Source organism: Canis lupus, chromosome 33 (assembly GCF_048164855.1).
Source record: "Canis lupus baileyi chromosome 33, mCanLup2.hap1, whole genome shotgun sequence".
NCBI lineage: Eukaryota > Metazoa > Chordata > Mammalia > Carnivora > Canidae > Canis > Canis lupus.
Window position 1 is genome coordinate 37,772,296 of NC_132870.1, and position 124,890 is coordinate 37,897,185.

The 124,890-nt window shown below is 37.5% G+C and overlaps 1 protein-coding gene across 5 annotated transcripts; it reads right to left on the reverse strand.

The window, feature by feature from the left end:
• Positions 1-3,216: 3,216 nt before the first annotated feature.
• SEC24D (SEC24 homolog D, COPII coat complex component) lies at positions 3,217-108,303 on the reverse strand. Of its 5 annotated transcripts, none has more exons than XM_072810050.1 (24): positions 105,874-106,096; positions 104,988-105,108; positions 103,487-103,645; positions 93,388-93,517; positions 86,686-86,852; positions 84,279-84,539; positions 83,869-83,996; positions 75,514-75,625; positions 72,525-72,652; positions 48,999-49,137; positions 46,031-46,146; positions 38,301-38,425; positions 33,492-33,683; positions 32,596-32,689; positions 24,514-24,630; positions 23,568-23,738; positions 22,264-22,360; positions 21,981-22,126; positions 20,667-20,805; positions 19,546-19,664; positions 14,461-14,640; positions 11,949-12,140; positions 9,198-9,287; positions 3,217-4,049 (listed from the first exon to the last, which is right to left on the reverse strand). In XM_072810050.1, exons 3-24 carry the CDS (start codon positions 103,602-103,604, stop codon positions 3,909-3,911), a joined length of 3,102 nt encoding a protein of 1,033 aa, XP_072666151.1. In that variant the 5' UTR covers positions 103,605-103,645; positions 104,988-105,108; positions 105,874-106,096; the 3' UTR covers positions 3,217-3,908. The 5 variants fall into 5 exon arrangements, with proteins under 5 accessions (XP_072666151.1, XP_072666148.1, XP_072666149.1 ...); XM_072810047.1 differs by having other exon boundaries at positions 83,869-83,999; positions 105,874-106,017; XM_072810048.1 differs by lacking the exons at positions 104,988-105,108; positions 105,874-106,096 and adding an exon at positions 108,149-108,303 and having other exon boundaries at positions 83,869-83,999.
• Between the last annotated feature and the right edge of the window lie 16,587 nt (positions 108,304-124,890).

Sequence of the window (124,890 nt, forward strand, 5' to 3'; positions counted from 1 at the left end):
TCTGAACACCATGGAATAGCACCCACCATTATTGGCAAGCGGTCCTTCAGGATTCTTGGGAGCATTTCCATTATATTTTTGCGTTTCCCTTCCCATTAAAAGCTACTCTCCATTTATACCCTATATTATATTACCTCTGTCTTTCAAGAGTCTTGCTCTTTTAAATATTCTTTTCTGGGGATCTCTGGGTGGCGCAGCGGTTTGGCGCCTGCCTTTGGCCCAGGGCGCGATCCTGGAGCCCTGGGATCGAATCCCACGTCGGGCTCCCAGTGCATGGAACCTGCTTCTCCCTCTGTGTCTCTGCCTCTCTCTCTCTCTCTCTGTGTGACTATCATAAATAAAAATAAAAAATATTCTGTTTCAGTTTTCAACATTTTTCGGAGTTGATGAAACAGTACAGCTACAATTTATTCTTCCAACATAATACTGGCTTCTTTCCACCAGCATCTAAATGCCAAATCTCTGTCCTACTAAGAAATCCTGTCCTTCCTCTGTGATTCTCTTATCCCCTTTTTGAGTTGCCTCCCCTGACTCCCATTGCTCAACATATTCCAATCTAGCATTTAAGTTCATTGACCCCATGAAACTGCTCTCACCAAACTCACCCATGACCTTTTTACTAATTCCAACATGTCTTTCAATCTTTAACTTCCCTTTGGGAAGAAGGCTGTAACTTGGCTGCCCCACTCTCTCCATGCATCCCTCTTACCTTGGTTTTGTGACATCCCCTTGCCAGTTTTCCTTCTTAACCTCTCTGGCCCTTCTCCACAGTCTCCTCAGGTTTCTGCTTCATTGTCTGTATCAGAGATTTGCTGCCCTCTCGCTACAGAATTGCCCTGGGTTTCTTTATCTATTTGCTGGTTGTTGTTTTTTTTTCTCTGTATGTAGATGACCTGCAAATTTCTAACCCAGAGCTGTCTCCTGAGCCTCAGGCTCATATTTTTAGGTGCCATAGTTTCTCTCCCTTGCATAGTTTGCAAGCTTCCTTAGCATGCACAAATGTAAACGACTACCTCTTGTACACAGTACACACAGATGCACACATACACGCTATCCATGTCTACTCTGGGGTTTCCTTTCTGACGGAATGGTCTTAATGCCTACCCAGCTGCCCGGCGCAGAAATCATTTTCAGACAGTTTCTTCTCCTTCACTAACTAACTCTTCCTTATCCCCTTCTGTCAAAACCCGTTATTTTTAGTGCAGGCCGCCATATACTCAAGTGGACTACTCAACCTCAATCTCTCGGCTTCTAGTTTTACCACCTTATAACCCCCAAGTAATCTTCTTAAAGAATATCCTGTCACTCTTACTGAAATCAGTTTGAATGTCTTCACTTTAATTTTATGATTAAATCCAAACCCCCTCTTGAGGAGGACTCATTCTTCCCATTCTTCCACCTTATTAATCTTTTGCAAACACTTTGTCTCTCCCTAGTAAGTTCCAGCTAAGTTTAAGTTCTTCAAGTTTATTGAAAGGGTGATACATGTTCTCTCCCACTCTGAGCCTTCATGCATATTTTTCCCTCTGCTGAAGTATTTACCAATACAATTACCTCACTAATGTCTAATTTTTTCACGTCCTAGCTTCAATATAACTAATGGGAAATCTTTACTGATTAGACCTTGCCCCCAGCTCAACTAGGTCACATATCCCTGATTTTATTTATATATATTAATATATATACATAAATATATAAATACATAAATATATGTAAACAAACTTCTATGAAAAAAATGCTATAGCATATCACAGCATTTATGAAAACTACTGTAATTGTAAAGATGGCAGGGGTTTTGCTTGTGCTGCCCACTGTTGTCTGTCTCTCCAGTAGAGGGCCTGGCAGCTGGCACATAGAAGATGTGCAATAATCAAGTTAGAATAGACTACCTTGTGGAACGGCACATTCTTTGAGCACCCAATTACTTAGAAGGTTCTTTCAAGTGATTGGCACATTGTCACTTCTATGTATTGGTTCTGGTTTTATACTCTAGGGAACATACAGAGCAATCATTAGACTATTTTCAAAGGAATAAAGGAATGTGCTTTGGGCTTCTAGTTCACATAGAGCATCGCGCCTAGAACTGAACACTTATCTGGGTGTGGTCTCACCTCAGAGTAGAGCAGAGCCATTGCTATACTCATTTGATAGGCTATCCTTGTAATAGAGTAACTTGGGATTACATTTGCTTTTATCTCACTATAGATTCATGCTGACAAACTCCCCTCGGTTCTTTTTTAAATACCATTGTTTCCAAAGAGTATCTGCAGGTGCGTTTTTTTTAACACAAGTTCAAGATCATACATTTCTTCTTGTTTAAAACCCATCCATGTGCTCGCTTCGGCAGCACATATACTAAACCCATCCAACTTGATCTGAAACGTCAGTTGGCTAACATGGGAAGAGATTTTAATCCTGTTAGTTTACTATTCTACTCAATTTCATAGCATCTAATTTATAAACCTTACTAGCTGTGTAATCATAGATAAGATCTTGACTTAATTACTTCAAGTCTTTTCCTCATCTGTGAATGGGGCCAGTAATGAGATTGGGGTTACCATGAGGAATAAATGGTCATAAAACACAAAGTGCAGTCCTTAGGACATTATATGTACTCAATATACTTAACTCTTAATATTTATTCATATCATTGATACCAAAGTTGAATAGGGCAGATACAGGACAGATGCCTGTGTCAGACCACTCAAAAACACTCTCCCAGGTTTGTTTATATATATATATATTCATTAATAATGGTCTCATGTAGCCAGCCCATTTCTATTATTCTGCCCACAGGACATATTAGAGAATTTTTTTAAATGCATTTCTCAAGTACATTGTCTCTGATATTTCCTAGATTGATTTATTCATCTAAAATACTTTCCAACCCCCCCCAAATTTTTTTTTAGTTTTTCCAATTTGTTCTTAGTGAACCTTTTAAATAACTTTTTCCAAGACATTGAGTACTACCCTTATTTCTTTTTAAAATCTCAAAATACCAAGGCACCTGGGTAGCTCAGTGGTTGAATGTCTGCCTTTTGCTCAGGGTGTCATCCCAGGGTCCTGGGATTAAGTCCTGCATCAGGCTCCCCACAGGGAGCCTGCTTCTCCCTCTGCTGTGGCTCTGCGTCTCACTGTGTCTCTCTCATGAATAAATAAATAAAATATTTAAAAAAATAAAACCTCAAGATACCTAAAAAATTTCTACCTCTTGAGTAAAGAGCATATGAAGTGATTTATTGATACTGGTTAATATCCATTATTTACAGGTAGAAACCCTCAAAATTGTACAGAGAACCATTAAGAATATAGATTAAGACAGTTTTATAGACAAAACAACAACTGGAAAATAGTTTTAACATACACAACATACAATTATGAAAAAAACATAGAACACAAATTGTTCTACCAAATAGATTCCAAGGTTATTAAAAGTCTGCAAGGCAAACTTTAAGTTGAAAAACATGTTTAATAGGTGTTACATGGTTTAAAAAAATTAGGTATAATGTAAAAATGTTTTTTCCCCCTCACTGCAAATGGGAGAGCCAAGACAACTTTTTACCCCAAATCTATACATTTTGAAAAATAATTTATATGTCTAGCACAAAGAAAAAAACTGAGAATGTTTACAGTTCTGTAAACTATGCCTTTCATGAAATGCAAACTGTATCACTTTTAACAGTTAAAAATTGTGCGATCAGAAATCGAATGTTCCCTTTAAAAGGTACAATTGTACCTTCATTGACTTTATACCTGAGCACCAAAGCTGAAGTCCTAAGTGTCGTCTTGGAAAGCTATTCTGAAAATGAGCGAGAAATCAAAACTAGCCGGTTATCATCTGGAGAATTAGGCACCAAGAAGGAGATTATCTCCTTAGAAATGCAACATTAACAATAGAGAAGATCCAATTAATTAAGCAGCTGGCAGATCTCTTTGTGAACACAGCAAAGGAAATCCACATAAGAAGATCCTCCATAAAGTCCTTTGTCTTCTACCAGGAACTGTCGGAAAACCATTTCTGGCTGCTCTCGCTGCTTTACTATTGTCAGCTAGGAAAAATAACAAGGTAGGTGGTTATGAACATTCTCTGAATGTCGCTCAATTTTGTATGCTTAAATTTCACCAAAATTATATTATGTCCACTGTGTGTGAAGCTTTAGAGGATGATGGGAAATTGCCTATTATCCAGAGTGGAGGGAGGCACTGACCCCCAAACCATAAAACCCAAGACATACAAGTATAAGTGGCAACAATGAAACATAAAGCACCATGGGCAAGGCTTCAGAATGGTACTATCACTGGAGTCTTAAAGGATAAGGTAGGATTTCCTTAAAGATGGGGTTTAGAGAACATTCCATAATGGGGTGCCGTACACCACATTCCAAAGATGGATATGGCTGACATGTGAACTAACAGTCTCAAAGTCAGTAGAAGGTTAGGGATAAACAACCTTAAGATTAGGGACAAAAGCCTAAGTAAGTTGGAACTTTTGAGGGAATCATGATCCAGTGAAAGTGCTGCAGAACAAGAGGAGTTAAAAAAAAAAAAAAAAAGAACAAGAGGCGTTAACTGGTAGCATATAGAATGCATTAAGAGATGAGGGAAACTACATAGGAAGCAGTTGGAGGCATTTAGGTAGAGATGATTAGGATCTGAATTACAGGGCAGTAAAGGTAGAAAGGGAGGAGATTTGAGAGGTGCTACATGGGTAGAACATGTGATCCTTGATCTCAGTGTCATGAGTTCAAGCCCCCCATTGGCCAGGAACCTACTAAAAAAAAAAAGAAAAGAAAAATAAACACAATTGAGAGGTGCTACAGAGATGGACTACACAGGGGACTCTTGTTCCCTGCTCCTAACTACTATCTAGGGCCATGCCGTCCAGAAGTGTAGCCACCTAGATGTGATTATTGAACACTTGAAACATGGCTAGTCTGAACTGGGTTGTGCTGTAAATGTAAAACACAATGGATTTCCAAGACTTAGAGAAAAAGAAAATGCAAACTCATTAATTGCTTATCCATGTGGAAATGGGGACATGGCACTGGAACAGCTGTGTGGACAGACACACTCCATTCCAACATGGAGAAGCAAAACAAACCTTTGATGGAAGCTTCAGACTTGCAACCTGGTGAGCCTGAAGCCAAGGCCATTTTCTTTTTACTGATGGTGTTACCCACCTTCTCCGAACTGCCACTAGGCCTCTACATTGTGTCTGATGGCCAATGGCAATGTGGATCTGGCCTCAGTGAAAACGCCCTGGCTGGGATTGGGCAGTATGAGACATTGTGAATGGATGGATTTGAGGCTCTGATTTCTTCAGAATTTCTTTAGAATTTAATTTCTCTGGAAATGAATGGGGGGGGTTCATACTACACATGTGAGGGACATATTTTGTTGCTGCCATTCACTTGGGTTATTTATTTTCCTGTGGTGCTCACTGTAAAACCTTTGATGAAGTGTGTCTGGCTATGATATGAGGTGGGAAATAGAACAGGAAGTGAATTTCAGCCTAGGAATAAATTTAGCTTTAAGGTAAAATAACAAATATTCTGGCTCAGGTTGCCTGGGGGGCTCAGTCAATTAAGCATCTGACTTGGACTCAGCTCATGATCTGAGGGTCCTGGGATTGAGCCCTATCTAGGGCTCCCTGCTCAGTAAAGTCTGCTTCCCCCTCTCCCTCTGCTCCTCTCTGTGCTCATGCTCTTTCCTTTCTATCTTTAAGATAAATAAAATCTTAAAACAAAACAAAAAAGCCCTGGCTCTACCATTTGAGTTTCTACAGACAAAGTTGAACTACTCACTACTCATTCCAGAATGACACAGAAAGTATGGTGGAAGGTTTCAGGAAGCAGATTCATGGAAGTGGTGGCAAGTAGTCTTAGCTGTCTTAACATGCTGGTGGTCTTCTCAAGGAGTAGACCACAAAAATAAGAGGAAAAAGTACTGAGATGAACTGAGGAATCCATATTTTATCAGCCCCTTCCCTTTACATTTCCTTCTATAGGGAGGAACATAGCCTTATGTAGAGTGGCAAAAGAATATTCAAATGATCAGTGCTGGTTGCCTCACAGCCTCCTACATGGAAGAACTGACCATCTCAAGTAGTCCCTGTTTATATTCTCTAGGCCACAGTACCAATGGCCTTAAAGAATCATGGCCTGGGTGGCTCAGAGGTTGAGCGTCTGCCTTCAGCTCAGGTCATAATCCTAGGGTCCTGGGATTGAGTCCCACATCAGGCTCCCCAGAGGGAGCCTGCTTCTCCCTCTGCCTGTGTCTCTCTCTCTCTCTCTTTTTGTCTCTCATGAATAAGTAAATAAAATCTTAAAAAAAAAAAAAAGAATCATTGCACTTCAAAAGCCTTCTCATCTCTCACTGCCTGCCCTCATAAGTAATGAAAGTGATTAGGATGGCCCAAAAGAATGAGGTGAATGAGAAGACAGCCAAAGACACAACTTAGGGGGACACCAACTCTTCTTATGGGGGAGATAAATGAAAGGAAGCCAAAGAAAAAGGTCAGTGAGAAAGGAGCATTCTGACAAAATACAGTTTTGAAAGTTGACAGAAGAGAAAATTTGAGGAAAGAGGTAATATTCAATTTTGTAAGTGTTGTAAAGGGATTGAGAATTTCCTTAGCAGTTTGCCCATTTTCATGTAGCTGGAGACATGGGAATGAGGGAATATAAGCAGTTAATAGATGGCTTTTTCAAGAAGCACAGTGATAAAATGCCTGGTATATTGTTAGTATTTAATACAAAAATAAAAGGGAAGCAGAATCTTGGAGAAACAGGAGCTTCAATGAAGGTAGATTTGCTTTTTGTTTTTTGGTTTGTTTTTTTTTTTTAAGATTTTATTTATTTATTCACGAGAGACACACAGAGAGAGAGGCAGAGACACAGGCAGAGGGAGAAGCAGGCCCCGGGCAGGGAGCCTGATGCGGGACTCGATCCCAGGACTCCAGGATCAAGCCCTGGGCTAAAAGGCAGGCGCCAAACCACTGAGCCACCCAGGGATCCCCAATGAAGGTAGATTTGAACTGCTTTATAAACTAGAAAGGAACCAATGGGAGGGGAGTAATCTAGAAAACACATGTGGAAGAAAAGAATGACAAGGGCATGGAACACAGAGCCTGGAGCAGGGCAGTACGAGAATTTATCAGTGAGATATTTGATTTAGGTAATCTTCCCAGATAGAGCGTGATAGCAATCTCTTCTTGTTCCCCCATAAATATAAAAGCATGGAGACAATGATGAGGTCTACAAGGGCCAGATCCAGAAGGATTTGATTCTACTGTTCTTGACCCTTCCGTTCCAGCTTTTGTTCCCTATTCAATCTTGACTCTTTAAAAGAGATCTAGAGATTCTATAAATGTGTTTTTATTTCCTTTGTGTGGTCTATTTTCAAATGTCAGGGCCAAGTACAGTGGACTAAGCAGCTGGTGCTCAGCCTGTATCTGCCCCGATCTAGCCAGGATACAGTAATGCACGTGAGTGAACTCCGCAGAGCCTCACTTTCCTATCTGTTAGATGGTGCTGGAGGGAGATGAAAAGTAGTTGGAGGACCAGGTATCTTCTAGATTCCTTTCAACTCTAGTATCTGTAGATTTTAGATTTTCAAGTTTGTTATACAGATAGCACCTTGAAAAGGCCCAAGTCTTATAAACAACAGATACATTTGCAAGTGGCACATAAGAAAATTTGATTTAAGGATGCAAGACAAAATTAGTTAACATGCAACTGCTCATATCTTATTTACATATATTCAGAGCTTATTCCAGGTATTTTTATAAAAAGCTAATAACATGCACTATTAGAGCAGATAGGAGAAAGCAGAGGAGAGAGAAGTTTTATTTGTCCTTGAAGGAGAGGCTACTGAGCACAAAAATGATCTCCACATTTAGCCTCTTCTCTGCAAATGGAGCAGGTGGTGGGGATGCTGCTGCTGCAGCTGGAATAAAGGTGGATGGATCATCATTGCTGTGCACTCAATATCGTGGTTGTCAATTTTTGTTTCATGAAACCTTAGATTTTATTACATGCCTCCAGGCATTCAGAATATTATATGAAAAATTTATTTAGTGTGAGCCTTCTCTGCCATCTCTAGGTCTTGCCTTGAAACTGAACTTGAGTAGATGTCATGTGATGTGAAAAGAGTTCTGGAAACATTCTGTGTTCACCCAGTCATCCTAGAGATTATAAAGCTCTTCATTAGTTCAATTTACCTCAGCTCTGCCTAAAGTTGATGTGCACATGCATTAATATCTTTTATGGTTAAGGATGTTGACTTAGATTCCTATCACATTTATGTTTCAGGGGAAAATGACCCATAATACCCTGACTGTTGTAGAGGTCCACCTCCAGGTGAGTGTCCTATACCTCTGCAGGGAGTGGCACAGTAATAAAGCAGCATCAACTGTACATTTTAAATTCTAGGAGAGTCTAATATTGAGCTGGAGAAGGAAGATAGGTAAGTAGCTGGGACTTAATAACAAGGTATAATTTTCCTGAGTTACAGACATTTCATGTTCTTTTATTCAAACTTAAAACTTCTGAAGGGCTTAGAAGGGCTAGAATAACAAACTTCTCAGAGAACATAAATCTAAAGTTGTAAAAATAAAATTTTAAAAATGTTCTGAATGGTAGTTCTGTAATTAAGTACTTTTAAGCACTAAAGGCAGTCATTTCATAGTCTGTTAATGGTATCAATTGCTACTAAGCCATGAAAAGTTCTTCATGATTACTAAGTTAAACTTACTAAAATAACCTATGGTCAGCCTGTGGTGATAGCTATTTACTTTTACTTTTATGTTTTCATCTGTAGAGTAGGTAGCTATATTAGAGGTTAATATGAGGTTTCTATAAAAAAGACCACATGATAAAGACACAGGACATGCATTTTAAAAGTCTGTAATGAGGGACGCCTGGGTGGCTCCGCAGTTGAGCACTGCCTTTGGCTCAGGGTGTGATCCCGGATTCCAGGGATCAACTCCTGCATCGGGCTCCCTGCATGGAGCCTGCTTCTCTCTCTGCCTGAGTCTCTGCCTCTCTGCCTCTCTCTCTCATGAATAAATAAATAAAATCTTTAAATAAATAAATAAATAAATAAATAAATAAATAAATAAATAAATAAATAAAAAAGTTTGTAATGAAATTTTTAAAAAACACAAAGAAAGGAAAAAAATAAAATTTCATTCTTACCTTCATTGAATATGGCCTCTTTTGTTGGATAATACTCATTATCATTCTGAGTGTTTGAGAATATGGGTTTCCAACCTCAGGCAGTAATGTCTAAATTTAAGAAAACCAAAGTTTAAGTTTCAGTGTAATTGGTAACACTTAGAAGCAGCAATGAGATTATCAGAATGTAAAAGTTAAAAAACATCCTTCTACACCATATTGGCTTAGTTTGTTTACCTAAAAACCAAAAGTGTGAAAAAAATGCACTAAAAATTAATTATTCTAATTGGCATATACTTCTACGAATTCTAACCTTCCATCTTTTGAAAATAAACCTCCTTCTCTGGAATTTGACACAGGTACATCACTATAACTACACAATGGGTATATGTTTTATGCAAAGGATATCTTTAGATCATTCACCGTATTTAATCCCTTTGTAAGGTGGCTATTTCAAGGCTTTATCATGGGAGAAAAGGATGTACCTTATTCCTACAGTGGATCTGTTGCCATGTGAATCATTATCATGTTTAGAAAACGCCATCTAAATACCATTGTTCCAAAATTAGACAAACCATCAAATGCTGATTTTTCAAGGAGACTGTGGCCCCTGAGATGTCCCTGAAATCTGGCTAACGGCTTATAAAAAATAACCATCTACCTAGACATGGCCTCCAGGGAACATGAAGGATCTGGACTTCATTTCTTCCAATAAGACAGGAAAATGCTAATGCCTACTTTTCAAAAAAAGATATCAAGAGCTAAAACATCATCTGTGAATCAGCCATTGGAAAGCCAAAATAGAACATTTTACCATCAAGTCACAAGTGTCAGGAAAAGATCATGGCCAATATTTTCCACAGGAGTTGTGTTAAAAAAAAAAAATTCATTATTTATATTCACATTCCATCCCCTATATGTGTATTTTTTGACATTAAGGTAGATCTTTTTATGTAACAAATAATGTTAGTACACTTCACATACATGTCTTGAAGTGCCAACTGTCTCTGAAATGAAAGTGATATTTAGTTTTTCCTTTTCTTTTTTGAAGGTGGAGAGGAGGCACACTGATATAAACATCAATCTGTTGCTTTGAGATAGAGAAACTTTGAAGATTTCTTTCTTGAGTAATAATCAATTTAGCAAATAGACATTTAACATTTACTCCAATAATACATTGTGACAGATGAGGAAGCATCCTTAAATTTTATATAAGCATTCCTCAAATTCATAGCTCTTTGTCTATTGAATTTTAATTTTTTATTTTTTAAAAATAGCATTTCTAACCATTCCTTAATTTTAACCACATGCAAGCATCTTGCTATTTCTAAATTTTCATCTTAAAACTAGTCTCTTAGTAGGACATGGACACCTTTAAAAATATATTTTTGACACTCACAATGGATATGCAGCTGTCTAAACTGACCACCTACCTAGCCTGGAAACTTGATCCTGTCTCTTCCTACAAGATATTATGTATCTATCTTCATAACAGAAACTGGGGAATTAACTAGACTTAATTCAGTTTTCCATCATACAAGTTTGGCCTCAGGCAACAAATCTGCTGAGCTATACATGTGAACTCATAAGAAATCCACCATTAAGCAGATTAAGACAATAGCCATCATAGCAATGGTGCTCATGCCACAATGGTCTTTAAATAAGATCTGCAATAAATGTTGACTCTCAAATTGTAATTGCTGGTTTTTCCTAAGGCACTTAATTATTTTTTTTTAAGATGTTATTTATTTGAGAGAGAGAGAGAGAAAGCACATGAGTGGTGGGGAGGGGCAGAGGGAGAGGGAGCTAAGCAGGGAGGCCAACATGGGGCTCAAGCCCAGGACCCTGAGATCACAACTGGAGTGGAAGGCAGAACTTTAAATGACTGAACTATCCAGACACCCCTCTTAAGGAACTTCAAAAATAAAGTCATTTGTATTCATTTTATATCAAGTCCACAGTCTCTTATAATGAGAGGAGTATATAACTTATATATAACAAAGGGGTATAATAACCTGTTTTTGTAAGATTATTATTTTGCAACTCACTAATCTGACATAGTCTTAGTCTGTAGCTGAACATGTATAAAAGATTTCTGCATTCTTCTAAATATGCAGTTCAGGGATGAGTACAGAGTATAAGAACTAAATTCACTTTCCACCTGAAAGAACTTGTCTCCAAATCTTAATTCATCTATAAAACATTGACAACAATATCCATCTCACTGATTTGTTATGAGAATTAAATGGAATGATGTTTTTAAAGTATTTAAAGCACAGTAATGAACACATAGTAAATGACTGGGATGTGTTGGTAATCTCTAATTAGAGTCATGTATTTTGGTTGTTTGATAATATATTTATAGTATTATATATATAGTATAGTATAGTATATATAGTATACATAGTACAGTATAGAACTATATATAATATAGTTCTTTCTTATAAAGAACTATATGCCTAATTGTTCTTTTTTACTCTGTAGTATGTGGTTGCACATGAACACGAAACATTTAAAAATCTGTACATTACCAGGGCACCTGGGTGGCTCAGTTGGTTAAGTGAGAGTTGGCTCAGGTCATGGTCCCAGGGTCCTGGGATTAAGCCCTGAGTCCGGCTCCCTGCTCAGCAGGGAATCTGCTTCTCCCTCTAGCCCTCCCCTCTACTTGTTCTCTTTCATACTCATTCTCTCTCTCAAATAAATAAATAAAATATTTTTTTAAAAAAGAATTTGTATATTACCACAAAAACGAAAAAAAAAAAACCTACTTACCATATCTGTGTTGACATGTGCAAAGGATGGCACATTAAATATTCCTTGGACCAGTTCTGGTGGGCTACTAACTCCTAACCATAAGAACATGTTTAGACCATTAGCCAATAAGAATATTCCTTCTTCTGAAAGACGGGACTCAGAGCAACGAATAGCAGCAGGAAGTGTTGTACTCTTGACATCTAAAGTGTGCTATAAAGGCAAAGGCAGGAGAGTTAGTCTGTCCTCCTCCCCTTCTCTCTCTCTCTCCCTTTTCCTTTCACCTCTTCCCTTCTTTCCTTTCAGTGCATATTTAATGAATGCTTATTGTGTGTCAGGCATTATTCTTGTTATTAGACAGTAACTGTTCAAGCTGCCTCGAACAGCTAATCATTTTTTGGAAGGAATAAGAGGCAACAAATAACATAAATAAAATACACTGAGTTTTAAATGGTGTTAAGTGCTATGAAGAAAAGCAGCAGAAAGTGAGACAGACAGGGCATGTCAGTGCTGGTGGTACAATTTTAAACAGGGTAGTCCAAGAAGGCTTGTTGGGAAGGTAACTTTTGAATAGACCTGAAGAGATGAGAGATGGGGCCATGGGGATCTCTGGGGAAGAACATACAAGATAGAGGAAACAGTTGGTGCAAAGATCTGAGGGCAAGAATCTGTCTCAGATGTTTCAGGATCAGCAAGAGGCTGGGGAACCTGGAGTAGAGTGAGGAAGTGGACAGTAACAAAAGATGAGATCAGATAGGAAGCAAAGGAGGTTAGTACGGACCGCACTGGGCCAAGGCAGTAGGAAATGTGGTATTTACTGAAATGGGAAATCCTACAGTGTTTTGAGTAGTAAATGGATGTGAGCTCATAATTATTTTAACAGGATCACTCTGATTTTTATGCCGAACACAGACCAGAGAGGCAAAGGTGAAAGTGTCAAGGTTTGCTAGGAGCGTACTGTCATAGTTCACGGGAGAGATGATTATGCTCGAATCTGGGTGGTGACAGATTAAGGAGGAGAGAAAGTAATCAAAACCTGGACATTCTTGGCAAGGAGCTGACATGTTTGCTGGTGGATGAGATGCGACAGATGAATGAACTAAGGCAGTCAAGGGTGACTGCAAGCTTTGGCCGGAAAAATTGACAAGAGAGAGAGCAGAGGCAAATGGGGATGGAGAAGACTGCAGGAGAGTAGGAGTGGAGAGGCAATCAGGGCTCAGTTTAAGGTGCCCATTATATACCCACAGAGAGATGCTTGGTAGGCTACAGGAATGACACATCTAGAGTTCAGGATAGAGGCCTGGCTGGAGATATAAACATGGGAATCAGTGTGTAAGTGGCATTGAAAGGACAGATGAGCCCCCTATGGGGTTGAGTGCAGATAGACAAGAGAAGCTTCCCAAGGACTGAGCACCAGGATGCTCTCACAAGAAGAGGATAAGCTAGCAAAGGCAGCAGGAAAAGTGGCCAAGGAAGCAGGAGAAACTAGGAGAAGTCAAGTGAAGAAGGTGTTTCTAGAGGAAGAAATAAACTATGGCAGATGCTGGCGAACTGCCCTTTGGATTTAGCAACATGCTGGCCATGGTGACCTGGGCAAGAAGATTTTAGTGGAGTGGTGATACTCTTATCCTTAGAGTTCTAGTTTTCTCTGGCAAATAGGTTGTTGCTAATTCAATTTTATCTGAAAATCAATCATTTTTTAATAATTCATACCTAACATTCATGTTGAAAGAATAGCTTTTTAATTTCCAACCTAATTTAATAGAGATTGTATTGTTACTGAGAGCCTACATGGGACTTTCAATATGGGAATTAGAAATATGCCATCAGCCTTCCCCTCTTTTATCCCTCAATTATAACTTGAACTTGTTAGGTCTCAGAGAAAAAGAGCTTAGTCACAGAGTACAGAGGCATATAAGACATTAAGACTGACTTCAAATAAGTGGAATACATGCAAAGTAAATTCTCTGAGGGCAAGTAAAGTTGTTCCCTTGTAAAGTGTAGGTGCCCTCAAATATATGCTGATTTGTAAATCCTTAATTGTATTTGGTCAAGGCTAATCACAGCCATTCTAATTAAATGTGGTGACTCTTAAACACTCATACCTTGTACAGAAACAAATACACGTGTGTACATGAGATCTCATGTACACACATATCAGTTGCCCTTAATGCTATAAGCTTGGCTTGAATAATTGAAGCTTGGCTTGCTCCAACTTATATTCTGACTTTTCAACCTGCCAATTAGAGCATGAGGAAAGAAAAGTAATCATCTGAGCAATTTGCTGGAGTAGGAACACCTCGAATCCCCCACCATCACCATCACCTTTCTGAACACATGTTGATGCCCATACACAACTTGCTCAAAGAGCCTGTCTGTGCTCTCAGTCCCACACTACATACTCCGAAGGCATTAGTGCCTTTAAATTTCTTCTCAAGAACAAAATGTTTCAGATATAACATATGGAAAAGGAAAATATATAACATATCCCTTCCAGGCTCCTCTAGGAAATGCACCACTGCATTATACTTACTATTGGTAGAAGTTGGGGATAGAAGAAAAGCTGAGAGTCAGCCACACCCATGGTCATGACCAGCTGTCTCTGGTATGCCCGCTCATCTGTTGAGATCTCTGGTCTGCTAAGCAGCACACAATTTTTTAACAAACAATTCATGTACACTGGTAATACTTTCATGGAATCTGGTAAAATAAGCTGAAAAAGAAAGACATGTGCTTATTAGCCTTTATCAGAAGGAACCCTGAACTTTCTCTGTAAGACAGAACCATCATTTGTTTTTGAGGTGAGGTGAGGATTCAATGATAAGTCCAGATAAAGTACGCAGAACACAGAAACTGGCACATGCTAGGTATTCACAGAACGGCAGTTTTCTCTCGGTGCTTTGGCAGGAGGCAGTCCCTGCTCTGTCTCTTACCAGGTGTGTGACCCTGGGCAAATCATTCTCCCTTTTCCTAGGTTTTCTCATCTAAAACTGGGATTGTTAGGAGGGAGGATCAAATGATTATTATGAAGCACTTATAATGGTACCTAGCATATAGTATCACACATTTATTAAATACAATTAAATAAATGATTTCCTAAACTGTATTACCAACCTTAAGAACAGTATTTTTAAGAACAGTATTTTTTCAACTGTCTGTGAGATATCGCTTTATTCTTTTCATGCATCTTAAATTCACAGTTAGTCATAAACTCATGAAACACATATTGAATGGTGTCATGGGTTCTATGCAAAGTGTCAACGATATTCAGAGGAATAAGAGACAGTCAATGTCACAAAGTGCCGAAGTCCATCAGAGATGACAGATATAAACAGATAAAACATAACAAGGAGGTTGCAATACTATAGATACAAACTAAAATAGGAAATGCTTCATGGATTTAGGTGTGTCACTGCTGAATGGCAATAGGCAAAATCAAACTCCTACAATCCCATAAATATGTTCTTCCTCTTATGTTTCCTATTTGAGATACTAGAACTACCAGATGAACCCTAATATCATTTTTTATTTACCTTCAATTAGTATATGAATTATTTTAATTCTGTCTTTCTGATCCACCTGTATTCTCCTTCTCCATCCCCACTTTGGCTCATGTGAGCTCACTCTTACTATTCTGAAGTACATACATACTGTAATGTGATGCTGCAAATACAAACACAATGTAGCACAAAACACAATGTAGCACTTCTGGAAACTTATCCTGATGAATTAAAAAAAAAGATTTACAAATAATTTGTATTGTTTAACCTTCTCCCAACACAATTTTATAAAAATGACCAAGAATCAAGATGGATCTGAGTGTCACTTCCTTCCATTCAACAATAGGTCAATGGACAAGGAAATACCCAAAAGAAAAAAGATACATAGAAGATAATGATCATTTACAAATATAAATATCTGATCTATAAATTCATGATTTCTTTTTTAGTGTTCTCTTTTTTTTTTAAGATTTTATTTATTTATGAGAGACACAGAGAGAAAGAGAGAGAGAGAGAGGCAGAGACACAGGCAGAGGGAGAAGCAGGCTCCATGCAGGGAGCCCGACACGTGACTCGATCCCAGGTCCCCAGGATCATGCCCTGGGTTGAAGGTGGCGTTAAACCACTGAGCCACCCAGGCTGCCCATAGTGTTCTCTCTTAATGATGAAAAAGAATATATACTTATCAGAATCCACACTGAAAAGAAAATTTCCCTCGTGACTCCATTAGGATTTATTCCTCAATTTAAATCTTTTCATATTTTAAGTTTTTCTCATGATCTACTAAGTAAGGAGTGTTTAAGAGTTTTCTAACTGGTTCAGGCAAACCTATTTCAGGACAATTCTACTTTGTAGTTTGTTTCCCTTCTCCTCCTAATCTTTTTTCAGAGAATCAAAGACAGGTAAACACATGTTTCCTCATCAGAGTAGAATACTCTTCTTATAATTTTTTGTCTCTAGTATGGAAGGTTTTTATTTGACAACATTTGCTACTGCATCACTTTTTCAAGCAAAGAAAAATATGATCAAAAGATGTAGGAACCAGGTCATAATCCTATTCCAGAGCCATGTGGCCTTAATGCTTGGCCAGTTATCAGTTAGGTGCTTTACATATTATGGATTAAGAATATTCTTAGATTCTCATCTAGAAGCATGTACACACAGTTTTTAAAATATCTTATAAATTCACTGGTTGCTTTTCATTAATCAGGTTATATTAAGATAGTTTAGAAATCTATTGTCCTAAATGCCACCAAGGGGTGAGCTTCCTGGCCTATGATGGCCCTACAGTACTAAAAGTATGACCAAAAGAGATTGGATCAGAGGGGACATGCAGAAGGAAACAGAGGAGGTACATATAAGGAGGAAAATTGACGATGGAAAAGAAGAATGGAGTTAGGGCACAAAAAACCTTAGTCAATGTTTTTGAGGTGGGAAGAAAATGTGGCACTATAAACCTTACCCCACCTCTCTGGATCCCCTCCATAAATAACAATCATTCTTGGAGAGAAAAGGTACAGGTGAGGAAGGCATAGAAATTCACCTGAGTCCAGTTTGATTGAATTTGGAGAATTCTTCTCTGAGTTTTGAAATGACGGAAGTGGTGATGAATTTTTAAAAAACAAAACTATTTTGCAGTTAGGTGCATCTGACTTGCCATTTGAAGTCACTGTACTCTCATCCAATGTAATGTATTTAAGTTCGGAAGAGTACATTATCAGATGTAATAAAAAGAATCTACCTTGCTTATATAAGCTTAACAAATTGTTTTAATGTTGTTTGTAGTTATGTCTCTTTTTTTTTTTTTTAAGATTTTATTTATTTATTCATGAGAGACAGAGAGAGAGGCAGAGACACAGGCAGAGGGAGAAGCAGGCTCCATGCAGGGAGCCTGACGTGGGACTCAATCCTGGGACTCCAGGATCACACCCTGAACTGAAGGCAGACACTCACTGCTGAGCCACCCAAGTGTCCCTGTAGTTATTATGTCTTAACCCAGCATCTAAATATGACCTTCAGAGTAGATGCTGCCTTAAATTTTGCATACTAAGTGCCTCTCTTGCCTCAAGCTAGTCTTGGCCCTGTTCAATAAAAGCAGATCTTCTGAGGTCCAGTGTCATATAATCCAAGTATACTGTTCTCAGATGCTGTTTCTCACAAGTGAACTGTGGATGGGCAATACATCTGAAGTTACATTCTCTGAAGAGAACCCGAAGTCCAGCCATTTCATGTTTTTAAGTGAGAGTATATTTTAATATACTACTGTCACTAAGTTTTATAATCCCTACATTTTCCCCACTCCATGATGGATAATCATAAGATATCTAAATTATGTCATTTATTATAACACATCACTGGTTGAAATGTACACTTGAAATGTGCTCTTGGAGAAAGTAAAATCTCATGATAAGAATAGGAATAAGTTCTACCAACTTTTTCAGAGAAAAATCTGGCATCATCATGTTTTTCCGCCAGAAATAATTAAACTGTATAACCACATGATCTAGTAGTAGAGACAAAGCCTTTAACTTTCAAACCAGAAGGAAAAGACAGATTTTATTTCTTTCCTTAGATAGGCAACAGATTTGTTTTTAACTTAAGGTCTTTGAATCCAGTTGCTTTAACATTAACAAATACACTTTCTGAGAGGACACTTAACTATACCTGTTCTCTTTAAACTACTCCTTCTGAAGTATGAGATACTCCAGAGACAGAATGTTTCTAGAACTGTAAAACAAACTAAAACTGGAGTGTAAAATGCTCATGACTGGACTAGATCCAGGTGCACCGGTGGGTTTTGTATAAATTAAACAATATACTGTGAAAGAGTACTAATACTGGAGTTCAGTTACCGAAGTGTCAAATCTTTCGGATGATAATGAGGAGTGACACTGACATACAGATTCAAGAGTTCCTTATGTGACTGTCAACACAGGACATAGAAGAATGGGCGGCTAATTTAATCACTTAGAACAGCACAGAAAGGGGACGCCTGGGTAGCTCAGTGGTGGAACAGATATCTGCCTCTGGCTCAGGTCATGATCCCAGGGCCCTGGGATTGAATCCCGCATCAGGCTCCCAGTAGGAAGCCTACTTCTCCCTCCGCCTGTGTCTCTGCCTCTCTCTCTCTGTGTCTCTCATGAATAAATAAATAAAATCTTAAAAAAAAAAAAAAAAAAGAACAGCACACAAAGGATTTTTTTGTGAAAAGTCCAAGCTACTAACTGCATTTTATTTTCCTTCTTTACCCAGATTATGAAATTTGCTCCCCACCTTCCAATTTTACCTACATTATCTCTGTTTCTACGGCCTTACTTTTGAGTGTGGTTTCAGATGTCCTCTCAGCACCCATTTTTGACAATAAGTTAACCACAAAGCTTTCCCATCTGTTGTTCACTGTCTTCTCTTTCAATCCAAATTCTATATTCAGATATTCAACATAAAATTATGAAAAGTGGCATTTAGCTTTCTTTGACTGACAGAGAAAAAAGTGAACAAGAGAACAGATGCAAAAATACATATGAACATGAGATTCTACTTTTTCTTTTATCTGAGAGTATAAATGAGACTTATTTAAAAGATCTTCTAAAAATTTCAAAGTAGTAGATGATACACACAGACATTTCCTTCGACACTCTTTATACCTATTAACTTTTAAATACAAGAACTCCATATTTATAAATTATATTTATGTTTATAAAATATAAAGAAGCCATTCCTGCCATTTGCTCATGTCAACTATGATTATTAACATGCCTAAGAAGATATTTAAGCACACACATTTCTCAACCAAATATCCATCTTTATATGCAAAAGAGAATCCCATTTATATTATAATACTTACATATAACATTCTGTGATTTAAACATAAGGTAGTGATTGTCAACCCAATATGCACACATATTTTTTGGTTCATGCATCTCATAAAGCCACTAAGTTTCTTAACGTTGGCTGTAAAAAAGACTATAGCCTCCCCAAATGGCATTCTCAATCTTGGTTGTATAGTTTACTACACAGCATCTAAGTGCCTGGAACATCATAAGCCTTCAATAGCTAAATCTGAAAGAATGTGTAGTTGCTTGTAATGCTTTAGGATCTAAGTACAGTAGGAGAGTTACCTGGCTTGCTGCAGACGGACTTGCACAATTCTTTCGGTAACATGCCAACATATGGGCAGTCTGATTAACCAGAATTTCCCGGATGACCTTCAAGGGCTGGTGTAGAACTGCTTTAAATGCTAGTTGCACAAAACAATGAAAATGGCATCAAAGCCTTGGCTCAGAAATTAATCCCTTCAAATGATAATAATAACAAACAAACTGCTATTATCTTCAGACCACCCGGCAAGGAATAACAGTGTTTAAAATGTTAGAGTCATTTGTTAATATTCTCCATTTTACTGTGATGATATACATACCCAATGGAGAACAATGGCCTACCTCTAACAAAAGGTAGGTAATTGGTCCCAATTTTTCCACAGAATATTTCAAACAGAAACCTACACATCAAGAAAAGAAAGACCAATTTGCTATCTTCTCATGTCCTGAATTCCTATGGGCTGGACTGCTGTTTCTTCTAAACTTTAGTTAGTGTAGAATCTCAAAAAGGGGGTGTGGAGGGGAGAAGGAACCAAAGAAAATTCTAACTTGGCCCCTCCCATTTCATAATGATCATGGTATGGATAGGCAAGTTCAGCCCAACATTAGGGACATTATCCCCTGGTGGTAGAGGGCATACTCACACACCATAATTAGAGTCTAAATATTACTTTCCTAAATTTCAACTCAGGGATCCCTGGGTGGCGCAGCGGTTTAGCGCCTGCCTTTGGCCCAGGGCGCGATCCTGGAGACCCGGGATCGAATCCCACGTCAGGCTCCCGGTGCATGGAGCCTGCTTCTCCCTCTGCCTGTCTCTCTCTCTCTCTCTCTCTCTCTGTGACTATCATAAATAAATAAAAAAATTTAAAAAAAATTTCAACTCAGAACCCACTCCAGAACCCACTGAAGGAAACTTTGAATAAAACTGTATAGTGTGGGCCTGAACTGAGTTACATCACTATTAATCTGGAATTAGAGATGCTAATTATTCTCCCAGGTACTCAGCTTTTCTAGGTGCTGAATTTGCCCACCAAAAGGCTATACTACCACAGTAGTTGTCAGTTATTAATTCAATTAACCAAGAAGTGTTGACTGAATTATTAGGCAAGATACACCATATCACAGGATTAGCAGAGTGTTACCTGACTTGGCGAAGAAGTTGATAAGGGCATCTGTCTCACAGCTCTTATAGAGATCAGCCAGTTGGGAGCTGCAGTTCAAGCTAAGATTGTGAATCCGAAGTCTTCTCTGACCTCCGATGGTTGTGTAAAGCACAGCACACTGCGAAGGCAACATCAGGGATACATGTTTTTCTGGTCAACATATCCACTCAAGCTAGCCTGATCTTATTTACATTTACAGAACAATGTATACAGCTCAAAGACCTCTAATTCTTCCACAGATCTTTTTATGTTATGCTAATGGTTGAACAATTACAAGGGAGGTATAATGATAATTTATACACTGGGTTTCTATGTAGCACTTTATTGGTTTAAACTTAATTTTTTTTAAAGATTTTATTTATTCACAAGAGACACAGAGAGAAAGAGAGAGAGAGAGAGAGAGAGGCAGAGACACAGGCAGAGGGAAGCAGTCTCCATGCAGGGAGCCTGAAGTGGGACTCAATCCCAGGGCCCCAGGATCACGCCCTGAGCCAAAGGCAGGCTCTAAACCGCTGAGCCACCCAGGGATCCTCTAAACTTAAATTTTAACTGGGCTTTCACACACAAGTTATCGCTTTGCATCTACTGCTAGTCTACTTTCACATATCCCAGATTTTATCACCAGGGATTCAATTCCCTTAAAAACATATGGCTAACTTTACTGATGTACTTAAGTCTTATGCTGATGATACACACATTTCAAGAATGCAAACAAGTATCCATTTTTTCAAATATCTGTGATTAAAAAATAAACACTACTTAGAGTTCGTCCTCAACTTAATGCCAACCCCTCTCCATTCTTTAACGGTGATGCTAGCATCTGAAAACCATGACCATTAGATGTAACTGTTCTTGTTTTAATTCAAGATCTCCATGGCTTCTACTTTATTTACTAAAAAAACAAATTCTATTTATACTTGCATATAATATAATAACGCACTTAACATGGTGCCTGACGTATGGCAGGAATGCAAAAAAATGAATGAATGGGTGCTAAAGCTTAAAAGAAGTGAACACTGCTGGCAATCAGTTTGCTAATGCCTACAACACTGACTACAGTCTGTGGGACTCATGTGATGACATACAATTGCTACTTCATACAAATAGCATATGTAAATCAAAGTGCAGAGAATACACAACAGAGTGCTGTAATTTAATGACTTTTGCCTTTGGAGCAATAGAGATGAATTTCTTTACAGAGAGACTAACAGAGTTGATGGTATTTTAGTCTCCCCAACTGACCATGTCAGTAACAAACTAAAGCACCAAAGATGGAAATATGTTTTAAATTACCTGGATTAAGGCTCCACTATCTTCACCAAGTTTGTCATCATGCTTGAACTCCACAGTCACTGCCTTATCACAATCAATGGCTGCCATTTCCACATCAGTGGTGTTGTTCATAAAAATTCCCCCAAAGAAATCGGTAGCTCTGAAACCTAACAATGATAAAAAATAAAAAGGGACATTTTGTTCCTATTTAACTGATTGCTATTTTTTCTGTTGGCTGGTTATTAATTTGAAGAGGAAATAATTACACAACAGAGAATTGAAAAATAGTATAATTGAAAATTACCTGTGCTGGTACGAACCCTCATAATAGCATCAAATCCTATTTTCTTTTCAATATCATTTCTGAGGTCATTCAAAAATTGTTGGCTATCCATGTGCATCTAAAATATAAAGTAGGATCAATGCCCACCAGATGGCAGTAAAATACTTAAAACAACAATTCTTAATTTTTAAAATCTGATTAAAACCCACTTTTTCCAGATAGCGTAGAAAGGACTCTTAAAGCTTTTTCAATTTTACTTTGTTTGCAATCTTTGGTCTTACCAAATCCCTTAATTAGTTTACAATATAAATACGTAAATAGATTATTAAAAATTATTGATGATAAATAAAAATAGATGATTAGCATTTGTCATTTGTGTTGGGGGAACACTCATTCCCACTCCATGTTTCCATGTATAGGTACATAAGTTAGAGACACTCCCCTGACCCCTTCTTCTCAAGTGAGGGGAGGTGACTTATTTGATTAGTAAGTCTGAGTTAAGGAACTGGGTAGGCATAGCTTAGTTTATTTCAGGTCCTTTTTGGGGGGAGGCAGCCTGCCTGTAGTAGGCATATACTTTTTGCCCCTCAATATGTTAAGTTTTTTTTTTTAATTTTTATTTATTTATGATAGGCACACAGTGAGAGAGAGAGAGAGAGGCAGAGACACAGGCAGAGGGAGAAGCAGGCTCCATGCACTGGGAGCCCAACGTGGGATTCGATCCCGGGTCTCCAGGATCGCGCCCTGGGCCAAAGGCAGGCGCCAAACCGCTGTGCCACCCAGGGATCCCCAATATGTTAAGTTTTGAAGGTACTGTTGTCCACAATGGTAACTGTGCCCACCCTGTACCTGGGTATAGAAGTTTGCTATATTGAAGGGTAAAGCATTAGCAAGCCCAATGCCTATATCGTGCTGACTTTTTACTGTCTCATGACTCTGTCTCCTAATTAAGGTTTGAAAGAAAGAGGTATCATGAACTGACCCTCTCCCCAATCATAACAGTTTAAAACAAATACACAGTTACTTTTAAAAACAATTATCTTAAATATATTTAAAATACTAAAATTTCATATAGAATATATTTTCCCCTATCATGGAAGCCTACACTGAAATTCACCTCTGAGGCTAAGGGAGCTCAATCTGTTGCCAAACACTTAGGGAACAGGAAAGCAATTGCTTAATCACATATACATATGTCTCTTTCAGCTCTAGAATTGCTATTTGTCAGTTGTCCACAAGGGGGCATAGCTTTCTTAATCTATGATTTAACACCAGAAGTCCAATGGCAGTAGAAAACCTGAGGTGAACAAGTTGCTGGCTTTTACCTGGAAATTGTTGTATTTGTAAAGGGTTCCTCCAGTGAGCTGAGGCACGAGACCCAAAGAGGCCACATCCACATACTGGCTGGGAAAGAGGAAGAGGGTCACACAGCAGCCATGAGCCACACAGTCCTTGGCCAGCGAGTCATAGACATTTGTTTGGGGCTGGAAAAGTATCTGAAGAAAAAAGATGCACAATTCCAGGGAAAAATGTTTTTGGTTTCAATTTTTAATTTCTGAATTCTTTTTAAATGAAAGAAAAACTGTTTCCAGTTAAATGAACTGGGCTAAAGGAATGAACTATGATAATTATCAGTGTGGCCATTTATTCAACACCCAGTGTGTGCTAGGCTCATGCTGTATGAAATACACGTGTGTGTGCAATGTTATTTGATCCTCAAACAATGCTAATAAAACTGATATGCTGTCTTATCTTTACAGATCTACATGAGGCAACTTGTCTGCTGTCAGGTGGCCAGTAGCTAATGCCTACATCATGGTCTTACCCTTCCCACTGACTTGTCCCCCCTGCAATGGCTTATATGGTCAGAGGGTTTGAACAAAGTACATTTTGGACATTGGTACCTCTACTTCCTGTCTTAGGAGTGTCATATAGTGCAGTCTACATTCTCTACCTTTATTTTCTTTCTGCATTTCTTCCCATTTCCCCATTTCTATAATAGTCTTATCACCCAATCTCTTACACAGATCATACATGAAAAAAGTTTGAGGCCTTATTTTAATTTAGGTATATTTCAGACATCAGTTTTTATAGAAATATAAAATTTCCTAATTATTTACAATTCAAAATATTCCTGTATATACAATGTCCTGGATTTATACATTACATTTAGCTTCTCTCCCTTTCTTATACAAGACACCTTCACTCTTTCTTCACTCCCCTTTAGAAACTGACATATGGACACTACAAAGGGCCATTGTTTACAAATACCTTCTCTTTGTCTGTATTAATTAGCTTTTTGTCATCTCTGTTTCTGAGCTTCCCTGGTGCTTCTGCAGTCGGCAAGGAGGAATGGAAGATGAACAGCTTCCCGGCACAGTCTGCTGCCTAAAAGAAAAAAATATATAGAAAATGACTTGGGTGGGAAAGTTCTATTTTAAGGCAATCAGAAAATAAATTAAAATATAGGTACTTTCTATGAGCCACACATTATATATCTTTTAATCTTCTCAATAACCTTTGTGTGCTTGGGCAAGTACTATTCTCTCCATTTTACAGACTGAGAAACTGAGTCTTAGATAGGATTGTGATTTGCCTAAAATCACATAAGTAGTAAATAAAACAGCCAATATTTGAATGTAGGTCCATATACAATGATGATATGAAAAACCAGTAAGAGGATGTACTACAGGGAAAATACTTTCTTGTTTAGCCTACAGTATACTCTTTCAGGACCAAGTGAATCCCATGATTCAAAAGTAAATAGAAATCCTGGGATCATAGTACAACACAAGCTCTTTCTTTGAAACCTTTCATAAACATAGATCACACCTAAAGTGTTATTTCAAGGAAGAATGCAAAGAATATAGCAGTTGTGGCAACAATAGCAGTTGTGGCAACAATAGACACAAGAAGCTAGCTGTTGGGCAAGATGACAAAGGAAAAATATGTGATAGAGATTATGTATCTGTAGTCCCTAGGAAGCAATAAAAGGATAATTTAGGTTCCACAAAAGTTGGTTTGGCATTGAAAGTATTTAAAATCTTATTTAAGGACCAAGAAGTAATATACTAAGCAGCATTTACTGAAATTAAATGATCCAACATATTGACCCCTCCAATCTTGCCTTTCACCAAACAATCCTGGCATATTGCTGCCAGAGCTCTCTCTGAAAAAAAACTAACTGTTCTGATCATGTATGGGGCATTTCTCCTTAAGAATCCTGGAGACTTTCTACTGCATGATGAAGTCCATATTCCTTTCTCTGTGTGGGAACAGGGAGGGTAAAAAACAGTGAGATGAGTTGCTGGCAACAATTGCTGTGGGCAGCTCTGTGCCAGGCCCTTCACACACTTTTCTTATTTAATACTTAGAGCCTTTCGGAGAAGGTAATGTTTGCATTTTAAGGCTAGGAAAGCTGAGGCTCATCCAGTTTGCCCCAGGTCATACAGCCAGTGACCCTCTGGCCTTTCAAGGCCCTTTGGAGTTCCATCTGCATCTCTTTCCAGTCTAATCTCCACATTTTCTTTTTTTTTTTTTTTAATCTCCACATTTTCTACCCCCTGCTACCCTTTGCATTAGAAGTTTCCATCATATAAACTTTGCTTTCCTAGTATACACCATGGGGTTTACACATCTCCATATCTTTGCACATTCTGTTCCTTTAGCCTAGAATACATTTCTCCTTTTCTTGGCCTGGAGCTGTTGTTCACAAAGGCTGGGTTTAGTAGCACACTCTGGTGTGCCTGGGTCATTTCTTTAAGATGTGTTCTAAGTCATTTGCTACTACTAATAAATACGTGGATTTGTGAATGATTTCCCTAAAAAACAAAAGGAGATAATTCAAATTTAGCCCTGTCCTAATGTGTCTCACTAAGTGATATTCAACATGTTTTGTGGAGTGGGTCAGAGAGGGATCACAGCTGACACACCGGGAAGGGTGCACAACCTGTGCCTCATCTTGTCTTTGCTGTGGTCAGCAGTAAGCAGCAATTTTATTGCTGCACTAGCCTTCTACTGAAAATTATTGATACAGCATAAGTAAGAAGAAGGTAAGAATGAGAGAAGAAACATACATCAGGCAATGACCCTACATGTACATATACACTGCACAGGAAAAGGCAGTATCAATGCTTTGGCCAATAAGACACATTAATTCCTATGACTAAATCTGAGTAAAATGTATAATAATATTGATAATGACATGTTAAAAATTTTGAAATTCTAGGACTAATTTTTTTCATTTCTATCACTGTCATTCTTATAAAAGTACTTTTTGTTTGTTTTAATTCTTGTAACAGAAAAGGTATGATGGGATCCCTGGGTGGCGCAGCGGTTTAGCGCCTGCCTTTGGCCCAGGGCGCGATCCTGGAGACCCGGGATCGAATCCCACGTCGGGCTCCCGGTGCATGGAGCCTGCTTCTCCCTCTGCCTGTGTCTCTGCCTCTCTCTCTCTGACTATCATAAAAAAAAAAAAAGGTATGAAACCTTTTTTAAAAGCCCATCTTCTCCCCAACTTTTCTTACATGACCCACCCACTTCCCCTAAGAAATTTACTGTCAATCCATCTAAATATTCATTCACTTCTATCCATCTAGATAGTCTCCACTCATACAAGTACTGTAAATGTATACCACGGTATCTAAAGAGCATGGGTCCTCGTTCTTATCTGCACAGATAAGAGTCCCAACCATTTATTAGCTGAGTGATACTGGGCAAATTATTTGACTTCTCTAAGCCTTAGTTAACTAATATGTGACACAGTAAAAATAGTAGCTACAGAAAATATTGTTAAGAGAATTCAACAGGCCAGTACATGGTGTTAATCATAATTAAACATGTACGACTGCCTTGTTAATATTACCCATGGAGTAAACCTCTAAATGAAAAAATCAGAACCCATTAGAAAAATAAAGTTCACTATTGAGAAAAATAAAGTAGCCATATTTGTTTCTAAATCATTTGCCAGTAAGTATGTCTTAATTTTGGATTTATAATTTCATTAATCACATATTTACAAAATATTCTGGAAGAAGCAATAAAACAAAAAGCTCCTAGGGCATTATATGCTTTAAATCCCTATAAATCTGTTTTTACCAAAATCTGAGTGTGCCCACATTAATGCACCATATAGGATTGATAAATGACAATGACATATTTCATTCTTATTATGATGGAAAACAGGTGAGAAAGGCTGGCCTGGAGAACCCATTGTTCAAAATTTCTCTACTGTCCATTCCTCTGAGAGATGTGTTAATATCACCCTTGACAGAGTTGGTTGCCTCTACCTCTGTGTTCCTACTCTACTTTGCAGATAAGACTTAATGACACCAAAGCACAACTTTAAGTATCCTACTGTCTTCTACATGTCACAGGCTCATGAAAAAGGAAGGACCTTGATTTTTCTACAATGTGTTTCTCTGCACCCTACTGGGTCTAGTGCTTTCACTCTATAGGTGCTCCATAAATTTTAGAAGGAAAGGAAGCAATGTTGTGATGCATCATCTTGAAATCAAATGTAGATATACATTAAGATAATTTAAAGATAAATTTCCCCAACTCATGGTATATTTGAAACAACCATTAAAGGCCACATTCTTCCAATTTGTTACCTAATTCTATTTATCTAGTTTTCTGATGAAAGTAATAACTACTTAAGTCAAAAGACAACACCAGAAATTAACATGTAGTTGAATTTTGACTGTCAGATTTTGACACTCAAGTTAAAAGACAACACCAGAAATTCACATGTAGTTGAATTTTGAATGTCAGATTTTGAGAAGAGATAGCAGATTTTGAAAGACGAAGTGGGGAAAAAAGACCCTAAGGCAATGACTTGCTGTGGTCAGGGATGCATGTACAACAGAAAAAAAAAAAAAAAACAGTGTATCAAAGCCTGCAGCTGAATAGTTCAGGGACTTTTGGGAAATCTGTATAAGAACTTTCCAATCCTTCCCTCTTTATCTTTGTGACAAATTAGCACATGTTTTTTGTTAGTTTTTGTCTACTCTCTGTGCTTCCAGAAGTTTATTACAACTAATTATATATAGATTTTACTTGGAATCTAGCTTATAGAAAATAAAGCTATAATTCATATGGGGGAGTCCAGCTCTAAAATGTCTTCACTTGGATGCATAAAAAATACTGCACTTCGATGTTGTTTCAGTTTCTACTCCCTATCCACAGAGGATGAGACTCTCATCTCTGGCCTCTTGTGCATAATCCCCTGAGCAATGCAGCTGACCAGCCACAGTCCTGAGCTTTCCAAAGTTACTCTTTGCTCTCCTCCTCTCCCACCCCTTTTGGGAATACAAGCAAGAAATATGTCCTGTATTACAGAGCTACATTTTTTCTACCACATTGTAAGCAACTAAGAACTAAAAAGAATAATCCTCACATTGCTTAACAAAACATTTACTAAATCTTTCTTGATTGAAAGAACAAGTGAATGAATGATGTGGTCTCCTCAATATTTAGATACTACCCTGCAAATTCTCAAAAATGTTAGCTCTTTGCCTAATAATGACTTCAGGCAAGCACTTTAGTGCCCTTGTACATAAGTTACCCACATTTAAGCCTGATTGCCTTTCAGCCACAAAGGGCCTGAAAAAATGATGAGATACTATCACTGCCAGAGGTAGAGAAAAATCACACATGCATGCACGTGCACACACACACACACACACACACACACACTTTTATCCTATTTGGAAAAATTGTTTTCTTCATCCAAACCTAATAAAGTCGCTATAAGGCAGAAAGCATACACTCAAACAAGCTCCAACTATACTACAGCATTTTCTGCTCTTATACAATGAATTAGAACCACCCAGAATCTTTCTGGCAGATGAAGGAGAAACTTCTCGTTGTGGGCTTTTTTTTTTAATATATCTATTTATAAAAAAGTTTTGAAGAAACAAATGGTCAAAGAAACACATACAATAGAATCACCAAGAGAAATGTAAAGAACTAGAAATCAGCAAGAAGATCTTAGAATGGAAATAATTAGAAAATCTACCCTAAGTATTATTGGTATCTTTCTTGATAGTTAAGGCTAAAAGAAACATTAGGAGTTATCATTCTTGTAAAAACTGACTCTAGGGAACTAGCTAGTGAATCTTTCTACATGAAAGAAATTGATTAATATGCAAAGAAAGAAACTTCCTTCGTAGTGTTTTCTCTTAATTTAACTATTAGTGGAAAGCTTAGGACAAGATGTTAAAGGATAGTTAAATGAAAGCACTCCTAGCTCAAAAGTAACGTACAAAGTTGTATGGGTCAGGTATGCAACTTTCTGGTGAGTTAACATTATGTAAGGATGTTCTCAGAGATTGCAGAATAGCTTTGCTAGTGGTTCCCAAATATGGGTGATAGGCAGGACAAATTGGGGAGCTGATGAATCAGAATCTCTGGGAATGGGGCCAGAAATATGCATTTTTAAAAAAGTAGCCACCCTTTCACACGTGACCCTGTAACTCAGTAGTTGAGGAATTAATGCCTTGCTTATCCTTCCACAGAGTACAGTGCCACTCACCTGTGCATGAAGACAAGTGTTGGCAGAACAAGATCTGCTCTGCCAGCAGGCACAAGACAGTAACTGCCACCGACATTATGTCCAGCAGCGTCAATTTTAAAGGCAGTTCCCTATCTTTTTAAAAAGACAGTTCTTTACCTTTTATAAAGGTAGTTCTTTTATTTATTTTTTAAGATTTTAAGTAATCTCTATATCCTACTTGGGGCTCAAAATCACAACCCCAAGATCAAGGGTCGCATTTTCCACCAACGAAGCCAGCCAGGCGCTTCAAATAGTTCTTTTACTTTGTAAGAATACTACTACTTATTGGGCAGCCCTGGTGGCTCAATGGTTTAGTGCCGCCTTCAGCCCAGGGCGTGATTCTGGAGTCCCCGGATCGAGTCCCATGTTGGGCTCCCAGTATGGAGCCTGCCTTCTCCCTCTGCCTGTGTCTCTGCCTCTCTCTCTCTATGTGTCTCTCATGAATGAACAAATAAAATCTTAAAAAAAAAAAAAAAAGAAGACTACTACTTATTAACTTTGATATTCTGAGTTGTTAGATATTGGTTCTCATCTTTAAACTTCAGTGTAAAAGAGTACATTACTCTAACAACAATATTGCAAATATAACCAAAAAATAACATGCAAAAGATACAAAAATACATTGGATGAAACAAACTGGCCTATGGCAAGTGAACACTGAGAATGCTGACTGTCCCAGCTGTCCCTGCACAAGCAACTTTGAAGAACATTACAGTTATTACCAACACAGTGGTTTCCCAGTAATGTTTCATAAGTAACACCACATTTCGGACACATGGAATGCATGCAAATTCGCTTTATCTCTTTTTTCTTTCAAAGCTGCTAAACAGCTTCTAGACCTCTCGTGGACTGCCAGTGTGAACCCATCATTACAAGACAATATTGCTCCCTTTCAGAAATGAAATATGGGGTTGAGCTGGGATGCTGCACTTCATTGCTCTAGAAGCCTTGCCCACACTCACTCTTCTTTCCACTCTACTGTCTTAACTGATGATGTACTGGCTTACAAATATCCACTCACCTTTCCTCAAGAGCCCATGAATACAATTCTATTTCCAGTACTAATTTCTTAGACTAGAAAGACTCATAGGATCCTGTATAGGATCATATATCAGGAAATTTACATAGCATTTCTAGGTACCTTACTGGAAGAGAGAACAGCAACAAAACTCTTTCAAATTGAAATAGCAAAGTATTTGTTTTCTGTAAATGTGGAATAAAATAGGAATTCCTATGCCTTTCTATAGCCCAACCAGTGATCAATGTTGGTTTCCACCAGATGGACCCTAACATGTCCAAATCACTTTATGATGAAGAATTTATTTATTTATTTTAAAAGATTTTATTTATTTATTTGAGAGTGAGCAAGAGAGAGCAGGAACAAGAGGGAGAGGCAGATTTCCCCACTGAGCAGGAAGCCTGACATGAGGCTTCATCCCAGGATCATGACCTGAGCCAAAGGCAGATTGCTTAACCGACTGATCCACCCAGGCACCCCTTATCTTTAATTTTATGTTAAGTTGACACATATTCTGAGGCTTTTTGAGGGACATCTGCAAATTTTTGATTCAATGAGTAAAATACTCTGAAGATTAGGAAACCAAGCAAGAATCACTGTACAAAAACCAAGTTAGAATGTTTAGACACAAAATTTATGTGGAAGTGGATCATAAACTCAGTTCTTTAGCATTATTCTTATTATTATTATTGCTACTGTTATTATTATTACTAGCCATTTTATTTTAAAAGTCAATTTCAGGAGCATCTGGTTGGCTCACTTGGTTGAGCATCTGCCTTTGGCTCAGGTCATGATCCCAGGGGTCTGGGATCGACCCCCCATCAGGTTCCCTGGTCAGTGAGGAGGCTTCTTCTCCCTCTCCCTCTGCCTGCCATTACCCCTGCTTATGCTCTTTCTCTCTGTCAAATAAATAAATAAAATATTTAAAAATAAATAAATAAAAGTTAATTTCAATTTCACTTTAACAATTTGAAAATCAATTTTTTAAGAACTTGCTGTGCCTGTCAAAGTGGTTTGACTCTGTGCTAATAAGGTAATAATGATCAATAGTACTTTTCAATCATTTTGCCATCTTCAGATTACTGTCTTTATTACTATCAAAATGACCAGTCTTTATAGAGCTCAGCTTCCCAACCAAAGACATGGCCAACTTCGTGTCCGCTTTTGGCATTTAGCAAAGCCCTGCATGGCACTCAGATCTGTTGCCAACTGCCACAGGCCTTGCCCTTGCATATTTGAAAACCCCAAGGAAGTAGAGGGTGATAGGGGGATTTTTCCCTTCATATCTGGTTCTGATATTGAAGTAATTTTAAAATAGATCACATAAAGTTCATATAAAAGCCAAAGGGAGGAGCTAAACTGGAAATCCTGACAAAATCAGTTGCTCAGATGCTAATAGTTCTGGAATGTAAACGCTGAGAGCAATCCATGGTTTGGGCCATTTCCTTCTAAGATTGTAGAGAAGCTTGGAATGGCCTCTAGCAAACTACATGTTTTAACAAAGGCTGTATTTTCTTTCATGGATGAAAGCTCCTGTGTGTGTGTGTATATGTGTGTGTGTGCGTGTTTTAAAAATTTATTTACTAGCAATTAAAAAAGACTTCTCAGGGCAGCCCCAGTGGCACAGCGGTTTGGCACCGCCTGCAGCCTGGGGTGTGATCCTGGGGACCTGGGATCGAGTCCCACATCGGGCTCCCTGCATGGAGCCTGCTTCTCCCTCTGCCTCTCTCTGTCTCTATGAATAAATAAATAAAATCTTAAAAAAAAAAAGACTTCTCACCTTTAGTGCTTCCATGCCAGCCTGGATGACAGGAGCAAAGACAGTCTCATTTTCATTAGAGTCTGCAAACATCTCTGGAATCTGGTCCAATAAGCTATAAGAAATAAATGAATAAAAGGTTTTAAATGTTTAGCATATTTGTAATAAACTTCAAGAAATAAATCACTACCATTTCAAGACTAAACACATATGGTATTTATTTTTCGCTGAACACCTATGGGTGACTTTCATAATCATTCCTCAGGGAATGATATCCTGGCATGTTTTGAAACCAAAATTTATGATTTGTTTGGAACATTTATAAAAGTATACTATATTGTAAATATTTTTGTAAATATTTTTCACTATATACATTTTTGACCTCTTAAAATCATAAATTCTTAGAATAGTGGCTATATCTTTAGTTATAACCATCATCATTGAATGCTCATCCATATGCAGGAAATATCTCTTTCCAGCAAAGAGAAGAGACTGATCTGGTTGAGTGTGAGTATTAAAAAAAAAAAAAAAAAAAAACTCCTCCTTGGGGCGCTTGGGTGGCTTAGTGAGTTAAGCATCCGACTCTTGATTTCAGCTCACGTCATGATATCAGGATCATGAGATCAAGGTCAGGCTCTGTGGTGGGCATGGAGAGTCTGTTTAATATTATATCTATCCTTTTGCCCCTCCCAACTGCTGTCTGTCTCTATATAAAATGAAACAAAACAAAACTCCTTTTAGATATTGGTGTACATTTAAAATAGAACATAAATTACAGAGTTTGATAATCCATGTGTTAAAAGTCCCTTGCTAATGACAAAACAAAACATGTGACTAAATCAAAACAATTAAAGAAGATAGTTGATTATATTATATATAAAATATATGATATATATTATAAAACACTTGATACTTACTTGTGAATCACAGACTGGGATTCTTGATAGTTGACAAGGAAACCATCCAGTAGAGGAACAAAGACCTCTCCAACATCAGTCACCACCATCATCTGAGGCTGGGCCAAGTTACTCTTTACATTAAAGAAATGCAGCACTTTGTTATATGTGATAAAACCGACTCGGATTGCAGAAGTTTCTTCTTGTTCTTCCCTATGAGAGAAACACAGCATTTGAAGTTCTTTCATATATTTATGAGAGAAGTTTCTATCAGCAATTCAGTAGGTACATCATCTATAAAATATATAGAAGACATATTTAAAGTTTTGATCTTCATTATTGTTTAGTCACAGTAGGGGGATGGGGGATATTACAAAAATAAGTTGATAAAAAATTCTCAAAATTCTAGGTAAGAAAAAGTCAAATAGATATGAAAATATATTTCTTTAATATATTCCCTTCTTTAATATATGTATTCCCAATCTACTGCAATTACAAAGTTTGCTTTTTTTTTCCCATAACTAAGCTAGGCATATTACATTCTTTATAAACAAAGCTCTCTCAGAAGTCACCAGAGGTCAAAAGAACAAATGGAACATCTGAAGCAAGAGAAAGGCACACTCAGATTACAAACAGGATAGCTATTTTTATCAAGAAAGGACTTGCTTCTGTGTGATTCTTTCAGATTCTAGAGAATCTCAACAGAAATTGAGAGATTTTAAGAGCTATATACCATAAATACATAACATAAATCACATATATAAATTTATGATGTAATTCTTATTAGGTAGCCATTTGTGATGTCATGGCAAGACAATAAAAGTAATAAAAGCTCTAAAACCATAATAAAAAGTAAATTTTTGAGAAATCCCAAGGTAAGGCCTTAATCTTCCTGAAAGGAATATAAGGCATGACTACTCTTTTTCAAGTCTATACTAAGTATACTCAGAGTTGAGTGGTCTGAACTCCAGTTAATATTTACCCAAATTTCTCTCTTTATCTTCCTTCCCCTGCTCCCTCCCTCCTAAAATACTACTGATACTCTTACTAATTTTCATTATGGATATAACAGTACTCAGTGGTTACATGACAGCCACAAAAGATATATGCCATTTTCTTTAATCCTTAGATATCAGTAAAACTTATTTTGCTTAGGGACAACTTTTTTGAAAAAGAGCCTAGTATGCTCTTTTCTAAACTTTGTACATAGCATAAGAAGTTACTTGAGTATGAGAGAAAGGAAAATAAAATATAAGATCAAAGTATCTGAAGTTCAAATTGTTGATGCCACTGCAGACTTCCCAATTTCTTTGATGTTTCAGCAGATTACAGGCTGACAAACTAAGGACTTCAAACTCTATTTCTTCTTTACTTCCTTTGCTAATTGAGGGTATTTATTCTTCATTTTGGCCTTCATAAATGGGTGGGCAGTTTAAACAGGCAGTTTAAATCTCTTCCAAAAGTACTTGGTAAATGCATATATTTTGGACTCTTGCAAAATTTTCAGAAATGGTTTGCTTATCCTTTGTAACTGCCCATAACATACTTTTACACCCACACACCTCCGCTCAATATCCTAAACTGTATGACTTCATATAACTAACCATTATAGTATATCGTTCCCATGTTCCCCATTCGCCCATCCCTATTTACTTGGAATTTTACTCCTTAAGACCAAGCACAGATACTCTTGCTCTCTCAAAGCTCCCCTGATGCTACCAACCAGAAGTTATTCCTCTTCTAGATTTCTACAAATCATTCTCCCTAGGCTCTTACTATACAGTGCCTTTCAGTTAACGTATCATGACTCTTTGACCAATAGAGACCCAAAGTTTATGCTCTCTGCTTCTGTCAGGGTCTAGGATAACATGGGGAATTAGAGGTATGTTCAGGATGATTATTGTGATGGTGAAATGTCGTATTTAGGATGGCAAGTTAGAGCCCAAATTCATAAACTACATCTCTTCCCAACTCCCATTTAGTGATGTCACTATGCTAGTTTAAAATCAGCCTGGCTGGAAGTATTTTATACCACAAATGAGCAAACACTACAATTAAGGTTTTATTTATTTGAGATCCAGTTTACCAGCACACTACCATTTCCGAGTAAACCTTTTATTATGTAAGGTGATAAACGTCCAACAAACCCTAAGGGTATTTATTCTCTTTTAATAGTTAATTTAGAGTCAATTAAGGCAAATGACACAAAAGAAAAATTACAGAGAAAAACCTAGATTGCTATTTCCCAATGGATTTGGACATTTTCAAGTAATGGGAAAGGCATATCTTGGGATTCACAGGGTTCATTTAGAATCTAAATTAACAGTTTTAAAAACATTTAATCGGAACATCTCACATTATTGCAAAATATTAGTATATGTTTTCATGGGAACATATTTTTTTTTAATTTGAGAAACAAAGAATTACCTTAGATTTTTCTTTTTCAACAGTATAACTACCTTGTTAAATCATATCCAGAAGAAAATGAAATTTCAGCCTTTCCTTCATATTAATTCTACACAAATTTAACAAAGTTACATATGGGATATCACATAGAACAACATGTGTTTCTTCTTCTGCTTTTCAATTACCAATTTTCTCAACACGTGCCCCCATTATTTTAATGGAATGAATCTGACAGAGCAAAACTGAATATGTTAGTAACTAAATGAATCGGAATATTCCAAAAGCAAGCATTTTGAACATTTTAGCTAAAGCAGCATTAAAAACAACCAGAAAAAAACCCTAACTGCTTGATTTAAACAACAGATGAAACATTTCAAATCTTTTCTTTCCTGTTCCAGAGAAGTCAGACAGAAATGGCATCTGGCAAAATCAAAGATGTAAATTTAAAATTAAATAGTAAAGAATGGGTCCTTCACTTTTCAAAAGATTAGCTAAGAGATGAACATACCTTAGATGTTAAGACTTATATTGTGCTTTAGAAAGGCTATTTGGGGGGCAGTTGGGTGGCTCAGGGCGTGATCCTGGGGTCCTGGGATCGAGTCCCACATCAATCTCCCCACAAGGAGGCTGCTTCTCCCTCTGCCTATGTCTGTGCCTATCTCTCTGTATCTCACATGAATAATAAATAAAATCTTAAAAGGAAATAAAAATAAAAAAGCTATTTGGCATATTACATAGTTCAGAGGGGTAAATCAGATTGATGGCAATCTTATCAATCATAAAAAATATAAAGTTGTAAATATAAAGAGCCCACAACAAACTTTGGGGAAGAAAAAAAGCAATCAGATTTGTTTTAAAAAAAATAAAGGAAGAAAATTGCATTTTAGCTTAAATAAAAACTTTTAGGAGAGATTTTAAAAAGTAGCAGGGAATAACCAGCAGTATCCTTTTATTTTTTCTCCTATCTCACTAAAGTCACAGTCTGCTCCAATGGGATACAGAACTCATGATGACATCTAAGGGAAGGAGTGTGGTTTCATAACTTTGGTCAACAGGGTATACACTTCACATCACCACTGTGTTGCAAAGGAGCAAGGGGTAGGTGAGGTAACCATGAGAAGAGGATCGCCTAATTTAATCAGTTCTAGAGAAGGGAAAGAAAGAGACATCATTTCCATAAATTTAGTTTTCTTTCATATCATTCAAGTTCCAAGTTCAGAGTTAGAATTAAAACAGCCCTGTGAGAAAAGTCTATGATAAAATACATGATATTCAGCAGAAAGTCCACACTTCTCAAGTATCCCTAAGAATGAGGTAACAGAAACTATAGTCACAGTCAGCAGGCACACATGCCTTTCTTGTGCCTTCAACTTGCTCCCAGTTCATTCTTCATTTTAGAATTCGGTTTGAAATCACCTCAATGTTTTTTAAACATCCTCACAGCTATTCCAAATTATCCTTGAGAATATTATGACTTGAGCTTCATAGATACAAACAAAGCTACTCCTGGGAGGTCCAGAGTTCACTCATTTGAGGCTCATATGCACCAGTGCAGCAGCCACATGTGGAAGGAATAGAGGGGAATGGGCATCCAATGACTCAGGAAGCCCTAAAGCCTATAGATATCCCATCCCTCAAAGCATTCCTTTTCAGAACAGAGACTGCTTACCCTCAGGAGATATGAAGGAGGAGAGATGTTGAGACTGGTGCAGACACTACATTTCAGACAATATTTGTTAGTTTTTTTTCTTAAGCATGTCTCCTCTCATAAAGGAAGAGTTTCTCCTGCTCCCGAGGCTCCTTACTAGATGGTACTTCCCATCCTAAACAACTAGTTTGTACACTATAAAAAAGAGCCATGTTTGCTAAAACACCTTTCCACCTTTACTTTTATGCACTGACCCCTGCAGTGGCAAGGAAAGTGATCCACTTTGTGCTAGGACCTAGAGGCAGTAAAGCGGCAAAGAGGTTTGACAGTATGTTACAAGGGCAAAGGAAATTTGGCTCAAAGACTACCATCTCTGCCATAAGACAACAGTTCAGTTTCCTGGCATCCCTTAGAACTCTTACCACAATCCACAGCTACCAGCTTCCACTGGAAAATCAACCCCTCTGAAAATGAATAACAGATTTCCAAAGTCTTTCCCATCACACTGTTGGGATTCTCCTTATGGTTTATAGTGTATTTTGAATATTGTTTATCATAGCATTAATTTTTATCAGTTTGTTTCTTTTGCTTTGTACAAAAAACAACTCTGGACGTTTTAAGGACTCAAAAAAAATGGTGCTGTTTGATTTATAAATATTTGCCCAAAGTCCTCATTAGCAAAAGATATCTATATCCATATTCAGCACTTGTTTTCTGGCCAATAAACTAATTCAGTAATTTTGTGCAATTTATAAAAATAATGGGAGTTCTCTTACTTTGGAAGTTTTTCCAGCACAGTCTTCAGTTCTTCACATATGAGCTTCACAAGTCCATTCTTGATGTTACTATATGAAACATCAATCATGAAGATAAAGGCTGGTGGATTGGGAGGCTTATTCTTCTACAGGAATGCAAACAGATCACACAAATGTAATTATAAAGTATATACACTGTATAATCAAAATAAAACATTCAAACTCTTGAAGATCATCAAACTTTTCATTTACTATTTTTGGGTATAACATCTGTGGAATTAAATAATTTTCTAGAACACAGTCTCTGATGCTGTAAAAAAAGATTAAAGCTGTTTGTTTCCAGGGTATGACCTGTAACACACTATTGAATTAGACAGGATTATGATATCTAGCAGAGAAGCTTCACTTTTGTAGCACTCCAAAGACCTTAACACTGCAATTACCCAATTGTGAGTACAGTCTGGTGACCAGCCTTGCTTATAACCCTCTGCTTTATAAGAAAAAGTGAGTGAGGTGCCTCAGTGGCTTTGTCGGTTAAGTGTTTGTCTTTGGCTCAGGTCATGATCCCAGGGCCCTGAGACTGAGCCCCACATCGGGTTCCCTTGCTCCACAGGGAGTCTGCTTCTCCCTCTGCCCTTCCCCTCTCCCTTCCTCCCTCCCTCGGTCCCTCCCTCCCTCCCTCCCTCGCTCTCTCTCTCAAATAAATAAATAAATCTTAAAAAGAAGAAGAAGAAATGTCTGGAACCTTGACAAATTGTGCCCCCAAAGAGTACATGCAATAATTAGTATTTGTCTTGAAACTAGTAAAACTTCATTAACTTGATAACACTATTGTCTTTTTTTAAAGATTTTATTTATTTATTTGAAAGAAAGAGAGTACATGAGTGGAAGGGAGAGGCAGAGAGAAAGGGAGAAGCAGGCTCCCCCACTGAGCAGGGAGCCTGATGCAGAACTCTATCCCAGGGGATCCCTAGGTGGCGCAGCGGTTTGGCGCCTGCCTTCGGCCTAGGGCGCGATCCTGGAGACCCAGGATCGAATCCCACGTCAGGCTCCCGGTGCATGGAGCCTGCTTCTCCCTCTGCCTGTGTCTCTGCCTCTCTCTCTCTCTCTCTCTCTCTGTGACTATCATAAATAAATAAAAATTAAAAAAAAAAAAAAAAAAAAAGAACTCTATCCCAGGAAGCCAGGATCAAGACACAAGCTGAAGGCAGACACTTAACCATCTGAGCCACCCAAGTGCTCTTTAATAACACTATTTTCAACTTTTTTCTTCATAAGCTCTTTCAGTTTTAAAGATATGAAATTATATACTAAAATATAATTGTAGGGGCACCTGGGTGGCTTAGTGGGCTAAGCATCTGACCCTTGATTTCAGCTCAGGTCATGGTCTCAGTGTCATGAGATCAAGCCCCACACTGGGCTTCCTGCTCGGTGGAGAGTCTGCTTCTGCCTCTGCCACTCCCCATGTTCCTGCTCTTCCTGTCTCTCTCAAATAAATAAGATTTTTTTAAAAATAAAATATAATTGTATAACTTAAAATTATATTATATTGTCAAATACTTACCTGTTCCTTACATATTTGTTTTAGAAGATGGAATATTGGGCCTTTTCTACATCTATTTAAAACAATCACTATAACATAAAGCAGGTGCTATATAAATGTTTTGTAGCTGTTGGTCCCTTTACTGGCTGGTGTTCAAAAAGCTCTTAGGAAATGCTTCTTCAGTTGAGTCTTACAAATTATTTAGAAAACAGAGCCACAGGCAAACTTAGTGACTCAAACTAAAACAAGAGTTCAGGTTAATCCAATTTTCAACTTTATGGTAAATAACACAAACGTTCTAAAATAAAATTGTATTATAATTATAAAATTAGATGACAATGTCTCCAAATTATTTTACTGATTCATTCTATATCCATTATAATTCTAGATACAATACTCTTCTAATAAAGTATGTCACTTGAAATTAAAAAAAAAAAATGCAGGACTTAAAAATCACCAATGTAAATGCTTCATTGCTTTGCCACATTCAAAATCAGGCAAACAAGGAAAAGAAAGAACTGTACTGCTATCTGAGCAATTTTATTTTATTTTATTTTTTAGCAAATCCTTTCTCACCTAATCTAATTTATAACATAGACTTACATTGAATTATATTAAATAAAAATAATAATTTCCTTTTTTTTTAATCATTTCCATTAATTAAGCCAAAGCCTCGTTGTGACCAACCCAAATGTGTCTTACCATTCTTGTGTTCTCTTAAGTTCAGCATTACTCATTCCCCACAGAATAGCTTCCATAAATCCATCACACACATCTCTGTGAAATGCTTCACTGTAACTACTTTTCTATGCATGGGAAACTAATTCCTCATTCCTCTAAATGATATTCTCTTTCAACATCTCTGTATCTATCAATAACCTCACTACACATCAACTCAGAGCTTAAAAATATCAAATTAGATCTGACTATTCCTTTTCTTTCAATCACCAAGTCTCATTAATTATCCTTTCAAAATAATTCTTTCATGTTTCACCCAGTCCCTATTCTTAACCATCCAGAAGTTTGTCCTCTCATGCCTAGAAAATTCTAATGACTTCATCATTGGCTGCCTTAATCAATTACTCTCCCCTTTCAATCCAGCTTGCTTTGTCCAGCCAAGCCTAACAGGTATAAACTTTATAAAAACTTGGTTTTTTCATGACATCTTACCAAAACCACTGTTAAGGGCCAAAGACCTCCTGACTGCAAATGAGTGACTTTAAGTAAAATCCAGCTCTCATCCTAAATCTCTTTTCTCTCTCCAATTTTAGGCATGGCACTTTCACTTTCTAAGCTGTCAAGTCACTGCAATATCATTTCCTCTTCCACTTTTCTGACTGCTGCTTGTTTTTTATTTTCTTATCTTTCTCCAAAAGACACCCACTTTTTCTTACCACATGCTCCATCACAGAAATCTCGTTTATATTTTTAGCCAGCACCACTTTATAGGTGACTCCTCAAATTCTTTCTAATCATGGTCTGAGCTCCAGAGCAGCATTCATTTAACTATAGCAGACCTGCCAGGATCTTCACTTCAATATTTTAGCAGGTAAGACAAGATTTATCCCACTATACTGGCCTTCTCTATAAGGAAAGAAAAAGCATTATCCTCAAAAATAATCTGGGTTTCAAATCTCATTTTCTCTGTGGAATTGCCCACCTTTCTTACCATCCACACCAGTTAATTGTAAAGCATTCTTGTTCTGGCACCCAAATTTAGACACTCATTTCCAAAAGTATTTCTAACTGCGGTAAAATAGACATAAAATTTACCAATTTAAGCATTTTAAATTGTATAGTTCAGTGGTATTAAGTACATTTACACTGGTGTGCAACCATCACCACCACCCATTCTAGAACTCTTTTATCTTGCAATACTGAAACCATTAAACAATGACTTATCATTCCCCTCTCTCTCTAGACCCTGGCAACCACCATTCTACATTTCTACATCCTTGCTTTCATGAATTTGACTCCTCTAGGTACTTCATAAAATAAAATCATAATATTTGTCTTTTATGTGACTGGCTTATTTCATTTAGCATTAGTTCATCCATGTTTAGTGTGGGTCTAAATTTCCTATCTTTCAAGGCTGAATAATATTCCACATACATATATACTACATTCTGTTTATCCATTTATCCATGTATGGACTCGTGGGTTACTTCCACCTTTTGGCTATTGTGAATATTGCTATGAACATGAGTGTGCAAATGTCTCTTTGAGACTCTGCTTTCAGTAATTTTGGGTATATACCCGGTCATTCTATTTCTAAATTTCTGAGGAACTACTATACTCCTTTCATTTTATCTTGCTTTGATTACTGCATTAACTTCTAATGTCCCCCTGCTTCCAAATTCTTTCCTCTCATTACACAGACTGCTATCAGAATAACCGGTCCAAAGACACAATACAGATCACAATCCTACTGCCTCTAAGGACAGAATGTTTACTGAGTCCTCAGAGTCAAACACAGAGCATGGCACAAAAGACTGCTCAATACTGCTGACTGAGTGAATAAATGTGTGGATGGATGGATGAATGGATTAAGGAAACAACTCCCTCTTTACCTTTAATGGTCTCATTACTTACTGAATTAACATAAATTCCTCAATGGCCTGGCATTTTTAACTCCCCACAATACTCATTTAACAAACATGTATAAAAACCAGGAGATGAAAGGTAAGATGACAAACCCAGTGGAAAATAAATGGTTAGTCTGTATCTCAAAACAATTTCCCAGCTTTACTTCCCATTATTCCCCAATACACATTCCTTCAACTAATTTAAGTGTTTGCCATTTTCAAAACATTTCCTATCCAGAAGTCACAATCTAGCAGGCCTGGGCCAAGAATTTGGCCAGAAAAGTATTTTGTTTGGCATAGTGTTTTTAAAAAATACTTGAATATGAATGTGTTTTGGGGGAAAGGGAACATCCTCTCCAATTATCCTAGTCCCATACTAACTCCCCATCACTTATCTACACTTATCTACAATACCTGCCTCATCCCTGAAGAAAGTGAAGTTGCAAATACTCTGTATCTACTCACTGTTTTGTTTCCCTTTCCACATGTCCAAACTCTGCTCATGGTGTAACCAGCTCAAGTCACTCTTTGAAGCCTTCCTTCACCCTCCAAGTCATATGTCATCACTTGTCCATTCTCTTATAGCATTTTTGACACTTAAGGCATTTATCATACTTGGGTTTATACCATAGGATTATTTGACTCTTAAAACATTTATAATATAAATTGGGTTTATATCATAATTATATACTTATTGAGTCTACACATACGGAGTACCTTGAAATCAGGTTCATTGCTAGCTTTGGTATCCCTCATAGCACATAACCAAGTGTCTTGGGTGTGTTAGGTATCCATTAAATGTCACAGTGAATTAAAATTGAGTGGAGGGATGACATTTTTATTTAGGAAAAATAAAAGGCTGGCTTGGAATGGGATTTTACGTTTCAGGTACACTTTGTGTACAGATATATTCCGTAAACTTTTAATTGAAAAACTTTCAATTATATGACAAGAGTTGAGGTACTTTTTTCCAGGAGAACCCCATAGTGATTTCCTAAATAACTGCCTACAAATCCACAGTATATTGATAAAGAATAGAGGTTCTGTGGTCATGCCAACAGAGCTTTCAGTCTGGGTCCAGCACTTTCTATGTGTGTGATCTGAGGGTGGCACTTAAGCTCTCTAGGCCTCTTGTAATAATAGTACGCATCATGTGGGTTCACTTGAGTACTAACTATACAACACAAAAAAAAGCATTTAGCATAGAGCATCACACATAGTAAATAGCCAATGTTAATTTTATTATATACAACTGGTATCAAGATAAACTAAAATGAATAGGGCAAAATGTAATTTTGTATTTCTAAATTTGTATGGTATCAAAAAACACATGTACAAATTAAATAAGCTCCTTTTCATTGTCCAAATCCCTAAGGCAACTCACTATTATACTTTATTTACATTTTGAATTATAATTAAATTTGAAGATACTTAAATCATCTTTTATTTTGAATCCTACTTGGAATAATAAAAGGTAGATTAAGCTTACAAAACATTCTTCAAAATGTACATTTTTTTTTTTTTAATTTGGTTCCTTGCCTGCTGGGTGAAATTTTCCATCAATTAGACATCTGGAACATTTCCAGATAACAGAGTTTGAAGATACGAAGACTTTTGTTCCCAGAAATAGATTTGACTCTCTGCCTGAGTTTCTACTAAAAAAGCATAAAATCAAGATAATATAGCCTTTTTGGCAGAGAACTAGAAACTGAAAACATAGTTATATTTATACTATAGTTGCAAAGATCAATCAATAAATTTTCCATCACTAGTTATAATGGCTTTATTATATTTAATTAGAACTTGATTATTTATGTGGTCTACTTAATCATTCACCCTTAGTCAACAGCAGTAAAGAACAAATTAACTGTCTAAAAGTAGTTGGTACTTTAGGATTTTTTTTTTGTCTGATATAGTTATACCAAAAATGTTCTTACATTTGTCAAAATATGTTCAAATGACACATTTTGAATTAATAAAGCATTAACTTTTCTTTAATAACTAGTCTATGAAAAAAAAATTACCAGTTCTATGTAATGTAAAAAAATCATACAAAACACTAAAATAAATGCAAAAGTTGTATTAACTAAAAAATTTAAATCCAATCAATTGAAAAAAAAAAACTTCTATTTAGCAAAAATATTTTTTGTAATTTATACTCAATACGTGGACTAGTCCCCTCACAAATATCTGTGATAGAATTCTGTGGGTCAGAGGCTGTTTTCTGAGAACTGGGCATCAGCTGGCATTCATATTTGTCAGGGGAAGACAGACATTTAGTCAGAATGACTGTTTCTTCAGGTCTACATATGATACTTCAGATATAAGCTGAAATCTGAACTCAATCCCAAGAAAATGCTTCCAAAGTACCGAAGAATTTGAGAGCCCTGCAAGTTACCCATAATGATGTCACTCTCACTGTGACATTTGGAAAGGGAAATAGCCAGTCCTGGGAATAGTAAAAGACCTGCAAATTCATTCATTCATTCATTCATTTATTTATGCATTCATTCCACATACACTGATCAACTGTCTTCCAGTTGATTTAGATAGACACTATCTTCCAGTTGTACTAGATAGACACTGTGGTGGATACCATAAAGACAGCCAAGACAAGATTCTGGTCACCAAGAATACTGAATTCTATGAGGGGGGGGAACATTTAAGAAGATTTAAGTTTCATAGGAATAATTGCTACAACAAATATATGAACCAAATTCTATGGGAAAAAAAAAGCACTAGAAGATTTACTAAATAACCACCATGATAAAGTCAAAGAAAACTGTACATATGCACACATCACACACAGTCACATAAAATAAAATTTCAGCCAGGTATTACAGAATGAGTAGGAGTTTGCTAGGTGGAGTATATATATAGATGTAACAGAAGGATGCAAAGATAGTCTGGTCAAAACAATCTTACCCAAAAGCATGGGAGTTGTAAAAAGGAATGATGAGTCCAGAGTATGTGGTGAGAGTTTTGTAAAACTGAAGAGATGGCTGAGGTGATAGTATGAAAGCCAACAGTTAATGGTCTTATAAGGAAAGTTAAATTCTTGAATTTAATTTTTTAGATTAAGGAAATGGGGAGGCATCTCACGCTTACGTTTTAAAGCAAGGAAACCAAAGGCCAGAATCCCAGGCTCTCACATAGTCCAAGGAAGATTCTAAGAACTCTAAATCACTGTGGTGACAACTCATGTGCAGAAAGGAGGCAAAGAAAACTGTCATGGTCCTATTGACCATATTGGCTGAGCTTCTGCCTTGGAAGAGAAAATCTTCTGAAATCACTGACAAAACAAATGAGATTGAGGCACTATATGGAACTGTTGCTTTAAGAATCCAGAATATTTTATCTGATAGGGACATAAAAATTAAATTCTTGTTTTCTATTTCTGGCACCACTCTTTATTTTTAAAAATAATCACTGCACTGAATAGTTTGGCAGTTTAATCATGTTAACAGCCTAGAAGCCTTGATCTGTGTCTGAGGCATTTCTACATCCCCATGATACCCCCAAAATGCTTTGTTTGTGAATCAAGATTCAGTTTTTACATATGAAAGTTATTCACTTGAATTTGACATCAACGTATAAACACTTGAAGTCCTGGGAACACTTACTCTGCAGTAATCCAAAGTAGCAACATATTCATAAGATCCTAGAGATAGCTCCGGCTTCTCATAGTGGTCCAGCCTTCTCCCGATGTGGTCCAGATGTTGGAAATAGAACGGTGGAACTAATAAAAACAAAATAAGAAAGGAAATATTTTGTTTTCATAACACAGACAACTTAGTAAGTTCTTAAAATTTATTATGGGAGGAAAAGAATTAGTGTGTGGGGGGGGAGTATTTTAAAGCTATAATATAGTATATATTCTAAATATCCACTATTTAAAAAGCATGTGTGGAAAGTACAAAGGTTTTCTTAAAAAATCTTGACTCTTCTGCAAGTTACTGATGATACATAACATTTATGATTTGGACCACTGTGCAGAGACAGGGGATAACAAAACTGGTGTTTTTAAATTGTCACAAAGAAAATTTAATTATCTCTATTTAATTACCTCTTTTAAAAGGAATTCTGACTTTTCTAACTACTTAAATTTTCAATATACCCAACAGAAATATACATTCATTATTTGGACTATACTATTAACTACAATATTTATTATCCTTTAATTAAGAGATGTCTTCAGCCATGGAAAGTTTGCATAGTAATCTTTTAATGTTTGGACTTCAGAGTGGGGAGGATTACTGTATTAGGGAAAGACTATACCACTAAGATCTCAGCTGAGAACTCTTAATTTGATTCAAATGTCTAAGAAGGTTAGTTCTGGCAATGACCTGGAAGTCATCCAACAGCACAGGAACACTTATGAGTCACACACTGAACACTTGGACAAATATGGCCTGGTATCTCTGTGAAAACAAACTCCTGTTGCCTTGAGATTAATAGGGCTGGCTATTAAACCACTGACAATAGAAGTATTTAGAATAACCAGCAATGCTCTGGTTTTCAGCATTTCATAAAGAGCAACATTTTCATTCGTAAAAACCACAGAAGTAATGTATTTTTTTTTTAAGATTTATTTATTTATTCATAGAGACACACGGGGTGGGGGGAGGGGAGAGAGGCAGAGGGAGAAGCAGGCCCCATGCAGGTAGCCTGACGTGGGACTCGATCCTGGGTCTCCAGGATCACACCCCAGGCTGCAGGCGGCGGTAAACCTCTGCGCCACCGGGGCTGCCCAAGTAATGTATTTTAAAACCAACAAATCTATATTCTCTATTTTTAGTTGTGAAACAACATGATCACAACAGGACTGTTTTTGTAGGTTGGACTTAAAAAATAATCACCAAGAATTGATTTGTCTATTTTTTCTTAAAAATAAAATTGATTCTTAAAATTGATTTGTCTTATTTTTCTCTTATTCATGAGATACGGGGCGGGGGGGGCAGAGACACAGGCAGAGGGAGAAGCAGACTCCATGCAGGAAGCCTGACGTGGGACTGGATATCCCGGGTCTCCAGAAGCATACCTTGGGCTGAAGGCAGCGCTAAACCAGAGCCACCTGGGCTGCCCAATTTGTCTATTTTCTTACCATAACATGGTCATTTCTTTTCTTTTCTTCCTTTTTTTTTTTTTTTTGGTCATTTCTTTTCAAACAAGTTTTATAACATTCATATGTACATATGGATCTCTGAAATTTGGAAAATTCAATGTCTTGTAAAGATTGTGGAAGTGAGAAACTGACAGTCTCAACAGAGGTAAGTGAACTATGACAGACCAACAGAATCTGGTCTCATAGGGATACCCAATTTGAGTGAATGCCACAGTTGGAGCAAGGAGAGAGACATCCCAAGAGGACCACTGTTTTTCAGTTGAGCCTAGAAATCAGTGATTCCGCTCCATAGCAAGTCATGTTTTAGAACTGACCAAAGTTCTTGTGCAAAAGACTCACAATGCTAGTCTCTGGCCCTCTAAGCTAGACAAAACCAAACTCTGTAATAAGGGGGTGAGGAAACAAGGAGCTCTCCCACCAGAGAGCACTCACAGAGTTGAGATGCCATGAATGTAATCACATAGGCAGAAAGCTGTGCCCTAGCTCTACTTGTCAGTAGGGAGTAGTCAGCAGCCATAGGAGACATGGCTCCTAGGCAGAGTGCTAAACATTCTTCAGATTTAATGGCCTGCAGGGAAGCATGTCTATGAAGAAAAGAAACAGAGGAAAAGACGTAGAAAGTTCATGCTCTTATACTCATCACATGGTTCTAGAAAAACTCTAGAAATGTAAATGAATGTGGGAATGTTTCAGCTGGTATGTGCTTTATTTAGCACCAAAAAAATTAAAAATTAAGACATGTTATAAATATAATGAATGTAAGTTGCTCTTAGCAAGTTTGCAATTTTTTTCAACATCAGTCAATTCATACTGGAGTGAAAGTGAAAATATAAAGAATCTAGAAAAGCCCTTCAAAATAATGTTTTTTTTTCCTTCTTAAATAATCCAACGTTCATAGCTGAGGGAGAAAAAGTCTGTATGTGTTAGTTACATCAGAGCTTTTCCGAAATACTGATGAGCTTCCATTCAGGAATAACTCAGAGGAATAAAGAAAGAAAGAAGTCTCTCCAACGTATCATCTGAAAACAGATACAATAAAATTTCTTCTTTATAATGTCTGTAGAAGAAAACCAACCAGAACATGCTCCATTTGGGACCACCATGCCCCTCTCAGCCTCATATAAATGCATGAAGTTGTACATACAATTTCCCACATGGAAGCTGCTGTTTCTTGTAAAACTCAAAAGTAGGTAAGTAGTTTTATGTCTCAATCCCCTTCTACAAAGGCTCAATTGGAGGCAAAATAAAATTTTACCTCTCATGTTTACAGATGATATGCCTGAGAGGTTGTGTTTGTTTGTTTGCTATTCCTCTGAGTTATTCTTGAATGTGAGCTCATCGGTATTTAGGAAAAGCTCATTTATAACTAAGAGCTTTAACATATATTTTTCCCATAAGCTTAGAAGTACAATATGTTTCAACTAATAAAGAGCTCTTACTAATAAGCATTTATTGGCACCACTTACCATCATTCACACAGTTGCAAAATCCACACTGATACCTCCTTCCTCCTTCAATGAACTGCATAAATGGGCACATATAGGCTTTGCACCTGTTGCATCTGACTGGTCCATTCTCTCCATGATTTACCAAATAAAGGGGAGTCTATAAGAAGTAAAATGAAGAAATAGGTGGGTATAGGATCTCAAGGTACTTCAGAAATGCTATGCAATAATTGTAATTTGAAAAGTGGCAATGGCATCCATTAAGGAACTTTTAACTCTTGATGTTCACCAGGAGGGCAATGGTGCCTCTCTTGATACCTCTTGAATTCAAAGAAATACCCAAACAAAAATTAATTTGAATTTTTGCCTCATTAATAAGAATACATATGCATATTTATATGTATATGTGCATATATATTTATCTGTATGTGTGTGAAGGCAGAGAGAAAATATAACGATGGCAATAATATTTAGTAAAGCATTATGTTAAAAATATCTTAGATACCTTATATCACATATTTTGCTAAGTTTGTTCGCTGCTTATAAATAAAGAAGTGAACTGGGTTTGACTTTAAAAGCTCTAGTTTGTATAGAGTTCTAGTTTGTTTAGATAGTTCCATCAAAGAATATGAAATGTCTCTTCAAAAATCCAACTATCTGAAGAAATACGGTAATGTTCACTTATTTAGGCAAAGACCTTGATTCTGCCTTTTCTGTTTCTTTATCCCATGACAAAATGTACTCTCAGTGGCGCTGGTCATACTTTGCCAGAACTGAAAAAATAAATATTTCAATTGCCTCTTCCTCATAAACATGCATAGAAACCATAATACAGCTTGAAAGAGAAAAAGCTCAGCATTAGAGTCGGCCTTGTTTCTCAACTCTTCTGGCTTTCAGAATAAAACCACAAAGTTTCTTCTTGCTTTTATAAATCTCCCTTAAAGATAACATTTCTAGAAAAGCTTAAGAATTACAGGGTTTGGCACGTCAACTAAGTTTTTCTTAAAAAAAAAAAAAGGATGTAAATAAAGCAGACTGCTTTTTAATGGAGACCTGAACAGGAGGAAGAAGGTGGTGGATGAGGCGGGGTCAGAAAGCCATTTTCTACTCAACTTAGAAAACTGAGATTTTACTGTTTGCCTTGGTCCAGATGTTCAGTGTAAAGACTAATCCACTGATGAAATTTCAGAAATGAGTTGTGAGGTCTCACAGTAGAAAACAACAACAACAAAAACCAGGTTTAGTATGGGACACCTGGGTGGCTCAGTGGTTAAGTGTCTGCCTTTGGCTCAGGTCATGATCCCAGGATCCTAGGACTGAGCCTCCCTCAATCAGGCTCCCTGCTCAGTGGGGAGTCTGCTTCTCCCTCTCTCTTTACCTGCCATTCCCCTGCTTGTGCGCTCTGTCAAATAAATAAATAAAATCTTTAAAAAAAGAAACCAGATAGGTTTAGTATAATACATAAGGTAACTGTTGTCATGTCTATACAGAACAACCTTTTGTCTCTCCAAATCACTGAGCTCAGGAGAGAGTGTATTTAACAGCAGAGTTATAGTTTGATAAGTTTAAGATATACTTGAGTTCTAAAGGCATTTGTTTTTTTTTTTTAAAGGCATTGTTTTTTATATAAACATTTAATTAGCGAACTTGTTACTGTAAACTGCCACTGTTAAAATTATCTAGAAGGAGGGAATCTACCTTCCAGGAAATTCTGATATAATCTAATGGTTAAAGCTGAGAGCCACAGAAGATTTTAAAAACCTCTCCAAGAATTTGAAATGTACATTTCATATACATACTTAAATGTATATATATTCAAATACTGACACATAATACTTTTTAACACATACTCCATGTTTAAGAGGCAAAAAATGACAAGTGTTTGTCCTCTTTAGCTGGTGATAATAATAATAACTAATCTGAAGGGAAGCAAACAAAAACATGCAGGTCCCAACCAGAAATTCTTAGGATAGTGAATGGAGAATTAGAATGAGAAGTAAAAGATAACAAAAATGTAATAATAAGATAGCTTTTCTTTTTTTTTATCAAAACTCCAATTATCAGTCATGACTTTGTTGCTGTTTTATTCTACAGCTTCAACTTCTGAAATCAGAAGATGCTTTCAAAAATTAAACCAGAAAGTCTGCAATTCACCGGCACTCCAGTCAACTTTACTTTTCTCACCCTTTTATTTTGAGAGTTCAAAGACTATAATCAATTCTCTGAGAGACTTTAGAAATATGATGCCATTATTTGCCAGACAAAGCAGAGGTAATAGGTGGAAAATTAACCTTATTTTTACCGATATGATTTACCCAAAGGCAGGCCCAGCTTAAAATTACCGTGAAACTGTTGACAGCTAACACCTGAGCATTCCAGTCCTGGCAGATTCAAACTTGCAGAACCAAAAATAAATGTCTAGTAATAAACTAGAGGCGAGCAATGACTGTATCTAGGCTGTAAAATACACTCACATTTTTTCTGTTTTCACCCTTTTGGAAACTGGATGATGGATTGGTAAGTAAGGTCTTCAGACAATTGAGGTGACAGTAAAGAATGTTAAAAGCTTTTTAACTGTTTACATTTTCTTTTGGGGCAACAGGACTCAAATGGTTTCTAAATTACACTGCCTTATTTCATCTCTCTCAGGCCATGTTGAAAACTATCAGAGATTTTCTTTGCTCTCTCCAGATGTCTGCTTATCTGCTCTACAGTAGTCTGCGTGAGCTCATAAATAGCTAATCTCACTTTTCTTCTGAGTTCAACTTTAGTGTATACAGCTTCATTAAAAAATCAAATTATTTCCCAAAAAATCTCAAAGGTTTTTTTTCCTCACCAAGGACATTACATCATATTTACTTCACTAACATTTTCAGATTTTATAATTTTGTTTATAACTGTGCTTTAATCTTTTGGCCTCTGATATATTCCTGCCTGTTCTTTCTTTTCTGTTCTTCTCTTCAATGGGAAAAAGTGAAAGGATGGAGAGACTGGCTCTAAAAACCTCATCTGGCTATTTGTGGTTCTGGTCCAGTGTGGCATCGGTTTATACAACATGGAAGTGATGGGGGCGGTGAGGGAGGAAGAGGAAAAATAGTATTTGAATCTTTGGCTTGTAGTTTTTAGATTACCAGGGCTATACTTGTACCTTATTTGTACTAATTTTAATTAATATGTTTTAATTGAGTAAAATGTTCCTCTTTTTTGTACATGTATAATACCATGCTCCACTCTGGACCACAAGAAAGAATATAACTCACTGAGAAATTGAGTTTAGTGTTAAAATGATAGAAGTAATTTAAAAAACAAAAAATTGGGGGGTTAGTTTCCCAAGTAAAAGAAGTAGACAACAAGATGTATCAAACAGTAACTCCTTGGTACTACCACTACAATTTAAAATTTTTTCTTATATTAGTAGATAATCAGTTCTTCAAGTATTCCTGCCTTTTTTTCAGGTAACTTTAACATCTGTACAGTAGGTGCTGGGTATATTATATGTGTTAGTAGGGCATTCAGCCTGTCAGGATAGAAAAGACATTAAAGAAAAAGCATGCAAATATGCAATTAAAAGAATAAGGAATAGAAAGAATAGTTGGGAATTAATCATTAATAAAAGTTCTCTTTATCTTAAAAGGCAATGTTAAACCATTCAGATTGCATCCCCAGAGCAAAAATACTCAAAGAAAATGAAGTACAATGTAGAAAGATCCCATGTGAAGAATTGTTAAGATTTGTAGACTATGAGCTTTGTCTGGTATCTATATAACTAAGAAAAGTCTGAATACAAAAGTCTTGCTAGATAGTCTCTCTTTTAGATAAGAGATGAATACCACAATGCACCTCAATATTAAAAGCTGTTTATAATCCTGGGAAACTAAAGAAAACATGAGAGTGTTTTTGCAGCACCAATCCAGTAGATGGCACTGTGCAACTAAAAAATAAAACTCATTTACTCAGTAGGTAATAAAATACTCAAGATAATTATGCTATTCATTTTATGTGAATCTAATAACACTTAACTTACATCAGCTATTACTGTCACAAAATTAAGAAACCTAAACTCTTTTGAAAAAAATTAAATCATGGTTAAAAATATTCTGGATGGAACAAACTTAAACAACATGAAAGGCTGCCTTAACCATAAATTGTATAGAAATTATATAGAAATTATAGAATTTGCCAAAATTATTGGTGCCAAAATAACCAATGATAATAGCCAAGAAAAACTTCAAGTTTCTAATCCCCTACCAACTTTTCCTTGACTATATGTGGGAAAATAGGCAGCCCCAAAGTACAGCAGGCAACCTAAAGATGACCTGGGAAGAGATGGGCATGAGGAAGCGATGCTCCCACTGCCAGGGTCCACTTCCCATTTGCCACATTAGTATTAAAGGCCAAAATAACAAAGCAAAATCGGTCATAATACTCAGCAATACACTGTGATGGAGAAATTTCTTCTCTTTTTTAGATTTTTTATTTATTTATTTTGGAGAGAGAGGTAGTGCAAACATGTGAGTGCAAGGGGCAAGGAAGAAAGAGAGAATCTAAGCAGACTCTTCGCTGAGGATGGCCAATACCAGGGCTCCATCTCAGGACCCTGAGTTCACGATCTGAGTGGAAACCAAGAGTCGGATGCTTAACTGATTGCATTACTCAAGCTCCCCAATAAATTTTTTTTTAAGATTTTTAAATTTATTTATTCATGAGACAGAGAGAGAAAGAAAGGTAGAGACATAGGAAGAGGGAGATGCAGGCTCCATGCAGGGAGCCCAATGTGGGACTTGATCCCGGGACCCTTGGATCAACCTGAGCCAAAGGCAGATGCTCAACTGCTGAGCCACCCAGGTGTCCCTAGAAATTATTTTCTAAAGCAAACATCTACCTTCCTGTTGGAACATCAAATCACAGGCAGTGGTGTGGATGAAGGGAGGGATAGAACAGAGAAGTCAAATCCGAAGAGTTCAGAACACCTGGACTTAGGAAGGTGACACTGCTCATAGCCAGATATTGCTGGGTGAAAACGGTCTCCCATTGCCCCATTTCCTGCTCCTGATTTTTCAGCACCAGTTCTAAGTAAGGGTTCTAGAAGTTTTAATACATGCACATAAATTCTGTAACTACCTACTGTTCCCTATCTTTAAATATTTACTAATTTTGAAAAAATATATATCTTCCAGTTTTTTTTATATCTTCCAGTTTTAAAATAGACTTAACTTCTCTCCCTTTTTTCTCCCTTTATGTCCCTCAATAGAAGTACCAGAGAAAATAATCAGTCTCCTGGACTATACAGTTGTCTCAACACGACCAATAGTCTACCTCACTTAGTGCCTGAAGGAAATACCTCAGCTAAATAGTTACTGGTAAAGGGAGAAAAATTTTTGAAGTGGGTCCTAAATCAGATCAAAAGTTTTAAAGTAAGATGATCTACTGAAATGTAACATGGTCCCCCAAACTGATAAAGGGTCACATTCGACATCAATTATATTCCTCAGTAAATCACTACAAATAGGTAAGAGCAGCAATAGTTTCATAATATCAAATATATTTTGGCATGCAGCTACTTCTTGGGATTGGAGCGCTGCTTATTTTTTGGTTCTATATCAAGAAGAGGTCAGTTGATAACTTGGATTAATTGGGGGGATGTAAGTAGAAGCATGGAAATGGTATGTGAAAAGATAATCCAGAACCTGTGATGAGCAACTACCCTTTAAAAATGTTAAACATTCAGACTATTAGGCATGCTGGAAGGCAAGCAGGCTTAGATTCCAAAGGATTATGCCCAGAAGCTAGAATGAAGAGAGAGTCTGTATCAAGTGCACTTATTAAAGATATTTCCACAGGAAAGAGAAATGAGAAGCAGCTTGTATATGTTTTCTATTTTTAGTATTGCCGTATATGACATTTGGTCAGCATACACTGAAAGAAAGGGAATAGAGCAATAGGCTACTTACTGTACATACAATTTCTAAACAGCAGTAGTGTTTTGACTTTTTAAAATAGCAAATACAGAATGAAAAAATATTTGCTGAATGCCTTTTAAAATTGTTATGCATCTTCTGAAAAGAAAGAGCCTGATAATAAAAACATTCAAGGCATTGTACTAATTCTAAGCATATACTTCTATTTTCTAAGGATGTTTTTAGTTGGCTTTTATAAACCTAAAACTTTGTGTTTTCATATTTCCAGAAAAGTATCCTCTTGTTAGAGTGTCCTTCAAAGTCGATTTTTAGTTTTCTCTTCAAAATCACTGTTAGCTTACTTTTACTCTTAGAGCTATCTTAAAACTCACATTGGATTTGAACACCTTTTTAGTTTTGGATATGGGTCCTTTATATTGGGGGGGGGTGTCTGTTTTGTGCATCAAGCATGGAAAATTCTGAAAAATTTTACTGATGCAAACCTATATGTAAGATCATAACTATTATCTGTATTATTTGTAGTTTACAATGCTTTCAAATACATAAAAATATCAATTTGATATTGAGGCACTAACAACATTGGAGGTGGGAATTAACCATTCACAGGTTCAGAAAGGAATGGAAGGTCAGTATTGAAAAGTGACTTATCCAATAAATTGCAGAGCTGCAGCTTGAATTCTCATTCATTTATTCCACCTATTTGCCTCCTCTGTGCTATACACACAGAAACTGCTTTGTAGATTGCTCCTACAGGAAAGCCTACAGTTTCAGAGAAAGGCATCATTACTCGTGGTCTAATGATTTAACCAAGCCCTCAGTGCTCCCTGGTAACTATTAAAAGTCTTCTGTCATTTCTCTTTTTCTCTCTCTATAGGAGCTACTTTATACCTTTCAACCTCCAAATAAGCTCACTTTCCACCTATCTTAGCAGATCATATTGCCTCCTTGTTCAAAAAGAAAATAGAAGACCTCAGAAAGGAACTCCCTTGACTTTCCCTCTACCAATTTGCCAGCTAGATATTTAATTTTCCTTTCTCTCCCTCTCATGTTACAAAGGGAAGTGGTGTCCCTCTCTCCTCCTGACTTGGCAGAAGCTTTGTCTAAACTGGAACCAAGTCTCAGCCTGGATCCTGAGGACTGGCTTAGACATTTCAACTGTATGTTCCCAAATTATCTTGAATCTGACAGCACTCAACATACAGCTTTACTTTTCAGTATCACTACTAAATTCTCAATTCATGACTCACAAGTCTAACATGTTTATTGTTTTATTTCCTAGAGCACAATACCTGAAAGAGTGGGCAGTCAACAGTTTTTGAATGAACAAACGAAATATCTATCAGGTACTCAAATACACCGTCATGAACTCAGGGCAGTTCTTGATAGCTGTTTAAGCGCAAAGTACAAATAAAAGAAGAAATCACTTGTGGGGGGCAGGGGGTCAATAAAAGCTTCTTTCAAGGAAGAGATGAGCAATTATGGGGAATTATATTTTCACTGACAGAAGAAGAAAATTCCAATTAGTCCAAATAGTGTAACACAGGAGGAAAAGCTTGGGTATATTGGTAGTTAATAAGCAAGTATCCTAAATCAGCTGAACTGAAGGGAGATTGAGAGGAGGGCTAGACTGATTCTATGGAAAGGTATGTCCCGAATGGCCATGTTTAAGACATACATGTACATGCATGTACACACACACACACACACACACACACACACACCTACCTCCAATCAGTTGTTATATTACATGGTAACGATTCTGACAAAAGATAGTTAAGAGATTTAACCATTCAGTAAATAAATGATGTCTTTAGAAAAACAGTATATTTGGCATAGGTTTTGAAACTTGCTTATAAATTAGTGAATTTTATAATGTTTTACAATTAGCATGAGTGATTTCTAGAATTTGTTTCATAATCTCCTGTATTTTTTTCAATTCATAAAACTGAAAAAACAAATTCAAAAGATGTTTGAATAGTTTAGCTTTAATTTTTAAAGTAAAATTTTTTAAGAGATGGGGAGTAAGGAGGAGAGTGAGAGAGAATCTCAAGCAGGCTCCAGCCCAACAGAGCCCAACATGGGGCTCAGTCTCACAACCCTGAGATCATGACCTGAACTGAAATCAAGAGTCAGATGCTTAACCAACTGAGCCACTCATGAACCCCAAAATAAATTTCTAACTTAAAAAATTCACTCATTAATATGTAAGCTTCAGGTTCACTGCTGATCCCCAGGGCCTTAACTACAGAGTAAATTCTCAAAAAAATATTTGTTTAATGACTTGATAAGGAGGAAGAAACAGAAGAAGAGAAAAACTGGTTTGAAAGAAGTCTGAACTACAAAAAAAAAATTAAAAATGAAAGAAGTCATGTTTAAACTTGAGGATATATGCCAGTTCTTCTACCACAAAACATTACATCTGGATGTGATAAACCCTAATATGCTAAAGTTCATCCCAAAATATGCACAAATAGGAGACTCTTTTCCTGCAATAGCCAAAAGTGTCTTAAAGCAGATACAGCTGTAACCTTTCTACCCAGGGCCTCTAATGCCAGGAGGGCTTTTTAGTTGAAAAGTCAAGTTGGACCATATGCTAGTCTAAAGAAGGGCTGCTTCTGGTAAGAGAGCATCCATAGTCTCAGAACAGAAAATAATTATCAGAGAAGAGCCCTTCGGTTTTCCTAAATGGCAATTCCTAGTTCATGACTAGATTATAAATGGTAGGGAATGGTTCTAAAGCTAAAACAACGGTCTGTTTAGATTGGGTATACTGATGCAGTCTTTCAAGTTAAAGGTATATTTGCAAAGATCAATATCACTTTTCTTGCTGGAACAGATATTGGAAACTTTTGAGTAAGACACTTCTTCCCAAGGAGCTATGATATTTAGAAATTCAATAGTTGAGAGAGATTTTCCCACATTTCTTTTAAACCTTAATTATATTATCTTTCATCTCTAAGAGAGAATTATATTTGTTGTCTAATTATAGGTCACTTGAAGGAGACATATTTGCTGTAAGAATGCACAGAGGATGAAAATACATTTTAGACCTAAAAACCCTATAAAATTGTTTGTTTCTTCCTAACAAAATAATTGGCAGTTTTCTATTCCTTAAAGGAAAGTTGTAAAATACTACACTTTAAAGATGAAAGTGTTAAAAATAATAAGCTTAGGAGCACACTCTCTGTTTCTCGGGCAGAATTATAAGTTAACCGAAGTCTTTCTTCCATTTATTTCACTTCTTTATGTGCTCATGAAAACACCTTAAAAACATGTTTCTCTATGCATGAGTCAAGTATTTATTTATATTTTTTTCTTTAAATTCAAGTCAGTTAATATTTAGCCTGGTTTCAGGAGTAGAATTCAGTGATTCATCACTTACATGTAACACCCAGTGCTCATCTCAATAAATGCCCTCCTTAATGCCCATCACAAATCTAATCCATCCGCCCACCACCTCCCCTCCACTGACCCTCAGTTTGTTCTCTGTAGTTAGGAGTCTCTTATGATTTGCCTCCCTTTCTGTTTTTACCTCATTTTATTTTTCCTCCCTTCCCCTCTATTCATGTTTTATTTCTTAAATTTCCACATATGAATTAAATCATATATTTGTCGTTCTCTGATTAACTTATTTCACTTAGCTTAATACACTCTAGTTTCATCCACGTTGTTGCAAATGGTAAGATTTTATTCTTTCTGAAATGACTGAGTAGTATTTCATTGTACATATATACCTCATCTTCTTTATCATTCATCAGTAAATGGACAATTGGGCTCTTTCGTAATTTAGCTGTTATTGATAGTACAGGCATCCCTTTGAATTTGCATTTTTGTATCCTTTGGAAAAATACCTAGTAGTACAATTTCTGGGTTATTGGGTAGCTTTATTTGTAACTTTTTTTCAATAAGGCAGGAAAGAATATCCAAAGGAATAAAGTCTCTTCGACAACTGGTATTGGGAAAAAGGGACAGTGACATGCAGAAAAATGAAACTGGACCACTTTCTTACACCATACACAAAAATAAATTCAAAATGGTTAAAAGACCTAAATGTAAGACAGGAAACACTCAAAATCCTAGAGGAGAACACAGGAAGCAACTTCTTTGACCTCAGCCATGGCAACTTATTAGACATGTCTCCCAAGGCAAGGGAAACAAAATGAACTGTTGGGACCTCATCAAGGTAAAAAGCTTTGGCATAGAGATGGAAACAATCAACAAAACTAAAAGGCAACTGACGGAATGGGAGAAGATATTTGCAAATGGCATATCAGATAAAGGGTTAGTATCCAAAATCTATAAAGAACTTATCAAACTCAATACCCAAAAAACCAAATAATCCAACCTAGAAATGGGCAGGAGATATGAATACATAGTTTTCCAAAGAAGACATCCAGATGGCTAATAGACACATGAAAAGATGTTCAATATCACTCATCATCAGAGAAATACAAACCAAAACCACGATGAAATACCACCTCACTCACACCTATCAGAATGGCTAAATTCAACAACACAAGAAACAATAGATGTTGTTGGCAAGGATGTGAAGAAAGGAGAACCCTTTTGGACTGTTGATGGGAATGCAAACTGGTGTTGCCACTCTGGGAAACAGTATGGAAGTTCCTCAAAAAGTTTTAAAAAAACAGAGCCAAGGCATTATTTAAATAATATCTTCTCAATCAGGCTTATCTGACTACTCTATTTAATCTGAAACCTACCATTTATCCCTCCCCACAGGCAGCCTTCATCTCCTTAACCCTGCTCTGCTTTTTCCTTTTTCCACATATTACATCATTTTCTCAATATGAGGTCCACTGCCTTATCTCTCCATTAAAACATAAGTTCCATGAGGGCAGAGATCTTTAACTGTGTAGTTCACGTACATATCTCAAATAACAATAATGGTAAGTGGCACATATTGGGTGAATAATAAACATCTGTTGAATTAAATCCTTGTTGGAATAAGGTAGAATAAATTAATAGTTCTTTATGCAGTCCAATCTGCTGTCAACGTAAATAACTGCTTAGTTACCATCCCTGGAGGCAGCCACAGACACTGACTAGATCACTTCCAAGTGATACAGCAAATCATCCTTGTGAGTTAACTTGATTTGGGCAAAGAGACAAAGCCATTTGGAGCAAAGACTTGAAAATAGGGTTAAGAAAAGTCGAGAAAAAATTTTTCACTTAAAAATGTTATGTGACCAATTCAAAAGCATCTGGAGGAATAAATACATCTATGTGTTTATTATATATCACTAATAAGCTGGAAGGAGAGGGAAGATGACTGCCTAATACATCAAATAATAAAAATTGATAAATATGAGCTAATACACATTTTCTATCATTTTTAAAAAGAAATGTAAAAAAAGGAGAAATATAGACAAAATTATGTTTGAAGTATTTATTTTTTTATTTTTATGTTTGGAGTATTTAGATAAAAGACTTTTTCTTTTATTTTTCTTTTTTTTTTTAATTTATATTTATTTATGATAGTCACATACAGAGAGAAAGAGATAGAGGCAGAGACATAGGCAGAGGGAGAAGCAGGCTCCATGCACCAGGAGCCCGACGTGGGATTCGATCCCGGGTCTCCAGGATCGCGCCCTGGGCCAAAGACAGGCGCTAAACTGCTGCACCACCCAGGGATCCCAAGACTTTTTCTAAATGTTTAAAACTGTAACAGAAAGGGAGTATGGAACATAGTAAATCAAAATAAATTCAAATCTCAACCCTATGTTAAAATATTTCAATTTACCTCAGTAGTTCAGTTTAGGATTAAGAAAAGTGATTTCTAATGCATGTGTTCCATGATATCTATACGCACCATATTTTACAAGTAAGGCTCTTCTGTTTCACCTGTATTTTGCAGAAATATTTTTCCAGGAAATCAATAATGCTCTTATTTTCCCAAACAATGAGTAACATTTTAAGGATTTTTTTCTTTATATATTTCATATGCCCTCCTTCTCACTCTCATAAATACACACACACACACACACACACACACACACAGTATGTATCTTCATATTTACAGTGAGATAATATTGAAAGAAACATCTATGGGGGGGGGGATAAAACTGAAACCTAAGCTAAACTTAGGAAGAATTTGAATTTAACTGTCCAGGAAATTCTTTAAGCAACTGTTTTCCTAGTCAGCACAGGTGTTTTGTCTGCCAGCAATATTAAAAGCAAGGATAATTTCCAGTGAGTATCCAAATGGTGATTTTTCATAAGAACATATGTGTAGGAAAGAAAATGTTTTCTTTGATATAGAACATGGAGATGCAAGTAAATGTCAGATGCCTGGATAGAGATAACTCCAAAATATAAGTCCTAGCTTTAGCCTGGTTCCTAGATAGTCAGTTCCTTTTTTATTTACTTTGATACTCATTCAGTTACAAATACATTTATACACAAAGCAGATACTCAATAAATGTTTAAGCAAAGATATCTATTCTGAAACTTTCATCAAATTACTTGGCTCCAAAATTCTAATTTATTTCCATATATAAATGATACTGTGTAATGAAAATATCATATTAAATATTTGTTTAGTGCTAAAATGTTTCAGGAACTGTTTTAGGTCTTGGGAGAGCAAGTGAGGAAAAATCAGATATGCTCCCTACCCTCATGGATTCTAGTGGGAGAAAGACATCCACCAAATACACAAATAAAAAACTCAAACTGTGGCATGTGGTATAAGGGGAGCTACAAGGAGTCTAAATGTGGGATATCCTGGAAGGCTCTCCTGGGAAGGTGACTTCGAACTGAAATCTAAAAGTTGAATAGAAATTGATTAAGCTAAAAAGACAGGAGAGTGTGTGAGAGATTAAGGGGAAATTATTCCAGCAAATGTCCATGAAGCATCTTACGAAAAGTCAAAAACTATATAAATGTTTATGCAATGGTGAGTGCTTATCAGTTGAGTAATAAAGACCGAAAATTACAATATACTATTAAAAAACAGGTAACATACAAGATTTCCTCTTAAAAATACAAAAGAGCAGCTAACTCTTTCCACTTACATATGAATATAAATGTGAAGTCTGTATCAATTTCTCCTTCTTAGGTAAGATGTGTAGCTAGAATCATGGACAGTATATGTAACATCCCTCTTAAATGTATACATTTCAAGTAAACTTAAATTACTGTAGTTCGTATTTCTCTTCCTTGTATACAGTAGACTCTTCAAGTCAATGATTGCTGAGTTAAATAAAATTTTCCATGGAGGAATTTAATTATTATATAGCAAATAATCATAATAATAATGATAAAGATGACAAGAGTAACTATCATTCCTTATACCAGCTTTTTTAAAGATTTTATTTATTTATTTATTTATTTTATTTATTTTATTTATTTCTGAAAGACACAGAGAGAAAGAGAGGCAGAGACACAGGCAGTGGAAGAAGCAGGCTCCATGCAGGGAGCCCGACGTAGGACTCGATCCCGGGTCTCCAGGATCACACCCTTGGCCAAAGGCGGCGCTAAACCTCTGGGCCACTGGGGTTTCCCTTGCTTATTATTTTTAAGCAACTATCAGGTAAGGAGTTATAATTTTACTTATGAGAGAAATGAGGCCTAAAAAGTTAAGTACTTTCAAGGTTACACTGCCAGAAGTCCATAGAGGTGATTTGTACACCCAATTTCATATGATTCCAGAACTCCTGCTTACTTTACTCATAATTATGCTCAACTCTTGACAAAGAATCACTTCAAGAATCACTTGTGCGAGACGCTTAGGTGGCTCAGTGGTTGAGCATCTGCCCTTGGCAGGACCCCGGGATTGAGTCCTTCATTGGGAACCCCCCCCAATAAGGAGCCTGCTTCTCCCTCTGCCTATGTCTCTGCCTCTCTGTGTGTGTCTGTTATGATTAAATAAATAAAAATCTTTTTTAAAAAATCACCTGTGCTTTAGAGAAACTTGGGTGTCATTTTCAGACATGAAAGGTTTGCATAAGGTTTTCTTTTCCCTCTCCCTTCCTTCCTACTTTCCTTCCTCCCTTTCTTCTCAAAATAGGATTTTGTTTCTTTCTTTCTTTATTTATAGTCTTTAATCAGTGGAATGCCTATCAAGCTTTGAAATATAAAACTTTAAAATATTTTACTCTCTCATACTTGATCACTAAGAAGACATCAACTGCATAAATTTTAAGCCCTTGTATTATCTAAATATCCACAAAATTTGAGTAAAGTTTAAAACCATGAAGTAAGGCATAGTGTATTTCACTGATTCTAAAATCTCATCAATTATAAGAGACACAAAAGCTTCCAATTGAACAAGACACAATGCTAAGAAGTCATTGTTAATAAGAGATATTCCTGCTTTAGAAATGTTAAAATGTGAGGAAAATGTGGGCCTTAGAATTGATGAAAATGAGAGCAAGAGGCGCTAAAATATTTCCTCTCCAATGTGTGGCTGCTCATAAATGCCCAGTGTTCTACATCCAATGAGACTGATCTTGGCTCCTATGTTATGGATGTCACACACTCAATCATCACCAGGCATGGAAAGTCATAAAACTCACAGTCGCTGAAAATTAAATCAAGGCAGAATATTTTTTTTTATTCTTATTTCTCCTGAAGGTATTCTCCATTTAGTAAAAAAATAAAGATTTACATGAATAATTTAGTGATTGAGAAAATAAGCTTGGTGCATTTATCTTCTACACTATAACTTAAAATAGAATTCTAATAACCTTTGCCCTGACAAATGTGACTCTCCCCATACGTCTGCTGTAAGACCATTCTATAAAAGGGACAACATTCTGTTCTTCAGCTGCCAAACTTTTCATAGCACTAAATAAAGTGACCAAAATCATTAAGGGATAAGATTCAGTTTCTAAAGTAACTTTATACATTAAAGTATTTTAAATGTTATAATTCTATCCTATTTGAATACATATATTTTATTTTTTCCAAGTTTTTATGTTAATACCTTTTAAAATATTGCATTAAAGCAGACAACTTCAGATTATAATGCACATAAAAAATAGATTCAGGCTCTTGAAGCTTTTACTTCAGAATAATTTAAGTTATAAATATTCTTAAAGTTTTTTAAAGGACATAATATCATGTCATAATCCATTTCATTCAGGGCATGTTTTTCACTAAAGCTGGCTAAATTTGGGCTATATGTAAAAAATCCATAGTGTCAGAATCTTCATGTGCTTTTTTAAGTGAGAAATACACTCCAGGTTTCTTTTATTAAAAATACAATATAGATGAAACCACTTTGGATTGGGTCATGTAATGTGTTTACAAGAATTTCTAATAACATACAGAATTTGTGATACATTCATGGTAATCTACACTGAATGCACAATAAGAGTGGAAATGTAGGGTAGACACTAGCAGTCTTCTAGATCTATGGGACATCAGAGTCAGACTTCTTCCTCTTGGAATAAAGGCCCAAAGTCAAAATATAAGGCACAGTAGAGACCTAAAGTCATTTCCTGACTCCCAATCCAGTGTTCCACTATTTGTTTACTATCTATTGTACTTTGGAGAAGATAGTCTATTTTTATTGGTTCCTGAAATTATGATCAAACTTTCTTCCTACTTGTTTCACTGTTCTGCTCTTTATGATGAAATATAAGCTCTCATTAATAGATGATTGAATACACTGATGTGTATATTTTTACTATGTGCTAGAATACATCTACAATCTCTCAAATAATTTTTTTCTTTACCCATAGAGTTTGTTAGAGAAGAGAATTTGAATATAAGGGAAGTCTGTAGTCATTCAAAGGTACAAAATAAAATAGGATAGCCAAAGTAAGATAAAAATTTTACTTCCATCAAGTAACATGTTTATCAACAAGGTCCTTAATAATTAAGACTTACTGTGCTGAGGGCACCTGGGTGGCTCAGTTGGTTAAGTGTCTGCATTAGGCTTAGGTCATGATCCCAGGGTCCCTCTCTCTCTGCCCACCCCACCCCTTAGCTCCCTGCTCCCTACTCATGCTTACTCACTCTCAAATAAAATTCTTAAAAAAAAAAAAAAAAAAAAGACTTGCTGAGCTAAACATATTAATTTAGGAGGCCCAAAATATCTAGAAATCAACCACTATTCTGTAGCTTGGTTTAACTTGGGTCTTTTAAATATCTATCCAACCCTGAGAGTGCATTTATTCAACGAGTACCTTTACTGTATGCCCAGGCCACTGTTGGATTTTGGATGGTCTTTGTCTTCAAGGAGTACTAAGCAGTAGCTTAAAATCACAAGACTTCGTTAAGACAGACATTTCAAGATACCTCACAAGCGTACAGAAGCAAGAAGTCCACTGCTAAAACTACTGTCAGCAAGAAAAAGCTATTTTATGTGTTTAATTAAATAAAACCTCAACAAGATCATTTATAGCTAGATGTAGTGTAAGAACTTGGAATTTGAAATCTCAAGCATTGCTCTCAGCTCTACAACTTTAATAGCCTCAGAACCTGCATAGCTTCTACATCTATAAAACTCAGGTAACACCTACTTCACAAGCTGCTATCTTCCAAGTGAGAGTTTTTTTCCTCTGATGCATTAAACCTCAGTGTAAACTCTGCCAAAAACTGTCAGTCCACACCAACAAGACTGGCTGAAAAGTCAAACACATGACCAAGAAATCCCTCCTGCAGATGATGTATATATTAAGTCCAACCCTGATGTAATGTACTGGTGTTAGGTTTAATCTCTGACAGTCTTCCTTTTTTCTTAACCCCATTTGTCAGTTCTTTGAAATCCACTCCTTTTTCTTTCCAATGGCTTCTTCATATCCACTGAATATATCAGGATATGAACAAGCATTAGGAAAAAAATAATTTTCCTAATGCTTAATAATTGTGTTTAATAATAGGACAAGCTTCTCTATTAAGTCATAATTATGGTAAAACTTCCCTGAACCTAAACTTCATAAAACAAAGTTTTCCTCATCACAGCTTTTTCCATACTGCACAAAAATTAGCTGGGTACCTGCAAGTTTTCTGTAAGTCCTAGACAACAGTAACTGGTCTTGTTTTTCCCTCATATCCCTAAAGTTCACCTCAGTTCCTATCACAGAGTAATTAGGGAATTATAAATCAAGCGAAATTTAAAGGCTTGGATAAGTTTATCTGTACTACATTAATTCAATAAGAAATTACTTTCACAATTATATCCAATCTATAATCTAAAAAAATATAAACAGGTATTTCTGAATCTAATCAAAGACACAGTAAAAGCTTCTGCCATCTGCTTTATAGGTGAAATTATTTAATGTCATGTATAAGTAGATGTACACACTTGTCCAAAATGTAAAGATTTCCTATTTTGAAGAAAATGCAAAATCAAGTATAATCTTCAATTTTTTTTGCAGTGGAAATCTATACTATGTCTATCTTTATTCTTAAAATACAGCATCAAAAATAAAATCACAAATTACTAAACAAAAGAACTTCCAAGATAACCAATTACTTTTTCCTGAATAAATACCTCATAGTTTACTACATTGAATGTGGCAATGGGTTTCACTTGAAACACATACAAAACATTAAAATTTATAGTAAGGAACATGAAATCTTAAATGATGATGACATATATATGCCCTTGTAAATAGCATACATCTCCAAAGCAAGTGCTCACAGGGAACATTCTCTAATCATAACTGCTTGGATTAGGTTTATTTTTATAGGCCGTTGCTAACACAATAGCATGCTTTAAAAGGTTCTGTCAAATAGAACCAACTTAAAAAAAAACCCAACTGTATTAAATCCTTTTTTTAATCCTTTTGATAGATGCCAAATCAAGATATCTTTAGGGATATCTTTTTAAATTGCAGCAATGATGGCAATTTTAGTCAGATAAGGAATAAAATCTTAAAATTTTACTATACCTAAAAATAAGCAAGTCATTTATTATAGAAGAAAATGAATTCAAATGCTATTCATATGGAGATTAACAGTATTTATATAATCCATTTACCTTTCAGAAAGATACTTTAAAATTTATTTCCTTGATTTTAGGTTATAAATATAAATCAGCATGTCCTTCATTTTCTATTAACTATAATTGTATATTTAGTTTTTGATTTCAGGCTCAAGCAAATATACAATAGTACCATTTATGGACATATGGAACAGTGGACTGGCTTAGGGTATAGAGGTCAGAAATTCACTGTTAAACATATTAAGTTTAAGGTTTCTGTGAGGTACCCAAGGAGAGGTTTCAGGAAGGCATTTGAGTATGTGAATATGTAGGAATGATTGAATGAGAACGTAACAGCACAGTAATTTGGAGTTAAGGACCTATGTGTCAGACAGCCTGGGTCGGAATCCTAGCTCTGTTACTTAGTGGCCATTGGCCTTAATAAGTTACCTAAGTCTCTGACTCAGCTTCCTTATATCTATAGGGGATGGTGATGTGAAGGTTAAATAAATGACTTTCAACCTAAGTAAACAGCTTGATGTGAAAGATTAAATAAGTGACCATCCATTTTTTAAAAACTCCCTTAATTGTGCTCATTAAGTGCTCTGACCACTATTAGTCTCATCAGTGACAGCAGCAGCTGTAACAGATAATATTTAGTCTTTGTAAGGAAAGGGAGCCTAAAGAGAGAAGATCCCAAGTCCATGCTTTGGTGAACCCCAATATTATAAATCAGGAAAAAAACATAGGGAACTACATGTTCCCTGCCTAGGAGGTTAAAAAAAAAATACCCCAGGAAGGTGTCATGGGAGCCACAAGAGTCTGTTGGGAGACCCCAATCCTACCTCATCCAGCCCATCAGCATAGTGTAGCAGTGATGGTTCACCACTCCTAGTGGCTCACTTCATCTAGGCCCAGTTAATCCCCAAAGAAGAAGACAATATTTTTGAGAGCACAACTTTTAGGAACTTGTTGTTTATTTCAACAAATAAAAGTAAATGTATTTCTTTAAATAGAGAATGTCTTCATTCAATCCAGGAGACCATGCTATGTAAGAGACAGCAATCCTTCCTAAATAGACTATATTCATTAAATACCATACAATTACATTTGTCAATTACACACCTCTCTCTCTCTCTATATATATATATATATACACACACACACACATAAACGTATACGTATACATATACATATACATATACATATATATACACATAAATAAAAGTACCAGGATGCCTGGGTGGCTTAGAGGTTGAGCATCTGCCTTTGGCTCAGGGTGTGATTCTGGGATCCTGGAGTGAGTCCCACATTGGGCTCCCTATGGGAAGCCTACTTCTCCCTCTACTTATGTCTCTGTCTCTCTCTCTCTCTCTCATAAATAAATAAATAAACAAACAAATAAACAAACAAATCTTTTTTTAAAAAAATACTGTCAAAATACATTTACCTGGTCAGTGTACAGAGTCTCTCGCAACATGAAAAGAATAAAGCATGCTATTATTTCAAGTAGAATTTCTCCCTAAGTCAGATTCCAAAAATAAGCCACCACTCTAACCTCATCTATTTATTACTTTGGGAAGCACAAGGACTACAATGTAGCATAAGCTTTCACCAAAGGAAAACTTCACCCTGGTAGGGAGTTAGTATTTGGTGAGATCAAACAACTTTGTTAAACAGAAAGCATACACATTTAGTCTGTGTATGAAATGTATATATGCATAGCAGGGGCAGGGTAGGCTTAGACTAACATTTGAAAGCTTTTCTCAACTAAATACTAAGTTTTATTTTCAGGAACAGGTTAGTGAATAATTTTACTGTTAATACTAAATGGTGATAACAAGAAGGTTACAGATTCTGGTTTTGGGTATGAGTAACTGTTGGAAGTTTTGTTCTGTTCCATGGGTGCTTGGCCCAGGGCAGCTATCTCATGGGGAGAAGCAGGGAGGAGACGTTTTTACTAGTCTGCAGTTGAAAACTGTACAGATTCATTGCTGTGAAGAAGATGCACTCAAGCTAACACTCTCCCTAGGGGCAGAAATCCCATGTATCCCCATATTGATACACAGTAAAGTTGCTACCCAGCTTTCTTTCAAGGAAGAAGTGTAACCTTTTTTTTTTTTTTTTTTTTTTTTTTAATGATAGTCACACACAGAGAGAGAGAGAGGCAGAGACACAGGCAGAGGGAGAAGCAGGCTCCATGCACCGGGAGCCCGATGTGGGATTCGATCCCGGGTCTCCAGGATCACGCCCTGGGCCAAAGGCAGGCGCTAAACCGCTGCGCCACCCAGGGATCCCGAAGTGTAACCTTCTGATTATGAAAATAATAGATTACTGTAAAATGATTCAGATAGCATAGGAATGAGTTAGCGCACATTTGCAGCAATCCCACCCCCCTCAGATGTGTCAAAAGTTTGGTATAACATTCTTTTGGACACTCTCAATGTTATTGTATTTCCCTCAATTTTAGGGTTCGTATCTTAAATTTTCACATCCCTGGGATCTTATGCATCTTAAAATTGATATACAGTTACAACAGTGGTTGTTTTACTAATATATAATGCCACACAGCTGTTGCAAAGAATAAGGCAGCTCTGTAGGTAGTGACACAGTAGGAGTGCCAGACAATTTAGTTGAAAAAAGAAAGCTGTAGAAGTGTATGTATGCTATACTATTATTTATATCTTTATTTTTTTAAAGATGTATATTTATATGCTGATACATAAATTTTTCATTTCTAGAAGGAATCATAAAGAATAGGTAAAGACTGCCTCTAAGGAAGAAAGCAGAAGGGTAGGAAGGGATCATTTTCATTGTATACCTCTTTCATCTAAGTTTATACTTTACTTAAATTAATTGAGTCATTAAAAAGCAAAGCAATACTACATATTACTATATGGATTCATGAGCATGAGGTCAAAATATAGTCGCGTACAGACAGGATACATACCAAATTCATTACAGAGTCTGCCCCTAAAAGGGAGGGAGGGAAGGAGAGGAATGGCCTGATAAAGGAAAAATCATATTTAACTATGAAGTTTTAGTTCTCATAAAATTATTTTCAGCAAATATGATAATATGTTAACATCTGTTGGGACACCTGGGTGGCTCAGTGGTTGAGCGTCTGCTTTCAGCTCGGGATGTGATCCCAGAGTCCTGGGATCAAGTTCCACATTGGGCTCCCTAGAAGCCTGCTTCTCCTCTGCCTGTGTCTCTGCCTCTTTCTGTGCCTCTCATGAATAAATAAAAGCCTTTTAAAAATTATGTATATGAATGTGATATTTATTCACTGTACTTCTTTTAATTTTTGTTCAAAGTACAAAAATTGAAATAAAAATACATGGATACTACCATAGAGTCATCAGAACTTCTAAAATTAAAAAGACAACACCACCAAACACAGGATAATGAGGAACTGGCACGCTAATACAATGTTAGAACAACTGTAAAATGGTACAACCACTTAGGAAAATGGTCTGGCAGTTTCTTATAAAACTATATAAATATGTACCTCATGAACCAGCAAACTACTCACAGTTATTAATCCAAGAGAAATGAATATATGTTCACAGAAAGACTTGTACAAGAATATTTATAGGAGCTTTATTCACAATAGCCAAAAACTGGAAAGAGCCCAGATGTCCATCAGTAAACGACTAGATAAACTAGTACATCCATACAATAAAATACCATTTAGTAATAAAAAAAGGAGCAAACTACTAATACATGCAATAGCATGTTTATGGTGCTCTAAAACATATGCTGATGGGGATCCCTGGATGGCTCAGCAGTTAAGCATCTGCCTTTGGCCCAGGGCAGTCCTGGAGTCCTGGGATCAAGTCCCACATCAGGCTCCCTGCATGGAGCTTGCATCTCTTTCTGCCTATGTCTCTGCCTCTCTCTGTGTCTCTCATGAATAAATAAAATCTTTTTTTAAAAATAAATAAATAATAAAACATATGCTGATGATAGAAACCTTACACAGAAGAGTGAATATTCTAGAAGTCTATTTATATGAGGACCTAGAATAAGCAAAATAAATCTATGGTGGAAAAAAATCAGAACAATGGTTGTCAGGGAAAGAAGGTTGTTGGAAGGGGGGGAAGTATTTAGGGGGAAGTGTACTAATTAATCTCTGCAATTTACTTTGAAATGCATTAAGAAAAAGGTGGATTGATGGATAAATGAATCAATAGATGATAAAAACAAGTATAGTTAAATATTAATGGTAGGATCTAGGTGTTCACCATAAAATTCTTTCAAATTATCGATATGCTTGAAGTTTTCATAATCAAATGTTAAAAATTAGCTAAAAATTACTTCTATTATTTAAAACACATTATATTTAACATATACTGGCCTACCTTATTCTTATTAATAAAGAGGATTTTATGGACATACTAAATTTCTGGGACCATTATATAAGAGATCATACTTAAGTAAATACTGAATGTACATCTTGACTTACAAACATGAGACCATATTGCATATAAGACTGGCTTCCAGGAACGGCCTCCTCTATGCCCTAGTCTAACCCAGTTCATTTTACTCCCACAGAGAGGCACCATTCTGCCACACTATAAGGAGAATGAGTGGACATCTCAAAGAGTATGCAAACCACTGGCCAAGTGCACACAGTCTCTTTCCTATGCAGACCCTTTGTCCCCTATCCCCATGCCATCCTACCACCCATATTAGCTGGCCTGGCCAGCCCACAGATGGAGACAAATCTGTTCTCTAGTACAAACGCCCTGCCATTTGTTCTAGTGCTGTTAGGTGTTCACTGGATCAGCCAACCTAGAGGGATCATTACAGCCAAGCTGAAGTTTAAGTTGGGAAGACAGTCTGGGCAGCAAAAGGCATCAGGGTTCAGTATAGCTTACTGGGTTACTGCAATGGGATTATGAGCAAAGCTCCAGCCAGAATTAAAGCTTTTCCTCACCTATTTGACTAACTCTACTATAGTACCTTGTGTCTCTGTGTGTATGTGGGTATCCACCATTCAGGGCATGAAAAGAAGGAATGGCAGCATTGTTGGAGGGAATGTCTCAGTCACAACACCCATTAACATCATCCTAACATCAGAAATCTTAAATAAACACCACTTCTCATCTTTTTTTTCCCAATGAATCATATACTGGGTACATCTTTCCAAGTCAAAACATACACTTTCTAGTCATACTGACTTTAAGTAAGAGTTTATGAGCACCTTGGCCCCATGACTATTAAAGCATCTATACAGTAAGACCATGAACCTTAGGCTCTGTTAGCTTCCTTCACCAGAACACCTAGATGTTGGGGCCCCCGATCCAGGTAATAGGTCACATGAGAAGTTTTAGTATTTGTCACTATGTGACATTCCATATTTCCAGAATATGCACATCGTTACAACAGACCCAAAAGTGACCCTGTCCTTCAGTGTTTGTTATACAGGTTGTCAGAAAACAGAGCTTTGTCAGATTTTGGTCTTCCTAGTGAATTAAAGGATTAGAGGTTTTTGCATTATATAAATATTCTCCAGATGTCTGTTTATAATATAGAATAATATATAAGAAAATGATGATGAAGGAAGAATTTTGGAATTGGTAAATTATTGAATTGCTATTTTTTAAAAGATTTTAAGTAATCTCTACACCCAGTATGTGGCTTGAACTCACAACCCCAAGATCAAGTCACATGTTCCACCAACTGAGTCAGCCAGGCACCCCTTTAAATTGCTCTTTTTATCATTCTTACCTCATTTGAAGGAATTGTGGCAAAGGGTTTGATGATAGCAGCTAATGGAATCTGAGCTTGCTTGGCCATATCTGAAGTGCACGGGAAACAGTATGTTGTACAACGAATGTATCGAGGACTAGCATTGCCTGAAATGTTCAAAGGAACACACTTAAAATTTGCTGAGAAAAAAATATCTGCCCTATAATATTTAAATATTTATAATTCTAGATAACACATTGCCTTATTTGTATAACTTTCTTCATGATTTCTAAAAAGACTAGTATTATGCAATTCTATAATCTATGTTTATATTTATTGAATGTCTACTAAATGTTAGGCATTGTCCTAACCGCTTCCTTGTAGAGCTTATGTTCTTACAGAAGATACAGACAATAACTATCAAACCCAAAGAATGGGTAAATCTCATAGGTCATTAGAAGATGATAAATGCTATGAAAAAAACTGTATCTTGTTAGGGGGTATCTTAATGGGAGACAGACTGCAACTTTAAACAGTTATAGAGTAGGCCTTTTTGAAAAGGTAACATTTGAGCAGACTCCCAGGAAGGAAGGCATATTCACCTAGGCAGGTGCCTGGGGTCAGGGCACATCTGGCCTGGTAGAGGAGTAACAGGAGGTTGTGTGGCTGGAATGGAGCATACACTGGGCACAGCAGCTGGTGAGGAGTTCAGAGAAGTAACAAAGGTTGTGCAGTAACCAGAGGAGAAATGGTGATGGCAGGGACCAGCCTGATTGCAATAGAGTTAATGACATACGACCATATTCTGTACATATTTTGGAAATACACTGATTGTTGATGGGAGCGAGTATGAAGTGTGAAGATGGGAGGTGGGAAAGAAAGAGATCAAGAATGACTCCAAAGTTTTTGGCCTGAGGAACCAGAAGCATGAAGTTGCCACCAACTGATAAGAAAAAAACTGCAGGAAGGGAAGGGATGTGTTAATGGGTATGTGGGCAGAGATCAGGAATCTGGCTTTGGAGATGTCCACTTTGGGAACTCTAGCAAGCAATCTAACAGTAAAGCTAAGTAAACAACTCGATATGTGAGTCTGGTACTGATGAAGATACACATTTGGGAGTTTTCTATAAAGAACAAACCAAGGGGATCCCTGGGTGGCTCAGCAGTTTAGCACCTGCCTTCAGCCCAGGGCGCAATCCTGGAATCCGGGATCGAGTCCCACATCAGGCTCCTGCATGGAGCCTGCTTCTCCCTCTGCCTGTGTCTCTGCCTCTCTCTCTCTATGTCTATCATGAATAAATAAATAAAATCTTAAAAAAAAAAAAGAACAAACCAAAACCATGAAACTACTTTAAAACCTCTAAGGGAATAATTGCGGCTAGAGGATGACCAAGAACTAAGTCCTCAGTCCTCTAACATAAAGATGTCAGAGGAAAAGGAGAAATCAATTAAAAGACTGAAAAGGATAAAAACAAGGAGCATCTGGTGTCCCAGAGGTGAAGAAAGTACATTAAGGAAAAGCATGATCATCTGTGCCAGGCAGTAATGCTAGATCAGTAAGACCATTGGATTTACTTGCCATTTGCAATGACAAGGATGGAGCTAGAGAATATTATGCTAAGCATAATAAGTCAATCAGTCAGAAAAACACAAATGCCATATGATTTAAGTCAAGTGTGAAATTTAACAAAACAAATGAGCAAAGGGGAAAAAAGAGAGGCAAACCGAGAAACAGACTTTTAACTACAAAGAACAAACTAATGGTTACCAGAAGGGAGATGGGTGAGAGGGTGGGTTAAATAGGTGACGGGGATTAAGGAGGGCATGTGCTATAAAGAATACTTGGTGTTGTATGGAAATGCTGAATCCACTTACACGAGGTACCTAGAATAGGCAAATTCACAGAAACAGAAAGCAGAATAGAGGATACAGGAACTGCAGGGAGAGGAGGAATAGGGAGTTATTGTTTAATGGCTACAGAGTTTCAGTGCAGGAGGATAAAAAAGTTCAGGAAACAAAAACTAACGATTTCATCAGCCTGTGTTTTAACTTGCCATGAACAATGGAATAATTACATATTCCTGGAAAGAGCAAACCTGCACAAGAACAGATATATTAAACTGGCAGCACATATTGGATAGCTAGTAGAAACAGAGCTCAGCCTTTCATTATCCGAATTCAAAATTGGAAAAACAGGGCAGCCTGGGTGGCTCAGCGGTTTGGCACCACCTTCAGCCCAGGGCATGATCCTGGAGACCCGGAATCGAGTCCCACGTCAGGCTCCCTGCATGGAGCCTGCTTCTCCCTCTGCCTGTGTCTCTGCCTCTCGCCTTCTCTGTGTCTCTCATGAATAAATAAATAAAATCTTAAAAAAAAAAATTGGAAAAACAGAACCTACATCTTAAAGGACCTGCTGAAAAAAAAAATATCATTGGGGCTAGAACCAGGTGTGTGGATTTCTCATGTTCAATCCCCTACTGCTCTACTCATGCTACCTTGGCCAGGTTTCTAATGTAGTAAATAAATTAAATCAAAGTAGGACATGTACTAATTTAAGCCTATAAATTAAAATAATTTTCTTAAACTAGTATATTGAACTATATTTCATCAGACACTCTCTAGACTTCTACAAGCAAAAAAGAGAATTCAGTTGGTTTTTTGTTTTTTGTTTTTTTTTTTATTTATTTATGATAGTCACACAGAGAGAGGGAGAGAGAGGCAAAGACACAGGCAGAGGGAGAAGCAGGCTCCATGCAGGGAGCCTGACACGGGATTCGATCCCGGGTCTCCAGGATCGCGCCCCGGGCCAAAGGCAGGCGCTAAACCGCTGCACCACCCAGGGATCCCGAGAATTCAGTTGGTAATACATCTCTGTACTTGAATAATCGATGGTAAGTTGGTCCCTATTATCACCTATAAGGAGGTCCCCAGTCAATGTAGCCTTATGAAGGGTACACCAGTATATTTCCTTTTAAAAAATGGTGAAAATTTTAAAACCGCAATGAAAAATATTAGTGAAAATAAATACCTTGATCTTGTATCACACAATCTGTAGTGACCAGGGGAGGGACCTGGCCTCTGGTATTGGTGGCATAAATTTGTCCTCCTCTTGTGGCTCTGTCATTCTCGATCACCTGAATCTGATAGAAGATATCAAGAACAAGTTAAAGTAAGACCCTTCCATACATTCCCCCTCTCCATTTCATTATACACACACACACACACACACACACACACACACACAAATAGGCATTTTCTAAATCCTTTCCATTCATTTCGGATTAAATGCTCACTGAGAGCCTACCATATCTTCAGTTCCACTTTTGAAACTTTCACAATTTTAGAGCAGCAGGTGCTAAATTCTGTTCTGTGATACTCTGAGCTCTGACCCTTCAAAGAACTTCATTTCTTTCAATTTGCTTATTGGCACCATAGATAAGTATAAAAAAAATTCTGGTAGAAAATGAAATTGAAAATAGCTTTTAAAGAAAATACCTTTTGTAGTTAAAGGAAAATATGCAAAGCTAAAAATCATTAAATCCAGAAAAAATGATTTACAGTATCACCTAAAACACTTTAACTTTTCTCTTTAAATTTGTCTTTTCAGTTTGCCTTTCAAGTTCTTCCACCTCACCCCTGCTCCATGGAACAGTAAAAAAACAAATATAGTGTTTCCACTTGGAAGTTGCCTATTGCATAGAAATCAGAAGAAAAAGTCCCTAAGTTTTGTCATCTAATTTGGAAACACTTTGTTATGTCTCTACTTAAATATTTATTGATGAATAACATAGAGTTAAAAATTTGTCTTTCTGGGGTTCCCTTGGTGGCTCAGCGGTTTAGCACCTGCCTTTGGCCCAGGGCAGGATCCTGGAGTCCCAGGATTGAGTCCCATGTCAGGATCCCAGCATGGAGCCTGCTTCTCCCTCTGCCTGTGTCTCTGCCTCTCTCTCTCTCTATGTCTATCATGAATAAATAAATAAAATCCTTAAAAAAATTTGTCTTTATTGTATATGTCTAGGGATTAAAATAATAAGCAAAATTTAGTAGTATGAAGTTAACAAAACACAAAGGCATCCTAATAATTATCTTCCTCCTCTTCTTCTTGCCCTCACTTCTTTTGTCGTGGAATAAGAGATACAAGAGACATGGAATAAGAGATACAAGAGACATGGAATAAGAGACAAGGGGGCTAAAAAGAGATAGAGAGAGAGAGAGAAATGAGACAAGTGCCCAGAATGCACTACATACCTTTGGAAGATACACAGTTTTTTAGATTCCAAAAGAAACTATTAACATGAAAATTATCTTCCCCCAAACTCTGAAATGTTACCTTCTCCATTTTGCCCTCCCATCGCATCCAATGCAGCAGGCCTATCTGGCACTGATACTGGTTTTATGGTGTATCAGAGATAGATTTAACCTCCCTTCAAATCTATACATTTATGTTTTTTTAATTTCATAAGATTTGAATTCTTATTAAAGATATAGCATACACACCAAACATAACTACTATAAGATACAGATGAGACCAAAAGCTACCATGGACAGAGACAAGAAGCAAACAAAAATCAAAATACTATTATATCCTATATTTCAACCTTAAGGTTAATCTGATTTCTTCAAAATTGGAGAACTTTTTATATAATCAACATTTAAGGTAATCATTTCAGCCAATGAAGTGTCAAATATGAAACCAAATTAAAAGCCACAATAATCTACATATTGAATATAGTTTCCAATCTTAAAGTAGACTACATTTCTAAAAAAAACTTATTTTTAATTAGTTGTTCACAACTTACAAAAAGCACAGCCTCCAAAGAAACAATGTCATATGTGGTAATTGTATTTCTAAACTAATTCACATCTTGGCTGGAATATTATCAGGGGAGTAAGAAATATTAAAACACTTCTAGTAATTTAAAAATATATAGGTTTTTAAAATTTACCTTAAATGCATGTTCTTGAAAAAACAGGCTTGGAAATTTAACAATACACAGAAATTTCAATAGAGATTTTGACTATGATTCAGTACTTATAGGATTTCGATTTGATGATGACAGTGACCCTTGATAATACCAAAGCTACCTCAAAACACATAGATTTCTTTTTCCTTCACAGGATCTGCCACTAGTGTTACTTTTTACTTATCTGCTATGAACAGAATATAATGCGATCATAAAATAAAATCAGGAAAGAAAAAAAAAGAGTGTTTCTCTTGAGAGAACAAAAAGAGTAAGGGAAAAAAAAGGTAAGGAGATATGTGTACACCTAAGGCAGGTTGCTTAAAGAATTATCTGAGCTTGCTTAGGGTAGTGACAGAGAGGGGGATAGGAAGAGCTCCACTTTTGAATGGTCCTCCTACAGATACAGAAAGGCAGTGAGGAAGAGTTTCAATGGTGACACCAGTTTTTTCACTCTCACAATGGAGATAATACCATCACCCTAAAGGTTTTGGAGTGATCACTTAGCTCAGAACTGGCATGTAATAGGAGTTCAGTAAACATGATTTTACATCTTTCTTCCCAGAAGGAAGAAATTATTTAGTCAGTTAAAGCATGTTGATAATAGGAATATAAATAGGCTCCATCTGGCATTGCTATTTAATTACTTTTATGATAAAAATAACACTAGACTGATCTGTATGTATGCATTTTAAGAGTCTTAGATGAATCACAGCAACACTGCTTATTGCTGTTGTTGTTAACCCTCATTCATTCATTCAACAAATACATGAATGTATACTACATACCAGGCTATATTCTAGCTGTTGGAAACACAGTATGAACAAAACCAAATTACTGACCTCTTGGAGCTGACATTATAGTATGGAAGACAGGCAACAAAAGTGTATAAATATGATACATCTATGTCAAATAATAGTAAGTACTGTGGACATGGAGTGATATGTACAAGGGTACCAGGAAGACTGGGGATGAATGAGGATAGGAAGGAAACGAGGATATGAGCCATGCCTTGCATATATCTAAACAGAGGAAAAATCAAGTTCGAAGGTCTTGAAACAAAGAGTACACGTAGCATGTTTAAGGAATAATAGGGAGCCTGGTGTGGCTGAAGTAAAAGGAGAAGAGGAATAAGAGACTGAATCAGAGGATTGTATGTGACTGATGTAAGGCATGGAGTGGAAAAGAATGTAGGCTCTTACAGGTCATTATAAGAACTTTGGTTTTTAACTAGAGGAGTGTTGGAGGGTTTTGTTCTGAGTCATAGCATAGCATGATCTGACTTAAAATCTGAATGGATCATCCTGGCTGCTGTGTGAAGGCTGGAAGATCAGGGAGACAGTTAGGAGGCTCTCACAATAATCAAGGTGGATGAATGGTAGTGGCTTGAACCAGGATGAGGACCACGACCAATAAAATTAACTATAGGACAATGTGCAAGAAAGCAATCATTAAGGGTTTGGGGCCTGAGGAACTCCAGGGTTTGGGGCCTGAGGAACCAAAGAACAGGGTTGGAATCTAGATTTCAGGGAAATGTCTTACCTAGGAATATCTGCATCTTCATTTAAAGCCATGAGAATGGATGGGATCACCTATAGCACTGCCTCTTAGTGTGCCTACGAATCATCTGGAAAGCTTGTTAAAACATAGATTCCAAGGCTCCACCCCTAAAGACTCTGACTCAGTAGGTCTGAGGGGAAGCCTGCAAATATGAATTTCTAGTGAGTTCCCAGCTGATGCTGATTGTGCCATCCTGAGAGCAGCACACTTTGTGAAGTGTTGATCTACAGAGGAAATGTCAACAGAGAAAGGGACAGGTCCAAAGACCATCTTTGGGACGCTTCTGACACCAGAAAGTCAGAGAGATGGTGAAACCAACAAAGGAAATAAGAGATAAGCAGAGATGTAAATGAGTGGTGGTATTCCAGAAACAAAATGAAAAAGTGTTTCAAGAAGTGAGCAGATATGCCAAATTGCTACTGATATGTTGAGGTAGATGAGATCTGAGAACTGACCACTAGATTTGGTAATGGGAGATCACTGGCAACCTCGACAAACATAGTGTTGGTGGGGTTGTGGTAATGAGATCTAAACCGGGATAGGTTCAGGAGGGGAATGGAGGAGATGAACTGAAGACAGTGAGTATAAGTAACTCTTCTGGAGATTTTATTGCTATAAAAGAGCCAATAAATGAGGGGAAACTGGATAGAGAATTTGAAAAGGGCCAAGGGAAATCTCTTTTATTAATGAGAAAAGGTATTACAGGATGTTTATAATCTGCTGAAAATGACCTAGACATTGAAAAATTGAAGTTTATCTTCAAATGAGTATAGATGATGCAGGGGAGAGATGTGATGGCTAATTAAGATATGTCAACCTGGCTAGGCTGTGGTACCCAGTTTTTGGTCAAATACCAGTCTAGATGTTGCTGGGAAAGTATATTTTTAAAATATGTTTAACATTTAATCAGTAGACTCTGAGTAAAGTAGACTCTCCATAATGTGAGTGGAACTCATCCAATTATTTGAAGTCCTTAAGAAAAAAAGACTGAGGAATCCCAAAGTAGAGGGAATTCTCTGTCTAGAGGCCTTCATACTTGAGCTGCAAAATCAACTTTTTCTGGCTTACCCTGCAGATTTCAAATCTGCCACTCCCCAGAGCTGAGTGACTGAATTCCTTAAGATAACGCTCGATGATTGATTGATTGATTGATTGATAAAGATATATACACATATATCCTGTTGGTTCTGGGTTTTTTTGAAGAATTCAAATACTCTAATACAGGGGACATTTGCTGAAGGGTTATCCTCGAGAGGCATAAGGGAATCTAGGAGGTGATAGCCCTGGTTAGGAGTATGAAGAAGCTAACCCAAGGTAATAAGAAAAGAGAGATGAAAGGGCACATATGCAGGGAGTTGTGGCAGTGCAGAATGCAGAGGTTCTCTTTGGATTGTTTCTATTCTCTTGGTGAAGTAGGAAGCACAGTTACCATGAAAGAGTCAGAAAGGGGAAGGCAGTGTTAGGAGTTTGGAAAGTGAAGAAATGATAGTCCCTAAGAAAATGAGAGAGACAGTGGAGTTGGGTGATGGCCTTCAGACCTGCTACACATTAGAATCAGTAGGGAAGCTTTGAAAAATCCCAATGTCCAGTTCATATCCCAGTCTAATTAAATAAAATTGGCAGGTGGGAACAAGGCATCAGTATCTCTATAGCTCCACCACTGGTTCTTTTGTGCACACAGGTTTTAGGACCACAGAACTATAAGTTCACCTTAGTTTAATAGTCATGAATCAAAAGTGAGATCAGTAAGCATGGTGTGATTTTTCTCAAGTCACAGGTGGCCTCCGGGGTGCAGGCAGAGAGTAGGTGGAGAGTTGGTTTAACAACAAATGGGATTTTCCTAGGTGAATTCAGTGAAGAAAGTGAGGCAAAGGAGTTGAGAGTAAAGGATGTAAGGGATAGATTTTTTATCATAGATCAAATAATCTAAGCTGCATAAGAGAAGTGAGAAGATGAAGGCAATGCAAGAGAAAAAGTGGTAAGTTATAAGTCCTGGTGAGTGAATCATTATTGGAGTTTGAGTCCTAAAGGAATGAGCTAAAAAGATAAAAGGCAGTGATTGGAAAACGAGATGTTTTCAATTGAGATTTTGAAGTGTCCTGTAATTGGTAATGACAGGATCTATGATAAGACGATGGATAACAGGTAGCGTGGATGAACCATTGGGAGCAAAGAAGATCAAGAATTGAAAGGCCTGAGAAATAAAAGTTTCTAAAGATGGATAGTAAAATTTCCAATAATTGTGACAAAAGCAGTACTGGAGAGACTAACAATGAACCTGGAGCTAGAAACATCAGAGAATGAAGTGGAATGACCTAGAGGATCTGTAGATGTTATACAGAAGCAAAACAACAAGAAGTTAAAATGATGAATTCAGTGTAAATATGTGATATTCCTTTAACTAGAATAATGAAATAATATTAAGGCATTAAAGCCATGGCTGATAATATAATTATCAATAAAGGCACTAAGAGTTACAAAAACTTAATTTCTAACATGTTACATAGGGCTTGACACTTTATTATACATTTTCAAGTTCATATTCAAATAAATATAGAATAAGTGGATAAATCACAAAAATAGACAAAATCCTCTACCCACTCTGCGCCTTTTTCAAGGACTTCACAGCTCCTCCCATCAAGAGCCAGTCTTTTTACTCCTTGACTCTCAGAAGACATTGTAACTTGCTTTGGCTGAGACAATGTCACAGAAGTGGCAATGTTTTAGTTCCAAGCCATGGCTCAAGAGGCCTTGCAGATTCCTAGTTTCCCTCTTAGATGTCTGCCACAGTCAAGTGAACAAATCCAGGCTAGCCCGCTCAGTCACATGGCCCAATGATTCCCAGCTAAAAGACGGGTACCAAATATCAGACACATGAATGACACCATCTGTAGTGGGCTTAGTGCTACCCCCCACCAAAAATATATCCATGTTCTAATCTTACACAGTAAGATTATTGATGAAGTCTTTTTTTTTAAAAGATTTTATTTATATATTCATGAGAGACACACAGAGAGAGGCAGAAACATAGGCATAAAAAGAAGCAGGCTCCCTACAGGGCGCCCGATGTGGGACTTGATCCCAAGACCCTAGGATCACGACCTGAGCCAAAGGCAGACACTCAACCACTGAGCTACCCAGGTGCCCTGATTAAATTAAGTCTTGAAAGGCATTCATCCGATTATCTGGATGGGATCTCAATGGAATCAAGTGTAACCTCTCATAATAGAGAGGCAGAAGGAGTTTTGAGATGGATGCCCAGAGGAAAAGACACAGAAGAGAAAGAGGCAATGTGATGGCACAGGCATAGTCATTCAGCCACAAGCCAAGGGGTACCTGAAGCCATCAGAAGCTAGAGGAGACAAGGAATGGATTCCCCTATAAAGCCTTTCAAGGGAGCATACCCGTACAACACATTGATTTCAGACTTCTGGCCTCCAAAAACATAAAAGAATAAATTATTGTTTTAAGTCACCCAGGTTGTGATTATTTGGCACAGCAACCACAGAGAATTAACATACCATCCTAGACCATTCATGCTCCAGCCAAACCTCCAGCTTACCCCAGATGTACAAGTAAACCCAAACCAAATCCACTGAGCCTGGCCCAGAGTAGGAGAACTGCCCAGAGGACCCACTGACTCATGAGGATTAATAAGTAGTGGCTGTAAATTACTAAATTAGGTGGTGGTTTGTTATACAGCAAAAGTTAGCTAATACAGTAAGTAGCTCTTTGAGCTATGTCTAACTTTTTCTACTCATGTTTATAGAACCACTTCCAAGACCTAGGTTAACTGTATCAATTCCATTATTATTCTAAAAGGACTATGTATCTCTGCTCATGGCTACAGATTTGCAGTTTGTCCTGAAGCAGGAGTATATATATCCCTGCCAGACTAACCCAGGCCTTTGCTATGATTTGGTTTGGTTGAGGACATGTGAGTGGTTGTGACATGTACAACATCTGGGTGAAAACTTTAAGAGCTATTGTACCTTCTGGCCAGTTCTCTTTTCTCCCTTTCTCTTGATAAAAACATGTCCCAAATACAGAATGCCTCTGCACACTGGCTTTTGGAATGATAAGGGCACACAGAACCACACCTAACGTCAAACTTCAGCTACTACAGCCTACATGTAATCTAGGTGATAAATAAATCTTCATGGTTGAAAGCAAATTGGGGACTGTGTGTTATGCAGAATAACCTAATAAAAGCTGACTGATACAGTTACTAAAGAATAATCTTCCAAAGAAAATCACTTTATTAGAGAAGAATTAAGTTAGAGCTCTATTTTATATAAAATAATTTTTTAATAGGCAAAATATAAAATACTTTGTGCTTTCCTTTCTGTGGGTATCTGACCCTTATTGAGAAGTATCCTTTACTTATCTAAACTAGCATGTTTATACACTCAGGTTATTACTTGTTCTATTTTATATAAAATAATTTTTTAATAGGCAAAATATAAAATACTTTGTGCTTTCCTTTCTGTGGGTATCTGACCCTTATTGAGAAGTATCCTTTACTTATCTAAACTAGCATGTTTATACACTCAGGTTATTACTTACTCATTAAACAATCAATAAATACTGCTAATATATGCCAATATAAACATCAATAGCACTGCCAAGTTTATGTGACACCAAAAAACATCTACATAGGCTTTCTGTCATGGAGACCCTTAATATGCCATAACCTAGCCTTCCAACCCCACACATGGAAAGAAGGAAGCTTCTGTGTGATGGGTATTGTGCTTTAACAATAAAGGACAGGAAAAATGCTAATAAACTGAAGAGTTTCTGAGACAGTGAATGAAGAATGGTCCTTTGTGATGGAGATGATCGGAGTGAGAGAGAACACTTACTGGGCTGGGGATGGAGTCAGGATCCAGCTTCTTCTGGAGTTGTGGTGGACCAGCCATCTGTGCAGGACCTCCAGGGAAGCCTCCTGGGTAGGCGAGCTGCCCACCTGCCATCTGCAGACCATAGTTGGCTGCTTGGAAAAAAATTTTAAAAAGAAATGAGTAGAACATGAAGTCCAGATATAAGACTCACTAACAATATTATGCTATTCAATCAAGTAGGCTGCATTTTTTCATCTTATTATATAAGGCAGAGAGTTAAGGTGAGTATCTATGATTCCCTTTTCTCTGTACTTGCCACACTATTTTAAAAGTAGCTTTCCTTAAGAGTTAGTAATAGATGCCTAGTAACATAGAACAAAGCTGATTTCCTAGATAACCCTAGGCCTTTCTGCTGAGCCTGCTTGCCTTACCCTGCTGCGGCGAATATCCAGGGCCCAGGGTCTGTCCTGGAAGAGGCGGGGGCTGGTACTGAGGCCCAGGAAGCCCATCCTGCCTGTGTGTAGATGGAGGCAAGGGCGAGGCACCAGGGCCATTTAGTGCGGTAGGTGGTGGTGGGAGAACCTGAGATCCAGGCTGCATAATGGATGGCTGTGGAGGTCGTGAAGGACCCTGGAATGAAGGTGCTGATGGAGGGCCAGGGGGCCCCTGGACAGGGGGAGCCATGCCTGAACCTGTGCAAGAAAGAAGACCAGACCACTAAACATTGCACTTCTCTTTTTTTTTTTTAATTTTATTTTTATTTTTATTTTTATTTTATTTATGATAGTCACACACAGAGATAGAGAGAGGCAGAGACACAGGCAGAGGGAGAAGCAGGCTCCATGCACCGGAGCCTGATGTGGGACTCGATCCCGGGTCTTCAGGATCGCGTCCTGGGCCAAAGGCAGGCGCCAAACCACTGCACCACCCAGGGATCCCAAACATTGCACTTATCAATTCTAAATTCTACGAAGTACACCCAGGGACACTACTTTTCCTGATATAAAATAAGAAGTCATCCTTACAAATCAATTTTTCTTCTTTTGCCTCAAGATAAATCTTCATTCAGAAAGTTATACAATTGCTATTCGGGGCATTTTATAAAATGGGAGAATTTTTAATGGGTAAAAGCAATATTTATAATTTTTGTAAGGAAATTAATAGGATAGGGGCAGCCCCGGTGGCGCAGCGGTTTAGCGCCACCTCAGCCCAGGGTATGATCCTAGAAACTGGGGATCGAGTCCCACATGGGGCTCCCTGCATGGAGCCTGCTTCTCCCTCTGCCTGTGACTCTGCCTCTCTCTCTCTCTGTGTTTCTCATGAATAAATAAATAAATAAAAATCTTTAAAAATAATAAAGAAATATTTAAAAAAAAGAAAATTAATAGGATAAAGTTTAAGTCAGTTGCATTAACTTTACATGACACATGTCACTAGTTAAGAAATTGTATCTGGTACAAAATCTAGAAAATGATATAGAGGACTATTTTACCATGTAACAAGCATTATTCAGGTAACTTATACATTCAAAAAATTATTTTGTGGCCTGTGCTTAACTTGATCAAATAGTTCTTGGAACTTGATAGAAATAACAAGGGAAAAAAGATGGGCCACTAACATGTTTTTTTTTAAGATTTTAATTATTTATTCATGAGTGACACAGAGAGAGAGAGAGAGAGAGAGAGAGAGAGAGAGGCAGAGACACAGGCAGAGGGAGAAGCAGGCTCCATGCAGGGAGCCTGATGTGGGACTCGATCCCCGGTCTCCAGGATCACACCCTGGGCTTCAGGCGGCGCTAAACTGCTGAGCCACCCAGGCTGCCCACTAACATGCTTTTTCATCATTTTGGAAATAGTTGTAAACCAGATTATTCTATCTCTGATTATATGATATTTAGTTACTTCATTGGAGACCTACCCATCTTGAAATTAGTAAAAGACAGGAAATAGTCAGAGGGTTCTTTTTTTTTTTTTTAACAGATACTTCTAAAAAACTACTTAAAGTAACGGAAACATTCTTTATATAGATAAATGGCTAACTATGCTGTTATTACAATGAAGATTCCTATGGTCCTCAGAATATACAGCATTTCCATTGATATGAATCTCAGTACTGTAACTGTTTTCTCTCCTATTATTCTCTTTTCTGCCTCACAACATCTGAGCTTCCATTCTTTTCATGACCTAAATACAGAATCAAAGAACACTGTGAAACAATGAGTACTATATTTTTTATTTTAGGGCCTCATTATAAACAACACAAAGTTAAAACCAGTCTCACATTTCTTAAAATAAGTTCACTGTTGTAATACTTATTTGGGAGGTCAGAATCTTTTGGTTTTTTACTGTTCTAATATTCAGTGTAAGGTATGCTCAAGGTCTTTCAATTATTTTGAAATAAGTGGCAGCATAATCAGGAAAAGAAATTAATTATTGTCATAAGGAATACAGATGATTTATATAAAAATATCTAAAAAAACTACTTAAAAAAATAAAAATAAAAAACTACTTCAATATGGTATGCCAGAGTTTTGCCTATTTTTTTGAGTTATGTTTACTTTAAAAATGGAGAAAACCTTCTTCATTAAAAATACTCATAAAGGGGTGCCTGGGTGGCTCAGTTGGTTAAGCACCGGTCTTCAGCTCAGGTCTTGATCCCAGGGTGGGATGGAGCCCTGCACCAGGCTCCCTGCTCAGTTGACAGTCTGCTTCTCCCTCTCCTTCTGCCTCTCCATCCTGCTTGTACTCTCACACACTCTCTTTCTCTCTCAAATAAATAAATCTTTAAAAACTACTCATGAAATATGTGGTTAATGAGCACTAATAATGAAACTGTTACCATAGCTGTTGATGTGCATAGCATTGAACTGATTGCCCAGTTGGGTGACAGATGAAGTGGACGCAGGACTTGGATAAGATGATTGTGCAGAAGGTGAGTATGGTGCGTAGGAGGGTGCTGCACTGTTGACAGGTGCTGCACTGTTGACAGGTGGAGGACCTGTAAATCTAAGAGAGAAAAAAGGGTGTTAAACAATATCATAGTTTCAAATGCAAATGATATATGATAAATGTCAATAACCTACTAAATTATGTAAGCCCACCTAGTGGGCCCTAAAGAAATGATGATCCTAAGTATTTAATCTTAATGTGAGCTCAAAATGAATCACGCAGCATCATCTTATATCTAGGCTCACAACCTCAACATGTCAAGATACTTAGCAAAAATATTCTAACGTAAACACAGAACTAGCTTTGGAAATCAAGTTGGGAAGCTGAGTCCACCAGAGCCATATCTATACCAGGGTTAATGATTAATAGAACAGAACTAAAAAAAAAAAAAAGTTTTGTAGTTGTATCTTTATAATCATTCTCCTTAAATCCTACTCAGCATTTAAAGTAAAATGTCACCTGCACTATAATTTCAGTGCCGTACAAAACAGTACTTGAAAGTGAACTCAGTAAAAAGTTTTGAAAGTGTTCATTCTTTTTCATCTGAAAATTTCATCATGCTTTACCTTTAATTTAGCTTGAATTTATTGTATATTTATTTTTCCTTATTTTGAATGAAACAGTAGCCACCATAGAATAGAATATAAAGTGTTCCTATTGTAGTTAATCTGCTGAATAAAGTTAAAGTTTTTCCCTTTAAGTTACATTATGACTTAGTAATGTAAATGTAAATGAAAATGAAAATGAAATTTTCCCCAAAAAAAAAAAAAAAAAAGAAATTTTCCCAGATTTATACTCTGAATTCAATTACTACATAAACTGGAAACTGTCCGTAGTGACCCATGTTCTTGCCTTCCATCTTTCACTGGCACTTGAGAAGCTAGGAGAAGAGCCTGAGCAAGGCCAGTGGCTTGCTTGAAGTCCCACAACTTATGAGTGACAAAATTATGACTAGCCTCTTCCTGGTCTTAAGCAAGTATACTTTCCAAAATATCATACAAATTTTCTCCTGTCATTTTTCTTCATGTATCTTAAATTGAATAATTACTGTAAACAACATTTAAAATTAACTTCCAGGGATCCCTGGGTGGCACAGCGGTTTGGCGCCTGCCTTTGGCCCAGGGCGCGATCCTGGAGACCCGGGATCGAATCCCACATCGGGCTCCCGGTGCATGGAGCTTGCTTCTCCCTCTGCCTGTGTCTCTGCCTCTCTCTCTCTCTCTCTGTGACTATCATAAATAAATTAAAAAAAAAAATAAAATAAAATAAAATTAACTTCCAAAAATAAATAAATAATAAAATTAAATTAACTTTCAAACCATTATGCTGTATTGTATTAAGCATATTTCTGAATGATGATATCCCACATTTTGAGTTAAATGAATGAACAAATGCTTTTACTATGCAAAAGTACACAAGCTATCCTATAGCAGATACTTGGTTATAAGGGTTATAAAGTTAGTATGAATAAATTTTAACCCAAACAATATTGCTTATTAGCAAAATGATTTCCCCTCCTGTCAAAAACTGAAACAAGACCAACACAGTCACACGAAACAATTTTTTTTTTAAGATTTATTTATTTATTTATTTATTCAGAGAGAGCGAAAGAGAGGCAGAGACACAGGCAGAGAGAGAAGCAGGCTCCATGCAGGGAGCCCGACGTGGGACTCAATCCCGGGTCTCTAAGATCACACCCCGGGCTGCAGGCGGCGCTAAACCGCTGCGCCACCAGAGCTGCCCATGAAACATCTTTTAATTTAAATAATTTTTGGAACAAAATTGAATACAGAGAGAAAATATAAAAATTAACTTTTCACAGAAGTTTTCTTTATATCTCTAATTTATTAATGATACTAGGAATAAGAAAGGCAAAGCAAAATATAACTCTAGTCTTAACTGACATATTTAAAATATTGTTGGTCACTTAGAAATGATTTCAAGAATTGTGTTAATGATATGTTTTGTAAATTCACTGTTTCATAAAAACATCATTTCTTTTTTTTTTCAAGAAATGATACTTCTGCCTTATTTTAAAATGTCACAATAAATAAAGGTAAAAATTGCATACAGGTAGAATGTATATACATGCTCTATAAGAATATATTAGTGGATGCAGCATAACATATTGTTATAGGGTTTGGATCTAATAAGTAGGAACTGGGAACCAGCAGTTACATTGGGGGAGGAGGGATTATTCAATTGTTTAAGAGAAAAATTCTCTAAAACATGTTCACAGATATTTCACAAGTGTTAATATTTTTTAAATATAAAATTGTAGGAGTAATTTATTACATAGATAGTACATATAGGATGAAGTGTTTCAAATGGAAGTTATGACATAAGCAGCCTCCAGTATTTTTTTAACTTAAGAAAAGGTTAATATTTAAAATACATTAAGAGAATATACAACCATTAGGTCGTTACTTTTAAATCCATAAATGCCTACTTATCCTTCATTGCTTAATATAAGTCCTGGGAATTATGCTTTAGAACTTCACAATTACATTTTTTTCCTAGCCAACTTAAATATTGTAAATCTTAAATTTGAATTTTAAAAGCAATTTTATTAACAAGAATAAAGTAGTAATAAAGGGCTAACAAAAACTTTCATATAGATAAGGGAAAAGAGATTAACAGAACATTTTAAACATGCAAAGTGATTTAATATTTTTCAATTTCATTACTTCACTAAATTAGTTAATCCAAGGTCCAGAGCATGTAGGTATCAGAGTTTAGGTCTCTCAACGTGGAGATCCTGGTGTGTAATTATGGGCAAGCCACTTAATCTCTGTAGCTCTCAGCTTTCAAATGAAAAAAATGAGCAGATAGAATGGAATGATCCTTTTCTAAGCAACAAATATAATGTGGTTAAAATTAAGAATCATATAATTTGAATATTTCTCATGTTGATTCTTTCACTTAACATGTTTCTGGGTGCAGAAAACATTCAATTCTATATATATATTTTTTTAAGATTTTATTTATTCATTCATGAGAGACACACAGAGAAAAAAGAGACACAGGCAGAGGGAGAAGCAGGCTCCACGCAGGAAGCCCAACGTGAGACTTGGTCTTGGGTCTCCAGGATCATGCCCCAGGCTGAAGGTGGCACTAAACCGCTCAGTCACCCGGGCTGCCCAATTCTATATTTTAATTTACTGTTTTCTTGAATGTCAGAAAAGGGCAGATCCACCATAAAAAAACAACAAAGAGGGATCCCTGGGTGGCGCAGCGGTTTGGCGCCTGCCTTTGACCCAGGGCGCGATCCTGGAGACCCGGGATCGAATCCCACGTCGGGCTCCCGGTGCGTGGAGCCTGCTTCTCCCTCTGCCTGTGTCTCTGCCTCTCTCTCTCTCTCTCTGTGTGACTATCATAAATAAATAAAAATTTAAAAAAACAAACAAAAAAAAAAGATTTACTATCAGAGGATTAATAAAACATTAAAGTTTATTCTTAGTTTAGTCCAAAACCTCTGGAGAGTTGACTCAGTTGTCTGTGGCGTGCTCAACCTCACATATTTCTTATTTTTAAGTTTGTAACAAATTGCTCAAGTAACGAGCCGTATGCTGAAGTTTATTAGGATGTGGAGAGATGGTACCAAATTTGTCAAGATTGGACTGAAGTAAAATCTAGGTTTCAAATACTCAGTCCATAGAACATAGAAAATAAAACCTATGCCAAATATCACTGCTTTCCACCAAGAAAGAAGAACAACAACAAATTAAGAGAAAACAACTATTTCTCTTATTTTTCTTGCTCCCTCCTTTTCATTGCAACCAAATTCTTAGTCAGCAGATTTCACCCCATCAGCTTCAATTTGGGAAGATGAGTCTCCTCTTCCCATCCTCTTCCACCACAATTCATCATTTCTTGATCAAAACAGATAACTTACATAACTTATAGAGTTTATTTCTTAGATTAATCCTGCCCAGCAATAACACTGTGTACATAACTTTAGTACTATTTACAAGTTTAAGACATTTATTCTGCCTCGGCCAAGATCAAAAAGACAAATGAATAGGTATGATTTTTTTTTAATTTTTATTTATTTATGATAGTCACAAAGAGAGAGAGAGAGAGAGGCAGAGACACAGGCAGAGGGAGAAACAGGCTCCATGCACCGGGAGCCTGACGTGGGATTCGATCCCGGGTCTCCAGGATCGCGCCCTGGGCCAAAGGCAGGTGCCAAACTGCTGCGCCACCCAGGGATCCCCAATAGGTATGATTTTTAAATTTTATGAAACATTGCCTGTGAAGAAGCAATACTTAAAAATAAAAATGACAAATGTTTAAATTTTCATCAACATAATGACTCCAAGTTATATCTTGTTTTCATTCAACAGTTTAGATATTATAAAAATTAAGAGGTTTTTTGAAGGATTCTCTAAGTTTAAACAGAATGGATGAAATGCTATGAAGTGCTATAATCATCAAAGAAATGTCACAAGCCATCTATGCTCTCTGACAATCCCCGTCATCAGACTGTGTGATTCACCAGTACAATCACTGGGCCCTTTGCCCTTGCATTGAACTATGTACACAGAAATACGTCCATGAGGTCAAAGTAGTGTGGTAACCATGGACGCTGAGCATGAATACTACACTTTTCCCTGACTTTTTCATTTTTAAATCCATTTCCAACCTCTAATTCACAGTTTAAGCTGAAGCAAGTGAATAGTGAAGGAGATGGGGCAAAATCTGTCAGGGTTTCCCTGGGAATCATAATAAAAGCAGCTTTCTTGGTTGAGCTGTCATGAGTAGCTAGAGACTGAACCAGTAGGAAGGACAAGCTACAGACACTAGACCTTCTACAAGTACTGAAAATGATATTGATAACTGCTAACATGTATTGAGTCTTTCATGGGCATTATGCACTATGCAAGATTCTGTGCATACACTAGCCATCAAAATCCTTACAACCACATTATTATTGTTAAAATTGTGATGAGGGAACTAAATAATATAGAAGTCAAGTCACAGCTGCCTGAGCCTAAAGTAGTTGGCTGTACACAGTGGACACTTTTCACTGTGCCAGACTTTGTACTGAGCTCACAACCACACAGCAAAGGTCTGATGGTAAAGTCCATGGTTTACTTATTTCTAAGGAACCTAATTCAAGTGAAACAAATGGAAAGAACCAAAAAGATCAATACAATCTAGGCTAATACCAATAACCAAAAGCTTTCTTAACTTCAAACCAGCTATTTAATTTTTGCATTTCTTCTTTTAAAACAAATTCTAAAATGCTTGGCGGTTCACAACAATAAACTTTTCCAGATCTTCTCCCCTGTCCTCTGGACTGAGTTCTATTTCCTCATTTTACAAGTGAGCAAAATGAAGAGGCCTAGAGGCCCAGGAACTTCACCAGCACCACATAACTAGTTAATTTTTGAGCCAGAAGACACATTTTGGTTCTTAGTCTTTCTACTCTAAAACTTATGCCCCACCACCATGCTAATGAGACTTGTTAGGATAGTAGGGTCAGATCCCAAATCAGGCCCTTTTGACTTTGTGTCCTTGTTCAAACCACATTACTTAGATTCACTCATCCTCTGTTTCCTACATTAATCTTCACTCTGTATTTCACAGCAACTATTATAATGATAAATGTTATCATGACAAACAAGACCTGGGAAGAGTCAATTTCACAAACGTCCTGTAAGAGCATCAATTTGATGATATTTAAAAGTCCAGAGAGTTTTCCCACTAACAGTGACTACTCACAGGCCCCTTGAAAGGATAACTGAGTGGCTTCAGCAGCTGCAGGGTCCAGATTCACACTGAACCCTACATCTTAATAACCTGAAAAAGGAACCCAGGAAATGAAGCGTCCAGGTAATCACTGGAGAAATTCCAAAGTAAACACTACAAACAGCTTTGGCACTGGGATTCTCAACAGCAACAGCTCACTGGACAAACGGTAATGGGACTTGCAGCAGAGAAGGTGTGATGCTGGCTCCCTTCCCAGGGGATAGTCCCCAGTAGGGTACAGAGTCTATACATCTCATACCTTGGCTTCTTCAGACCTGCCTTCCACTTTTCCCTTCTTTAATTTATTATAAACACGAACAGAGGATTTATTTCCTATGTTCTTTTTTCTATCGACCTACCATTCAAAAATCCCTCATTGGCATCTGTGTACCTTCCACATCAAATCCAGTTTTACCATTGGCTACAATCTGACTTAATTTTTAAAATATTTATTAAGCACCAACTGAGCTCAGTTCTGTGAAGGATTCAAGAGGATAGATGATTTAAAATTTATTAGGGCATACAGGTCATAGATATCTGAAGGAATCAGAAATTAATACAGAACTCTAAAACAAGATGAATATAATCCAAAATTAAAATATGTGGTATTGACACAAGTAATTTTTAATATATTTTTAAATACGTACTAGTATTGTTTCTTTTCCCACCTAATTTTTCCAAATGCTTTGTTTCCTAGGACAGTCTAGCAACTCCTTTCAAGGGTGTGGGCAGTATCAAGAGGTCAAACTTTCAATCAATAAATATGCAGGTTTAGAAGGCACTTGTGAGACAATTTTAGTAGAATATACAAATTCAGGTTGGAATCTACTTAGCTCACCTTTGAGGAGGATGCCCTTGGGCATGAGCTCCACTCTGGCCAAATTGATGGGGTCCAGGAGGTGAAGGGCCCTGAGGCAACATCCCCCCAGGGGCAGCAGCCCCCAAAGGCCCTGCTGGCTTCATCATACCTGCAACAGAAGGGCATGAATTTAGAAAAGTATGAATGTGCAAGGGGAGAAGATGCCATGCCATTCAACTAAAAAAAAAAAACTAGGAATAGAAAGAGGGGAAAAAGTGGGTTAAGATAAGTTCTCCTTTAAACTTGCATTAACCATCACAGACCTATCAATGTCAGGCTCTGGTATAGTTATTTGACCATCATAATGACAGGAAAACAGAAAAGGAAACAATCATTTCAATACTAAACAGAAACCAAAACAGAAGAAATAAACTTGCATTTAGTAGAAGCACTTTGATAGAATATACTATCACACAAAAAATGCTAGAATACACAATGAAAAATGTCATTATGGATATCAAAAAAACTCTGGGGAAAAAAACACTATGAGGCATCATAAAAATCCTAACTGTAACTATGAAAAAAAAAAAAAAAAGACCTCTGAAAATACCTTTGAGTTACAGCATGAGGAAAACAAATGGAAATTAGCATCTGTTTTTCCAACAAATGCAAAGCAAGCCTTCAGAGATAATACTTCCAGCACTCCAAACAGTTGGGTGATAAACAACTGAGGGACTCCTTAAGTCATCATACTCACTCATAAAATGTGAGATCACATGATTGGTAGATGCTCCTGTTTTCATTTCATAAGTAACTGTTTTCATTTACAAGAATTTCCTTCTCAAAAAGATCTTTAAAGGCTTTAAAGGTCTCTCTTTAGAACTATTTGTAGACATTTTTCTCTTCTAGAGAAATTGTGGTACAGGAGAAAAATCACTGAACATGGGTCAGAGGAGTTCAAGGCCCCACCTGGCCATTTACTAGCAGACAGATGTATGGTATTGGGCCAGAAGTTTATCTTTAAGTACCTCAGTTCCCTCCCCCTCACTGCAAAAGGAAAGCCTTGGACTAGATTACACCTTCTAGCCTTTTAAAAGAAAAGAAAAAAAAAAAAAACATGTCTTCTATTTGCTCTCTCCACTTCCAATCTGCTTGTTTTGTGCCAGCTCACTCAACTCACTTTTGACCCTTACCCTCCTCTCTGGCACCATCATCAATGACCTCCTACATGCTTTCTTTGCACTCCTCCACTTGACCTCAAGATGATGTCATACCCAACATTTCCTTTTTTCTTTTATCTTCCTCTAGAGAGTTTATTCTCTCAGGTAACAAGAGAATTGACTGGATGGCCTTGCAGTTGCCAAAAGAAAAAAGTTTCTTAAATTATCATCATAATACTTTTGAGAGCATGCTTTCAGATACTTGGGTAATATAAAATGTAATATAACCAGGGAAATGGCTATACTCATGAATAATATTATTGAAACTTTCACAAATGTTTCTTTTCTTAAAACAGGATTCCTCAAAGTTAAGAAAAATTTTATATTACCTTTAAAGCCACAGTCTTTTTTTTTTCTTTTTTTTTTTTAATGATAGTCACACAGAGAGAGAGAGAGTGGCAGAGACATAGGCAGAGGGAGAAGCAGGCTCCATGCACTGGGAGCCCGACATGGGATTCGATCCCGGGTCTCCAGGATCGCACCCTGGGCCAAAGGCAGGCGCCCAACCGCTGCGCCACCCAGGGATCCCTAAAGCCACAGTCTTAATTTAGCAATTTTTCATATAAGAAAAACAACAAATATTTTTCTTATAACAATACATTTTTATATGAAGTTCTGAACTCCAAAGCCAGCAAAGTTAGAAAAACATGAGACTTGGAGTCACACAGATTTGGGTTTAAATTCCTTCCCCACCATTTAACTGTTGTGATAGTTATCTGACAAGACACTTCCATCTTTTGAAACCTCAACTTTTAAAACTGTGTCATAGAAGTAATGTCCCCTATCTCTGAGATCTGTTCTGAGAATTGAATAAGGCAATAAGTATGGGAGCATCCAATCAACAAATCTTGGTTTTTCTCTCCTCTGACCATATCCCCTGTCCTCCTGTTTTCAAGGATTTATATTCTAACATAACATATACACCATAATTATATGCATACTTGTATTTTCATTTTTGAAACATTATTGTGGACAAAAGCAGAAAATCCACAATATTAGTGCTAAAATACACATACTACAATGAAACCAAAGACATTCTAATTTCTTTAGATAAGTAAGTAAATACCAATTTCATCAACAACCCACCCTCATATATATGTCCAGAGAATAAAAACAGTTTCCAGAATTACTCATGTCTGGGTATTCCCATGTATATCCATGGGATGCACATATTCATAAATTTCTACATTTCCAAAACAAAATCGAAAAAAAAAGTTTACATTTACTGAAGCAGAACTGTTATATACCAATTTCACTAAAACATTGTTTCCTTTTTATTTTGAAAATCAACTCTATGGCAATATTTGAAACTCATTCTTGTTCAAGATACATTCATTGTGCCTTTGAGACACTGAAAGCTCTTTTGGAACTCACAATCATGTAAACAAACAATGAGAGTGCCTTGTGATTAGTGTATAATATGCAGAGGGACAAGGTAACTCTTCCTAGGGGAATCAAAAAATTCAAAGTGGAAGGACTACTTGAGCTGAATCTTACAAGACAAGTAAGAGTTTTCTTTGTAGAGAGACAGGACAGAGGATTTCAGGCAGAAGGGAAAACTTGTGCAAAGATATAAGAGAGCATGATTTAATCAAGGACTGGTAGAAGGTGCAGTGTAGAGAGACTGCGAGGGAAAGTGGCTGGAAAAGAGGCTATCCTGGTTGGTTGGGTTGGGCTGCAAAGTCCTGTATGCCATTTGGACTCTATCCTCGGGACAAAGAGAAATCAGTATCACTGTTATCTGCAAAGTCATAGTTTTCTCCTGGCCACATTACAGGTATTTTCAAAAGTGATCGGAGATAAAAAGAAATCAGGTTCCTTAGAGAAGAGTACGAGAATTTTAAGAGGAAAGGAAAACCATACCATGAGAAAGATCTAACTATGCTTGTGTCAAAAGAAAAATCTCTAAAATCACCAACTGGTCTCTAATACAGTGGCAGATATTATAGACTAGCTTACTCAATACCAATTCTATTTCCTTTCTGTAGGGTCCTGAGTGAGAAAGATGGAATCTCCATTGCATAAATACTCTTACAAATGGGGTTACCATAGTCTCTAAATTCAGCAAACAATACGCCTCTGGGAGACTCTAGACAGGGTAGAAATAGTGGTTCTGGGGTAAAAAGGCAGTGGTTGAGGGATCCCTGGGTGGCGCAGCGGTTTAGCGCCTGTCTTTGGCCCAGGGCGTGATCCTGGAGACCCGGGATCGAATCCCACGTCGGGCTCCCGGTGCATAGAGCCTGCTTCTCCCTCTTCCTGTGTCTCTGCCTCTCTCTCTCTCTCTCTCTGTGACTATCATAAATAAATAAAAAATTTAAAAAAAAAAAGGCAGTGGTTGCTAATGGAATAATCTTGTGTGGGGTGTGCATTTCTATTGACCATGGAGTCCCAAGCTTGGTCCCAGCTTTCTCCAGTACTCTTTTGGCTTCTTGATACTTTTTAACAACCCTCATTCTGCTACAGTGATTTCTATGACCACCACCACCAACAACAACAAAAAAAAAACCCTGACCTTAACAACATCATGTAAAGCATACCTTGGATCTGGCCCTGGATCTGGCAAACTAAAACCAAAATTAAAATCTATTTGTGAAAAAAAAAGTTTATCTAAAATAAACAAAGATGTCTTTTATTGCTTTATGTCCTCTCATTACTGTGGTTAGAACTTCCAGTACTATGTTGAATAAAAGAGACAAGAGTGGACATCCTTGTCTTGTTCCTGACCTTAAGGGAAAAACTCCATTTCACACCACTGAGTATGATATTAGCTGTGGGTTTTTCATATAAGGCCTTTATTATGTTGAGGTATGTTCCCTCTAGATCTACCTTGCAAAGAGTTTTTATCATAAATGGAGGCTGTACTTCGTCAAATGCTTTTTCTGCATCTATTGAAATGATCATACAGTTTTTATCCTTTCTCCCATTAATATGATGTATCATGATGATTGTTCTGCGAATACTAAACCACCCTTGCATCCCAGGAAAAAATCCACTTGATCATGGGTGTATGATTTTTTTAACGTACTGTTGGATCGGTTCACTAATATTTTGTTAAGGATTTCTGCATTTATATTCATGAGAAATATAGACCTATAGTTTCCTTTTTGTGGTATCTTTGTCTGACTTTGGTATCAGGGTAATGTTGGCCTCATAGAATGAATTAAGAAGTTTTCCTTCTGGGCAGCCCAGGTGGCTCATTGGTTTAGCACTGCCTTCAGCCCAGGGTGTGATCCTGGAAACCCGGGACTGAGTCCCATGTCAGGCTCCCTGCATGGAGCCTGTTTCTCTGCCTGTGTCTGTGCCTCTCTGTGTCTCTCATGAATAAATAAATAAAATCTTAAAAAAAAAAGTCTCCCTTCCTCTTCTATTTTTTTGGAAGAGTTTGAGAAGAATAGGTACTAATTCTAGCAAAAATAAGTCAGAGAAAGACAAATGTCACATGATCTTATTCATATGCAGAATTTAAGAAAGGAAACAAATGAGCAAAGTGAAGGGGAGAGACTGAGAGCCAAACCAACAAACACACTCTTAACTATAGAGAACAAACTAATAGTTACCAGAGGGGAGGTAGGTGGGGGGGATGGGTAAAATAGGTGATGGAGATAATAAATGTACTTATCATGATAATAAAATAATAAATAAAATTAAAATAAAATAAAATAAAATAAAATAAAATAAAACACAAGTTCCCTATTATATGGACATAACAACAATGACTACTATTCCTAAGGCACTGTGCCTGGTAGTGTACCTATATAAGTTTACTATGTATTATGAGGCTCACCACTTCCACAGCCCTACCTTATTTTCCAGGACATCAACAGTTTTTGCCTCTTAGCTTCTACGCCAGTGGTCCTCAATCAGGGGTGATCTTGCCTCTGAGGGGACATCTGGCAATGTCTAAGATTTTTGGTTGCCACAATCGGGGGATGGGGGCAAGGGGCAGGTGCAGATGGGGAAAGGTAGTACTGGTATCCACTGTGTAGAGGCCAAGAATGCTATTGAACATTCTACACTGCACAGCACAGCCTCCCATAATAAAGAATTAACTGGCCCCAAATGTCAACAGTGCTGAGGATGAGAAACCCTGTTCCAGAAAGCACTGTGTCCTGGCCTGATGCCTTCTCCACACTTTCTAATGTGGAGTGTAACTCTTTCTAAAACATACATGAGATGACTCTTCTCACCTTAAAATGCTTCTGTGGCAACCTACTGCCCTTAAAATAAAGCCTTAAGATGACCCCATCTTCCATTCCAGGCATATCTCTCACTGTCAGCCATGTTGAACCTCTTGCATGTGGCTCAAAAGGGCCACCTCCAAACCTTAGCAAGCTGCCTCCTTACCTGGCCAACTTCTACTCATATTCCAAGTCATTTCTTCCAGGAAAACTCCCTTGGTTTTGGAAAAACAAAACCATAAGTCTTGGTTATATGCCCCTGCCATGTGCTACATACCACCCCCTACCTCCTTTATTATGATAAATGTATTATGATAGCACTATTCCCTGTATTGCCACTGTCAATTTACTTAATGCATGTCCCACTAGATAGGTAAGTACTACAAGGGCTGAGATTAGGTTTATTTTATTCATTGTTAATAGTGCCGCAAGTATTTTGCTCACTCAATAAATCTGTTAAATTCATTACTACAAAGCACTAGCATCACACAATAGGCACAAATGGAAGTATGGTCTGTGAGAAACACAAAAAGAGAGTTAGTACTGCCCAGATATATGTTAGAATAAATAGTTCAAGGAATCACAACTATGTCACCTATGTCCGTCACAAAACCAAGAAAAGGATCATCAAAAGGCTAGAAAAGAAGGCACAGAAGATGAGGAGATCTAGGGTCACTCAGTACAAAGAATTAAAGGCTAAGGTAATGTACTAATAGCCTTAAAAAATTAAACAAAAACACCATATTTTACAGAGAGGTATATTTACAGAGTCTGATAGCCTGGTATCCATATGAGAATTAAATAAGGAGAAAGGGGTTTAAATTAAAGTGTGAAGGATTTAATCCAACAGTTTCTTCGTTGTTGTTGTTGTTGTTTTAATATTGGTAAGTACTAAAGTGTTGCTGATGAATGAAGTAGCTTGTCATTCACATATTCATTTAGTGTCTTCTCTGCTCTAGGCACATCTGTTATAATACATTGTAGTAAATGGTATAGAGGCCTACACAGGTGTTAGGAGAACACAAAAGGAAGAAAGATTTATAGATAAGTTCAAGCAGCAGTGGTCAGAAAGGCTTGTAGGCACAACATTTGAGGTGAATCGGAAGGAGGAGTGTGAAGGTAAAATACCCTACAGGGAGGACAAGGTGAAGGCGTGGATTGGCCTTCTGGTAGTGTGGACTACAAATCAGAGTACAAGTACAAACCAACTTCCAAATGACTAATGGGTTAGCATCACTGCTTGTAACAGGTATGGTAACGGGGCAGACAAGCTGAAAAGAAAATGGGTACATTAATGAAGGTCTAAGGAGCTTAAAATACAATGAGAGAGAAAAAATAAATAAATAAATAATAAAAATAAAAAAATAAAATAAAATAAAAATGCAATGAGAGGCCATGGGAAGCCATAAAAGATTTTAAGCAAAAGGAGTAAAAAATTAGACTTACATGCTATAAAAATCCATCCAGCACGTACTGGAGAGAGGAAGAATAGGTAAGAGATTTTAGTAATTCAGGTGAAAGATGAACAGCTTGAACAGGAAGTGTTACAAGAGGATAGAGAGGAGGAAGCAGGTAGGAAAGAGGTTTACAATCATTCAAAAAGAATTTGGGGGATCCCTGGGTGGCGCAGCGGTTTGGCGCCTGCCTTTGGCCCAGGGCGCGATCCTGGAGACCCGGGATCGAATCCCACATCGGGCTCCCGGAGCATGGAGCCTGCTTCTCCCTCTGCCTGTGTCTCTGCCTCTCTCTCTCTCTGTAACTATCATAAATAAATAAAATTTTTTTTTAAAAATTAAAAAATATTAAAAAAAAAACAAAAAGAATTTGGAAGGACAGTTGGATTGAAGAAGGCAAAAGGAAGAGATTGTTTTTATTTTAAGACTTTATTTATTTGAGAGAGAGAGAGAGAGAGAGTGCTGAGAGAGAGAGTGCTAACAGAGAGAGAGTATGAGCAGGGGGAGGGACAGAGGGGAGGCGGAACTTGATCCCAGGACTCTGGGATCATGAGGCAAAGGCAGATGCTTAACCAACTGAGCCACCCATGTGCCCAGGAAGAGATTGTTTTTAATAGTGAAAGTTTCTAATTTGGATAACTGAGTAAATGATGATGACGCTGGGTGAGATATGGAATGCCAGGAAAAAATAGGTTTCATGAAAAAAATTCTGAATTATTTTGGACATGCTGAGTTTAATGTGCCCATATAAACAGGTGGGCAACTGAAAATATGGGTCTGCAGCTTAGGAGAGACATATGGGCTAGAGAAACAGATCTGAGAGACTAGTACTTCATACAGAACGTTACAGTCTAGGGGAAAAAAATCCATAGAAAGAAGAGGGATGGCAACAGAACTCCCAGGGAGCCCTCTGAGAGCCTTCTGTCTTGGTGGGAGAGGGACTATCCACAGCCACAGAGCTAGAGGAGAGCAGTTTTTAAATTTATTTTTATTTTTTAAATTTTATTTATTTATTTATTTATTTATTTACTTATTTGCTTATTTACTTACTTATTTTCAGCCATAGAAACATCTTTATTGAAGAGAATGGGGGTCATGCTGAGTTCAGGGACATGCAATGGAAGGGGCAGTTGTGAGCTGTTGTTGGTGGTCAGGGCCCCAGGTCCACCCTAGACTCCCTGGGCCTTCGGGTTCTCCCTCAGGCTGTTGGTCTGGCCAAGGTCCTGAGAGGTCCTTTGGGGCCAGTGACTCAGATTTGGTGTTTTGGACCTGTGACCAAAACGTAGATTGAAATAGGGTTCCAAAAAAAAAAAAAAAGAAAGAAAGAAAAGAAAAGAAATAGGGTCCCAGGATTTGGGATCCCCTCAAGGCAGGGGTGGGGAGCCTTCATGTATTAGAGATGGAGGCTTTAGGATTTGGGGTTCCTTGGGGGCTGGGGCTCTTTGCATTTGGGTGTCTTGAGATCCACCGACAAGAAGGAGAAACGGCAATGCTTAGAGTCATTCAGAAGGGGTAGGGGGCTCCTTAGAAAAAGATGTCCAGAAAGCCATCAATAAAAGTAACAAAAGATAGCATCGCTGGACCCAAAGGAGTAGACCGTTTTGTACAAACAAGAGGCAGAAACAGTGTCAAATTCAAAAGATGACAGGACAGGGTCTACTGCATCTGGTAATAGGGCCACTAATGACCTTGGTGGGAGAAGGGTAAGAGTGGATGGGGGGGCCCAAGCTATGGGGCAGAGACTACAATAAGCCATAGAAGGACTGAAAGGCAAGGATAGAGAGTCATGGAGAGAAGCAAGTATTTGCTTAAGAAGATGGCTGTGAAGAGAAAAAGGCAGGGCAAGCGATACTTCGCTCTACTTCGGTGTGTATTAGAGTTTGTTATTTTCTTGAGGGACTTGGGTATGATTCCTGGCTATACCACACCTCTGTGACCTTGGATAAGTCACAGTACACCAGCCAGTCAGTTTTCTTAGATGCAGAATAGGGCTAGTAATCTACTTCACAGCAATGTGTAAGGATTAAATGAAATAATGCATGTAAAACTTTCAGGACCAGTTTTTGATACATAAGAAGCACTCATAAGGAACAATTTATAATTTTCATCATATACAAATATAGAGGAGAATGAACCATCAGATAGAAATTAGAAAAAGATGGTTCTTACAGGATCTACATCTATAAATATTACAGGGAAGATTGGTTCTGGACAAGAGGAGGATGCTTCATCTGAAAGTTTTTAAAAATTAAGGACACACTAAATCACAAGGGTGACTTTACACAGGAAACTCAGTCTTAGAGCATCTCCTGCAACAAATTGTGTGTGGTTGCTATAACCAAGCCTCCTCAGGGCTTTCCTCACCCCTCAGTGACTTTGCACTCCATACATGCTATCCAGCAGAGCCCAGATCCTATATATCTGAGTCAGTCCTCATGATCCCCAAGAGAGACTGATTTATATACAGACAATTTCAACCAATGATTTGAGCTGAATTTCTTAGGATTCTCTCAAAATTTCAAAGAACTGTCCTACACAAATATTTTTAGGAATTTGGGCTGTTAGACCTGAAACAAGCTATTATTAACCTCACTCCAACCCTGAAACTTGGTCCCCTGATAAAGGAAGGTGGCCTCATGGTGTCAACTGCTTTCAGAGCAATGGTCCCACTTCATTGCTCCTTTTTTTCCCCCAATCTCTGCCCCCAAAGCCAAGATTCCCTTTTGGATACTATATTTTAAAGCAACCCATATTGTTCAATAATGATTTCAAGGCAAGGCCTTGTTTTTCTTGTTATTATCATGGAGTAATGTTTAGTATATGAATTGAATCATATTTTTCCAATACCAAACCTTTTTCTTTTAATATGATTGCCAAAACCACTTCAGTGTATGTGTATGTTTAGTATATAATGTATATAGAGTATGTACAATATATTTTTTCAATATATATTTTTATGTATTTTATTTGTTTTTTTTTACTGACTGTTGAAATAACCTCACACCACCAACTAGTAGCAAGAACAAGTTTTATGAAAAAGAAAACACTCAGGAAGCTTCCTTTTTTAAATCTATTTTTAAAAACCAAACTCGTTGTATTCCAAGCAATAACCAAATTGATGATGTAGGCTTCTTCTATAAGAGACTTTTCCAAATAAGCTTATACTCTCAAACCACTGCATCATATAATGACCATTCAACACTCCCAAAGCTGCTCTTTCAGAATATCTTATGTCTCTCAGCCTGAGAATCAATAATCACATGTGAGCCAAAATAATGCACTTTACCTGGTGCAGAACCTGCATGAGATGGGTCCCCATAGTGTCCATAATGTGGTGAAGAAAGGCCTATTCCAGGCTGGGACTGAGAATAGGCGGGTGTAGCTACATACCCTTGTTGACTCATTATGAAAATATCATTCCAAGGGAAAGCTCTACAGAATGATTCTACAACAGAAAAAAAGAAAATGTCAACAAGAGAGCTTGAGTGACTTAATGCTATTAAAAATACGAACACTGCTAATAAATATTTATAATGGTTTGAGGAAAATATCAGGTGTGAGATGTCTTCACATCATATAATATATCATAATATCCTCTAAAAAAGCTCTAAGCATAGGTCTATGGAACTCAGTAACTCATTTCTATAGGCAAATTCTCAGGCACAAAATCTGAATTACTGCCAATCACTTTTTCAATGGAAGAATGAACTATTTCCCAGATAGTCTTTCATAAGTGTATCCACTATTTTTGTGCCTTTGGTTTCCATGGCTCCATTTCAGCACAAAGCATGCCACTGGCAATAATCACAAGTCATTCAATTGACTGACCAGTAGAACTGCCAGTGGTCTGCAATCAGATGCCTCATGACTTGTGTCATTTCAGTGATACCCTCATTAGTAACTTTAGCCAGGCAGCTAGGATAAAGAGAAATCAATAGTCTAACAAATATAGCAGAAGATAAAGAAGTTGGTAATGGACTTATTTTATGAGTCATAAAATGACTAAGCCAGGTTGCAGCCTACAAACATTTGAGTTATCAGTGGTTTCTCATTCAAAGATGACAGACTCTCTTTCTAATTTAAATATCACACCTCTAAGAACATATACACATATACTTAAGGACTAAGGAAAAAAAGCAATTTCATATATGTTCAGGCATGTACACACATCTGACAATACAACATACCCATCCGGATTCTATTCAGAAGTTAAACATCAATTTGTTTTAAATTTAGCATTTTTTTCCAGGTTTCATGAAATAAAACATATTTCATGAAACTATTCTCAAAGAATTTTTATAATAATAATAATAATAATTAATAATAATAAAATGCTCTGAATCCTGGTAAAGGAAGTCGGTTTTCACCACTAATCTACCAATACTTGGCTGTGTGACGTGGAATAAGGTGAAGAACCTCTCTGGGCCTCAGTTCCCTCTTAGAAAATGAAGCTTCTGAAGGCTTTAGGGTCATAGAACACCGATGCCACAATTTCTTTCCAGTTGCTTCATCTGGCAGGAATATTTTTTTCCTTTTGTTATTTTGTGATGCTACCTTTTAAGGTAAAACGTTCAGTGATACCTGCTAAGGCTTGAAGTAGATCTAGACTCAGGAAACCTCATTCCTCTCTTGGTTTCATTTTCCTATTAAACTCTAACTTTCCAAAATCAAAGCAACCAGATGAAAATGTGATTAAGACCATTTTTCCCCTCCTCAGAAGGAAAGAACTAAAGAGAGGAGAGAGAGGCAAAAGGCTGCCGGTCCACCGTGTTCCTGACAACACTTACCCTCCTCCCACGTTAGCGGACAGAGAGAGACGTGGCAGCCCGAGCTTTGGTCAAGCTCCTCCAACCAAGCGCTTAGGAAGTCGGCGGGAGCGGGAGCACACACCTACGCAGCCGCCTGTTGCTGAGTGACGGAGAGGGAAGGCAGGGATGTTCGCTCCAACAGCAGGAAGCGAGCAGCCGCGGCCCTCACTGGTCCTCACAGGAATCTGCCTCCTCACGCTACCCCGTGTGCCACGTCAAACTTCCTCACAGCCCCAAGTTACAGAAGCCTGACTCAGCTCCAAGCAGCGACGACATGGCACCGAGCCGCTCGGCGGGAGCAGGCCTGCGATCCAAACCTGGGGCGCTTCGACCGCAGCCCGAGCCCCCGGTCGTCCTCCCGCCCCCGCCGTCGCGGGCCAACGACACCCGAGACGCGCTTCTCACCCCCCCCCCCCCCGGCCAACTTCGGGTCTGGACAAACCGGCGTCGCCACCGGGATGTCCCGAGGCTTGAAGACACAGTTGCCATTTTTGACCATGAGTATTTCCAGTATCGCCATCCTCCAAGGAGGAAATTAAGTTGATACGGACGCCAGAAAACCGCTGCCCGTGCCGCCGAATACCGCGGCTCCCGAGGACGCTAACCGCGCCGTCGCCAGCATCCCCAGACAAAAAGACGGGGGCGGGCGCGGGTACACATGCCCACGCCCACCCACCCCACCCCCAATGTTACACCGTGCGGAAGGGCTGAAGGGACGGAGCAGGAGGTCTCCCCCGCCGCCCGCCACAGGTGAGCATCCAGCCCGCCGCCAACCCCCCCCCCTCGGCCGGGCACCACCCCACTCCAGCTGTGCCTGCGGAGGGGCCGTCCCGCCGGCGCGCAGCAAGGCAGGGCGAGGCACTACCTGGTCGGTTCCCGCACGCCGCCGGGCTCCCGAGAGCCTGCGCTCTGCTCCTGGCGCCGGGCACCCCCGGGGACCCAGCTCCCGCTGCGGCCGCTGCTCCCGCGGCGCCTTCCCCCCCCCGCGGCTCGGTGCGTGTCCCCGCAGGCTGGTCTCGCGCACAGAGTTGCAGCCGGGCTGGGAACTGCCACGTCAAACCCTCTCCCGGCTGCGCGCCCCCAGCGCCGGGGCTCGGACCAGCTGCCGCGCTCCCGCCCGCGCACGCGCACAGACCGGACGGGGCGGGGCCGGGGGCGGGGCGGGGCGGGGCCGGGGCGTGTCCAGGGCCGGGGCCGGGGCCGGGGCTGGAGCGCGGCCGGCGTATTGACCGTCCGTACTCCCTTTCTTTTTTTTCCCCTCTTTTTGCCTCATCGTCTGTTTTGTTTGTTTGTTTGTTTGTTTGTTTTCCTACAACATGTCAAAATGTTAACGCTGCTGCTAGGTCAGAGCCACGTTTTCGCTGTGGACCCCGGTAGGAAGGCGGGAGTGCGTAATGAGGGCTCATTCATTCTTTCATTCAACAGGTTGCCGCTTAAGCTGTGCATCCAACCCGTTGTGAATATTACTCGAATATTCCTCGAATAACTGTGATATTGCAGGTATTGTTTGCGGATACGAGAAGGTATATACGATGTAAGACCCGCCAAGAGATTAGAATTTAAAGGCGAATCTGGCACGTGTACAAGGACAATCCGATGACGTATTCGTGCAATGCAATAAGGAGGAAGGGAAACCCAAGGCGGCCTGGCCACGAGACAAATAGGGAGGAAAAGGGGTTGAAAAGTATGGGAAGAGGGGTCTTCATTGAAGCTGAAATTGCTGGATTTCTGTGTGTTCCCTCTAGGAATGCCTGCAGACTCATGATGAAGGAAGGTGACTGAACCCACGCCAAACATGGATTGATACATGTGAAAGCACCCCGTGTTTAGCTCACTGTATTGTGAGAAACAGCTGAGAAAGGCAACATACGTGACACCTGGCACTTGGCTTCTTCTCTATCTAGCCTTTCAAACTAGGACCATGTCACAATGTCCCACTCCTAGATACAGAAGCCTTCAGCCAACCCTAGGTTTGATAGAGCTACCACTTTGCCCAAACTTACCCAAGGAAACCAGCGTTTTGTTTCCAAAATATACTTTCCCCTCTCTCTGTGTCTCTCATGAACAAATAAACTAATCTTTAAAAAAAAAAATATATATATATACATATATATATACACATATATATATACTTTCTTCTAGGCTACAAGAAGATAAAAAATACTTGACAAATCCCTTAATTGATGAAATCCCTGGGCAAAAACTTGTATAGGTAGGAAGCTACTGATGAAATGCTCCATGAGTTTTTCAGGCCATTTTCAGTGATTCCAGCATGGTAAAAACTAATGGTCCCTTCCGCCTTCTTTCTTTCTTTCTTTCTTTTTTTTTTTTTTTTTACAATTTTAGGGTGTGATGCACTGCCTACAACCACCTTCAACACTGGTCAGATTTGAGAATCCACAATGAAAAGTTTGTTTTAAATTTGTTTCTCGTATTCTCAATACAATGGGAATATTTGATGGAGTTTAGGAAGCTTTGGTCTGTGTGTTGAAGAAGCACAGCTTGTAAGAGCAATAAAAAAAAAAGTTGTCATATCACGGTTATGTCACAATGTAGGAGAGAATAGTCACTTGGAGACAGGAACACTATGTAATCAGCTGATTGGCTTGTTGCCTCTAGAAAACCACTAAATTTCAGTTTGTAAATCCTTTCTCACTTCTTGTTCTGGGGCACCAGGACAAACAATGTGTGATTTCAGTTCTAAGACAGTGTTGAATTCCTAAATATTTAAAGTTGAAAGGGATTAGAGATATAGATAACTCAATATTCAGTGAAGACTGAATTCAACCAAATCATCTTATAGACTAAAAAGCCAAATTTCAGAAAATTAAAATAACTTACTAGTCTTTTAGTTGGCAGTCATGCCTTCTGATTTTAATTTCAAAGCAATTTTTACCCCATTTTTCTTCCTTTTACTATTACTCTGATTTGCTCTATTAAATGGTTTTGACTTTCTTTCCTATATCTACCTTATATTTAAGCTTTCAAATACATACAATATTAGTAGACCATACAGCTCCACCAGTACTTGGAGTTAGAAATCACATATTTCTTTTTCTTATGAAATAGACTTCTAGTTTCAATCCTGCTTCCCTCCCTGTGACCTTAAGTAACCACCCCTTCAGTGAATAATTTCTGACCTTATTATTGTGGTAGGGGGTTGCTGAACTTCACCAAACAGGAAGGTTAGCCTGGATTCCCAGCCTTCCTTGGTCCAACTACCCCAATGCCACCTGATGTCAGCCTCTCATCTTCCATGTATAATCTATGTGGTCACCCTGGTAACCATATCCTAATTGAAAGGTGAGATCACAGGGAATGTCCATGTGCTGGGGTTCTGTGTTCTTCAGGGTCTTTCTGTTCTACCTTTATTTATTCATTTTATTTCTTAAGTAATCTCTATGCCCAGTGTGGAGCTTGAACTCACAACCCTGAGATCAAGAGTCACATGCTCCACTGACTTAGCCAGCCAAGCACTCCTCTTTTCTAACTTTGAAAGGAAAAGAAAGAAGAGACTCAACTACATAAGACTATACGGAAAGATAATGAATTTCCAGACAATACTTTGGGCTCTTTCTGTTATATACACTTTGGAAGAAAAGAACTATGATGCTCTAAGCATTTATTTTAAATTGTTTTTAAGATTTACTTATTTACTTACTTATTTCCTTATTTATTTATGAGAGAAAGCAGGGGGAGGGACAAAGGGAGAGGAAGAGAGAGACTCTCAAGCAGAATCCTTGCTGAGCATGGAGCTGGACTCTGGGCTCAATCCCACAACCCTGAGCAGAAACCAACAGTCAGACACTTAACCTACTGAGCCACCCAAGTGCCCATCTAAGCATTTATGTAACTTAAGTTTGGGGTCTCTGGTTTAAAAGCTACGGTTTGAAGAGGGTTTACAGGGGCAGCCCCGGTGGCGCAATGGTCTGGCGCCACCTGCAGCCCGGGGCGTGATCCTGGAGACCTGGGGTCGAGTCCCACGTCGGGCTCCCTGCATGGAGCCTGCTTCTCCCTCTGCCTGTGTCTCTGCCTCTCTGTGTGTGTGTGTCTCTGTGTTGCTCATGAATAAATAAATAAAATCTTAAAAATAGGGATCCCTGGGTGGCGCAGCGGTTTGGCGCTTGCCTTTGGCCCAGGGCGCGATCCTGGAGATCGGGTTCCCGGTGCATGGAGCCTGCCTCTCTCTCTCTCTCTGTGACTATAATAAATAAATAAAATCTTAAAAATAAACAAATAAAACATTAAAAAAAAACTGAAACAGGAAAAAAAATTTTTTAAAAATGAAGAGGGTTTATTACATTTTAAAAAACTGAAATAGCCAAGAATTGGACTATGTTAAATATCCAAAAGCACAGTCAATAAGGCCAAGTTAAATGGTAGTGGGGAAAAGGGTACTTGGTAGGCTAAGTTCAGTAGCAATCAATAACAGTAACAATACAATTCAACAAGTATTCAACAAGGCCCTACACCAAAGTGCTTCTAGAATTACCTTTTTCTCTTTTTTTTAATAACAGCTTTATTGAGATATAATTAACAATTCTTCCATCGAAAGTATATGGTTCAATGGTTTTTAGTATGTTACAGAGTTGTATAGCCATCACCACAACCAATATTAGAATGTTTTCATTCCTCCGCAATAAAACTTGCCCATTAGTAGTCACTCCCCTTTTCCCCTACTCTCCCATTCCACAGCCCTAGGCAACTACTGGTCTACTTTTTATCTTGTATAGATTTCCTATTCTAGACACTTTATATGAATGGAATCATACAATATGTAGTCCCTTGTGATTATCCTTTCACTTAGCATAATGTTTTCAAAGTCCACACATGATGTAGTACCTATCAGTACTTCTTATTACCAAATAATATTCCATTGTATGGATATAGCACATTTCATTATCCATTCATCAATTGATGCACAGTTAGGTTGCTTCCCCTTTTTAGCTGTTATGAATAATGTTGCTATGAACATTCATATACAAATTTTTGTTTAGATATATGTCTTTATTTTTCTTAGGAACTTCACATAAACAATGTAGTTTCAAAAAAATACGGTCTAGCTTCAAAGACTGTACTCTTAGCAGTTAGTCAATGTTTCCTCTCTTATGAAATTTTATTTTTAAAATAAAATAGGCAATGTCACTCTCCCCCCAAAAGACAATAACAAAATAATTAAAATTGAAATCTCCAGTGAGAATGTAACTTATCAGAGCTGATCCTAGAAGAAATTTTTAAAAGTTAAATACAGAGTTACCAAATGACTCAGTAATTTCGCTCCTAGCTAGAATTACTTTTTTAAATATCTTGAATATTTTGCTCTGAATGTACTTACATCACTTATGGTTTTGGCCACACATTGGGCAGTGTGACATCCTACTACCAGGTCAGTTTGATTCAGGTTTGAATCTTGACCTATCACTCACTATTAGCTATGTGAGTTTTATTTATTTAGCAAGTATTTATTAAGCACTCACTATACGCTGGGTGCTGTACTAAGCAATGTGGATATAAAGTTGAATGACACATTTCTCTGGCTCTTAAGAGTTCATGAAATAGTACAGGGATTGGCAAACTGCAAAACCTGGCCCACCTGCCTATTTATGTACAGCCTGCAAGCTGAGAATGGTTTTTATATTTTTAGACAGTTGAAAAATCAAAAGAATAATATTTCATGATGTATACAAAATATATGAAATTCAAATTTCAATGTCCATAAATAGTTTTATTGGAACACAGCCATGCTTTTTTCATTATCGTACTTCCTGCGATAGCTTTTTTTTTTTTTTTTTTCCTGCGATAGCTTTTGCACTACAGTAGCAGAGTTGAGTAGTCGTGACATTGGCCACAAGCCTCACAAAAAACTAAAATATGTACTACCTATCCCTTTACAGAAAAAGCTTGCCAACACTTGGTCTGGGGGGACCCACAAGTATAGTGCAGTGGATTAGCATTCAATGAGAAGACCAAGTTTCCATGGGAAAATGTAAGAAGAGACATTTGACCCAGACTTGGAAAGTGAGAGAGATACCTCTGGTGAAGGTGACGTCTGAACTGAGCCCCTGAGGACAAGAATGAGCTAGGCAAAAAAAAAGGAGTGAGGGGTAGCAAGAATAGCAGGAATGGAAGAGGGAAGACAAGGACTCTAGGGCATTCAGAGGTACAGTGGTCCAGTATACCTCGAAGATGGGATTCAGAGGAGTGAGGACAGGAATGAAATCAAGCAAGCAGGCTAAGCAAGCCCTGGGGTCTCTCAAAGGCAATGCAGAGGCAATGGAAACTTTTAAGTGAAGATAACTCCATAAAGTCTTTTTTTGCTCCAGAAATCAATCTGGCAGGCAGAGATGGGGTTCTGCAGCCAGACCAAGTCATGACTTCTGTTTCTGCCATTTAACTAGCTGTGTGTTCCCTCTCTCAACTTCAATAACCTCACTAACAAAAATGGCTGCAATTATCACACTAATCACAAGATTTTTGTGGGGATTAGATGAAATAATGCAAGTAAAGTATTGGTACAGTTTTGGGCACATAATAAATGCTCAATAATGTTGTTATGATACCACCAACATAATTATCATTATTAACAGTATATCTGTGACAATGGAATTAAGGAGATAAAGTCTAAGGATGAAACCCCAGGGAATTCTGCAATGAGTGCACATTCAGTTTCTCATATGTTTTCTTGGTGGTGTCTAAGATTTGAGGAGGAATAGAAAATGCAGTTTTATAACCTACTTTAAAAGCTGTGGGAGGGGATCCCTGGGTGGCTCAGCAGTTGAGCGCCTGCCTTTGGCCCAGGGAGCGATCCTGGAGTCCCGGGATCGAGTCCCCCGGGCTCCCGGCATGGAGCCTGCTTCTCCCTCCTCCTGTGTCTCTGCCTCTCTCTCTCTCTATGTCTATCATAAATAAATAAATAAATATTTAAAAATAAATAAAAGCTGTGGGAAACTGAGTCATGACAACTGCACAGCCATACTTCTAGATTTGTAGCTCACCCATTACTCATACTACAGTTTTGACTCCAAAGATTGTCCACTTGATGAAGTCAATGAGATATGTCTCAATGATTTCATTGCACTGATTTTCTTGACCAAGGTAAAGAAGGCAGGAGAATAGGCACTTAAGAGGTGAATGAAACCCAATTTTTATTTAACAAAATGCTTATAAGAAAGACACTCTCACCGTCACAATAATGAAAGCTGGGGGCACCTGGCTGGTTCACTTGGTAGAGGGTGCAACTCTTGATCTCAGGGTCATGAGTTCAAACCCCACATTGGGCATGGAACCTACTTAATAAAGATGGAGAGAGGGAGAGACAGAGGGAAAGAGACGATCTAAGTGCCCTGTCTACAGATTTGAAAGCTTATTATGTGATATTCTATCACAAATATTTCCCTTTTTGCTATCAGGATTGAATTGAGAATTAAAAAGTACCAAATAAAAAATAAATAAATAAATAAATAAATAAATAAATAAATAAATAAATAAATAAAAATTTTTAAAAGTACTAAATAAAAATATAAATAAATAAATAAATGAATAGTACCAAATAACTCACTAAAATAGTGGTGAGAAGAGTTAACAATGATACTATCTAATTGAAGTTAGTGCTTGAATATATGCTTATTAACAAGAAGAAATCATTTTCCTTTGATTCCTTCCTCAAATCCTCTTACTTGATTTTATAGAAAAATAATGCAATTCTATGTTGTTATTATAAATAAAAATATCAGAAATTTAGATTTTGGAATATTGCATTGTGGCAAGACTGCTAATATTTCTGGAATATGCATCCTTCTGTGTTATTGCTGATGTGGGCTTACTCAGCCAGAGACTGCAGCTCCAGCCTTTATAGCTGGTTGTAGTTCTGTGACTCACTGACCAGAATGGTAATTATGTATGCAACTTCTTAGTCTATCTTTATATTTTCAGCCTGATTCTCTCACCTTCCTGCAGGCTGGAATGAAGATGGTAGGGATGGGATCCCTGGGTGGCGCAGCGGTTTGGCGCCTGCCTTTGGCCCAGGGCGCGATCCTGGAGTCCCGGGATCGAATCCCACGTCGGGCTCCTGGTGCATGGAGCCTGCTTCTCCCTCTGCCTGTGTCTCTGCCTCTCTCTCTCTGTGACTATCATAAATAAATAAAAATTTTAAAAAAAAAAAAAAAAAAGAAGATGGTAGGGGTTAGCCCAAACTAACCATAATGAGGACAGTCCTCTGTGATTGGTGGCAAAAATATGAAAGAAACTCTGGTGCCTGGATATCTTCATGAACCAGAGCCACCTACTCATCTTGAACCCCATGTCTACTTCTGAGCTGTTGTGTGAGAGAAAAATAATTGTTTGTAGTTTGAACCACTGATTTTGGGTGGGAGGAGGGACCTCTTAGACAAATAATCATATTCTTAAAATTAGTATATTTAAAAAAATAAGATACCTGTAAATTTTACTTTTCAGAGTAAATCTACTATAAACCAATGAACAGAACAGTATATAGACTATAGATAAGAATAATTTAACCACAGAGGAGTAAATGGATAGACAGTTTCGTGATTCTATTGTTTTAATGCAACCTCACATTAAAAACATACCCTGATGAGTAAGGGTGGAGTTTTGAAAGGAGCTGATGTTTCTATTGTTCACCAAAATGAATAGTGTTTCACTGGCCAAGAACTAAGGTGACTTTTTGGACTTTGTCCTTCCTGCTAGATCTAAGAGTTGTTTCTAAACTTTGAGACACAGAGAAGCCTACAAAGTTTCTAAACTTTGAGACACAGAAAACCCTATGCTGATTGATCAGGAGTAGGTCTGGAGAGCTCATCCTGACCTCACAAAGGTTCTATGTAGGTGGCAACAGTGAGAGTGGGAGTCTGTTTCCTCTGGAGCACCCTTCAGCCTCCCAGGAGCACTTTTTCCAAACAGGAGCCAAGAACAATTGTTTAAAGGTGCAGAGAGCAGGATTCTTTCTCACTTTAGATCTGAAGAGTGGAGGAGTCAGTCATAAGTGGCCGAGTGTGGTGGCAATACCCAGTCAGAGTAGAAGAATCTAAGGACTGAGTTTAGAAGCGCATGGAATTCATCACCCTGAAAAGACTTTGGAAATATCTGCATCACTCTGAATAGAGACTGAATTTAGAGAACCTGTGGCTTGTCCCATAATAATTTGGGTTATTTTTTAAAGCGTAACTTTATATTGTAATCACAGGCTTCTAAGATGTTTACATGTACATATACGATTATATTGGAGAAGGTCATCCAGAGGACATGACCTCCAGTTGACCCTGCAGCTGGATCTGTGCCATGGGGGGCTCCCCATCCCCACCCCGCTCCTCACATGTATGTTCTCCCCACCATTACCACAATGGGACCAATTTTCAAGGATGTGGCCTTCAGAGAGGCTGCTGTTGAGCTCTCTGGGTAGTATATGTGACTAAACTCCATTAAGATCTCTATATAGGGATGCCTGGGTGGCTCAGTCGTTGAGCGTCTGCCTTGGCCCAGGGTGTGATCCTGGAATCACAGGATTGAGTCCCACATCAGGATCCTTGCATGGAGCCTGCTTCTCTCTCTGTCTATGCCTCTGCCTCTCTCTGTGTCTCTCATGAATAAATAAATAATTTTTTTAAAAGAGATCTCTATATAAACTTTTAAGATTTTGTCAACTAGTGGAGATCTCAGTGGAGATCTACTCATCTAGCAGCCTCTGAAGACAAGCCTTGTGAATAAGTTCCCTTGCTTATTGAAACTGCCACCTTTCAACATGGAGCGGCTGCTCTTTCTTCAGTCTCTCCTTGCCCTCTGTTTTCCATCAGTTTACGAACCAACAACTTAGGTGTTTATTTCACTAACAAGTGATATTGCCTCCTAAGAAAAACACCTTCTTTTTATTTTTTTAAAGATTTTATTTATTTATCCATGAGAGATACAGAGAGGGAGGCAGAGACCTAGGCAGAGGAGAAGCAGGCTCCATGCAGGGAGCCTGATGCGGGACTCGATTCCAGGACCTCAGGATCACAACCTGAGCCCAAAGCAGGCGCTCAACCACTGGGCCACCTAGGCACTCCAACACCTTCTTTTTAGACTTAGATTTTCAAGACTTGTTTATAACTTGAGAGTTTTCTCATCTGGTACAACTGTGGGTTCAATCTTTGTTCTAACTACTAAAAAGAAAATGAAACGGGGCTGGTGAATTGCCTCAGAAATTGGGAAAAGTGGAATTGATTTTAAATGGTTAAAGATATGAATGAATGTCTTTGTTGAAGAACTAATATGATGTCAATATAAATTTATGTTCATTATTTTTAACAGGAATCAAAAAGGAGCATAATAATTACCTATAAATCTTTCTTTGGAACTTACATCTGGTAAGGATTTATAGGCAACCAGTTTGAGCAATAGTACACTTTACTGAGGTGGGGAAAACTATATGGGAGGGGATGAGGGTAGGGAACTGGGTTGGGACAAGTTATATTTGAGATATATATGAGACATCAAATGTTAATATTAGGTATGAATTGGAATATCTCAATCTGAGGTTAGAGGGGAAGTCTGGTCCAAAACTACCAAATGTAGAAATAATCATCTTGAATAAGAAGTTCTGACTATAATATTTAACAAATCTGGTTTAGATTCATGGAATATCTAGTTTTATTTCACATTTAAGTGACTAGATAAACAGATCTGGAGTTCAGGAAAGAATTAAGTAGTAGGCAAAGAATGCAGCCCTGGGTACACCAACATTTAAAAGTGATGTCAAAGAAGAGCCAGCTGAACAGATGTATAAAAGATGTTCTAAGACAATATCATTTCAGTACAACAAAAGCAAAAGCTGTTTTCTGAAGGCAACAAATTAGATTTGCTTTGCCTTTTTACTTTTTTTTTTTTTTTTTTTTTACTTCTTGGCTTTTAAAGTACACTTGTATTTAATTTGTATTACTAATTAATATTAATATTTGGTTAATTAAAAATGGCATTATTTGAACAGTATTTCAAGGTGAAGTAAAATGCATACATCTTAGTTTAGATCGAGTAAAGGTGGGATCCCTGGGTGGTGCAGCGGTTTGGCGCCTGCCTTTGGCCTGGGGCGTGATCCTGAAGACCGAGGATGGAGTCCCACATCGGGCTCCCGGTGCATGAAGTCTGCTTCTCCCTCTGCCTGTGTCTCTGACTCTCTCTCTCTCTCTCTCTCTCTCTCTGTGATTAGCATAAATAAATAAATTTTTAAAAAATTAAAAAAAATAGATTGAGTAAAGGTTTAGGCTTCAATTCAGAGTCAAGTACATAGGAAATGAATGAACTTTTACAGGTTGAAATAATTCATTCAATTGTTCATTTTTTAACTGGCTATAATTTTATTTTATTTTAAGATTTTATTTATTTATTCATAGAGACACAGAGAGAGAGAGAGAAGCAGAGACACAGGCAGAGGGAGAAGCAGGCTCCATGCAGGGAGCCTGACGTGGGACTTGATCTCCCGTCTCCAGGATCACACCCCAGGCCGCAGGCGGAGCTAAACCTCTACACCACTGGGGCTGCCCACTGACTATAATTTTCGATATATTATGTAAATATTAGTGATGAAACAAATTTTTTATTTTTTATATTTTATGTCTCTTACTTCAGATCAGAAAATCAATTTTAGTGAATGCTTTCATATAAAATGCCATTGTTCAGAGAATAAAATTTTATTAAATTAATACGTTCTCTAGAATTGAAACATTGAAAGGATAATTTATGAAATAATAAATATTATTTCATGCTGCTAGTATTGAACTTTAGTTGTAGCACCTATATTAATTTTTAACATCTTTATTGACATTTAATTGACATACAGCAAGCTGCACATACTTCAAGGGTTCGGTTTGATGTTTTTGATATATATATTCACCCATGAAATAATCATAGTTAAAATAACAAATCCACCATCCCTAAGTTTCCTTGTGCTCCTTTGTAATTACTTCTTCCTCCCTCTCCCTAAGCTTCCACACCTGAGAAACCACTAATTTTCTTTCTGTCAAAGATTAGTTTGCACTTTCTAGAATTTTATATAAGTAGAATCATATTGTATATACTGTATTTGGGGGAGGGGTTTGGCATTCTTAGATATTTTGAGAGTCATCTATTTTGTGTGTGTGCACTGGTAGTTTACTCTTCTTTCTTATCAAGTAGTTTTCCATTGAATAGATATATCACAATTTGTTTATCATCATCAGCTGATGGACTTTGGATTATCCGGCTTGGGGGTTTAACAAATAAGGCTGATAGAGATCCCTGGGTGGCTCAGCGGTTTAGTGCCTGTCTTCAGCCTGGGTTGTGACCCTGGAGTCCCAGGATCAAGTCCCATGTTAGGCTCCCTGCATGGAGCCTGCTTCTCCCTCTGCCTGTGTCTCTGCCCCTCTATCTCTCTCTCTTTCTCTGTGTCTCTAGTGAATAAATAAATAAAATCTTAAAAAAAAAAAACAAATAAAGCTGATATAACCACTTATGTATACATCTTTGCATGGACATATCCATCTTGTTTCAGACAAATACCTAGGAGTGGAATAGTTGGGTCACATAGTTGATGTTTATTTAATTTTTTAAGATACTGACAGATTCTTTACCGGAGTGGTGTGTCATTTCACATTACCACCAACAATGAGAATTATAGTTGCTCCATATCCTCTCAAGTACTTGATATAGCAAATGTTTTTGATTTTAGAAATTCTCATTATCCTGTAGAAGTATCCAAGGTAGTTTTTGTTGTTTCTTTTTTAAGATTTTATTTTATTCATGAGAGACACAGAGAGAGAGAGGCAGAGACACAGGCAGAGGGAGAAACAGGCTCCATGCAGGGATCCTGACGTGGGACTCCATCCCAGGTCTCCAGGTTCAGGCCCTGGGCTGAAGGCGGTGCTAAACTGCTGAGCCACCTGGGCTGCCCTCTCAAGGTAGTTTTAATTTGTATTTCCCCAATAGCTAAGGTTGTCAAGCATTTTCTTTTCTTTTCTTTTCTTTTAAGCATCTTTTCATATATTTATTTGTCATCTATCTGTACATTGTATTTGATAAAATGTTCAAATATCTTGCTCATCTTTATTGGATTGTTTTATTTTTTATTATCAAGTTTGATTTCTTCACATATTTCTTCACAAGTCCTTTAGCAGATATGCTATTTGCAAATATTTTTGCTCAGACTGTGGCTTGGCTTTTCATTCTTTAATTATATTTTGAAGAGAAATTCTTCATTTTGATGAAATTCAATTTACTAATTTTTCTTTTATAAATCAAGCTTTCGGCATTGTATCTAAGAAATCTTTATCTAGCTCAAGATTGCCAAGACATCTCCTATGTTTTATTCTAGAAGTTTAATAATTTTAGGTTTTTCATTTGTATCGATGATCCATTTAGAGTTAATTTATGAAAATAGATTATTCTGGGCCATGAAACAAATCCCAATAAATTTAAAGGATTTAAAAACAACAACAAAAAAAGGATTTAAGTCATACAAAATTTATTCTCTGACCTTAATTGAATTAAATTAGAAATCAATAACAGTGACCTGGAACAATCCCAGATATTTGAAAACTAAATATTATATTTCTACATACCCATGGGTCAGTAAGAAACCAAAAAAGAAATGAAAAATTATCTTCAGCTAAATGAAAATGTGGCATGTTGAACTTTGTGGGATGTAGCAAAATGCTACATATAGCACTAAAATGCTATATTAGAAAAGAAGAAAAGTCATCACATTAGTGACACCAGTTTTTACATCATAAGGTACTAGATAAAAAGAACAAATGAGACCCAAAGTAAACTGTAAAAAGGAAATAATAAAGATCAGAATAGAGAAACCAGTCAGATAAAAAACAAAAAAAAAAAAAAAACAAAAAAAAAAAAACAGGAAAAAAATAGATAAAATCAGTGAAAAATCAAAAGACAGTTCTTTGAGACAGTAAAACTGATAATCTTCTAGCCAGATAGATCATGGAGGAGAGAGAAATGGAGACACAGAGGGAGAGGGAGAGAGCAAGAGAACACAAATTACCATATCAGGACCAAAAGGTAAATCACTACAAATTCTACCAATATTAAAAAATGAGAGAACATTGGGCAGCCCGGGTGGCTCAGCCGTTTAGCGCCACCTTCAGCCCAGGGCATGATCCTGGAGACCCGGGATAGAGTCCCGCACCGGGCTCCCTGCATGAAGCCTGCTTCTCACTGCCTGTGTCTCTGCCTCTCTCTTTCTCTGTGTCTCTCATGAATAAATAAAACCTTAAAAAAAAAAAGGAGAGAGAATATTGTGAATGACTTATGCCAATGAATTTTACAACTTAAAAAGCAAAGTTCACTGAAGAGGAAATGGATAACCTGAATAGTCCTACATCTAGTAAATTGAAATTGTATATTCAGATATATTCTAAGCTCAAATATCCTCATTAGTAATTCTACCAAAAATTTAAGGAAGAAAAAACCCAATTCTATAAAAGTTATTTAAAAACATTGAAGAGTAGGGAATAATTCCCAAATAATTCTACTAGCATTACCTGATGCCAAAATCAGATAAAGTCATTAAAAGGTAAAAATATACAAATCAATATATTTTTTAAAGATTTTATTTATTCATTCATGAGAGACACAAAGAGAGAGAGAGAGGCAGAGACACAGGCAGAGGGAAAAGCAGGCTCCATGAAGGGAGCCCGATGTGGGAACTGATCCCGGGACTCCAGGATCATGCCCTGGGCTGAAGGCAGGTAGGCACCAAACTGCTGAGCCACCCAGGAATCCCTATACAAATCAATATTGCTTGTAAGTATAGGTACAAAGATTAACAAAATTTAAGCAAATCAAATGAAAAAATGTGTAAAAAGAATAATATATTTTGACTGAGTGGGGTTTATTCCAGGAATGCCAGACTGGTTTAGCATTCAAAAATCAATGCACCTCACCAAATAAAGAGATTAAAAAGAAAAAATCATATGATTACCTAAGTAAACTCAGAAAAAGGCCTGTGACAAAATCCAACATTCATAGTGATTAAAATTCTCAGTGAACTAGGAATAAAAAAGAATTCCTTCACCGTGATAATAGAGATAATGGACATTTTTAAAAAATTCTGCAGCTAACATCATATTTAATGTTGAAAAATTGAATTAATTTCTCCAAAGATGAGAAAGATGAGATGAGCCTGTACTCAACATTGTACTAGAGGTTCCAGTCAGTGCAGTAAGGCAAGGTGTAAAAAAGTCATCTTGTTTGGAAGAAAGAAATAAAAACTCCTTATGGCACACAACATAATAGTTTATGTAAAATATTCAATGGATTCCATTTAAAAAACTACTAGAACTAATAATATATTAGCCAGTTGAAGAATACATGATCAATATTTGAAAATCAACAGTATTTCCTTTTTTTTTTCTTAAGATTTTTATTTACTTATTCGTGAGAGACCCAGAGAGAGAGGCAGAGACACAATCAGAGGAGGAAGCAGGCTCCATGCAAGGAGCCCAATATGGGACTCGATCCTGGGACTCCAGGATCATGCCCTGCGCCGAAGGCAGGTGCTCAACTGCTGAGCCACTCAGGTCCCAAAAATCAACAGTATTTCTATGTAACAGCAACAAACAATTAGAAATTGAAATTGTAATAAATTTTAATAAAGCAATGCCATTTATATTAGATTCAAAATATGAAATATTAGGGATAAGTCTGACAAAAGATGTGCAAATCCTATACCCAGAAAAGCTCAAAACATTGCTGAGAGAAACAGTAGAAGATTCAAAATTTCTTAATAATTTAAATAAATGAGATATGCTATATTGATAAATTGGAAGGTTTAGTATTTTCACTTCTTTCCAAATTGATTTATAAAATCCATGCAACTCCAGTCAAAATACCAGCAAGTTTTTTTTTTTACACAATGACTAGCTATTCAAAAATAAACATGGAAATATAAAAAAAATCTAATTAGTCAAAACAGTTTTGAAAAAGAGCAAAGCTGAGTCTTTTTTTTTTTTTAAAGATTTTATTTATTTATTCATGATAGACACAGACAGAAAGAGAGAGGCAGAGATACAGGCAGAGGGAGAAGCAGGTTCCATGCTGGAAGCCTGACGCAGGACTCCATCCTGGGACTCCAGGATCACGCCCTGGGCCAAAGGCAGGCGCCAAACCACTGAGCCACCTAGGGATCCCCCAAAGCTGTGAGTCTTATACTACCTGACTTTGAGACTTATTGCAAAGCTACAATAATCAGATCAGTATGGTATTAGCATCAAAAGAAACAAAAACATTAAGGAAACAGATTGGGGATTTTAGAAATAAATTTAAAAATATATAGTCAATTGATTTTTAACACATGTACAAAACAGGACTGACCTTTCTTATCTTTTCAACAAATGGTGCTGGAACAATTTGATATCCACACGCAAAAAAAAAAAAAAAAAAAAAAGAACTCCAGTTCCTAACTCTTTTTTTATGATAGTCACACAGAGAGAGAGAGAGGCAGAGAGTGAAGCAGGCTCCATGCAGAGAGCCTGACGTGGGATTCGATCTCGGGTCTCCAGGATCGCACCCTGGGCCAAAGGCAGGCGCTAAACCGCTGTGCCACCCAGGGATCCCTCCAGTTCCTACCTCTTACCTCATATCATGTAAAAGAATTAATCCAAGATACAACATATACCTAAATGAAAAACTCAAAACTTTTAAATCAAGATCATAAGCCTGATGGTGAATCTTTCTGTCTGTTTGTGCTCTTAAAGGAAATGTCTTTAGCATATATGTTTAGGATGATATTTTAGGTAAAGGTGATAAGCATGGCAAATACACCTGTTTTGGCTTATTTTTTCTTTACTACAGAGGTTGGAAAACTAAACTACATTTTCCAGAATTCCATGCATTAAAACTTTTTAATCATTCTTTGACATTTTCTGGTATTTTCCAAGTTTTCCACAATAAACACAGAATTAACTTCCTCAAGTACACATTGCCAGTAAGGGATCAAGCCAAGTAAATATACACAAGCAAATCTGTCAAAATACTGTTCTATCAAGTGTTTGCTGATCACTAGATTACTGTGTTAGAATTGCATTATTTTTTTAATTTTTATTTATTTTTTTAATTGCATTATATAATACTTAAATTTTATTTGTATTATCTATTTCATCTGAAAGATTTAATAAGGGCAGCCTCGCACACATGTCGGTCTTTGTCTTTTGGTGATCTTAGGTATTTGTTCTTTGGCTTTGTTACTTTTAGCCCTGTTCACTTATAAAAAAAAAAATACAATACTACATGTGGCTATTAATGTGATCCTTTTTGTTTCTGCTTTTTACAAAGCAAGCTACTCATTTGTTGAGGGGGCAATTTCAATATGTCAGGAGTTGATTTTGCCCCTTCCTGCTCTTCCACTTTGGATATGCCTCTACAAGATGTTCACATGCTATACAAAAGATGCCCCTCTGCTTAACCCAGACTGCACAAAATAATCAAATGTCAGATTTGGAAGAAACATTAGAGATCATTCCAGTCCAATACTTTCATTCCCCAGATGTTTAACCTGAGGTTCAGATAGTCAAGCTAACAGTCACATGGATTTTGAAAAGCTGAAACTAGAACCCAGATCTTTTGACCTGCAGTCCAGTGCCTTTTCCATGATTACAAACTCTCCACATATTCTATACTTTCATTATAAAGCCTATTTTAAGAGTTAAGCAAACTGAATTATAACTACATTTCAAGAGGACACTTTGAAGCAAACTTTTTAAAAAACGAATCAACTCCTAAAATATATGTACACTAAGATATATGTGTGCATGCAGACACATGCCCCCCGTCCCCACCTCCACACACAAATCAGAGAGAGGAAGGAGGGGAGGAGGAGGGACGAGAGGAAAGTCTTCCATTTATGGCTCACTTTAACCCAACGCCATACACAGTCCTTGATTTCTTGGAATTTGGCTCTCAGCTTCTGTCTTTCTAGGCGCTATGCCTTCTTCCCGTGGCTTACATTGACAGTTTCCAAGCCATCCAAAAGAAGGTGTAAATCTACTTTTGTAGCATGATGCTTTAACTATAAAAGCCAATTCTTCCACTTCCAAATTTCAGCTTTAAGATGTCATCTTTACATAAAGCAGGCACGAAGTGTCTCTAAGTGCGGAACAGAAGGTAGAAAATCAAGATCTCCTCGGGATAGTCTTGCTTCTACTCTCAGATAGATGGGACAGCCTCCTCCCTTTTATTTCTGAGGCTAGGATATTTCTGTCCTGTTTAAAAGTGCAGTGGTCGGGGATCCCTGGGTGGCTCAGCGGTTTGGTGCCTGCCTTTGGCTCAGGGCGCGATCCTGGGGTCCCGGGGTCGGGTTCCCGGCATGGAGCCTGCTTCTCCCTCCTCCTGTGTCTCTGCCTCTCTCTGTGTCTATCATAAATAAATACATAAATATTTTTAAAAAGTACAGTGGTCCCCTCTTATGTACGTTTAGCTTTCCGCGGTTTCAGTTACCCATAGTCAACCACAGTTCCAAAGCATATGATCCTCCTCTGACATACGGTCAGAAAGTCACTAGCAGCCTAATACAGTGTCTGCATCGTTCACCTCACTGCATCTCATCACACAGGCATTTTATCATCTCGCATCATAGGAAGAAGGGTGAGTACAGTTCAATAAGATATTATGAAAGAGAAATCACGTTCACACAACTTTTATTACAGTGTATTGTTACAGGTGTTCTATTTTATTATGAGTTATTGTTGTTAATCTCTAGCTGTGCTCAATTTATAGATTAAAATTTATCATAGGTAGGTATGTATAGGAAAAAAACATAGTTTATATAGGGTTCAATACTCTGCAGTTTCAGGCATCCACTGGGGGTCTTGGAACATGTCCTCCGTGGATAAGGGAGGACTACTGTATTACCATTACCATTTGCTCTCCCATCCCTACCATAGTTTCAAAATGTGTTACCTTACTAAACTGACCACACAGCTTCAATGAGACAGAATCTTCTAAATAGAAAAATAAACGGAGAAAAATCTGATTTGTCAGAGATCCCATCACTATGTCATAAAACTTTTGCTTCATTAAATCTTGGTTATTCTCATTCTCAACATTAGGGACTCTTACTTCTATAATCCTATATTCTTTCCACAAATGCTGGCTAATTTCTCCGGTGGTTTTCAGATCTCTTTTATTCTTTTCTAATTCTTAGCTATCTTGACTCCATTACTTATTTCTTGCTTCCCTCTATAAGCCCTTTAAAGAAAACTGCCACCCTGCTTTTGTGCATAAGGTGCTTACAAGGCACTGAAAAACATAACAATCATGGGATCCCTGGGTGGCGCAGCGGTTTAGCGCCTGCCTTTGGCCCAGGGCGCGATCCTGGAGACCCAGGATCGAATCCCACGTCAGGCTCCCGGTGCATGGAGCCTGCTTCTCCCTCTGCCTGTGTCTCTGCCTCTCTCTCTCTCTCTGTGACTATCATAAATTAAAAAAAAAAAAAAAAAAAAAACATAACCATCATTGTAAACCTATGGAAAACCTCATGTCAGTAAATCACCTGAATAGCAAATAAGTGATGCTTCTGCTGCCATTACATGTTTACTTCTGCTCTCAAAATGAATGTAATAGGGAAACCTGGGTGGCTCAGGGTTAAGCATCTACCTTCAGCTCAGGTGTGATCCTGGAGTCCCAGGATGGAGTCTGACATTAGGTTCCCTGCATGGAGCCTGCCTCTCCCTCTGCCTAGGTCTCTGCCTCTCTCTGTGTGTCTCTCATGAATAAATAAATAGAATCTTTTAAAAATAAGAAAGAAAAATAAAAATAAAATAAAATAAGAAAGAAAAAGAAAGAAAGAAGAAAAGAAAGAAAGAAAGAAAGAAAGAAAGAAAGAAAGAAAGAAAGAAAGAAA

Excerpts from the sequence above, each read along its gene's own strand:
- SEC24D (XM_072810048.1), bottom strand. The coding sequence starts at position 103,604 with ATGAGTCAACAAGGGTATGTAGCTACACCCGCCTATTCTCAGTCCCAG. Across the intron at positions 38,426-46,030 it reads CTACTTTGGATTACTGCAGA|AAGAATAAGCCTCCCAATCC; the intron begins GTAAGTGTTCCC and ends GCATTCCTGTAG. Across the intron at positions 19,665-20,666 it reads CAACTTCTTCGCCAAGTCAG|CATTTAAAGCAGTTCTACAC; the intron begins GTAACACTCTGC and ends TTGTGCAACTAG.